Source organism: Arachis ipaensis, chromosome B5 (assembly GCF_059453495.1).
Source record: "Arachis ipaensis isolate K30076 ecotype BB chromosome B5, ASM5945349v1, whole genome shotgun sequence".
In the NCBI taxonomy this organism is placed as follows: Eukaryota; Viridiplantae; Streptophyta; class Magnoliopsida; order Fabales; family Fabaceae; genus Arachis; species Arachis ipaensis.
In genome coordinates this window covers 146,204,879-146,349,057 of record NC_142440.1, presented here as the reverse complement: position 1 = coordinate 146,349,057, position 144,179 = coordinate 146,204,879, and the positions used below count along the sequence as shown (strand labels likewise).

General features: G+C 32.3%; 11 protein-coding genes and 3 pseudogenes across 12 annotated transcripts; 11 read left to right on the top strand and 3 right to left on the bottom strand.

The window, feature by feature from the left end:
- Nucleotides 1-8,772: 8,772 nt before the first annotated feature.
- On the top strand, nucleotides 8,773-9,298 carry LOC148566126 (secreted RxLR effector protein 161 pseudogene; annotated as a pseudogene).
- Nucleotides 9,299-15,071: 5,773 nt separating this feature from the next.
- On the top strand, nucleotides 15,072-15,764 carry LOC148566125 (secreted RxLR effector protein 161 pseudogene; annotated as a pseudogene).
- A 13,701-nt stretch (nucleotides 15,765-29,465) lies between these two features.
- On the top strand, nucleotides 29,466-30,943 carry LOC148566124 (uncharacterized). Its single transcript, XM_088487391.1, has 2 exons — nucleotides 29,466-30,353; nucleotides 30,599-30,943. Exons 1-2 carry the CDS (start codon nucleotides 29,466-29,468, stop codon nucleotides 30,941-30,943), a joined length of 1,233 nt encoding a protein of 410 aa, XP_088343517.1.
- Nucleotides 30,944-37,336: 6,393 nt separating this feature from the next.
- Nucleotides 37,337-40,564, top strand: LOC107641239 (cytochrome P450 CYP736A12-like). The gene is made up of 2 exons (XM_016344738.3): nucleotides 37,337-38,038; nucleotides 39,673-40,564. The coding sequence occupies exons 1-2, from the start codon at nucleotides 37,337-37,339 to the stop codon at nucleotides 40,537-40,539; spliced, it is 1,569 nt and encodes a 522-aa protein (XP_016200224.1). The 3' UTR covers nucleotides 40,540-40,564.
- A 25,731-nt stretch (nucleotides 40,565-66,295) lies between these two features.
- On the top strand, nucleotides 66,296-76,596 carry LOC107644329 (cytochrome P450 CYP736A12-like). The gene is made up of 3 exons (XM_088488102.1): nucleotides 66,296-66,651; nucleotides 68,087-68,458; nucleotides 75,620-76,596. Exons 1-3 carry the CDS (start codon nucleotides 66,331-66,333, stop codon nucleotides 76,457-76,459), a joined length of 1,533 nt encoding a protein of 510 aa, XP_088344228.1. The 5' UTR covers nucleotides 66,296-66,330; the 3' UTR covers nucleotides 76,460-76,596.
- Nucleotides 76,597-80,936: 4,340 nt separating this feature from the next.
- LOC148566123 (uncharacterized) lies at nucleotides 80,937-81,877 on the bottom strand. The gene is made up of 2 exons (XM_088487390.1): nucleotides 81,557-81,877; nucleotides 80,937-81,491 (listed from the first exon to the last, which is right to left on the bottom strand). Exons 1-2 carry the CDS (start codon nucleotides 81,875-81,877, stop codon nucleotides 80,937-80,939), a joined length of 876 nt encoding a protein of 291 aa, XP_088343516.1.
- Nucleotides 81,878-81,889: 12 nt separating this feature from the next.
- On the bottom strand, nucleotides 81,890-82,657 carry LOC107641238 (uncharacterized). The gene has a single exon (XM_016344737.1). It carries the CDS (start codon nucleotides 82,655-82,657, stop codon nucleotides 81,890-81,892), a length of 768 nt encoding a protein of 255 aa, XP_016200223.1.
- A 2,198-nt stretch (nucleotides 82,658-84,855) lies between these two features.
- On the top strand, nucleotides 84,856-88,350 carry LOC107644328 (cytochrome P450 CYP736A12-like). 2 transcript variants are annotated; one of them, XM_088488103.1, is made up of 3 exons: nucleotides 84,856-85,173; nucleotides 86,151-86,522; nucleotides 87,511-88,350. In XM_088488103.1, the coding sequence occupies exons 1-3, from the start codon at nucleotides 84,856-84,858 to the stop codon at nucleotides 88,348-88,350; spliced, it is 1,530 nt and encodes a 509-aa protein (XP_088344229.1). The 2 variants fall into 2 exon arrangements, with proteins under 2 accessions (XP_088344229.1, XP_016203656.1); XM_016348170.3 differs by having other exon boundaries at nucleotides 84,856-85,179.
- A 997-nt stretch (nucleotides 88,351-89,347) lies between these two features.
- Nucleotides 89,348-91,706, top strand: LOC148566122 (uncharacterized; annotated as a pseudogene).
- Nucleotides 91,707-111,227: 19,521 nt separating this feature from the next.
- On the top strand, nucleotides 111,228-119,156 carry LOC107644327 (cytochrome P450 CYP736A12-like). The gene is made up of 3 exons (XM_016348169.3): nucleotides 111,228-111,550; nucleotides 112,230-112,601; nucleotides 118,289-119,156. The coding sequence occupies exons 1-3, from the start codon at nucleotides 111,254-111,256 to the stop codon at nucleotides 119,147-119,149; spliced, it is 1,530 nt and encodes a 509-aa protein (XP_016203655.1). The 5' UTR covers nucleotides 111,228-111,253; the 3' UTR covers nucleotides 119,150-119,156.
- Nucleotides 119,157-122,360: 3,204 nt separating this feature from the next.
- LOC107641237 (uncharacterized) lies at nucleotides 122,361-123,245 on the top strand. Its single transcript, XM_016344736.2, has one exon. The coding sequence runs from the start codon at nucleotides 122,361-122,363 to the stop codon at nucleotides 123,243-123,245; it is 885 nt and encodes a 294-aa protein (XP_016200222.2).
- A 35-nt stretch (nucleotides 123,246-123,280) lies between these two features.
- On the top strand, nucleotides 123,281-123,928 carry LOC107641236 (uncharacterized). Its single transcript, XM_016344735.1, has one exon. The coding sequence runs from the start codon at nucleotides 123,281-123,283 to the stop codon at nucleotides 123,926-123,928; it is 648 nt and encodes a 215-aa protein (XP_016200221.1).
- Nucleotides 123,929-128,530: 4,602 nt separating this feature from the next.
- LOC107641235 (uncharacterized) lies at nucleotides 128,531-130,049 on the top strand. The gene is made up of 4 exons (XM_016344734.1): nucleotides 128,531-128,633; nucleotides 128,816-129,243; nucleotides 129,372-129,611; nucleotides 129,981-130,049. The coding sequence occupies exons 1-4, from the start codon at nucleotides 128,531-128,533 to the stop codon at nucleotides 130,047-130,049; spliced, it is 840 nt and encodes a 279-aa protein (XP_016200220.1).
- A 2,181-nt stretch (nucleotides 130,050-132,230) lies between these two features.
- Nucleotides 132,231-132,782, bottom strand: LOC148566121 (uncharacterized). The gene is made up of 2 exons (XM_088487387.1): nucleotides 132,567-132,782; nucleotides 132,231-132,491 (listed from the first exon to the last, which is right to left on the bottom strand). The coding sequence occupies exons 1-2, from the start codon at nucleotides 132,780-132,782 to the stop codon at nucleotides 132,231-132,233; spliced, it is 477 nt and encodes a 158-aa protein (XP_088343513.1).
- Nucleotides 132,783-144,179: the final 11,397 nt, after the last annotated feature.

Genomic DNA, 144,179 nt, shown 5'->3' with positions numbered 1-144,179 from the left:
CAGTATTTAGCAAGAAAGTTAAGAATACAAGAGAAAGAAAATTTTAGTGGAAAGAACACTGTATTACTCAAGTATTTCTTACAAATGACTCACACGCCCAAACTCTAACTCTCACATCCTATTTATAGCCATCCACCTCCTTAATAGATGGTTAGGATTAAATTTAATTAACGGTCCAAATTGATCATCCAAAATTTTCACTATAAATATCTATCCTGCCACAATTTTTTAAATACTTTTAGATTATTTTATATTACTCTTCATATTTTTATATACATTCACACTCTTCTAAAATATTTTATGATCTTTTAGAGTCTTCTAGAACATTCTAGACTATTTTAAGACTTTTTAGGACATTTTAATATATTTCAAAATTATTTAGAATATTCTTAAATACTCTAAAAAATTATACAAACATCATTAAATATAACCTTTTAAAATTGACCGTGACAAAAAAAAAAAAAAATTCCTAAATGCCCATGGGAAGAGGCGTTAAAACTTAAAAGACATAAATAAGTAGCTAATACAGGTATCCTATTTATTGGCTTTAATGGCATTATCACCTAATTGAAGGGCATATTCTTTCAAGCGGCTGAATGAGTTAATGGCAGCCGAAGAAAGAATAGTAAATGGTCCACCACTCCATTGTGTGTTGATTTATTTTATAGGTCATGCTAAATTATGGGGTTTTTGTTTTGTTATGAGATGGTGATATACTAAATGAATATTAAATCTATTTTTTGTGAAGTTATTTGAAAAATTTGTATTTAATTAGAATTATTTATATAAATCAACTAATTATTTATTTTTGCAAGTTAAAATTAATATTTATGCTATTAGTTTTTTTTAACGTATCTTCTGATTGCGAGAATAAATCTTCTTTTTTAAAAAATTATATATAATTAATTAAATGGATACATCAACTATGGTTATTCATATAAAAATAAAACAACATTAATAATATTATCAATATATAAATGTAATTATAATAAGAAATAGAGTTGTATTTATTATAACTATAGATAAAAGAATTTAAAGAGTAAAGTATATCAACTATTGCATAAAATAAAACTGATTTGTGAATTTAAATATGGCTTCGAGTAAATTCTTTAATTTCAAGAATAAATCTTCTTTCTAAAGAAACATAATAAGTTAAATGGATATCATCAACTATGGTTATTCATAAAAAAAATATTAATAATAATATCAATATATGAAGGCAATTGGAAAAAGAAATAGAGTTGTATTTATATTTGTAACCATAGAAAAAAAATTTAAAGAATAAAGTATATCAAGTATTGAATTTAAATATGACTTCAAGTAAATATTAATGTATGTTTATAATTATTATTTTCAAGGATTAGAAAATTATAGTATAGACTTTGTGAATAAAATTTAATGCTTATTAAAAAAACATACATTTTTTTAAATGCTTCTAAATTAATTTTTATCAAGGTTTTATTTTCGATTTTGATAACTTTTTTATTTAAAATTAAAAAATATATTGATAATTATTTAGCAAATTAAAATAAAAAATTATTGTCATCAACCAAATTTTTCAAATAATTCTGCAAAATATTAACAAGAATAAAAAAAAAAACAATAGGTATAAGATTATGTTAGAAATGATAAAGATGTATAAAGTGACTGTTGGTTTAATTAACTAATTTTGTATAAGATGTATAAGATTATTAACTAATTTTGTTTATTAAAGAGAAATAACATTACTAATAAAGATAAAAATAACCTATTAAATGACTGTTATATGTTCATATTAGCAGTAGAAATAATAAAATAATTTTAAAGATTTATTTTGTACTTAAATTTTATTCGAATAATATAGATCAGATCTAAATATCTGAGTATTCTAGTAAAAATAACTTTTTCTTTCGATGATACGAAGATGCTATATATATTCACACTGAAATCAACTTTTGTAACTCTTTGCACACCACCAATTTTTTTTCCAAGAATTAATCTTACACATAATTCTATATGTAGAAGTAAAATAATAAAACTCTCTTATAATTTTTTTACTCAAGTCATAATATACGGTATAAGATTTGATATTGATTTCAAACTTGAATCTTTCAAATTTTATGAATCATATCACAAACAATTAAAATAAAATTAGTTAATTAGGATCTCGTCAAAACTTAGATTCAAATTTAGAAAAAAGAATAACTAATTATTCTCAATTCTCATCATTTAATATTTTTAATTATCATATTATTATTATATTCTTTGTGCTAGCAAAAAATATAATAAATCTTTCATTTGAATTAATATAATTATTTATTTTATCAAATTAAAATAATAATTAAATAATTTTTTAGCAAAGATTAGAATACTCATTAGTATGTGACTCCATAAATTCAATACTAAGTAAATAGTAAATTAGTTGTACTAAATTTACTAATCAAGGTTGGTATCTAGTAACACTCCTCAATGATTCGATAGTATAAAGTAAAATATTTTTACTAAGAACCCAAAAAAAACAAGGTATAATTTCTTCTATCTTTTCAGTTCTTGGTTAACCTTTAGAATATGGTTTAATTGTCAAATTCTAACTTATTACCATTATTATAATGAATTGTCACTACAAAAAAGTTTCAGAATAGCGACCAACAAAATCGATCGCTATTAGTAATCGATTTTGCGACCAATCAAAATTTTTTAGGAAAAAAAAGTTAGTTGCTAAATTTCAATTAGCGACTGATTTAGTGATTACCCACTCTTGGTCGTTAAAATCGATTGCTATTTTTTGATTTAACGACCGAAATTAGCAACCGAAACAAAAAGAGTTTTAGAGTTCGTTGGTGACTAAATTGGTCGCTATTTTTAATTTAGCGACTGATGTTGTGACCAATATAAACACAAGCTTAATAATTGTTGATTGTTAAATCGATTACTAAATCAATTGTTAAGTATTAAAATAACAATTAATTTAGCGATTAAATTAACAACCGATATAAAAATACAGGACGAAAAGCTTATTTGGAGATTTATCTCTTAATTGGTTAACGAAAAAAATTCATAATAATTTAGAGATTATTTATTTATTTATAATTTATAATTACTTTGATAGATAATAATAAGACTTGAAGTTAGGATATCATAAATACTACTTGATTCTTAAGTCTTAACTATTGGTTTCTTCCGAGTTGCATCATGTTTTCATTTTACTATTTCTTTTTTCCTTGTGAAATGCATATACTGCAGATTACATCTATCATAGACATTGTTGGAGATAAGTGTGTATGTCCAACAAAATACTATTGTAAATTATTATTATTATTATTTCCTTTTATAAGAATAAACTTTTATAATTTATGATAGTGTCCTTAATTAAAATTAGAAACGAATAATTACGATAGAGATCGTAATAATGAGATATACGTTTTTTTGAGTACTTTTAATTTAAATTGTTCTTAATCGTAGAATCACTAAAAATGGGACATTAGTGATTCGGATAGATTAATATATATATAATAGTCTTCATTGGATGAAGATTAATAGATCTCATTTATTAAATTATATATATAAATGGTATATATAGAGATATAACCATTGAACTGACTCACTCTAAGAATTCCTAATGGTTATAGTTACCGTATATTTGTCAATAGGATATTCTTATGATGAACATAATATTAGAATTTTCCTTTGACCTGCGACTATCATAGTAATTGACAATGTATTTGTTATACTTTGATTCCGGACACCTAACACCCTACGGTGTTAGTTGAATGGACATTGGGTATGATTTAAATACTTGTAGAATTAATGATTAGTCAAAATGGAATCCATCAACTATGGTAATGAGTTTGAGCTCTACGATTATAATGAATGGAATAAACAATGCCTTGGCCAAGGGGTTTGAATGAATTAAGAAATGAGTTTCTTAAGTCATTCATAATTCATTATAATAATGGTAACAAGTTAGAGTTTGACAATTAAACCGTACTCTAAAAGTTAGCCAAGAGCTGAAAAGAAGGAAGGAGTTGTATTTTTTGTTCATCTTGGGTTCTTAGTAAAAATATTATTACTTCATACTATCGGGTCGTCAAGGAGCGTTGCTAGACGCCAACCTTGATTAGTAAATTTAGTATGACTAATTTACTACCCGCTTAGTATTGAACCTATGGGGTCACACACTAACGAGTGTTCTAATCCTTGGTAAATAATCATTTAATTATTATTTTGATTAGATCAAATAAATAATTATATTAATTCAAATGGAATATTATTATATTCCTTGCTAGCACCATGAATATAATAATATGATAATTGAGAATATTAAATAATTAATTATTTATTCTATGATGAGTTTTAAATATGGATAAGATCCCAACTGATTCTGTTTCAAATTAAATTGTAATTTGATTCACAAATCAGTCACCAATCTCATACTATATATATGTGTATATGATAAAAGAAAGAACACACAAGTTTTTCTTTTACCTCCACATACACAAATATTCTAAGTCTTAGTGAAGAATTGCTGGTGCAAGGAGTTGCAAGAAATTTCTCAGTTAAATCCATTGGTCAAGGAGTTGACAACAAGGATCAGTCTCGGTGTGGATACACATAGTACCTTCGTACTATCGAAGGAGAAAGTTTTCATTCACTAGGGTACTCAGGTATTGGCATCTAACCCATCTTATTTTAATAAAGTTTTAAGCACAAAATAGATCAATAGGATTACTTTATTATTTCCGCTGCGTGTTATGAACACTTGTAATCCTACAGTGGTATCAGAGCCATGACCCTTTTGTGTTTAAAATTTTATTGCAAAAATTTACAGAATTAATAGGATTAATTTAAATTTTGTTATTGTAGTGAATGTGATTCCTAATAATGGCATGGGATGCTATTATTAAAATTATAAATTTATATGGGATAAAATTATATGTATGTTAGGAACATACTGTTATTATTATTTTTTATTTATTTATGAAATAAAACTGAAAGGAAAAAAAAAGATAAATAAATTTTATATTTTGTTTACGAGGAGTTACCTGACAACCAGGAGATTCGTACTCAAGGATAAAATTTATATATATGTATTTGATACATGGAATGAATTAATTTTTACTTGAACCTAGACAACCTAGGGGTATAAAATATAATTCAATTAAATAATAACCTGACAACCAGGTAATTATTTGGGATTAAAATTGTATGTGATACATTTAATCATCTGTTTAAAAATGTATGAGTAATGACTTGACAACCAAGATACTCATTCATGATTTTAAATATTTTTTTTAACACTTAATTTAAGAAATAAAGATTTCTTAATTTTCTATAATAATAATTATTGTAGAAAGTGTTATTTGTATGTGTGAATACGTACTTATATTTATTTTTTCCTTTTAGATTAATGAATAATATGTCTACTCTATCACTGCGTGGCATACTTGAAAATAACAAATTGGCTGGAGCCAATTATGATGATTGGTATCGTAATTTGAGAATTGTTCTCATGCATGAAAGGCTAATTGATATAATCGATAAGCCTGCTGTAACGGCCCCAGTTCCTAAAGAGGATGGAAGTATTGATAATGAGGCAACCAAGGCTTATGAGAAGTACTTGGAAAATTGTCTTACTGCCAAATGCATCATTCTGGCATCCATGGGTTCTGATCTTCAAAGGCAACATCAGGATATGGATCCACCAACTATTGTTGAACATCTTAAGAAGATGTATGGTGCACAAAGTAAGACGGCCCGATATCAATTGTCCAAAACTTTGTTTAGATCTACACTTGATGTGGACTCTCCTGTTGGACCCCATGTTCTTAAGATGATTGATCTTATTGAACAACTTGAGAAGTTGGGATGCAAATTGGGCAAAGAACTTTCACAAGATTTGATCTTGCAATCTCTTCCAGAAACCTTTTCACAATTCATTGTTAGCTTTAATATGATTAAAGTAAGCTGTGATCTTCATGAAATGCTCAACATGCTAATTGATTATGAGAATCAAATTGCATCTGAGAAAAAGAAAGGAGTTGCTATGGTAGTTGGCAACTCTTCTAAGAAGAAAGGAAAGTGGAAAGCAAGAGGAAATGGAAAGAATAATTTTAAAAGAGAACCCATGGCACCTAAAGGTGGTGTGACCAAACCCAAGGGCAAACAAGAAAAGGCTGACAAAAATGATGCTGAATGCTTTTATTGTAAATGCAAAGGTCATTGGAAAAGAAACTGCAAGGAGTACCTTGCTTCTTTGAAAACCAAAGAGGAAGGTAAGACACGCTTGAAAACAGTTTTCATGATTTCTTTAGCTACTATTAATTCTTCTATATGGGTATTAGATACCGGAAGTGCTCATAATATTTGCAATTCGTTGCAGGGACTACGAGTAAGTAGATGGCTGAAGAAGGGAGAAACTTACCTTCAAGTCGGGAACAGAGCAAATGTTGCTGCTGTAGCTATAGGATCTATTTCTTTAGCAATGCCTACGGGCAAGACATTAATATTGGAGAATTGTCATTATGTTCCTAATTTTGTTGCAAATGTTATTTCTGTTTCTATGTTGGACAAACGTGGTTTTTATTTTAATATTAAAAATGGCATTTGTTCTACTTATTATGGTGATGACTTATACGTAAATGGCTATCTCCAATATGGCATTTATATTCTTCCCGATTTAAATGGTAATTCTGTCATGCATGTTTCTACTCTCAAAAGAGAGAGAGGAATAATCAAGTAAATGAATCATATCTTTGGCATTGTAAACTTGGTCATATAGGGGAAAAAAGGATTTCTAAGTTACATAAAGAAGGTTACCTTAACAAATATGATTATGAATCATATGTAACTTGTGAATCCTGTCTCAAAGGAAAAATGACCAAAACTCCATTTATGGGACATGGAGAAAGGGCTACAGAATTATTGGGACTAATACATACAGATGTTTGTGGACCAATGAAAATTCAAGCCAAAGGAGGATATTCCTATTTTATCACTTTCACTGATGATATGTCTAGATATGGCTTTGTGTATCTTATGAAACACAAATCTGAGTCATTTGAAATGTTCAAAATTTTTCGCAGTGAAGTTGAAAATCAAACAGGTAAAAGCATTAAGGTGCTTAGATCTGATAGAGGAAGAGAATATCTAAATGATAATTTTCTTGAGTACTTAAAGAAAAATGGGATTTTTTCTCAATGGACACCTCCTGGTACTCCACAACACAATGGTGTTTCAGAGAGGAGGAATCGAACTTTATTAGATATGGTTCGATCCATGATGGGTTTTACTGATCTTCCATTGAATTTATGGGGCTATGCTTTAGAAACAGCAGCATATCTGCTAAATAAAGTACCCACTAAAGCAGTTTCTTCAACACCATATGAGATATGGAAAGGACGAAAACCAAATCTCAAGCACATTAGAGTTTGGGGATGTCCAGCATATGTTAAGAAATTGCAAAGTAATAAACTTGATGCTAGGTCCGATAAATGTAGATTCATTGGTTACCCTAAAGAAACAATGGGTTATTATTTCTATCACCCTTCTGATCACAAAGTGTTTGTGGCAAGAGGTGGAACCTTTTTAGAAAAGGAATTTCTTTCCGAAGGAAGACAAGGTGAAGAAATAGAACTTGATGAAGTTCAAGAAACCAATGAAATAGTACAAGCTCAAGAACATGAAATTCAAGTTGAGCAACCAACTTTGGATGTACTCAAACTAACACCAAATTTATCATCTTCAAGAGTTGAGGATAACGAACCAATAGTAGTTCAAAGAGAGATTAATGAACCAATCCTTGAACTACCTTTGGTACAAGAACTACCTCTTCGACGGTCCACAAGAGAACATCGTCCACCACTAAGGCTAAACCTAATGGTGCAAGATGATGTAGAAAATGGGATCGATTATGATGATAATGATCCTAAGACTTATGAAGAGGCAATGCAAAGTTCCGAAAGTCTAAAATGGCAGAGTGCCATGGAATCCGAAATAGAGTCTATGAGAATCAACAATGTTTGGACTTTGGTTGAACCCTCAAAAGACATAAAACCTATTGGTTGTAAATGGGTTTACAAGAAAAAGATTGGAGAAGATGGTAAGGTAGAGACCTATAAAGCCCGTCTAGTTGCCAAGGGATACCGTCAAAAGGAGGGAATAGATTATGAAGAAACATTTTCTCCTGTGGCAATGCTCAAATCTATTCGGATTCTAGCTTACTATGATTATGAAATATGGCAAATGGATGTGAAAACAGCTTTTCTCAATGGAGAACTCAAAGAGGAAGTGTACATGACACAACCTGAAGGTTTCACACTTCAGTCTGATCATAGTAAAATTTGTAAGCTGCAACGCGCCATTTATGGGCTAAAGCAAGCTTCTAGAAGTTGGAACATTTGCTTTAATAAGACAATCGAAAAGTTCGATTTTATCCGGTGTGAAGAGGATCCTTGCATATACAAAAAATTTAGTGGGAGTACAGTCATTTTCTTAGTACTCTATGTTGATGACATATTACTAATAGGAAATGATGTACCAGCATTGCAAAATACCAAAATTTGGCTATCTCAACAATTCTCCATGAAAGATTTGGGAGAAGCAGCCTATATTCTAGGAATAAAGATCTATAGAGATAGATCTAAAAGGTTGCTCGGACTCTCACAATCTATGTACATTGATACCATATTGAAAAGGTATAACATGGAAAACTCCAAAAAGGGCTATTTACCAATAGGCACTGGAATTACTCTCAGTAGAAAGGATTGTCCTAAAACTTCTGAAGAGAGAGTACGCATGAGTAGAATACCATATGCTAGTGCAGTGGGAGCTATCATGTATACCATGACATGTACACGTCCTGATGTCGCATATGCGCTAGGAATAGCCAGTCGATATCAGGCAAATCCAGGTGAGGAACATTGGAAGGTGGTTAAATCCATTCTTAAATATTTAAGAAGAACCAAAGACCAATTCCTCATCTATGGAGATTCTGAACTTATACTAAAAGGGTTCACTGACGCAAGTTTTGCCTCAGACAAAGATGATAGAAAATCTACTTCAGGTTATGTTTTCACCTTAAACGGTGGTGCAGTGAGTTGGAAAAGTTCCAAACAAGCTACTGTAGCTGATTCAACAACTGAAGCTGAGTACATAGCAGCAAGTGAGGCAGCTAAAGAAGCTGTGTGGATGAAGAAGTTCATAAACGAGCTTGATGTGGTGCCTTCAATTAAAGAACCACTTTCATTACTGTGCGACAATAATGGAGCCATTGCACAAGCAAAAGAGCCAAGATCACATAAAAAATCTAAGCATATCTTGAGAAGGTATCATTTGATAAGAGAGATCGTTGAACGTGGAGACGTTGAAATTCAAAAGGTTGCTGGGAAGGATAATGCAGCAGACCCATTCACTAAGGCACTTGGATCAAAAGAGTTTGATAAGCACATGTGGGAATTGGGATTGAAATATATGACTGATTGGCTCTAGTGCAAGTGGGAGATTTTGTTGGAAATACATGTATGCCCTAGATCCAATCTGTCATTGGCTCTAGTGCAAGTGGGAGATTGTTGGAGATAAGTGTGTATGTCCAACAAAATACTATTGTGAATTATTATTATTATTATTTCCTTTTATAAGAATAAACTTTTATAATTTATGATAGTGTCCTTAATTAAAATTAGAAACGAATAATTACGATAGAGATCGTAATAATGAGATATACGTTTTTTTGAGTACTTTTAATTTAAATTGTTCTTAATCGTAGAATCACTAAAAATGGGACATTAGTGATTCGGATAGATTAATATATATATAATAGTCTTCATTGGATGAAGATTAATAGATCTCATTTATTAAATTATATATATAAATGGTATATATAGAGATATAACCATTGAACTGACTCACTCTAAGAATTCCTAATGGTTATAGTTACCGTATATTTGTCAATAGGATATTCTTATGATGAACATAATATTAGAATTTTCCTTTGACCTGCGACTATCATAGTAATTGACAATGTATTTGTTATACTTTGATTCCGGACACCTAACACCCTACGGTGTTAGTTGAATGGACATTGGGTATGATTTAAATACTTGTAGAATTAATGATTAGTCAAAATGGAATCCATCAACTATGGTAATGAGTTTGAGCTCTACGATTATAATGAATGGAATAAACAATGCCTTGGCCAAGGGGTTTGAATGAATTAAGAAATGAGTTTCTTAAGTCATTCATAATTCATTATAATAATGGTAACAAGTTAGAGTTTGACAATTAAACCGTACTCTAAAAGTTAGCCAAGAGCTGAAAAGATGGAAGGAGTTGTATTTTTTGTTCATCTTGGGTTCTTAGTAAAAATATTATTACTTCATACTATCGGGTCGTCAAGGAGCGTTGCTAGACGCCAACCTTGATTAGTAAATTTAGTATGACTAATTTACTACCCGCTTAGTATTGAACCTATGGGGTCACACACTAACGAGTGTTCTAATCCTTGGTAAATAATCATTTAATTATTATTTTGATTAGATCAAATAAATAATTATATTAATTCAAATGGAATATTATTATATTCCTTGCTAGCACCATGAATATAATAATATGATAATTGAGAATATTAAATAATTAATTATTTATTCTATGATGAGTTTTAAATATGGATAAGATCCCAACTGATTCTGTTTCAAATTAAATTGTAATTTGATTCACAAATCAGTCACCAATCTCATACTATATATATGTGTATATGATAAAAGAAAGAACACACAAGTTTTTCTTTTACCTCCACATACACAAATATTCTAATTCTTAGTGAAGAATTGCTGGTGCAAGGAGTTGCAAGAAATTTCTCAGTTAAATCCATTGGTCAAGGAGTTGACAACAAGGATCAGTCTCGGTGTGGATACACATAGTACCTTCGTACTATCGAAGGAGAAAGTTTTCATTCACTAGGGTACTCAGGTATTGGCATCTAACCCATCTTATTTTAATAAAGTTTTAAGCACAAAATAGATCAATAGGATTACTTTATTATTTCCGCTGCGTGTTATGAACACTTGTAATCCTACAGTGGTATCAGAGCCATGGCCCTTTTGTGTTTAAAATTTTATTGCAAAAATTTACAGAATTAATAGGATTAATTTAAATTTTGTTATTATAGTGAATGTGATTCCTAATAATGGCATGGGATGCTATTATTAAAATTATAAATTTATATGGGATAAAATTATATGTATGTTAGGAACATACTGTTATTATTATTTTTTATTTATTTATGAAATAAAACTGAAAGGAAAAAAAAAGATAAATAAATTTTATATTTTGTTTACGAGGAGTTACCTGACAACCAGGAGATTCGTACTCAAGGATAAAATTTATATATATGTATTTGATACATGGAATGAATTAATTTTTACTTGAACCTAGACAACCTAGGGGTATAAAATATAATTCAATTAAATAATAACCTGACAACCAGGTAATTATTTGGGATTAAAATTGTATGTGATACATTTAATCATCTGTTTAAAAATGTATGAGTAATGACTTGACAACCAAGATACTCATTCATGATTTTAAATATTTTTTTTAACACTTAATTTAAGAAATAAAGATTTCTTAATTTTCTATAATAATAATTATTGTAGAAAGTGTTATTTGTATGTGTGAATACGTACTTATATTTATTTTTTCCTTTTAGATTAATGAATAATATGTCTACTCTATCACTGCGTGGCATACTTGAAAATAACAAATTGGCTGGAGCCAATTATGATGATTGGTATCGCAATTTGAGAATTGTTCTCATGCATGAAAGGCTAATTGATATAATCGATAAGCCTGCTGTAACGGCCCCAGTTCCTAAAGAGGATGGAAGTATTGATAATGAGGCAACCAAGGCTTATGAGAAGTACTTGGAAAATTGTCTTACTGCCAAATGCATCATTCTGGCATCCATGGGTTCTGATCTTCAAAGGCAACATCAGGATATGGATCCACCAACTATTGTTGAACATCTTAAGAAGATGTATGATGCACAAAGTAAGACGGCCCGATATCAATTGTCCAAAACTTTGTTTAGATCTACACTTGATGTGGACTCTCCTGTTGGACCCCATGTTCTTAAGATGATTGATCTTATTGAACAACTTGAGAAGTTGGGATGCAAATTGGGCAAAGAACTTTCACAAGATTTGATCTTGCAATCTCTTCCAGAAACCTTTTCACAATTCATTGTTAGCTTTAATATGATTAAAGTAAGCTGTGATCTTCATGAAATGCTCAACATGCTAATTGATTATGAGAATCAAATTGCATCTGAGAAAAAGAAAGGAGTTGCTATGGTAGTTGGCAACTCTTCTAAGAAGAAAGGAAAGTGGAAAGCAAGAGGAAATGGAAAGAATAATTTTAAAAGAGAACCCATGGCACCTAAAGGTGGTGTGACCAAACCCAAGGGCAAACAAGAAAAGGCTGACAAAAATGATGCTGAATGCTTTTATTGTAAATGCAAAGGTCATTGGAAAAGAAACTACAAGGAGTACCTTGCTTCTTTGAAAACCAAAGAGGAAGGTAAGACACGCTTGAAAACAGTTTTCATGATTTCTTTAGCTACTATTAATTCTTCTATATGGGTATTAGATACCGGAAGTGCTCATAATATTTGCAATTCGTTGCAGGGACTACGAGTAAGTAGATGGCTGAAGAAGGGAGAAACTTACCTTCAAGTCGGGAACAGAGCAAATGTTGCTGCTGTAGCTATAGGATCTATTTCTTTAGCAATGCCTACGGGCAAGACATTAATATTGGAGAATTGTCATTATGTTCCTAATTTTGTTGCAAATGTTATTTCTGTTTCTATGTTGGACAAACGTGGTTTTTATTTTAATATTAAAAATGGCATTTGTTCTACTTATTATGGTGATGACTTATACGTAAATGGCTATCTCCAATATGGCATTTATATTCTTCCCGATTTAAATGGTAATTCTGTCATGCATGTTTCTACTCTCAAAAGAGAGAGGAATAATCAAGTAAATGAATCATATCTTTGGCATTGTAAACTTGGTCATATAGGGGAAAAAAGGATTTCTAAGTTACATAAAGAAGGTTACCTTAACAAATATGATTATGAATCATATGTAACTTGTGAATCCTGTCTCAAAGGAAAAATGACCAAAACTCCATTTATGGGACATGGAGAAAGGGCTACAGAATTATTGGGACTAATACATACAGATGTTTGTGGACCAATGAAAATTCAAGCCAAAGGAGGATATTCCTATTTTATCACTTTCACTGATGATATGTCTAGATATGGCTTTGTGTATCTTATGAAACACAAATCTGAGTCATTTGAAATGTTCAAAATTTTTCGCAGTGAAGTTGAAAATCAAACAGGTAAAAGCATTAAGGTGCTTAGATCTGATAGAGGAAGAGAATATCTAAATGATAATTTTCTTGAGTACTTAAAGAAAAATGGGATTTTTTCTCAATGGACACCTCCTGGTACTCCACAACACAATGGTGTTTCAGAGAGGAGGAATCGAACTTTATTAGATATGGTTCGATCCATGATGGGTTTTACTGATCTTCCATTGAATTTATGGGGCTATGCTTTAGAAACAGCAGCATATCTGCTAAATAAAGTACCCACTAAAGCAGTTTCTTCAACACCATATGAGATATGGAAAGGACGAAAACCAAATCTCAAGCACATTAGAGTTTGGGGATGTCCAGCATATGTTAAGAAATTGCAAAGTAATAAACTTGATGCTAGGTCCGATAAATGTAGATTCATTGGTTACCCTAAAGAAACAATGGGTTATTATTTCTATCACCCTTCTGATCACAAAGTGTTTGTGGCAAGAGGTGGAACCTTTTTAGAAAAGGAATTTCTTTCCGAAGGAAGACAAGGTGAAGAAATAGAACTTGATGAAGTTCAAGAAACCAATGAAATAGTACAAGCTCAAGAACATGAAATTCAAGTTGAGCAACCAACTTTGGATGTACTCAAACTAACACCAAATTTATCATCTTCAAGAGTTGAGGATAACGAACCAATAGTAGTTCAAAGAGAGATTAATGAACCAATCCTTGAACTACCTTTGGTACAAGAACTACCTCTTCGACGGTCCACAAGAGAACATCGTCCACCACTAAGGCTAAACCTAATGGTGCAAGATGATGTAGAAAATGGGATCGATTATGATGATAATGATCCTAAGACTTATGAAGAGGCAATGCAAAGTTCCGAAAGTCTAAAATGGCAGAGTGCCATGGAATCCGAAATAGAGTCTATGAGAATCAACAATGTTTGGACTTTGGTTGAACCCTCAAAAGACATAAAACCTATTGGTTGTAAATGGGTTTACAAGAAAAAGATTGGAGAAGATGGTAAGGTAGAGACCTATAAAGCCCGTCTAGTTGCCAAGGGATACCGTCAAAAGGAGGGAATAGATTATGAAGAAACATTTTCTCCTGTGGCAATGCTCAAATCTATTCGGATTCTAGCTTACTATGATTATGAAATATGGCAAATGGATGTGAAAACAGCTTTTCTCAATGGAGAACTCAAAGAGGAAGTGTACATGACACAACCTGAAGGTTTCACACTTCAGTCTGATCATAGTAAAATTTGTAAGCTGCAACGCGCCATTTATGGGCTAAAGCAAGCTTCTAGAAGTTGGAACATTTGCTTTAATAAGACAATCGAAAAGTTCGATTTTATCCGGTGTGAAGAGGATCCTTGCATATACAAAAAATTTAGTGGGAGTACAGTCATTTTCTTAGTACTCTATGTTGATGACATATTACTAATAGGAAATGATGTACCAGCATTGCAAAATACCAAAATTTGGCTATCTCAACAATTCTCCATGAAAGATTTGGGAGAAGCAGCCTATATTCTAGGAATAAAGATCTATAGAGATAGATCTAAAAGGTTGCTCGGACTCTCACAATCTATGTACATTGATACCATATTGAAAAGGTATAACATGGAAAACTCCAAAAAGGGCTATTTACCAATAGGCACTGGAATTACTCTCAGTAGAAAGGATTGTCCTAAAACTTCTGAAGAGAGAGTACGCATGAGTAGAATACCATATGCTAGTGCAGTGGGAGCTATCATGTATACCATGACATGTACACGTCCTGATGTCGCATATGCGCTAGGAATAGCCAGTCGATATCAGGCAAATCCAGGTGAGGAACATTGGAAGGTGGTTAAATCCATTCTTAAATATTTAAGAAGAACCAAAGACCAATTCCTCATCTATGGAGATTCTGAACTTATACTAAAAGGGTTCACTGACGCAAGTTTTGTCTCAGACAAAGATGATAGCAAATCTACTTCAGGTTATGTTTTCACCTTAAACGGTGGTGCAGTGAGTTGGAAAAGTTCCAAACAAGCTACTGTAGCTGATTCAACAACTGAAGCTGAGTACATAGCAGCAAGTGAGGCAGCTAAAGAAGCTGTGTGGATGAAGAAGTTCATAAACGAGCTTGATGTGGTGCCTTCAATTAAAGAACCACTTCCATTACTGTGCGACAATAATGGAGCCATTGCACAAGCAAAAGAGCCAAGATCACATCAAAAATCTAAGCATATCTTGAGAAGGTATCATTTGATAAGAGAGATCGTTGAACGTGGAGACGTTGAAATTCAAAAGGTTGCTGGGAAGGATAATGCAGCAGACCCATTCACTAAGGCACTTGGATCAAAAGAGTTTGATAAGCACATGTGGGAATTGGGATTGAAATATATGACTGATTGGCTCTAGTGCAAGTGGAAGATTTTGTTGGAAATACATGTATGCCCTAGATCCAATCTGTCATTGGCTCTAGTGCAAGTGGGAGATTGTTGGAGATAAGTGTGTATGTCCAACAAAATACTATTGTGAATTATTATTATTATTATTTCCTTTTATAAGAATAAACTTTTATAATTTATGATAGTGTCCTTAATTAAAATTAGAAACGAATAATTACGATAGAGATCGTAATAATGAGATATACGTTTTTTTGAGTACTTTTAATTTAAATTGTTCTTAATCGTAGAATCACTAAAAATGGGACATTAGTGATTCGGATAGATTAATATATATATATAATAGTCTTCATTGGATGAAGATTAATAGATCTCATTTATTAAATTATATATATAAATGGTATATATAGAGATATAACCATTGAACTGACTCACTCTAAGAATTCCTAATGGTTATAGTTACCGTATATTTGTCAATAGGATATTCTTATGATGAACATAATATTAGAATTTTCCTTTGACCTGCGACTATCATAGTAATTGACAATGTATTTGTTATACTTTGATTCCGGACACCTAACACCCTACGGTGTTAGTTGAATGGACATTGGGTATGATTTAAATACTTGTAGAATTAATGATTAGTCAAAATGGAATCCATCAACTATGGTAATGAGTTTGAGCTCTACGATTATAATGAATGGAATAAACAATGCCTTGGCCAAGGGGTTTGAATGAATTAAGAAATGAGTTTCTTAAGTCATTCATAATTCATTATAATAATGGTAACAAGTTAGAGTTTGACAATTAAACCGTACTCTAAAAGTTAGCCAAGAGCTGAAAAGATGGAAGGAGTTGTATTTTTTGTTCATCTTGGGTTCTTAGTAAAAATATTATTACTTCATACTATCGGGTCGTCAAGGAGCGTTGCTAGACGCCAACCTTGATTAGTAAATTTAGTATGACTAATTTACTACCCGCTTAGTATTGAACCTATGGGGTCACACACTAACGAGTGTTCTAATCCTTGGTAAATAATCATTTAATTATTATTTTGATTAGATCAAATAAATAATTATATTAATTCAAATGGAATATTATTATATTCCTTGCTAGCACCATGAATATAATAATATGATAATTGAGAATATTAAATAATTAATTATTTATTCTATGATGAGTTTTAAATATGGATAAGATTCCAACTGATTCTGTTTCAAATTTAATTGTAATTTGATTCACAAATCAGTCACCAATCTCATACTATATATATGTGTATATGATAAAAGAAAGAACACACAAGTTTTTCTTTTACCTCCACATACACAAATATTCCAATTCTTAGTGAAGAATTGCTGGTGCAAGGAGTTGCAAGAAATTTCTCAGTTAAATCCATTGGTCAAGGAGTTGACAACAAGGATCAGTCTCGGTGTGGATACACATAGTACCTTCGTACTATCGAAGGAGAAAGTTTTCATTCACTAGGGTACTCAGGTATTGGCATCTAACCCATCTTATTTTAATAAAGTTTTAAGCACAAAATAGATCAATAGGATTATTTTATTATTTCCGCTGCGTGTTATGAACACTTGTAATCCTACAGACATGAATATTTTCATAAATATACTTTACCTGTACATTGATTAAATTTAGCCACTGTATACATGAAAATGCGAATATTAATAAATTTCTACCATGATCATGCTGTTATCAGAGTTTTACAACTTACATAATTTAGAACGTCTTGTAGATTTAGTCTTTAAAATGTTTATTCTTATTAGTTATTTGTTTATTTTTAGTATCTTTTATTTCTTTAGTAGATATATTTATTTCTCCTTTTTTTTGTTTTCTCAAAATATTTGTCTATGTTAATGTTTTTTTTTTGTTGTCAAAAAGATTAAAATTATGTATATTTATCTTTTATTAAATATCTCCTCCTAATTTAAAATTAAAACAATACAACAAAATTAATGAAGACAACTTTGAATTTCTTAATATTTCAGAGAGTTTACGAAGAAGAATAGAAGAAGTGTAGCAACAAAATAGAGTTGACATTAAAGTTATCTTGTGTAATAAGAAAGAAAAAGAGAAGATGAGAAAGCTGAAGAGATCTTTATCAATAATAAAAGATGGCAGCATCACATATATGTAGTATACATAAATATAAATTTGTTGTTTTATTTATGTGGATTTATTTCTGTCTTCATTTTTTTTCAAATACATGTATATAGTATATATAAATAGGAATTTATTTGTATTTAAAATTCATTTTCCATTTCATGTTTATACGATTTTTCTTTTGCCTTCATTTTGATTTTCAATAATGGTTGACATTCGATCTTAATAAATAGTTATTTATCTTTGATTATTTATATATTTTGTTGAATTAAAATTATATTAAAAAAAAATTTTAATAATAATATATGTGAAATTTAGTTAAAATTTATAACTAAAAAGCAACAGTAGCTAGCGACTGATTTAATGACCGATTTTAAAATTTTGAAGTTAGTTATTAGCGATCGATTTAGCAACTGAAATATTGGTTGCCATTTAGTGACCGAATAACTTAGCGACTGATTTTAGCAAGCAAAACACTACAAAATTTTTATTTATTTGTGGCAGTTTTTTCTCTTATTTGTGGAGGTTTATAACCCCACCAAATAGTTTGTAGGGGTTTCTAAAATTCCTAAAATTTGAGGTGCCACGAGACTTTTTGTGGGGGTTTTTAAAAACCTCCACAATCTATTCAGTGGGGAGTTTTATGTGTGTTTAGTGGGGGTTTATATTGGAATTTTGTGGCAGTTTTAAATTACTTTTGTGGCAGTTTAAAACCCCCACAAATTGATTTTTTTAATTTAACAAAAATTAACTATTTTGTGAGATTTTCAAACCTCCACAAACCCTGTAATTATTTATTTATTTTAAATTTCAAATCATTCATTAATCTCAACTCATTTACATATTCTCAAATTAAAAATTTATTTTTTAATATCAAAATTTAAAAACTAAATTTTTTATAACACAATTTCTCAATATAAGATATAACTCTATATATAAAAAAAATTTTCAATGTCAATAGTTCCAAACACAATTTTATATAGTATTGTTCTACATAACTATTACTGGTTTTCTTTAAAAAATAAAATAAAATAACAACTTCAATATTTCAATATCATCTAATTACAGAAAAATTTTGAAATGAAAATATGAATGCAATCCCAGAAGACCTTTAGGGGATATTTTATATTCATGAATTGAAACAGAAAATACATCTGGTAAATCTTAGAACTCATACCTGCATTATTTTAAATTAAGCAATACTAAATCAAAGACAATAACGTATAATTAATAGATAAGTGTTTGTATAGCTGTAGTTTGACCTCTTCAAAATTACTATTCATGACCTAAAAATGAAGTAACGATATAAAGTATAAACATAATCCAATAATGATATAATCTTGACAATAAGGAAAAAGAAAATAGATACACAAAGATGAGATTGATTTTGCAGCAGAAAACTAAAATCCATCATTCTCCAAAATACCATTCAGTGCAGTGCTTGCAACGAGGTCTTTCCCAAATGTGGAAGAACAAATTAGAAGAAAAAGAAATGGAAAAGATACAAATTTTCCAAGTGTAGAGATATTTTACCTTTTACAATTACCAAATACTATGTTAGAATCTTAATTTAATTTTTTCTAAGTAGTTTATTATTGCAAAATCTACCAAAATTACACAAAAAAAAAAAAATTAACAACAACAAATCAAAGTCTATAGCTCATTCAAATCGATTGTGTACAATAAATTATGGAAGCGTCACAATTAATCAAAATTAAGATTGAAAATGAGCATTAAAAAGGGTAATAGTGATAACAATACCTCTGGTAACAATTCCAACTTCAGTACAAAACTCTGCCTCTGTTATTATTATTAGTGGCTATCTTTCTATATGAAATCTGTTCCAATCACTATAAGAAAATGAAATATTTGTAATAAAAATTTTGTATCAAATTTAAAATTGTTACAAAAAAATAATTTTTTGTAATAATAATTGGTAATTGTTACAAAAGAATAATATTTTGTAACAACATCACAAGTTGTTACAAAACATGATAATATTTTATAATAACCTGATTTTTTTGTTACAAATTACGTTAATTTTTGTAACGAGATGGTGTTTTGTTACAAACTATTATAATATTTTGTAACCAAAAAAAAAAAAGAAGTTGCAAAAATTCGAAATATTTTCTAACAAAATATTTTTTTGTTTCAAAACTCCAAATATTTTGTAACAAAATATCTTTTTGTTTCAAAAACTCTAATTGTTTTGTAACAAAAAATTAATTTGTCATAAAATTCAATATTATTTATAACAAGTTAATTATTTGTTACAAAATATAAGTATATTTTTTAACATTTTTTTAGAATGTTAAATACTTTAAGAATAAAAAAAATTATGTATATATTTTTTTTAAAATAATTTTATTTTGTTTCAAAAAATAAAATTTTTTACATACTGTTTGTATTCATTAATTTTTAAAAATGGTAAATATTATTTTATATTCTTTTAAAAAATTAATATATAATTTTTTTAATAATTAGATTTTTAAGATTAACAAAATAGATTTAGATTTTCTAAATTTTAAATTTTATTTTAGACATTATTTATTTTATAGATAGAAATAAAAGAAAATATATCTAAAAATTATTTAAAAATGATAGATCACACTTTTATAAATACTTTAAGTTTAAGACAATTAATAGTTATATATAATTTTTATTATAATTAATTATTTTATACAAAAAAAATTAAAGTTTTGGTAATAGAAAAATAATAAAATGTCATATAATTTAATTTAGACAATAGATATTTCAGGTTTAACCTGTGTTTTATAAAATAATTAAAATATTTATTTTATGATTTAAATTAGAATTAATTATTTAAACTCATTGATAAATTAATAAAATTATGTGTTCTGAAATTAATTTTTACAATATTATATTTAAACCCTAAATTATCATTCTATTTCAAATATTTTATATAATTATTATATTACTTGTATATATCTTACCTTAACTCTAGAATGACCAAATAAAACCCTAATTTTACTAAATTCCTAAATCTATTACCCTAAATCCCTAAACCTATGTTCAGAGGGGGAAAAGAAAAGAAATGGAAAACAGGGAGAAGATAGAAGGGAAAATGGGGGAATTAGAGAAGAAGAGGAAGGAGAAGAGAGAGAAGGTGTAAGACCCCAGACATATACACACACATACTTCCTGAACATTCTAGAAGGCTTCGTGCCATTGAGACTCGGATCAATCAAGAGACTTCAAAGATGAGAAAAATTGTTGCAGAGGTGTCCAATTTGCACAGGATCAAGTACGTTGCTACTTTTATTGTTTTTATTGAAAATTTGGTAACAAAATTTTAATGTCTGTTATGATGTTGTCATACTAGTAGTTATTTACATGCTATCTACATGTTTAAGGACAAATGATTTGCAATCTTTAGCATGAATGCATTGCTAATTGCCTTGTATTTACTGCAAAATAAAAAATACATGGCAAAATTAGTAATTCTTTATGAATGCATTACTAATTGCTATTGCTTTGAACTTTGCTTGATTTTCTGCAGTTGCCATTATTTATGAATGCATTGCCAATTGTTGATTGCTCTAAACCTTGTTTAATTTTCTACAGCTGTTGCATGCTTTGTGTTTGTTTTGTACATTTTTTGTGCTTGTTTTTTCCTAAATATAAGTATTAAGGGACTAAAAATTTTTTATTAAAAAAAATAATTGAATAGGCTAAAAATTTTATAAGAAATTGAATAGTATAAATCTTAATCTGTGCTTCTAGTAAAAATTGTTTTGAAATTATTTGGATAGCTAAGACTTCTTATTCGGTAATGGCTTGGCTAGTATTAATGTGTACAGGTTTTAAGCTTTGAAGTTTTTTTGAGTGACCGGGTATAACATTATTGCTGCTTCTGTTATTAAGTTTTTTGTTTCTATAATGTTTATGAAACTGAAATAATTATTGATAGTTAATTTTAATGATTCTAGTATAATTTTGTTGATGGTGCTGTTAAGGCTAGTGATGAAATGCAGGAGCAATTAGAGTTCAAGAAAGCTCAAGATAGTGTGGCTTAGCTATCAAGTTATTATTCCGTTTGTTAAAAGTTGATTAGGGAGCCTTTAGCTTTATTATCAACAGTCTCCCGCTATATAAGCCTAATACTTATTATAATCAATTAGCACTTTTTACTCATTGTCAATTTCGGTCAATTCAGTTCTATTTTTTCATTCTTGCTATACTTCTCTATTTTCAAACTTTTTCTGCATCACTATTGCTTCTGCAATAACAGAAATTGTGTTTAGGCGCTTCTTTATGTTCTTATCTCGTATTTTGACATAAACCTCATTATGGAACTTTATGAGTGTAAAAGTATAAAAAAAAAAGTCAAGTATACTTGTTCTGAAGATTTTGGTGGAAATTGTATTTTGTAGTGATTGTTTGACAATTGATACTTATGTAAATTTAATAACTTTGTTCACTAAGTTGTGATTGAATTGTGATTAATTAGCCCAAGTTTATATATTGAATTTATAATTCTTAATAATTTGCATTTTTGATTGGCTAGTTTTAAACTTTGAGAATAGATTCTTAAAGAATTAGTTAATTTTAACTTGTAAGTTCTAACTTAATTTTTATTCGGATGAAGATAGTGTTATGTGTTATTTTTTAATTTTGGTTTTTATTATTTATATTTGCAGATGTACAAAATTGATGCCAACATGCTAGACTTTATATTGACTGAAATATGCTAGAAGAATCAATAATTATAAATTCGATATGATACAATTTTATGTTTGGAAAAAATTGTGTTTAGTTGAATTTGTAGAACTTATTTTATTGTAAAAGAATTTTAATGACATGTAAGATGTTTTAATTATCTATATGATTATATATTATATAAATGTTGAGTTAGTGGGATTAGTAAATTAATTGATATATCAATTATTTAATTAAATATTTTAAAATAAATTTTCTATTTTGTAACTAAAAGAATAAAAAATGTTATAAAAGCAAGTAGTATTTTGTAACAAAATATTATGACACAAAAATCTAAATTGTTACAAAAAGTATTTTAAAAGTAAAAAAGTGTTACCACTTTTGTAATAAATTTCGTTTTTGTATAAAAAAATTTGTTACAAAACATTACTTTGAATTGTAACAGTTTTATTTTTTATTACAAAAACTTTTTGTAATAGGACATACTGCAACGTCCCTTTTTTTTGTTATAAATTCCTTTTGTTTTAAAATTTCGATTTTTTTAACAATTTTTTTGTTACAAATATTGCTTTTTCTTGTAGTGAATATTTTAAACAACATGAACAACTACCAATCAAATAAAAATATACTATACCCTAATTTAATGCTACTAATTAAATTTAAGATTAATTTACTCTTTTAACCTTATTAATTCACATTGTTCACATATTATTCAAAAATATTGTTGATTAGCTATACTTTTCCTAATTAATAACATCATCAGCCTTTAATAAAATATCAAGCACATAATAAATAAAAAACTTAAATAGATGTACCCACTGCATGAAAGCATCAAAAGACATGATTAAGTTGAGAAAAGATAAATAAATATTGACTCCATGAAATCAGATAGACACTTACTAAATTCCATGAAAGCAATTAGTTTTACTTCAGTTATGAATTCAGCCATTCCTTGCTTAGAGCTATGTGAGAGTCGCTTAACAGCAATTTCTTGTCTATGTGCTAATTTTCCCTGCAGAATTCACATTTTTATAAGAAAACTCTCTGCAATGTTAAAAATTCTTTACATATTCATGCTGGTAAGCATTCAGAGATTAAATTACCTTATACACAGGTCCAAAACTACCTTGTCTGATCTTATTATTGAGCGAGAACTTGTCAGTGGCAATATTAATAGTCAGTAGATCAAATAGTAGTAGATCTGTATCATTTACATAGCCTTCCATATACTCTTGCATCTTTGATTTTTCTGGGACATTTAAGAAAGGGAAAAGGCATAAAGACATTTAAATGCGACATATGCATGAAACAGAGGAAAATAGAAAATCTTAAAATAATCAACTTCATTTATAACTAAGAGAATGTAGATATACTTACGAGCACCAGAGCCATTGCATGGGAAGCAGGGTTGCATGTTTTCTCTCTTAGCCTGTAAGAAATAATAATAATAATAATAATAATAATAATAATAATAATAATAATAATTGGAATTGGAATTTGATAAAGTAAATGAGAGAGGAGAAAGGTGTTAACAGCATTATCAATTAGAAACTTGTAGAACACCGGAATGCCAATCCCACTGCAACACTCACAACACCAACCGTTATAGCCATTATCTGAGTTTCGAATAATTATATTAATTATGAATAATAATAATAGTAATAATAAAGCAAGGTAAATGACAAGTATGAATCATGAACTGAGGAGGCGAGACAGAGAAGAAATTTATTGTTAATAAAGAAGAAATATCAGCAAATTAATAGGAAAGAAGAAGAAAAAGAAGTACCAACGGTAGTTCAAAGAAGAAATTGAAGTGAGAGAAAGCGGCGTTGAAGAAGAAGCTCGAGAGTGAACGAATTTAAAAATGTGTTGTACCACGGCAACTACGATGACATCGACGGTAGAAATTGTGACGGCAACGGCGGCAGAAACTGCGATGGCAACAGTGACAGTGTAAAGAGGTAGATCTGAAAATGTGTTGATAAAATAGGTAGCTCGATCCAGAAGCTCTCTACTGCAACAGACACTGCAGTGGTAATAGCGCCGGTGACGAAAACGGTAGCAGGAACGGCGACGAAAATGGCGGTAGAGGATTTAGGGTTTCATCGCCGTTCTCTTCTCCTCTAACCAGCCTCTCATCTCTGTGAAAAGAAAAGATTATAATTTGGGGGAAAATTTTGTATTTTAATGATTTAATTATTAGTGGAGGTTTTTTAAATTGTCATGAATAAAATGTATTGTAGAGGTTTTTAGAAATCTCCACTAAAATACTCCTAAAATTAAATATTAATCTTGTAGTGAAATATTGGTCGCTATTTAGCGACCGATTTAGCGATCAAAATTATTTCGTATGAGTTAGGTGGCGTTGGTTGAAAATCGGTCCCTAAATTGATTGTTTTTCCAGTAATTTCTTGTAATGTGTGAATGTCCTAAAAAATTCATTTATTCATTCATTTAATTCCCTTTGCCAATGTTTTATTTATCTCACTCATTACAATCATAGAGTTCGAAATCTTTATCGAGAGGTGATGGTTTTTTATTGTCTAATCATTAATTCTACGATTATTTAAATCATACTCAATATCCATTCAACTAGTACCCTAGAAAATTAGGTGTCTAGAATCAAAATATAATAAATACATTGTTAATTATTATGACTTTTTGTTGTATTAACTCATATTATTTATTCTCAACACCTACATAGAAATAAAGAATAATAAAAAAAATATTAATTAAGACTAAACACTACATAAAAATGATGCAATAATAATAGAAATTATAAAATGATAATTTCACTAAATTATTTATATGTTAATATTAAAAATTATTTAATATGTTAGTACTTCATTGTGTCATTACTTTATTTTTTTTTTTGTATATGATAAATAATAAATAAATTTTTATCCAAATAAGATATGCAATATTAAATTTAAATCATTGATATAAATTGGTATGGCCTGACCCAAATAACTTGCGGGTCGACCCGACCCATAGACCACCCGACCCGAACAATCGAGTGTAGGCAGCTCAACCACCGACCCGGACACGCGTCCTTGACAACTCTCCACTACAACTGTATGAGGAAGCTTCGAGGAAGGTGGGTCTGCTCTTGTAGGGCCCACTTCTGACACAGTATATATGGGGAGGGTCCTACCCCTCCCCCAAGGTACGTCACATACCATTCTCTCACTTTTCGCCGGCACACTTGACTGACTAGAGCGTCGGAGTGTCTTTGCAGGTGACACCCCCCCTCTCCACACGAAGAGCTCGGGACGTCGGCTACACCTCCTCCGACCCAGCAACCCGGAACCAGGCGATTCCCCCTCTCATCAACCAAAGTACCAACCCGAACCGTCCGGTACCCGACCTACCGTACATTGGCGCCGTCTGTGGGGACGCCTGAATGGACGTTGTACTGGGCCCAGGAGGACCAGGCCGCGGGGACGAGCACAGAGGGGAAGCCTCCATGGCTTCCTCCTGGGAGCGCACGAGGTCCCCTCCACGACGAACCGAGCCGTCTTCACAATCTCAAGAAAGACGCCCCTTTGGGGGAACAGGCAACAACAACGCCAGGATAATGCAGGAACTGCGTCACAGGATGCAGAACCTGGAGTGCCAGCTGACAGATCAGGAACATCGTCAACGAACTCCCGAATCAAGCTACTCCCGGTCTCCTCCCAGAAGTCACTCCCGGCGGACGCCGAGCCCACGATCTGAACCCGAGAGCACCCGGGAGGAAGGACGCCCAAGAAAACGCTGCGACCCCATCATATACACCAGGCGAGAAAGGAGGCACGACCGGGAAGACGGGCGACGGGAAGACGGCGAGGGAAGACCAAGGAGAACGCAGAGACCCGTGATAATGGGCGCAACCCCATTTCATCGTTCCATCCTTGAGGTCCGGCTGCCCAAGCACTTTGACAAGTCGACGGACATAAGGTACGACGGAACACAAGACCCACAGGAACATCTTATGGCCTTCGAGGCCAGAATGAACCTGGAAGGAGTGGGTGACGAGGTAAGGTGCCGCGCTTTCTCGGTCACTCTCGCGAGACCTGCAATACGGTGGTTTAATAGCCTCCTGCAGGGCTCGGTGGCCAGGTTTTTGGATATTAGCCGTGCCTTCCTAGCCCAATTTACTACCAGAATCGCAAAGGCAAAGCACCTGATCAATCTGCTCGGGGTGACGCAGAGGTCCGTCGAGCCGACCAGAAAATATCTAGACCAGTTCAACGATGAATTCTTGGAGATCAACGAGCTAACCGATTCGGTAGCTAGTCTGTGTCTGACGAATGGATTTCTGAATGAGGACTTCAGAAAGCATCTCACCACGAAGTCGGTGTGGACGATGTAGGAGATCCAAAGCGTAGCCAGAAAATATATCAAGGATGAAGAAGTTAGTGAAGTCGTGGCTGCCAACAAGCGGCAGCCCTCCTACAATCAACCTAGGCAACACGGCGGCGGAGATAGACAAAAGGAGCACGCCAGAGACGGCGGTCCGAGCAAGGCGCCCAGGCCGTTCCCTCGAGTCGGGAAGTTCACCAATTACACCCCCCCTCACCGTCCCCATCATAGAAGTTTATCAGCAGATAGCCGAGAAGGGAATTTTGTCGAAGCCCTGACCTCTAAAGGACCGAACCGGGGGGGAACAAGAGCCTCTATTATGATTATCATAAGGGCTATGGACATAAGACACAGGACTGTTTCGACCTCAAGGATGCGCTAGAACAAGCGATCCGGGACGGAAAACTGGCCGAATTTTCCCATCTCATCAGGGAGCCGAGAAGACGAGATCGCGACCGCGAGGGAGAGGACAAGACACGCACGGTAAAGCAACGTCACGACCAGGACGACAATGAACAAGGCCTCACCATAGTGAACGTGGTAACAGCAAGAGACGCGCCCCCAAGGTCGAAGTCGGCACATAGGAAAGACACCAAAGTCCTGGCAGTTTCCTCATCTTCCGCGCAAAGCCCCAAGAGGTCGAGGTCGCCACCCATCTCATTCGGTCCGGAGGACCAGTGGTTTGACGAGGTCGCAGAAAGCCCCCCATGGTCATCACGGCCAGAGTGGGAACCGGCCTCATCAAGCGCATCCTCATAGACACCGGGGCCGACTCGAATATCATGTTCCGCAATGTGTTCGATGCCTTGGGTCTGCGGGATGCCGACTTAAAGACCCACCAGCACGGTGTTGTAGGATTAGGCGACCACTTCATCAAGCTAGATGGGATAATCTCCCTGCCGATATCAGTAGGACTAGGACAGGGGCGAAGATCGGTAATGACTGAGTTTGTGGTTCTACGAGACTCCACAGCCTACAACGTCATCCTAGGGAGGAAGACCATCAACGATCTCGGGGCAGTGATCAGTACAAAGATGCTGGTAATGAAGTTCGTGGCTGATGACAGATCCGTGGGATCCATAAAAGGAGATTTGGAAATGGCAGTCGCCTGCGACAATGCCAGTCTTTCCTTAAGGAAGAAGTCCAAGGAAGCATCGGGAGTGTTCCTTGCCGACCTAGACGCTAGAGTCGAAGACAAACCCAGACCCGAGCCAGAAGGGAACTTAGAGAAATTCAGAGTCGGCGACACAGAGGAGAAGTTCACCTTTGTGAACAGAAACCTACCACATGACCTTAAGGAACCCCTAATGGAAATGATCAGGGATAACGGCGACCTGTTTGCTTAGATGCCAGCCGACATGCCGGGGATAGACCCCCAACTCATGTCACATCACTTGGCTGTCAAGGTGGAGGCCAAACCAATGACTCAGAGGAGAAGGAAGATGTCACAAGAAAGAGCGGAGGAGGTGGCCAGGCAGACGGCCAGCCTCCTTGAAGCGGGATTTATTCGAGAACTCGACTACTCGACATGGCTGTCGAATGTAGTTCTAGTGAAAAAGCACAATGGAAAATGGAGGATGTGTGTGGATTACTCCGATCTCAACAAAGCATGCCCTAAGGACTGCTACCCCCTACCCAACATTGATGCCCTCGTCGACGCAGCGGCGGGATGTCGGTACCTGAGCTTTATGGATGCTTATTCTGGCTACAATCAGATACTGATACACCGGCCTGACGAAGAGAAAACAGCGTTCATAACACCGGGAGGGATATATTGCTACAAGGTAATGTCGTTCGGCCTGAAGAACGCCGGGGCCACGTACCAAAGGCTAATGAACAAGATATTCAGTGACCTCATAGGCAAAACGGTGGAGGTGTATGTGGATGATATCCTTGCAAAGACCACACGGCCTGAGGACCTCATAAGCGACCTGGGAAATGTGTTCGCTTCCCTCCGGCAACACGGCATGAGGCTCAACCCACTCAAGTATGCATTTGCCATGGAAGTAGGAAAGTTCCTAGGGTTTATGATAACCCAGAGAGGGTGGAGGCCAACCCTGAAAAGTGTCAAGCAATACTCCAAATGAGGAGCCCGGGCTGTTTCAAGGATGTCCAGAGGTTGTCAGGAAGACTCACCGCCCTATCCCGTTTCCTCGGGGCGTCGGCTGCTAGGGCGCTACCATTTTTCAACCTTATAAAAAAGGGGATAGCGTTTGAATGGACCCCGGCGTGTGAGGAAGTATTCAAGCATTTCAAAGAGATCCTTGCAATGCCACCCGTGCTCGGGAAGCCCAAGGTCGGAGAGCCGCTCTACTTGTATCTAGCCATAACGGACAAAGCGATGGCAGCGGTTTTGGTACGGGAGGAAGGGAAGGTTCAGCAACCAATCTACTTCGTAAGTAAAGCACGACAAGGGACAGAGTTGAGATACAGCAAATTAGAGAAGTTGGCACTTGCACTCCTAACCTCTTTCCGTAGATTACGACAGTACTTCCAATGTCATCAGGTAGTCGTGAGGACGGATCAGGGAATCCGCCAGATACTCTAGGAACCCGACCTGGCGGGAAGAATGATGACTTGGGTCATCGAGTTGTCCCAATACGACTTGCAATATGAGCCCAGGCATGCGATTAAGGCACAGGCCATGGCCAATTTCTTGGTAGAAGTAACAGGGGACCCAGCTGAGGCAACGGACATACGGTGGAGGCTCCACATAGACGAGGCCTCCAACCAGACGTTCGGAGGTGCCGGGATCATCCTGGAGAGTCCTGCTGGAGTCATATATGAACAGTCGATCAAGTTCGAGTTCCCGGTATCAAACAATCAAGCGGAGTACGAGGCCCTTCTGGGCGGCTTAATCTTAGCACGGGAAGTTGGCGCCAGCAGGCTAGAAGTATGCAGCGACTCGCAGGTTGTCACTTCTCAAGTCAACAGGACCTACCAGGCTAGAGACTCCTTGTTACAGAAGTATCTAGAGAAGGTCAAAGAGTTGAGCAAACAATTCGAGGAGGTCACGATCCAACACGTTCCGAGAGAAAGGAACACACGGGTGGACCTCCTATCCAAGCTAGCGAGTACAAAACCAGGGGCTGGCAACCGGTCTCTAATTCAGGGTTTGGTAAAGAAACCAGCAGTCACCCTCCACTTGACAAAGATAAATCCCTCCTGGATGGACCCGATAACCGACTTTCTAGAAAGCGGCAAGCTCCCTGACGATGAGAAGGCGGCCAAAGCGTTGAGAAGAGAGGTGGCCAAATACTCGAACATACAAGGACAGTTGTTTAAAAAGGGACTCAATCAACCTTTATTGAAGTGTTTACACCCTGACCAAACGGACTATGTGCTTAGAGAGGTCCATGAGGGGTGCTGTGGTCATCACATCGGGGGCAAAGCCCTAGCAAGAAAGCTCATCAGAGCTGGTTATTACTGGCCATCAATGATGGAGGATTCCAAAGAATTCGTAAAAAAATGTGTCAAGTGCCAGAAAAACGCCAATTTCCATAAGGCGCCGGCTTCCGAGCTGAGCCTGTTGACGTCCTCCCGACCTTTCTCACAGTGGGGAGTCGACCTCTTGGGCCTTTCCTGGTTGGTCCGGGGCAAGTCAAGTATCTCATTGTTGCTATCGACTACTACACCAAGTGGATAGAGGCCGAGCCACTGGCCAGTATATCCTCATCCAATTGTCGAAAGTTTATGTGGAGACAGGTGGTAACCCGATTCGACATTCCAGAAGTCGTTATCTCTGATAACGAGACGCAGTTCACCGACAAGAAGTTTGTGGAGTTCCTCACCGGTCTGGGCATAAAGCAAAAATTCTCATCTGTAGAGCATCCCCAGACGAATGGCCAAGTTGAGGCCGCAAACAAGGTCATCTTGCTAGGCCTCAAGAAGCGGCTTGATAATAAAAAGGGCGTATGGGCTGACGAACTCGTCTCAGTTCTCTGGTCTTACCGAACGACCGAGCAATCGTCCACAGGAGAAACCCCTTTCCGCCTGACATATGGGGTGGATGCTATGATACCCGTGGAGGTCGGCGAGCCGAGCCCATGATTACTTCTGCAGGGAGTGGAGGAAGCCGTAGAGAAGGACCTAGTAGACGAGGCTAGGGAGATGGCCCATTTTTTAGAGATAGCACTAAATCAAAGGATGGCCCTGCGCCACAACGCCAAAGTACTCAGGAGAGAATTTGAACAAAACGACCTAGTCCTGCGGCGCAACGACATCGGGCTGCCGACTCAAGGGGAAGGCAAGCTGGCGGCAAACTGGGAAGGCCCCTATAAGGTCAAAGAAGTGATCGGCAAGGGCGCCTACAAATTGGAGAGGCTTGATGGCAAGGAAGTCCCGAGAACCTGGAATGCAGGTAACTTAAGAAGATTTTATTCTTAGCTCAAACACACCGAGCAGGCGATTTGATAGGGTCAGCAAGACCCGGGTCCCCTTTTACCATCAAACAATTTACTTTTGTTAAGTATTTATCATTGCAATAGACCTGTTCAACTGTCGATTAATGTTCACTTGTTAAATTCACTTTTCCCCTCTTATGCTTCTCGCGACAACAAAATTTTTATGATGACACAGTACCCCGGGACTGATCACCCCGGGAACCAACCAAACCAACACGATAACGAACGGCTATAGCAATAGTAAAGCCACGACTTGGCTCTGTCAAATTACCAACGCAACGGTAAACAAATGCAAGCGACAAGCCAATACCAACAAAATGGTAATAAAATAAAACGAGAACGCGCTGCTGAGTAAGCGACAAAAGGACAGTAATTATAAGCCAACCTGGCGGCTATCAAAGTAGTTTAGATACAAGTCCTACAAAGTTCATCAAACTGCACGACAAGTTCTACAACAAAACTACAAATAATCTACAAAATTCATCATTTCTTCGGCATATCAACAATCTTGCCGTCTCTGATTGTTTTGAAAACCCCGATTGCCGACGTGTCAAAGTCAGGAGCCACAATTTTCACTTGAGCCTTAAGGGCCTCTTCAGTCATCAGGATTTGGCTCTTTCCCTGTTTCACGGTCTCTTTATGCTTCTTCTTAAACTCTTCAGCTTCAGCTTGAGCGGTCTTAGCCGACAAGACGGCCACATCATGTTCCTTCTCCAAAGCGACCACCCAACCTTGCGCGGCATTGAGCTGGCTCTCCAAAGTCATCTCTCACTCGGTTAGACGGGAGACGGTAGCATCAGAGGTCTTCAATTTTTCCTTGGCAGACGCGGCCTTCTCCTCGGCAGCTTTGAGCTTCTCCTCTGCCTTGGACAGCTGCTCCCGAAGTGTTTCAACTTGAGTCTTGAATTGATTATTGGCCTTAGCAGCAGATTCGAGCTTCCTGTGCAGCGACTGCATCCCCGACAGCTCAAAATCGGCCTTTCGAGCTATGGCAGTGCCGCGGAGGAGGGTGCGGTACATCCACCTCACCTATCCCGCAAGGTCGGAGCCATGGAAGTGTTCCTCCGTGCCGGGAAGCAGCTAGGAGTCTATGAAGGTCCCGGCGTCGAAATTCCTCTTCATCACGGTGAGGACTCCTTCAGGGCTGGAGGATGACTTCTGCCTCTTGGGATTGGGGATAACCTTCAAGTCATCCTCCTCGACTTGTCGAGCGGAGGTCGAATCCCCAGTACCGGCCGCCTCCTCATGAATAGGAGAGACGCACGCCCCATCAGAATTTTTGTCCGACATCTCGGTGTCACGGGGTGAAGGCACCACCTGATCATCCTTATTCTCGGGAGGGGTCTCCGGCTTTCCGTCAGCCTTCTCTTCATCGCTTTCCTCCAAAAAAGTCTTGTAGAGACTCTCAAGGCCTGTCACCTCGGCAGACATTCCCACTGCAACAAATAAATAAATAAGTTAGTCGTGAAATCGGCATAACCAATCAAAGCAACAGTAATGCAAGGAATACAAGTTAGAGCAATATAACTTCTGGCGACCTCCTGGTCACCCATCAGAAGGTGGGCATTCACATGGTTTCTCCCAAAAATGGCCAACAACACGTCGACTACCTTTTTGTCCACAGCGGACATCTCCTTGTAAGTCACCTTAATAAAGGTATTGGACCCCGCCCCGAAACTCCAATACGTCGGGATGAGGCGTTCCCCCTCTAACGACAGCCAGAAGGGATGGCGACCTTTGACTGGACGCACCTTAAAATACTTGTCCTTAAACCCATGGTAAGAGTCCTCGAACAAGCCAAAAATCCTCCGACCCTGGGCAGATCGGAAGGACATGAACCCTTTCCTCGCTTTCCCTTCTTTGGAAGGATTCGTGAGGTTGAAGAAATAAAGGAAAACATCGACGGACACCGGCAGCTCTAAGTATTCACACACCATCTCGAAATAGCGGATGGAAGCCCAACTGTTCGGATGCAGCTGCGACGGCGCCACGGAAATCCGGTTAAGAAACGCCATTTGAAAAGAAGAAAAAGGAATGCGAACCCCCACTTGGGTGAACATTGACTTATAGAACCAAATCCAATCGGCAACCCGAGGAGAGTTGAAGTTGAGTTCGTATAGCCGTTCGCCGGGGGCGGGAACGAAAACGTTGTAGTTGGCCTCCTCATCGGTCCCGCCGCACAAATACTCGGCTTGGCGGAACTCGATAAGCTCCTCCTCGCCCATCTGGTTTGGGGAGTCTTTCACGTCGGAGGTCACCCAAACGTACGGGTCGTAACCCATGTTTGAGGTAGAAGCTCGTGAGACGCGTACGGGTCCTTAGCAACTCTCCACCCATAGACCACCCATGTTTGATTTAATAGCAAAGCAATAAATAAATAAATGAACTCACTAAAAGATTAAAAAGTAGTAATAATGTAGTTTCTGAAACTAATTAATTAATTATCAAACTAAAACTCAATTTTTTAAATATAACTAAAATTATTAGTATTTTTTAAAATAAATTAGATGAGATAAAAAAAATATTTTCTAATAATTAATTTTTTATTTTATTATATAATATTTTTTATTTTAACACTTAAATAATTTTACTTGTAATAACTGCTTTGTTTAAAAAATTATGTTGTAAATATTGTGATTAATAAATTTTTTAATTAAATTAGAAGTAATCAATAGTTAAAAATTGCAATGAGTAGCATAATAGATATTTAATTTAATTTCAAAACCTCACTTAACACTTTTCACATTTTTTCTATATTTTTCTTACCCCAATAATCAAATACAACAGAAAATGTTCTCTTTTCTAACAACAATTTCACAATTTCACTCGGAAAAAGATACACTATTTTTTCACAATATAAATTTGCTTTTTTTATGGGAATATAAATTTGTTTCGATTTAACTAATATAGCTTCTGGACCACTCTTGAGATAAATTTCTACTTTTTACTGCTCCTTAACCAAGTAAAGTCCGTCAAACATTGCCCCAACAAATTTTAAAGTTTAAACCCATTTTTATTGGTCCACCTCGTCAAATTAGCCGGCTTTAGGATAGCTGCACAAATTACATAATGTCAAATAATATTTTTGGCAGAGGCAGTAAAATGGATCGAATTTGCCTGGTCGATTTGTCAAATTCATTAAAAAATGGGTCGCTCTAAAATTTAAAATTCGTCAAATTAAAAAAGTTGTCAAATCTGCACTGTTAAATTTGCGAGTTTTGACGGAACAGGCGGGCCGAAATTTTTATTTTTTATTTTTATTAAATAAAAGAGTGATTACTACTACAAAATTAATATAATTATATAATTTTTAAAAATTTTTTTTATTTTTATTCTTCTTTTAGTTATTAATTTTATTTATTTTATTTTATAATTTCGTATATATACTCAAATTATGTGACTTATTTTTTAAAATAAAAATGATTCTATTGATAAATATTATTTTAAACAATTTTATTGAAATTAAAAATGAAAAAAATATAATAAAAATTATATTATAATTTGACTATTTTTTATTTGTTTAGTTATTATTTTTTGGTTAATTTTAATAAATTTTATTTTTCAAGAAAAAAAAAGTCAAGAAGGATAGCTCACCGGTTCACTAATCTGCCATAAAATATAACGAATTAGCATTTTAAATTTATATTAATTAACTGAACAAATCTAAAGCGAAGCAGGATGGGTTAAAGTGGACCAACCCACTTTACTACCCCTAATCTTTTAGAACCGTCTTACACCTTTTTACGACCGTGTGGACCACAGAACGACATCCTTCACCTAAATATCTCTCACCTTCGACGCCACCATTCAATTTCATAAACGGTTTTATATCAACGTTCAAAAGTCTTATGTCATGGAGTCACTAATCCAAAAAATTTAAGTTGATAAAAGAAGATAAAATAAATAATTATATCTCTCATCTTTTTTTAAATAAAAATATTTTTTAAATTTGTTTGATTTTTGTATAAGTTGTTTTTTTATATTATTTGTCTTATACTATTTTTTTACTTTTGAGTTTATCAAAGATCGAACTCTAAATCTTTCGAACATAAAACTCTGATATTATGTTATGAAATCACTTATCTCAAAAATTTAAGCTAGTAAAAAGAGATAATATGAATAATTATATATGATTATATATATTTTTGTTTATTGTTCAAAAGCATGAACACACTTTAATCAATCTTAAATGCTGGACCAAATTTATTTGGATAATTTTTTCTCAACATAATTTTACCATCAAATTTTCATTTACTTGAAGCAATATTTTGTGACTTTTGTTTTCAATTTTTACCGTTAAAAATTTATTAAATTTATTCTCTCAATTACCTCTCTTCATTCACCTTCCTTAGCACGGTCATCTTTATTTTATTTTATAACTACTCTTCTTCACCTTCTGTAATTAAATTAGTGTTATATTTATATTTATATGTTGCAGTATATTTTTGTATTTTGTGTACTTTATTATTATTTTTATTTAATTTTATAAACTTATTTGCCTTTTATTATTATAGTTTATAATTATTAAACATTATCAAGTATATATATATATATATATATATATTACGTATAATTTATTATAATATGTATATAATATTTAAGATAATATTTTATATAATATTAATATATTATAATTTAATATTTTATAATATAAAAATAATTAAAATAATATTATTAAAATTTTAATCTAATATTTATTTTTTTGTTAATTTCACATCTAAAATAATTTTGATCATTATTATTCAAATATTATTTTATCAATTATAATTATTTTTAAACTAATAAAATATCTAAATAAATATAAACCACATTAAAATAAACTCAATTTTAATCAAAATCAATTTTAATAAAATCAAGTTGAACTCAACCTTAATTTACAAAAACTAAACCATACATATACTAAATCTCTAACACCTTGAAACTTCAATCTTAGCCTGGTATATGTGAAATATTTTCATAAATATAATATAATTTATCTAACGTGTTTTTATTACTGTAAGGTCTACATCGGTTGGGGAGGGGAACGAATCATGTCTTATAAGAGTGTGGATACCTCTCCCTAACATGATGCGTTTTGACAAGTGAGTGTGGGGGGTTTCGACTACCATTCCTATCATCAAAGACAAAACCGTGAGGCTTTGTGCGCCAAAGCGGACAATATGATGCTAGCGAGTGATCTGGGCTGTTATAACTACACTATTGGTTAAGGTAATATATATGAGTTAGATTTTTTCTTCAAAATAAACGTATAAAAAATTTTAATTATTTAACATTAGATAAAAAAATTATTAACACTAACTGATGTATTTAAAATAGTTAACAGAAACTTATAATTTCATACCATATTATATTTTTTTTATATAAAGTACTTTGGGAAATATCTAAAAAATTTTCTTTTCGGTTTCGGTGAATGAATAATGCTCATTCTTTATACATGTAGATTACGATTTGAGTAGAAATACTATTATTTATACATGTAAGATGTAATTTAGTTGTCCATTTTAGAGCGAGACCTTGGATATGAGAAGATACTATACGACATCGTTTTGTGATTATAGGCTAGGAATTTATTTTTTCACATATGGACGTTAAATTAATCTGCTAACTCATTATTTTCGTTAATAAGTCATGATTAAAAACAATAAAAAAAATTTATGTCTGATAAAAAAAATTAAAAATTAAACTATATTATATATTTTTTGAGACTAAAATATTTATTTTTAAAATTTTAAAAAACTAATTTAAGTAATTACTTTTAAATAAAGTATTAAAATTGGAATAACAACAAAATTTAAAAGTATAAAACAATTGTTAACATAAAATAACATGACGATATATATATATATATATATAATGGAAACTCAGGTGCAGTCGACTTCACGTAAAATTGATACTGAGAGCCGTTAGATGATTTTATTAATTTGACTAAATTTTTATCTAATAGTATCAACTTCATGTGAAGTCAACTTCACCTGAGTTTTCACGTGTATATATATATATATGGTGTGAAGATGTATCTGCAAAATCATAGACTCAAAAAATGTTACCAATAATCCCAGCATGGTTCCTTCTTGTAGGGTTTATATTATTCATCCTCTCCACCACCATATTATTTCGGAAACTGAGCCAACAAAAACAGAAAGAACCACCACCACCACCGGGTCCACCGGCTTGGCCGGTAGTAGGTCACCTCCACATGTTATCAGGTGAACTTCCCCACCGCATCATTGAAACCTTGTCCAAAAAACATGGTCCCATAATGTCTCTACGACTGGGACAAGTCCCAACCGTCGTGATCTCCTCCCCGGAATTGTTTGAGCTCTTCCTCAAGAAACACGACACCGTTTTTGCCAGCCGGCCTCACCTCGAAGCTTCCAAGTACTTTTCTTATGGCTACAAGGGCATGATATACTCCGAGTACGGTCCCTATTGGCGAAACATGAGGAAAGTGTGCACCTTGCAACTTCTGACTGCATCCAAAGTGGAGTCCTTCGCACCTTTGAGGAAGTTGGAGCTCGGAAAAGCGGTTAAAACGGTTGCCAAAGCCGCGGAGGATGGTAAGGTTGTGAACCTCAGTGAGGTGGTTCATAGCGTTATCGAGGATGTTGTGTATAAAATGGTTTTGGGGTGTAACAAAGATGACAAGTTTGATTTGAAGGAACTTATTCATGAAATGGTGATCTTGGCTGGAAAATTTAATGTTACAGATTGTGTGCCTTGGCTTGGACCATTGGATTTACAGGTTTGAAACTAAGACCTCATCCATTTGCTTTCTTTGTTTAATTAGGTAATTAACTTATTCAATTTAGATCTACCCAATTTAGTTTAATTTGTTTGATCTATATATATCTGCATATTGTAAGGTCAACTCTTACCAATTTTTTTTTTCTTTTTTAAGAAATGGTATTTGTACTATTTATTTAGGTGAAAACTAAGGTAAAGTAATATCTGAGAACCGTTAGATGAAAATTTAGTTAAATCAGTCAAATCATTTACCGGCTTTCAAGAATCAACTTCACGTGAAGTCGACTGGACCTGAGTTTCCACCATTTATTTAAGATATATACTTTTCAATTTTAATATTAAAATAATTAATAATAAGTGAGGAAAATAAAAAATTTATTTATCATGCTATAAAATGAACGTATAAATTTAATTGTATAGCGAAGAGTGGAAAAAGAATATTATTATAACACCATATATAAATATTGTCACACCCCTTTGTTTAATTTTATATGCTTTTCCTAATTCTCCCTTCTTACGTAAATGAACCATTCAAATCAAAGAAACAATTATTTAATATAGTTTTGTATTTTTCGATTATAACATTTTTATTGTTGTAAAGTCGATAATACTAAAATTCATATTTAAGCTAAGTAATATAGTGCAAATAAAATTTCTTATAAACGATTTTAATACCAAAATAATTAAAAAATATATAATTTATTAAGTGTACAATTAGATGTTGCATATAACATCTGATAATTTTTTTTAACTAACCAACTAAGGTACATACTTTTCTAAACTTTACACTTATTCACAAGCTTTACTAAGAAGGAAAAAAAAACTTTTTTTGGATTTTATTAACATCTTAATATTCTATATTGCCCCTATTTTATATTATAGTTCTCCTAAATTAAGGATTTTCATGAAACTATAATTGTTATATATTTTATCTGGTGTCTTCTAGTGCACTTCTTAATTTGAATATGGATAAAAAAATGGTGTTGGACTCAGATGTGGGAAATACAGGTACTTCACAGCCATGTGGTGTCATTGAATAGAACTCAGACCATGCGAGTTCTTCCTTTTATAAAAAAATTGATAACAACAAACAACTCGGAGGGTCCGTTTTCTAGCTTCCGAAATTCATATTTGTCTAACCACAAGTCGGAACATGCGATTTATTAAGCAAAATTTTAAAATCAAACAACTCGCATGGTCCGATTTGTGTACTCTGAATTTTTTCAAATTTTTTAACACAAATCAGACCCTCCGATTTGTGTACTCTGAATTTTTTTAACTTTTTAAACACACTCCCATAATTTTAAAAAACACCAAAAATTATCATGTTAAAGTATATCACTCATTTTACTTCTAGTGTGATTATGTTTTTTGTGACTACTATGCTGCCTATAAAAGAATAACCAATAAAAAAAGAGACTAAATTGTACTCAAGTGTCTTCTAGTGTCACATAACAGACTCTGTTATAGAATCAGTTATTACTCGTGACTCAAGTAACTGCACTAACTAACTCTAATGTGGCTCTGTCTCCTTCAGTAATTAATTGTACTCTATGTATGTTGACTAAATTGTTGTTACCTAAAGTTTTCCAATCAAATAATTAATCAATTTTGATTCTTATACGTTTTCAGGGACTTAGACGAAAATTCAAAAAACTCAGTAAACAAGTTGACGAACTTCTTGAGAAAATAATCAAGGATCATGAACATGCTTCTTCGGACGCTCACAACAGCAATGAAAAACATAGTAACAAGGACTTTGTGGACATGTTACTCTCACAGATGCACCAACCAATTGACCCTTACGACGAACAAAATCATGTCATTGATCGCACCAACATAAAGGCTATTGTGTTAGACATGATCTTGGCGGCATTCGACACTTCCACGACACTTGTTTTGTGGGCTTTATCCGAACTCTTAAGGAATCCAAGGGTGATGAAGAAGCTTCAAGAAGAGCTAAGAAATGTGATTGGAATGAACAAGCTAGTGGAAGAGGTTGATTTACCAAAGTTGAGTTACTTAGACATGGTGATTAAAGAGACGCTAAGATTACACCCTGCAGGACCGTTTATTTCCCGGAAATCAATGGAAGACATTGTGATTCATAATTATTACATCAAGAAATCTTCGAGGATACTTGTGAATTTATGGGCAATAGGGCGAGATCCTAAGGTATGGTCGAATAATGCGCTTGAATTTTATCCTGAGAGATTCTTGAATAAGAACGTGGATCTTCGTGGTTATGACTTTGAGTTAATACCATTTGGTTCTGGTCGTAGAGGGTGTCCTGGGATTCAATTGGGTCTTGTTACGGTTAAACTTGTCGTGTCTCAGTTTGTGCATTGCTTTGATTGGAAACTTCCATGGGGTATGAGTCCTAATGAATTAGACATGACTGAAAAACATGGCGTAACAACCCCAAGAGTCAAGGATTTGCTTGCTGTGCCAACGTCTCGTCTTCTTAGAATATTGGCACAAGATGAAACAAGCAAATAATACTAATAAGCTTTAGGAGGCAATAAAAAATCAGTCTAAATAACTTAAAATAGTCTTATTTAATATTTAATAATTATTCTTAGAATAATTATACAATTAGATATAATAAATATCTAATTACAGATAGTATATATATGAAATTATGGATATTATATTATATAAAATAACTTTAAATATTATCTCCTTAATATTACCGTAATATTAAATACTATTGTTTGATGTCCAAGGTATGCTCCTTAATATTACCGTATATTAAATATGGCCACCACTAACATAAAAATTCCAAAAACAATTTTTGATAAAGATGTCTACGTGGCAAAACCTAAACCATACATTTTAAGCCACATTTTTTACTATAAAACACTTAAAACCATAACATTTAATAAGAAAAGCGTCATTTAATGGAAAAAAGTAAATTAGAAGATTTAAGAGAAGAAATAATTAAATTATCAAAATTAATAGATCAAAAATTAATGATTTTAACTAATGTTAATTGTAATGACACCGAATTCTTAAAATCAATACAAAGTGATTTTTCTCAAAATCTTTATTTTACTATAAGTTTTATTGAAGGACTTCAAAAACCACAAAAAACTTATACTTCACACGGAGTTTCTAAAAAATGTTACCATGGAAATGATTCCCCACATCTTTATCATACCTTTAACCTACAATTAAATTCTATAGTAGATATGCTTGAAGAAATATTAGTATCCATAAAATTTCAAAGAAATAAGGAAAAAGATGAACTTAATATAAACGAAATTGAACAGATATTAAGTAAATATTTTCAGAAAGATAATCCCAAAAAAAAATTCAAAATATAGCCAACATAACAGAACTAAAAGTAAAACCACCATTAAAATTATGAATATTGAAGAAAAATTAGAAGAAGTTACAATGCTTTTTAAACAATTAAAAATGGCTCAAGAAAATAATATTATGGAACAAGAATTTTAAATAGAAGAAGAACTAGTAAATTCTGAAAATATAGAAAATAAAGAACACATCCTAGATTATTCAAGTGATGAAGAACCAGCAATTCCAATACAAGTAAAAAATGAAACTGAAACATTTAAGGATAATCAATCTCAATTTAAATGGGAAACAGGTTTTGAAAATTATGCTTTTAAAAAGGAATTTATAAATAAAAATTTAAAATATACAAAAATACCATCAAAATACGTTCCTAAAATCCAGGAACTAGAAAGGGAAAGAATGCTCGATTTAGACTGTGAAAAGAATGAAAAAGAAATTTTCGAGAACTGGTTGAATTCCTTATTATTAGAAGCCTTTACTAATCCAAAACTTAGTGAATTGTCTGGAGGAGATATCTGGAATTATATAGGGTTTCATACTAAAGGAACTGTAAGAGATTATATGACATTAATAGAAAACTAAATAATAGAAGAATTAGCAACAAAAACAACAGTTTATGATAAGATATTACATATAATGATGATTCTGTATAGAGAATTTTTTGAAAAAAATATTATAGATCATAGACAAGAAGTTTATAATAAAGAATATCAAGAAGCAAAAAACTATTTAGCTAATATTCAAATATATGATTTATGTAATGTGGAATCCTATATATGTGAATATAGAATACATTATTATAAATTAAAAGAAGAAGATAATGACCATTATCTTAGTATGTATATAACAAAACTTTCATACCTTGCTAATGAATTTATAATGGGAAGATTTATAAGAGAAATAAATAGGGGAACAATTGAAAATAATTTTGGCGGAGCAACTTCTGCAATAAGAGAGGAAATAAAAGAACGTTGTATGCAAGAAACGACTCAAAAAATATTTGAAAATATAATTAGAATTTGCTGTCAAGATAATGAAGAAATTTCTCAAAAATATGGTCTTAATAAAAAATTTCAAAGAAAAAAAATATCAATTTAGAAAAAGAAAATACTATCCCAACTGAAAAAAAAAGAGGTATTTTAGAAAAAGAATTAACAATAAATACAAAAGACAAAAAAAATAACTATTGCCCAAATAAAAAAGAAAATTGTAAGTGTTGGTATTGCCAAGAAGAAGGACATTATGCAAATGAATGTCCAAAAAAGAAGGATAAAAAGGACCTTACCAAACAATTAGAAATTGCTAAGTCTTGTTTCATGGAACCATTAGAAGAATCAGATGATAACTTAGACTATATTTTTGAATATGTCTCAGAAACAGACTCAGAGACTGAGCAATAATGCTACATTTATTACTATAAAAATAACAAAAAAGTTTATAAATGCTTTCATAGATACTGGAGCAACACAATGCTTTGCTAGTATAAATATAAAACTTGATTGGAAAAAATTAAAGAAACCATTAAGAGTTAGAATAGCTGACAAATCAATACATAAAATTGACCAAAAAGCAGAAATGGCTGAAATATTTATTCAAGATTATAGGTTCATTGTTCCATCCATATATATGTTAGATTCTGGAATGAATTTTATCATAGGAAATAATTTCTTAAAACTATATCATCCATTCATTCAAGAATTAACATATATAGTTTTAAAAGCTCCACACGATTCTTCAATAAATCAAAAATCAAAATGTATAAAAATACCAACTACTACTATAGATAAGATTTTAAAATTTAAAATATTTTCTATATTAGAAACATGTTATTTAAATTTATATTTTCAGATAAATATCCCAAAAAATAATCTAGAAATAAAAATAGAAGAACTTTTGGGTGAAATTTGCGCTGATAATCCTTTAGATATTAAAAATACAAATAAAGAATTAGTAAGCATTAAATTAAAAGATCCTACAAAGGAAATAAATGTTCCAAATAAAATTCCTTATTCTGCAAGAGATAGAGAAGAGTTCTCATTAGAATGTAAAGATCTTTTGGAAAAAGGAATTATAAGATTAAGTAAAAGTCCTCATGCGGCTCCAGCCTTTTATGTCGAAAACAATAATGAAATTAAAAGGGAAAAACGAAGAATGGTAATTAATTATAAGAAGATGAATGAAGCAACTGTTGGTGATGCTCATAAACTTCCAAGAAAAAATTCTATTTTAGAAAATATCAAAGGAGCAACTTGGTTTTCATCTCTCGATGCAAAATCAGGATATTGGCAACTTCGTTTAGACGAAGAAACAAAGAAATTAACTGCTTTTACTTGTCCAACAAAAGAATCAATAAGTGTGTTGCTCTATGAATGGAATGTTTTACCATTCGGATTAAAACAAGCCCCAGGTATCTATCAAAGATTTATGGAAGAAAATCTAAAAGAGTTAAATGAATTTGTTTTAGTTTACATTGATGATATATTAATTTTTACAAAATAGGATAAAGAAGATCATCTTCAAAAATTATTAATAGTATTAGAAAGATGTAAAGAAAAAGGATTAGTTCTTAGCAAAAAGAAAGCAAGAATAGCAAAACAAGAAATAGAATTTCTTGGATTAATTCTATCCACTCAAGGAAAGTTAAAACTTCAACCAAATGTTTTAGAAAAGGTAAATTTATTTCCTAATAAAATAGAAGATAGAAAACAATTACAAAAATTTTTAGGGTGTATAAATTATATTTCTGATCAAGGATTTTTAAAGAATATAACAGAATACACCAAAAACTTATTTCCAAAAATAAGTACTAAAAAATAATGGAAATGGGAAGAAAAAGATAGTATGCAAATTCAAAGAGTCAAAAAATTATGTAAAAAGCTTCCAGAACTTTATATTCCAGAAGAAAATGATTACTTAATAGTAGAAACAGATGCTTCAAACATAACCTGGTCAGAATGTCTAAAAGCTAAGAAAGCTATAAAAAGTTTGGAACAAGAAAAAGAATCACTAGATTCTAAATATTCCCCAAAGGAATTACTTTGCAGGTATATTTTAGGGACATTTACTCCAACAGAACAGAGATATACTACTCATGAAAAGGAAACTCTAGCAGCAATTAAAACTCTTAAAAAATGGAAAATTAATTTACTACCCAAAGAATTTACATTAAGGACAGATTCAAGTTACCTAACAGGTTTTATACGATATAATTTAAAAGTTGATTATAATAATGGACGATTAGTAAGATGGCAATTATTTTTGTTACAATATCCAATAAAAATTGAATATATTAAGGGTGACAAAAATATTATTGCAGATACATTAACAAGAGAATGGAGTTCGTTTTCAACGCATTAGATCAAGAAATTAAAAAATATGAGCAAGAATTCGAAAAATGCAAGTATTGTCAGTAAATAAGGACACAGATCCAATCCCTCAAGAAGGCCATTGAAGCAATGAAATCAACACAACAAGCAAAACCATCAGAGTTCAGCCAGCTAAGCATGGTGGACAAACCAGGAGAAGAAAAAATTTCAGAAAATAAAACAATTGCTGAAATTATTAAAAAATCCACCCAAGATAAAAAATATTATGTAATTTATAATGGCCCCATGAAAGGAGTATATGATGCCTGGGAAAAAGCAGCACCATTCACACATCAATCAAAGGTAATTCATAAATGAGGATTTTTAACACTGGAAGAGGCAAAGGAATCCTTCAGGGAATATGAAGCTCTTCATCCAGAGCAAACACTAAAAAGAGCAGATAAAGCTCCAATTCAAGCCCAGAGAACAGGAATAATGAGAAACATTCCTACAAGGGCTGAAATCAAGGAAAAGAAAAGGGTCTGTAGATCAAATCTCAGAGAAATCCTTAATATAGTCCTGAATTGGACTGAAGAAAAAAGGGCAATTTTGGGATATTATCCTATTACCAAAGAACAGCTAACAAAGCTGGTTATTTTTCCAGATGCTTCCCCATCTGACACTTATCAGCTTTTTCAGTATGGATTAATTGATATAATTTTAATTTTTAATGATCTAAAAATTATTAGTGAGTTTCCTGCAGGATTCGTTGATGCAGTAAAGAGATTTAAAAATATGATTGACAATGTAAATCCAAGGGATGTATCCCTAAAATTTACAAATAGTCAACCTATTTTTAATGAAGAAGAAGAATGCTTGGTTCTAGCACACCAAGTAATATTCATGTCCGTTTTCCCAGAAAATTTTCAACCAATTGATCAAATTCAGGATTTAACAATTCACAGTCATAAAGGAAGATTAGCCAGCACATTAGCAAGGGTCTTTGAAAGAACTCAAAAATAACGAAGGAATCTCACACAAGAATTAATTATAAAAGTAGAAATACTCTGCTTATGTCCAGTAAAAGAAATGAAATTGAAGAAAGAGAGATGAGACTCTTGGTGGAATTTGAATCAGCATTCTACAATTTATCTGTACTTTTAGAAAAGCTCCCTGAAGGGATAAGAAGGAATCTCTGCTATTTGATAAAAGACAGAGAAGACCACAAGTGCCAGCTATGCGCCTCAAAAATATCTGAAGAAAGCAATAATGAAATGGAATCCACCCACATGATAAAAGAAGAGGACAGTGCATATGAAGCATCTCTCAACATTATTGCATAATGACGTAAGCGCTTAGGTCATAAAGCACCAATAATGTAGCTGGTGCAAGATAATAAACAATGACGTAAGCAATGACGTCATAAGAAGGGTAAGGATGGGAATTGTCCATCAGACCCAACCATTATAAATAGATTGCTTAGGCAATTGAAGAAGGCATTAGAAAACAGAAAGCAGAAGGCTAAGAGTATTCATATGCTAGGAGAATAAGGAGGAAGCTGCCAAGGCGATTCTGTAGTCTAACAAAGAATTCCCTTAGGGAAAAATAGTGCTAAACTCCCCTCTGGAGTTAATATCTACAATCTCCCCTATGAAGATAAAAACACCTTATGTAAAATATACTAAATAAAGGAAGTTTTTCTCCAGAAAGGTACATCTTTATCCTAGTCTCTTAGTTATGAATTATTTAGAAAGCTTAGAATTAACGGAAGAATCTGATTATTATAGATTAACTGCTTTATTAGATAATGAAAAATAGGCTGTTCTAAAAACAGAACTAAATCTCAAATCAAATGAAAATTTTAATAAACAAAGTCTTTTAAAAGAAGTTTTTAATAGAAAAAATATAATATACTATGGAAAAATTCAACTTGAAGCCCCGATAAAAATAAAATCTGCTAATGGAGAACTTGAAATAGCTTTGATAAATGATGAAGAATTGAGTAAACAGATTGAGAAAATTAAGGATCAACAAAAAAGATCTAAAATTGGATGGATTCATATTAGTACCATACAAGTCTTAATCAAATCTACATATATGAAAGGAATTAATTCACCAATAAGTTTAGCAATTTGTGATAAAAGAATTACTGATGACCCAATAGATCAAATAATTGGAATTGTTCATGAAAATTTGACAAATGTAAATGTTAAATTTAATGCCCATCTTGGATATGCTATACCTTTATCAACTGAAAATCTTGGAAGATCTATAAGTTTAACTTATAAATTTCATAGAAAAAGTTTAATGGAACAAGATGATGAACCATTTTCAATTACATATGCAATAAATTATGCTTTAACAAATAGGCATCATAGTATAATATTTAAAAACAGAGAAAGAATTTATGTCGATGAATTATTTCAGAAAATTGTAAAAACAGAAATACCAAAATATAAAGCTATTGAAAATCCAGTTCTATTATTAAAAGAACCATCAAGAAGATCGGTTTCATCAAACTTTCAAATAAGAGAATCTAAAATTAATAGTCCTTTAAGTTTATCTAAATTAAAAATTAAAGAAGAAAACTCTTAAATAAAAGAATTAACAAAAAAGGTCGAAAAATTAAATGAAACCCTAAATACTAAATTATGACAATAGATAAGGAAGAAATATATGTAACTTATCAAGATAAGAAACAAGAGCTCTTTGAAAGAGAGAATCGTTTGAATTATTTGCAATTTTCTGAAATAAATCAAAGAGCATTTGAAGCTCTAAAAATAATCTATAACAAGTTGAAAAGAGAAGTTGAAGAGCTAGAAAAATTAATAGAATCTCTAGAAAATAGTGATGAATCGATGATAGAGTTTGCAGAAATTCTAAAATAAATAATGTTAAACAAAACTATTTTTAGGAATTATAATAAGATTACCTAATTTATGAAGCATAAAAAAATTGAAAAATCAGAAAATAAAATAAAAAGGAAAAGAGCGAAAAAATTAAAAAATAAAATAGAGGAGTATAAAAGAGAATTAAATAATCTTCAGATCGAAATTGATGATCTTATAATAAAAAAGATAGAAATAAGAATAAATATAAACAAGTTGGAGTTAAATTTAGGAAATTTATAAATGCCTGGAAAACTATATTACAATTTAAAAGAATTAAAGCTGTTGAAAGAAAAGATGGAGAATGAAATTGAAAAGTTAGAAAGATATTTAGAAATAAGAGAAAGTGTAGAAATAAAAGAAGTTTTTGAGGATTTAAGAAATTATATTAAAGAAAAAGACAAACAAATAAAAGATTTTATATATAATAATCCATGTAAAAAAGAATATTATAATTATGATAGAAATTAGAACAAAATTAAAAAACTATAAATATGAAATCAGAATTATAAATATACATCAAGGACTAGTAATAAATAATCATATAACAAGTACAAGAGAAATTGTAGAAATGGTTAATACTTTAGATTATGAAGTTGCAAATTATTTTTATCAAAATCCTTTGAATAAAGCACCACCAATTGAATCTATACAAATTATAAACTTATTCGAAGCAAAATATGAAGAGTTAGTAGAAATTTTAAAGGAAGAATTAAAAGAAAAGTCAAAAATGAAAAATTGGTATCAGAGCCAAGTTAACGATTAAAGATAACACTTTCTCTTTAAGCAACACTTTTAGTGATACACTTTTAAAACAATAACAACTACAAAATAAAAAACGTCTTTACAAAAAAATAAAAATGACAACTTTACCGTAGCATCCCCCTTAAATATTGTCTCCTTTATATGCAAGGATTATTTTATGGTTTAATCATGATGCCTAGTAATAAAAGACCAAAACTCAGTAGTAATCATATTAGTTTATCAAGTTTCAGTCGCGTCTTAATATGGTCTTCGAAGTTTTAATTTTTCTCAATTTTACTAACAATCCAAAATTTTACAGATGATTGAACCATCATTAATAACCCAACTAAATGCGTTGTTGGTACGACCATTGGGAATAAGCTAAGCAAATGTGTAAGAATAATGCTAGGAACTAAGAGGTATTCCAGCCAACAATTAGTCAATAAATATTTTTAAATTATTTTATATTAATTAATAAAGTTAATTGTAATTAATTAGTAATTATTTAAAATTTTTTAAAAGATATAAAATTAATAATTATTAATTGTCTTTTTTTATTTTAATTCACTTTTTATCAGTTATTATGTAAACACTAATTTCTTTTTTTAAAAAAAAATTGAAACTCCAAAAAAACAAAAGCATCAAAACATAAGATAAAGAATCATCTAAATCCTAAAAAAAAAACATACAAAACATAAAAAAAAAATCATCCAAAACTAATAAAAAGAATCATCCAAATCCTAAGAAAAAAACATACAAAATATAGGAAAAATAATCATCCAAAACTAATAAAAAGAATCATCCGAAAGGTAGAAAAAAGAAACATGAAAGAACACTCTCTGGCTTAGGGATATTAAACACAGAAATTTAATTTTTACATAATAAAATAGATATTTATAGAAATTTAATTTTTACATAATAGAATAGATATTTACAGATTATTATATTAAACACAGACTAAAAAAATACACTAAATAAAATAAAAGCATCAATGATAAAATATAACCTAAAAAATAACTTAAATTCAAAAAGAACCTGTGATGAATTATAATAAATCTATATATGAGAAGTAAAAGTAAATTAAATAAACAATTAAAAATAAAGTAAAAAGAGCAATTTAAAAAAATAAAAGAAGATAGAAAAGATAATGTGTGGAGTAGATAAAAGATATATTGTAATAGAAGATTAATATAATTAATTAATACAAAGGATGAAAGAGAAAAATCAAAATACGATCTTATTAAAAAAATTTCAAAAAAAATATTTTAAAAAAGAACCTATTAATCAACTTTTATAAAAATATTAAAAAAATTTAAATTATCTTTAAATAATACCTTTAAGAATTATTAATCAAAATAAATAAAAAATTAATATAAAATAATTATAGAAAAATATTAGCAAAATTAAGATAATAAAAACAAAGATAAAAAATTACAAATATTTTACCTAAAATACAAAATAGAGAGGAAGAAAAGGGATATATAAAATAATAAGATAATAATTTGAATTAATTGAGTTCATTTATTTCATTGCTTTATATATTATTTATTAAATAATTTAATATTTATCTCGATCATATTAAATAATAAATTAGTTATAATTAATTTGGTTTAATGAATCAAACAAAATTTAAAATAATTTGATATTTACTCTAATTAAATTAAATATTTGAAGTTATGATTAATGTAATTTAATGAATCAAATAAAATATTAAATGATGAAATATTTATCCTAATTAAATAAAATTACATAATTAATTAGTTATAATTAATACAATTGAATGAATCAAACACATTAAATCGAAAAATAATTTACTTAATTTGTGTCTTAAGAACACATTTTAAAAATATTTATTTTGCAACAATTTTTATAAAATATTTTTTTATAATATTTTTAATCTATGGTTTAAAGGCACAGTTATAATAACTTATTAAAAAGTACTTAATTAGTTAATACAAATAATTAATATAATTAATTTAGTTTAATAAATTAAAGAAATAAATGTGAAAGGAAGAGATAAAAAGGAAGTAAAATTATAAAAATATATATCCATTAAAAAGCAATAGAAAAAGTCTTTTTTAATTTTTTATTTATTAATTATTAATTTATTATAATTAATTTTACAACATTTATTACACGTTATTCATCTTATAAATTAATACATCAATTTATTGATATCAATTATCGATAATTAATTATAATTGATATAACTCATTTCGCTATACTTTCTAAATAAATAATTAAAAATGCACGTCTCAATTTTTTGTTAAAGTAAAATAAAATAAAATATATAAATTGAGTAGATATAAATCTAAAAATTATAAATTTTATTAACAGCTCAAATAAATTAGTACCATAAAATTAAATTTAATGTCTATTTTAAAAATAATTACTGACCTTTTATTCTTTTAATTATTAATAATTTAAATAAAATAATACCCTATAACTTATTTTGTTATTTATTTTAAGTAATTACTAACATAGTTGTTAGTAATACCCAAGTGTATATTATCAACATAATTTTATCACGGGTATTTCAATCTTATCGTCATTGCAATTTTGTACCGTCTTACTTTTTTTAATTGTTATTATTAGAATTGTTAAATCATATTTAAAAAATTCTTTAAATATAGAAATAGCGATGACATCTTGAATAATTAATTCAATAGAATTAAATTTAAACGGATAAGATGATTCAATCAATTATAAAAATAATAGCATATTTATAAATATTAATATTAAAAATAGTCTCACTAATGTAAATTATCAATACAATAATTATATAAAAAATAACTAATTACATAATTGCATAATTTTTAAGATCCTGTATAGTTAAATCTAACGGACAAATAAAAAAATATTTATATGATAATATCCTAATATTTTAGCATACTATAAATTATATTATAAATTTATATATCATATTATAATTTTAAGTCAACTCCTTATACACATTATAACATAAACCATCTAAAAAGATACACCAAATTAACGAATATCACATGGGTCACAACATACACTCTAAATTGTTACGATATTTCAAATAAAAAGAGCATCAATATAGAAAAATCAATGAATATATTTAACTAAAATAAAGAATAATAAAGAGACACAAAAAAAATAAAATAAAATAAAGAGAATCAATAAAAACATTAACATATAAACCACATACACGAACAATGTATATATTAATTGTGAATCACAAAAAAAGACTATATATATATATATATTGAAATACACATGACAAAATAGAATATTATAAAATAAAATTATAGTAAAATTATTTAAAAATAACATAAAAATCACACATTTTTTTTGTTAATTAGAAGCTAAAATAAAAAAAAGTGTGTGCCTAATAATAAACAATTAAAATAAAAAAATTTAAAAAATATAAAAAATGAAATGTATAAATAAAGATAAAAGAAACAAAAATTCAATAAATTACAAAAATTGTACCTAAACACGAGAGAGAGGGAGGGAGAGAGAAAAGAAAGCGAATGAGTAAAAAATATTTGATCTTGTATAAATAGAGGGTATTGAAAAAAATAAACTAATTAAATTAATTCATATATTTCGTTATCATATTTATTATTTATTAAATAATTCGATATTTATTCCAATCAACTCAAATAATTAATATAATTAACTAAATTAATTAATTAATATAATTAATTATAATAAATGGTGAAATTTGAATGTCTAATCAAATTAATTAATTGATATAATTAATTAATTATAATTAATTTGCTTTAACGAATTAAATGAAATAAATCAGGAAACACCTTAAGAGCATATTGTGGCATCAGTTTTGTTATTAAGTGCAAAAATATGATTTTTATATAATAGAATAGATAGATAATAAAGATATTTTCTTAAATTAGTATAATTGTGCATTATTCATTAATATTAATTGTAATATTGTAATATAATTATAATAAAGATATTTTTTTAAAATAAATTTATTTAGAGAAATATAAATTGGTTATTAATAATTGATGCCATTATCATATAATTATATTATTATTATTATTATTATTATTATTTTAAAATTAATATAATTAAAATGACTAAAAATATTTAAAATCAATGTGCGTTATTAATATCATAAGATTTGATCATTTTATGATTAGAATCAAATATTCTTACGACGACTGGTGCCATTATTATATTATTATCATATATTATTATTATTATTATTATTATTATTATTATTATTATTAAAATGATTAAAAGTATTTTTAATTGAGAATTGATAAGTAATTTAATAATGTATTAAATATTGATTTGACATAATTATAATGAAGATATGTTCCTAAATTAGTATAATTATGTATTATTCATTAAATATTAATTATAATATAGTTATAATAAAGATATTTTGTATAAAATAATTTAGAATAGAGAAAAATGCATTCATTTTGGAGGGAAAACGGAGTCATGAGGGATCGACACCTCACATTCATTAGTTGGGAGAAAACACAGTTTTAGTATATTAAGTAGATAGATTAATTACCGATACTATCTCTTATTGGCTAAGTTAATTAATATATAGTTAATCAATTAATTAATGAGATAAGCCTCAAAGTGGTCTCTGAAGTTGCACTCGAGTCTCATAGTAGTTCCTGAACTTAAAAGTTACCAATATTTGTCCCTGAAATTGCACTCTGGGACTCAGATTCGTCCTTTCGGCACATTCCGTCCACCTGACACCATTGAAAAGCTTATCTGGACTCCTCCGTGACACGCTGGCCAAGTAACGGTTAGCTGACGTAGATTAGCAAACTTTTATGGTGCAATTTGGTCCCTAAATCAAAATTAAAAATTTTAATCCCCAAATTTAATTATCATTCTCTACAATAATCCCTCTTTTCTCTACAGGCATAGATATTCATATCCAAAATTCACAAAATTTTTCTTTTTGTGTATTTTTAGTTGAAGTATCTTATAACAATAACAACAACAACAACTAAAGTCTTCTTAATAACTATTATTTGAACAAGTTTATCCGTTTTTATCCCTTTTTTTTCTGTAAGAAAGATGGTGAGATTATAACATAAAAAAAGTTATGTGATATATATAATTAAAGAAATAATGCAAAGTTTAGTTTCTAAAATTGTGAACGCTCATAAAAATTTGTTGGCTTTTAAAAATGACTAAATTGATTCCTAAATTCATAAATTGTGAATCTCAACTCATCTCTGATATAAAATGTTAAAATGTCAGCATGACATTTGCAAACAAAAAGATGATATGATTAATATTTTAATATAATCAAATTAGTGTCTTAAATTAGTTAATTATATTTATTTTGCTTAATTAGTTTTTTATTAATTAGAGACTAAAATAATAAATATTAAATTAGGTAAATTTTTGCTATTTTTTTATTTCTCTAATATTACCCTTAATTAATTTAAAATACTTATTTAATTATAATAAAATCTTAGACACGTCATTTTAATGGAGATGTCATACGATTTAAAATGTCATAATATAACACTTTATATTAATACTATGTGAATGACAATTAAATTAAAAAAAATAAAAATTTACTATTTATAAATTTAAGGATCAATTTGATTATTTTTAAAAGTCAATGACTATTTTGACAATTATTAAAAATTTCAGTTACAAAACTAAGTATCACTTCTATAATTAAATTGAATAATTTATCTATAATGGCCACTATATATAATTAAAATTATATACATGATTCTAAGTTATTATTTTATAGCATGATGCATGGTTATTTTGGAACATGATTCGAAAAGAAATATAATGTAGTATATAATAATAACGATGTAACTTTTTAATTCCGTAAATACAAGAGATAAATTTTTGTAAAATCATATAAAAATAAAAAATTGAATTTTGTAAAATATTTTAATTAAACTAGAGTTAAATGAGTGCATAAAATGTTAAATACAAAGACATAATATATGACTTTTAATTAATAAAACATATGCGTGCTTTCAATGAAGTTATAATTTGTAGTCTCTTTCACATCCATATAGAGAAGAGAAGAGAAAAAAGAAAAGAGAGGGGTTACTACTATAGAGAAGAGAATGATAATTAAATTTGGGGATTAAAATTTTTAATTTTGATTTAGGGACCAAATTATACCATAAAAGTTTACTAATCCACGTCAACTAGCCGTTACCTGGCCAGCGTATCACGAAATAGTCCAGATCAGCTTTCCGATGGTGCCAGGTGGACAGAATGTGCTGGAAAGACGAATCTGGGCCCCGGAGTGCAATTTCAGGGATAAATATAGATAACTTTTAAGTTTAGAGACTACTATAAAATTTGAGTACAACTTCAGAAACCACTTTAAGACTTATCTCATTAATTAATTAATCAAAGTTTAGTCTACATAATCACTTAATTAGTCAGATCAAATTATACCTCGGTAACGTCGTTATCACTTATCACCGAAAAGCAACTTAACTTCTAAGAAACCTGTTGTGGGATAATTATTAATCAATAGGGTTTAAATTTAAAACATATACAAATCATTATTACGCCGACAAATATAATAGTCTGAGTTGAACATTATTAATAATCAAGTTGAGCAATAAATCGGTGGTGGCTGGGTGCTACGTGTTTTAAGCTACAACACCTTTTTCAACAAAATCGTGGTATTGTATGGGGATTAGTTAAACTTTTTGAAACTCCACACCTAAGGTGAAACAACGATTTATACATAGATCCAGTTAATATATATCGTGGGTATCCTGATTTTACATTTTAATTTAAAACCTCTATAAATTTCACGATTTATATTAAAAATAGAAGAATAAAATAAATTATAATCATTTTAGTTTTAAGATAATCAAATAATTTTAGTATTATAATGATTTAAACAAGTAAATTGTTCTTGCCTATCTATACGTTCTGGGAACAAGTCGGCTCTCGATGATGGACGATTGCCGAGCTGTCGTCTTTGATGTCGAATTGTTAGCTTTACTAATCCGAGCTTTTCCTTTAATGAGGTGTAACTGGAGAGCGATGAGGAGGGAAGAGTATACCTGTAAATAGGGGTGTTTGCGGTGCGGTTTGGTTCGATTTTAAAGAAAAAAGTCATCCGATCCGAACACTTAATTTATGTACGGTGTAGTTTCGATTGAATGAACTTTTTTTGGAAATCCGATCCGATCCGATTACAAGCGGTTTAGATCGGTTTGGATCTGCGATTTTTTAAATACAAAATAATAACTTAATTTATAAAGTTTATAACCTGTCAAACAATCCATCATAATAATAAAACACAATCCAACATAATAATAAAACAAAAATCCCATAAAACATAAACTAACATGTCCAATTGTCTAACAATCCAACATATTCAACAAGTCTTGCTAAAATAATAATCCTTCAGCATCAAAACAACTAAACAAGTCTCAACAACACAAAATCAAATAACATAGCAAAATCTTAATAAAAACATAACATAAAAAACTCCAAACTGAGAGGTGATGCACTGATCACTAATCAGATTCATCACCAGAGTTTGTGGCTGCGACTGCAGCTGTGGAGGCGGCATTGACTCTTACTATCCTGAAGATCTGACTGATTCAAAAGTGGATGGAGTAGCACTGGTAAATCTTGGCTCGCTACTTTGAACATCCTGTGATAACAAAGAATAATTAATCAGTTTATGTTATTTTAATATTTTTTCAATTAATCAACAACTCAACATATTGAGTTACGTTGTTACCAACATATATATTACACACTAAAAAAATTACCTCAGGATATGAAGCTGACATTGTTGACCTTCAAATTGAAAGCTAAAATCAACCGAACAAATATAAAATCTGCAGAAGATAAAAAAAATAGAATTCAATTTCAATCAACAAGAACAAAATACTTAATTTAATACAAAGTTTAACAAATTTTAATAACAAGAATAATAGTACAACAAGAACAAAATAAAATTAAAACATAGTTTAACAAATAAAAATTAAAACAAGTAAAAATTAAAGCAAGTAAAATATACCTTGAACAGTTTAACACAGATTAACAAGTAAAAATTAAAATTAAACAAAATTTTAAAACAATAGAACAAAATAAAATAAACAAAAGCAAGTAAAAATATACCTTGAAGAAGAGGCAGCAGCGACGCCACCAAGGGGAGAAGGCAGCAGCGGCGTCACCGAGGAGAGGAGGCAGCAACGACGTCACCGTGAAGAGGAGGCGACGAAGCGCATCATTCAGAAGAGGAGCGGCGTACGGCGTCGGCGTATGACAGTGAGAGTGACTGAGAGTGAATGATGCTGTGATGGTGAGAGTGAGTGATGCTGTGATGGTGAGAGTGAAGAACGAAGACTAAGAGAGTGCAGAGGGGTTTCTTTCTTTAGATTAGGGTTTCAAACCTTTGGGGAAGCGGCGCTACTACGCTAGTGTGCTACGGTAAGGGTCTTAACTCTTATTATTATTATTATTATTATTATTATTATTATTATTATTATTATTATTATTATTATTATTATTATTATTATTTGTAATATATGCGGTTCGGTTGTGCAGAGTGAAATCGCAAACTGAACCGAACCGCAATAAAACCGATCCAAAATCTAAAAAAATCCAAAATAGAGCGGTTTAATTCGTTTTTGGTTTGGATCGGTCCAGTTTTGCAATTTTTTTTGACCGGTTTGGATCTGAACACCCCTACCTGCAAAGGCACTCCAATGCTTAAGTCAGTATTATGTTTTAGTCGTGAAGGAAGAAAATACTTTACCTTGTTTTTATATGGCGAGGTTTTCGTCAGTTACAGTTTGAGCAATTAGCTCGGTTTGGAGAAGATAGGTAACATATCCGATTATTGTACTGTTTGGTCGGACGTTAGGATTGTGGGTATCGTTTAGTCGAGTTATAGCTCGTTAAGCCGAGTTATAACGTATGATACCGAGTTATAACTCGTATTCATAACTACCATATCATAAATTATCATTGGAATAATGAAATTTATAATTTGATTTAATAATGATAAAGTTAGTATATATGTTTATCTGGTAGTTATAACCCGTTCTAACTATGTCTATAAATCGGAATTTAAATCCAATAACAAACGTAGTTTATCTTCAGTTAGAGAGAATCTCGCTCATAACATCCCACTCAAAAACAAACTCAAATGATGACCAAAAGATCAGGCAAATATTTGAACTTCTCTGAAGTGATAACATTCTATAAATACCAAACCCCAACTTCGTAAAAGGCACACTACTTACTCTGAGTGATATTATACTCATTTTTTATTTTTACTAACTTGAGCGTCGAAGTGTCTTTGCAGGTGTTCGCCGCCGCCGTTCCTCTTGAAGTCGATGTATACCTCATCTGTCTCAGGTGAAGGCAAGCTCAATCGTTGAACAGGATGAGTTATACACCATCCGAGGCTTATCATACAGGAACATTTGACGCCCACCATGGGTTCGAATTTACTTAACCCTACTATCATGTTTTTTGTCCCATTACCTACCATCTTTTGCAGGTTTTAATTAATGGCAGAAAAGCAAAATAATCTACCTCGTCAACTCCTTATACTATAGCTGAACTATTAGTAATCAAGAAATCACTGAAAGCATAAATTCAAAGATTAATCGAACTTTTGAACCAAAACAAACAAGGTGATAAAGTAGGACCAGAGAAGTTTTGGTAACGGTGACAGTGGTGATGACCACACCATCGTGGTAATAGTCACTCCAAACCCATCAATAAAGAAAACAAATTCTGCTAAATGCTCTAGTAACATTATCTAATGGTACATAATTTTAGCTACATATAAAGTATTTTCAGTTCTAATATTTTCATTAAAAATTCTAAATTAACACAATTATACAAGCATTTGATAAAATAAATTGATTTTATTATTTCTGATATATAACCAAGAGTCGAATCATGTATAAATCTAAGCCAACTTACAATGAATTTCTCTCATTGTTGTTTACATTGCTATTGCTATAATTACTATTCTGCTTTTTAACCGCACGTTGATTGCTCAGTATCTAGTTCATGCTATTTTATTCAAGTTTTTTTTCATTCTTTTCAAATTGTTTTGCTCCTATAATAAGGGGGTTAGCTTTAGCTTTAACCGTCGAATTTAAAATATGTGTCTACTATACAAAAAGAAAAATACAAAATTAACTTGGAAGACAATTAAAAGGTGAATAACTGCAACAGATCAAATCAATAAGGCATTATACCCCGGTAACACTATGCGTACGCATAACCTAACCTATTTATATAAGTCTTTTATTTTAATTTTCAATACGACATGGCCTTTTGTAAGGTATGCACTAACCTATATACTTGAATCACTTTACTTTTATTTATCTTATTATTTCATTTACCAACATTGGACACGCTATATTTCGTCATAGATTATCAGTCTGTATTTCATTTATGATTGATCTTCTTTAAGTATATCTGGTACTTTTTTTCTACCATACATTCCTGCGCAGAGTTTTATATACAGGATAATACAATCACGCTGACTAAAAGAATGTCAGGCAGTGCTATAGACCATCTCACCAAAACAACCCCAGCAACAATATTGCCATGCGGACTATTTCACCATCACTAGAGGAAAAAATACCATCATCCAAATTTCATCAGATTTCAGAGGTACAAAAGGCAATAATAACAAAATTAAATAATAGATAAGAAGGAATGGCATCTTTAAAACAAGATTGCATGAGGAAAAATATAATAACGAAATATACGAACAAAACCTAAATCACCTGTTATTTGAAATAGAATAAGAAAGGTTACAAATACTACTTGAATCTCGTAAAGAAATCTAATGTCATCTATATGAGATATACCTGGTACTTTCTAGTATGTATGAGACATTATCAAGACTTTGTCAAGTTGGAAGAAGTAACTAGCAAGTATTTTCGAGACACCAAAGTATTTGATATCCAACAAGAAGACATAAACTCAAAATCATGAATATGCTCATGTCAACTAAAGAGTTAAGAGGTGGCACATCAGACAAACAATTATAATGTTGATATTGACAATACTATTCTTTTAACCTAACCTTCTTGCACAAGAATTCTGTTCACACACACATGTTTGTCCACTATTGCGGTACTTTGCTGCAAGCTACAATAAAAAGAAGTTAGAAAAAAATTAAAAAGATTAAAAAATATAAAAAAATGTTAAGCTTACTAATATCTTCATAACAGAAAGAGGTGGGACCAAAGAAGGGCAACCCTCAATTTTCAAGTTAGCAGATACAACTACAAATAGGAACACTGCTGTTACACTTCTGCAGTTCAAATATTGTCATAGATTATTTTTGAGTCAACATAGAGAATTCAAGAATTATCCACTACTGTTAGAGTTATCACCTTAATGTCTCAGGCTCAAGCATTACATACAGTCCTTGTTGCCAGATCAGACACATCATATCTATACAAATAATAGCTTAAACAAAATTATCATTTTAACCAACATGTATTTCATCCTTTAACTTACAGTTTCTTTAACTGCAACGTCAATTTCAGCATCATCAAAATTTATGCATGGTTCATTTCCACCAAGTTACAGAAATACCTAAAAGTTTAAGAGAAAAAAATTAATAAATATTATATCAGGTTGGATAGAAATCCATTTGAATAAAATTTTTTAGATCATTTATATGAAAAAAATTCATCTGAACATCTTAGCATACTTTTTTTTACTGTCTCAGCAGAACCTGCCATCAATTTCTTTCCTACAACTGTTGTGCATGTAAATGTGATTTTGCGTATCTAAATAAGGTGAAAAAGTTTATTCAGCTGATCAATTATACCTGTAACATAATATGTTTTTAAAATCTCATGCTGACAGAACCTGAGGACTTGTAAGTAAAGCATCCACAATTTCAGGAGCATTTCTCATAACCACATTCACAGCACCCACCATCATTAATCACAATCATTAACCACAACATTGAGAGTACCATCATTTGCGGTTGAAAACTGATCTTTGAGTTGAATATCTGTAACAAAATACAGTTCAAAAGGAGTGATAGAGATAAAAAGAAGCACAACAATTTGGATACCGATTACAAGTTAGAATGTCGAATCATTCCAAGCCAAAAATCCAGCCAAACAATAAGCAAGTTGAGGGATTTTCAAATATTTAAATAAGTAAAGCATATAGTATTTATCCTTTCACCATTGGTTAAGCAAGGTCATTCTAGTTCTCTCTTGTCCATTTAAAAAATCAAAATCTTCTATTTAGATGCAAAATCCTAGCTATTCATTAGATACTAGTTCTACGTCTTCATATCTTGATATGCATAACCAATAATTTGGAATTAATTGAACAATCATTTGAAAAGAGAAGTATTAAGACCATAGTCACTCACTTTTGCAATTCATTCAATATTGGAGAAAGAAAGGTAATTTGGATTTCAAATATATATGCCTTTGCCTCAGCCTCTTTCACGTTAAAAGTCTTAGCCAGCTCCAAAATATCTCTAAATCAGATAGATTAAGCATGAAAAAGGCAAGTATCAATAGATTATAAATCATGGCAGTTTGTCAAAATATTGAATATCAAAAAGAAAATGGGATTCACAAGTTATAATGCAGTCAGAGAATCAAAAAAATAAAAAAATCAACATAAAAATTAATTAATTTTCTCCAAAAAGTGCTACAATCTTTGCCAATTATATATCACTACAGATAACTCAATTAGGTTTATAATATGATTAAGTGTGCTTATGTGGAGAGATTTATCATCAAATATTAATTTAAAATATTCGTTACACAAAATCAACACTCAGATTTGTAATGAACATTTTTCTTATGCATCATCAATGAATTCTTTGTAGTAATAATGTAAAGTCCTGAAAGAACACACAGGGAATGAATGAAGACCAGAATCAAAATTAAATCTCAAGACCACTGTAAGTAAACTACGTGCAAATAATAATTTAGAATATTTTAATAGAATTTAAATTTATGTCAAGGCCTAAATTAGCTAAATTTAGAGTGTAAAATCTTAAGTCCTGAACTAGCCAAAGGGAAAAAAAACTATGGCAATTATATATATGGATTCAATCAGAAAAATATAATAAAATCAACAAATCCTGATAAAGCAATATGCAAAATCATAAAGTAAAATGTAAAATCAAAAAGCAAATTCTAACAAAGGAAGCAAACTCTAATTATTGCTTTTCTCTTAATCAATAATATTCAGATTTAGAATCAACATGTCATCATTTCCTGTTATTCAGATTCATAACACCAACAGGAATAATTAAAAGTTACACAATCATAACAAGACAATAAAAACAAGAAAAAACAATAACAGACGGAATTCGAACTCAGATGCGGGCCAGAACTCAAACCGAGATGAGGAAAAAGGAGCAGTGAGCACAGCCGATGGAACAGGAACAGACAATGGCCGTGGAACAGAGGCGACATAACGCAACGATAAAGACAAGCTACGACGGCGCTGGAGCAATAGGAGTGGGGACGGTGACTGGACCAGATTCGACGGCGGCTACACAGCTTGGAGAAGAGAGCAACGGCTAGGGTTTTTCTTTGAGAGAGAGAGAAGTACTTTAGAACTTCAATGTCTCGGTGAGTGGTGAGGGACAATGAAGAACACTACAACATTTTGGGTCTATGGCCACGGTTTTTTTGGTCACGGTTTTTTTGGAAAGGGTGACCATAGAGTACCTATGGTCATAGTTTTTTAAAAAAGGGTGGCCTAAAAGGGTCTATGGTCACGGTTTTGAGGGGTGACCTAAAGGGGTCTATGGTCACGGTTTTTTACAGTGACCAAAAAGGGTCTATGGTCACGGTTATTCAGAAAATGGTGACTTAAAAGGGTCTATGGTCACGGTTTTGGGGGTGGCCTAAAAGGGCCTATGGTCACGGTTTTGGGGGTGACCTAAAAGGGTCTATGATGTTGCACAATGCATTATCATCTGAAATTAAACACTTATTTATAGGGCAATAACTTGCTGAAATGCTTTTTCTGATAAATTGTTTTCACTCGAATGTTACTAGAAACACTTGAACCTTTGAGCTGAGCTTGTTTTTTAAAAGTATCATCTTTGATTGTTAAATTTTTGTATATACTTGTAAGTTATAATGTTTTCTAACCTTTTATCAATTAATTTGATGTGGCAGAATGGGGATTCCAGCCATGTTTTGAGGATCTTTGACGAGGAGGCACAAGCTATGCAATCGGTTTGAAACTCAAGGCTTGAGCTGCAGAATTCTACTGCACTTGGAGAAACCATCCTTTCATCAATACATGGGCAAATGGAACGCTTGAAGGTATTTTCATTCTTCCCTTGCCTTCCTTTCATACATTTAATATGATGATGATATACCTGATCCATGGCCAGAAAGATATGAAAGATAGGATCAACAAACACTTAGATTAAAACTATTGTTTATGTTTAGCTATAATCTCCTTTTTTTATTATCTGTTATGAATGTTAGATTATATGTATTAGTATACTTTTTGAACTTTCACGTAAACAACTAGTTTTTAAAAGATGTTTAATGGAACGGCATAACAAATTTGAAACAGACATCTCATTTACTTTTTGTATAGTTATATATAGTTGTCAAAACTGTTGTTTACATAGGACTCTTTGAAGAAATAGTTCATTTTCTTGCAGATTTCATTTGTGACTAATAAGTTGGTTTTGAACAAGTGTAACTTCTATCTCTTCTTTGGTGAAAAGCTAAATTTAAAATGTTGCTTTAGATTTCATTTCTAGCAATGCTAACACTAAATGATTCTGCAGAGTGCTCATAGGAAAGCATTGGATATGCTGAACACATTGGGGATGCCAAATTTTGTTTTGAGGCTAGTTGAGCGATGTGCTTAGCACAATGCTGAACACAGTGGGGATGATATGAAGAAAACATTTTCTATAGTAATATGAGATGAGATGGGTCTCATATATATATATATATATATATATATATTATATTTTGATGTGTTATGCATTTTACATGTAATGAATAAATTACACTGTATTTTTATTTGTATTATTTGGACTAAAAACATATCCAGTTTATAATATAAATTTTATGATTTGGATTTTTTGAGTTTCTCATTTTTAGATTTATTTTTTGATTATCATAAATTTGGGATGTGATTATGCTTTAAAAAAATAAATCTTATAAAATAAAGTAAGCTATGGTCACGATTTTTTAAATAGGGTGACCATAGATAAGGCTATGGTCACGGTTTTAAGGAGGGGTGACCATAGAGGCTATGGTCACGGTGAAAACCGTGACCATAGATAAGGCTATGGTCACGATTTTAAGGGGGGTGACCATAGAGGCTATGGTCACGGTTTTAAGGAGGGGTGACCATAGAGGCTATGGTCACGGTTTTAAGGGGGGGTGACCATAGAGGCTATGGTCACAGTGAAAACCGTGACCATAGATAAGGCTATGGTCACGGTTTTCACGCGTGACCATAGATTAACCTATGGTCACGGTAAAAAAATGTGGCCTAAAGTGTCAGATTTTAAAAATTGAAACCGTGACCATAGATAAAAAAACCGTGACCATAGACATATGGCAACGAGAGAATAAGCCACAGTAAAAAACCGTGACCATAGGTCCAAAACCGTGACCATAGATCTATGGTCACCCTTTTTACTAGCTATGGTCATGGTTTTTTACCGTGACCATAGGCCTTTTTTTTTTTGTAGTGGAAGATAAGGAGTGGCAACAATGAGTGGTGAGAGAAGGTGAAGAAGATGAGGAGCAGCGCCGTGACTGGTGAGCGAAGGTGAGAAGACGAACGAGAAGGGCGACGGTGAGTGGGGGTGAGCAAAGGTGAAGACGAAGGGGAAGGACGACGGTGAATAGTGGTTAGCGAAGGTGAATGGTGGTGGCGTGAAAACGGCGTGAAGCTTTCTAAAAGAGAAAGAGCAAGGCGCGGGTTTCTGAAGGAGAAGGAGGGTTTCTGAAAAGAAAAACAAAATTTATTAAGTATATGTGAATATATTAGGCATCAGTTTTGAAGCGCACCCAAAACATTTCAGATAGACTACTCTTTAAAAGTGTTCTCTTTGGTACGAAAAGTGTACCCATAGATATTAACATAAGGCTACGCTTTATAAGTGATTTTTATTGTATCTAAGGCTACGACACTTTTTAAATGATGCCATAATTGAGTTTCCTATTCTCTTATAAAAGGGTAACACAGAGAAAAGCGTAGCCTATTCTATGAATAGGCTACGCTTTTCAAATGTAGTTTAAAAAAGTGTGGCTGAATGGATGTTTTTCTTGTAGTGCACCACCGCCGTTCCTCTTGAAGTCGACGTATACCTCATATGTCTCAGGTGAAGGTAGCTCAATCTTTGAACAGGATGAGTTATACACCATCCGAGGCTTACCACGCAGAACATTTGGCGCCCATTGTGGGATCGAGTTTACTTAACTTCACTATCATCTTTTCTGTCTCATTACCTACCCTCTTTTGCAAGTATTAATCAATGGCAGAAAAACAAAATAATCTACCTCCTCAACTCCTTACTATAGTCGAAATAATAGTGATCAAAGAATCACTGAAAGCAGAAATTCGAAGGTTAACAGAACTTGGCACAGGTAATCATGAAGTATGGACACTTTTTTAATTTATTGTTTCTGTAGGTTGGACACATTTCAGACATGACACTCATCGATATATGTTTGACACGCATATTTATTTCTGTATTTAATTGTGTCTTAATAAAAAATAAAAAGAATTTCTGGACACATTTGCACACATCTAAATACCATCACGTGTCAACATGTCCATCCTTATTCTTAACATGTATTCTTAATAAGTTTAGAAACAATATATATTATTAAATATTAATTATTAAAATAAAAATATTTTAAATATTTTATACAATTAAAAAATACATTAAAAATAATTTAAAATATATATATATATATATATTATCGTATTCTCATCTCTTATAAAAATTTTAAATTTATATGCCTACATATCTCATATTATATCGTTGTGTTCGTGTTTTGTGTCCGCATCCAGTTTCTTTCTGGACATCACATGGGATCATGAATAGGGTTTAAAATATACACAAATCCATATTTTACACCGACAAATAGAAGTGTGTCTGAATCGAACATGAATATATAATTAAATTGAAGCAATAAATCGTAGGTGCTACATGTGTTTTAAGCTACAACACCACCTTTTTCAACTAAATCGTGGTATATCAGTATATGTATATGGAGATTAGTTAAACTTTTTGAAGAACTTAAAACCTAAGGTGAAACAACGATTTACACAGATCCAGTTAATATGAATTCTGGATAATGTCCTAGTTTTACATTTTAATTTAAAACCTCTATAAATTCTACAATTTATGTTAAAAGTGAAAGAATAAAATTATAATAATTTTAATTTTAAAAAAATCAAATAATTTTAGTATTTTAATAATAATTTAAATAAATAAATTATCCTTGGAATAATGAAATTTATAACTTGATTTAATAATGATAAAGTTAGTGCATATGTAATGTGCAAATAAATAATAATATTGTAAAATAAAATAAATTAAAAGGATAATGAAACTTTATATCATCAGCCTAATCTAAAAAATATATATTTTTCAGGTAATAAAAAACGACACACTACGACAATGCTCAGACACGTACCTAAGAATAAGAAAATTCAAGTTCGAGAACCGTCATCTTATCTATAATTATACAAAATATTATTTATATATTAAAATCAGTTATTAAAATTAATTATTAATATATTTATATATAAATATATATTATTTAATTTATTAAAATATATATTTATATTTTAATATATATTTTATACTAATAAATAATTTTAATAAATAATTTTATTGTATAATTAACAATAATATAATTTAAAGTAGGAGGGTCAAACAATATAAAATGGTCAAGATAAGGCAGAGTTGGGTCCTCTACGCACATTACTATATCCACCGTTCCACCCTATTTAATTAGCACCGATCGAATTGCCGATTCCAACCCCCGAAAAGAAAAAGGTTACACAAAAAACTCAAAGATCCAGAAATGCTACAAGTATTAGCTATCCCTGCAGCAATTCTCCTTGTGATATTCACATTCATCATTCTATCACCGTTTGTGTTGAATCACGCAAATGGGAGTACTAAAAAACTGCCACCGGGTCCAAAGCCTTTACCAATTATTGGTAACCTTCATATTTTAGGAAAACTCCCACACCGCACCCTTGCGGCTCTTGCCACTAAATATGGACCCATAATGTCCCTAAAGTTAGGACAACTCCCGGTGGTTGTGGTTTCTTCTCCAGAAGTTGCTGAGCTCGTTTTGAAAACTCACGACTTGGTTTTTGCAAACCGGCCTAAGCTTCAGGTCAGCTATAGAAATAAAAGTATATAAAGAAAAATAGTTAGATTATTAAGAATTGTATATATTATTGATCAAAATTTTTGAATTTCAATAGGATATGAGTTGGCTTTTTTATTAAAATAATTTTTTATTTTTTATTTTAAATTAAAAAAGTACTAAGAGATCATTACAATTTATTATTTTTAGCCATTAATATTTAAAAGTGTAGACTAAAATATGTTGTTAGATTACTAAACTAAAAAAATTACATTAATGACTAAAAACGATGGTTAAAAAAATAAATTTTTGTTAATCTTTTAATATATTTTTTTAAAATTATTATAAAAAAATATATTTTTATACATTATATCTCAATTTGGTTAAGTTAGTTAGGCTTTTTTGCTGTTCATGCTTGCAAAATTGGATTTTTTTTTTAATTTTTGGCTAGTATATATTATTGATCAATTTTTTTTTTAATTTCAATAGGATATGAGCTGACTTTTTGTTCAAATAAATTTTTTATTTTTATTTTAAATTATTGTAGAAGAAAGTATATTTTTTGTATATTATATTTGAATTTCGTTAAATTAGACTTTCCTGACTTTTCGTGGCAGTAAAATTTGATTTTTCTTTAATTTTGCTAGTACAATTTGCGAAATTCACTACAACAATATAGATTATTTTTTAGGATTATTATGTGTCAAAAAAAATTAAAATTTGTCAAAAAAACAAATTTTGACACTATTTTAACTATGAAAATATGTTAATAAAAATTTGGTCAAAAATAATATTTTTAACATATAAGTAATTGTAAAAAAATGTTTAAATCTTATTTTGATAAATATTGGCCGTCAAAAATAATTTATTAGAAAAATTTGAGAATATATTTTTTGTGATACTTATTAACCGTTAAAAATACTATTTATTTTGACACTTATTGACCATAAAAAATTTTCAACAAAAATTTTTAACAAAGAATGAGATGAGATCTTGAAATTGAAGAATAAATTGAGATTTTAAAGATGAAGAATGAGTAATATGATCCTAAACTGAGAGCAGTGTGATGCCAAAATTGACGGAGCTCAACGAAGAAAAGGAATAGTAGAGTAAGTTGAAAACAAATGAATATCAAAATTGAGGAGTAATTTTCTACAATCAAATTATTCATACAAAAAATATAGAGAATTTAACATTTGTGATATTTATCAAAAATATATATTAATTTTTACATTTAACTATGGCTGTTAAAAAAAATCATATTAAAATAGCTCTCTTTTCTTGTAGTGATTAGACTCCCCACAAAATTTGAGATAATACACGAAAAGTCGAAAACAAATTCTTTTTTACAATGATTTAAAACATAAAAGAAAAAATTATTCAAATAAATAAAAAAAAGGGAGATATGAGTCCCAAAAGGCAAAAATGAACTAAAATACATAGATTAATCTTTACTTGGCAGGTAGTAGAAACTTTTTCTTATGGCCGAAAGGGGTTCGTGTTTACGGAGTACGGCAGTTATTGGCGCAGCGTGAGGAAGTTGTGCAGCTTGCAACTTCTAAGTGCATCAAAGGTTGAGATGTTTGGTCCTTTGAGGAAGAAGGAGTTGGAAGCGTTGGTGAATACACTTAAGAAGGCTTCGGATTCACGTGAGGTTGTGGATCTTAGTCAGTTGATTGGGGAGGTTGTTGAAAATGTCACTTTTAACATGATATTGGGTCGTAGCAAGGACAATAGGTTTGACCTCAAGGGCCTCATTCATGAGGTTATGTACTTGATTGGTGCCTTCAATCTTGCAGATTATGTGCCTATCTTAGGTTCCTTTGATCTTCAGGTATGCCCCTGTCTCCTCTTAATTTCTGAACTTAGATCTTGAGGACATTGGTAAAATAATAAAATAAAGGATTAATTATTATTAAATTTATAAAATTTATCATATATGAATTTTATTATTTTAATTAATAGTAATTAAATTTTTATTTATTATTTATCAATTTTTTACTTTAGAATAACTTGATTTTAATTAATCTATATACCACGTTGTTTTCTAAGCATAGGTGGTTAATATCGTGATTCAGAGACTAGACTAAGCTGATTTTTTTTTTTTGGTGACTTAGACTAAGCTGATTTGATTCAAAATAAAACAGACTATTAGTAAATCTTTCAAATATTAAAAAGTCATTCAAAAACAAGTATATCAGTTGGATTTACTTATTTTTTTTGGGTTAATCGATTTAAAATAACTTTTAAAAATATATTTTATATAAATATATTATTTTATTATATTTATTTAACTCTAATTGAATTTTTAAACTATTGTATCTCTAATTCTATCTCATTTGATTTCCAAACCCTTGCTAACATACCAAACATCATTTATTATCAAATTGCATGATCATTTTTTTTTTCAAATTATTTATTTATTTGTCATTATTTTTATTACACTGATATTTTAAATTTATCACTAACAAAATAATGATATATAACTAAATATTTTAAAAAATTAATAATTTAATAATAAATTTAAGAAAATAGCATATTATTAGTTTTTTTGTGTGACTATATGATATGCGAAATTATCTACAATGAAAAAAGTAAAAAGTGGATCTTTAAGAAGTAAACTCTCAGCGAATGAGTTATAGTTCAAATGACATAGTCTCCCCATACTTAATTAAGAGGTTACGGATTCGAGTCACCTATCTTTGGTTAAAAAAAAGAAGTAAACTCTCAGATTTCACGTTAGTAGTGGAAAATGACGCCATACTGTTATTTATGATATTTAAAAGTTTTTTTTTTAAGAAATATAGTGAATTGGAAGCATTTAGTCCCTGTTTAAAAATTTAATATTTTTTTTGTTAAATATTCTGCAATAATTATTAATAATATAATTTTTTTATAACTTATTTAATAATATAATTAGGAATAGAATGATTAACATAGAAATATTGTAAATTAAGTTAGACAAATATATTATTATTATTATTATTATTATTATTATTATTATTATTATTAAATAAATTAAAAAAATTAATTAAAAAAACATCATTGATTTTGCATCTTTTATACGAATAATTAATATTATTTGATTTGTTAGCAATTATAAATTTTAATTTAATATTAAAAAGGTTAAAACATTTTACAGTTAATTTTAAATTTAACATTTGAACTAATTAAAATATTCATATAATTAATTTAAAAAAAAACAAAATAACATTTTAAGGTTAATCTTAAAAAAAATTAAAATATTATTATAGAATTAATTCATATTGTTTGATCGTGTTAGAAATGAGAAATTTAAATTTAATTTTAATAAGACTAAAATATTCATTTTAAATGACTAAGATATTCTTTTTAAAATTTAAATAAAAATAAATTTTTAATATTAATTTTAAAAAATACTATCCTTTGAATTTAAAGATATTTGATTGTATTAGAAATTAATATTTAAATTTTATTATAAAAAACTAAAATTTTTACACCGAATTCATTTAAAAAAAAATAAAATATTTTTTTTAACATTTATTTTAAAGAAACAAAAAATTTTATTATAATTATAATAAATTTTATTATTATTGATATTAACACGCATGGAGGGTGACATGGGCTCTTCAAAAATATGAATTTTTTTAATTTTCTTTGAACACACGAATGATCATATGAGTATAGTCATGTGGAGGTTAATTATTTTTTTTATTATATTTCAAAACAACCCTTATATTTTTCACAATTTCTTAATTTATTTTGGTTCCTTAAGGACCTTAAAATCTTTTTTTCATGCTAGAAGCTTCCATGATATGGAATCTATAATAAGATAAAAAATAAAAAATAAAAAGAATTTCTCTACTTCAATTTAATTTCTAGATACAATAGTTAAAGAAATTACTCTACTTCTCATATTTACACCTAATTTTTTAAAGAAACTCAGAAATTTTTATTCATTAAAATTAAGGAAAAAAATAACTACCAGATTTTAAAATTTTTTTACCTCTTATATTCAAAATCTCAACTCATAAGTTCACTAAAATAAAAATGGATCAAATCATAATTGGGCTTAAAACAAATAAAATAAAATAAATAAAATAAGTCTTAAAATAAATACTAAAAAAATAATGCCAATTTTATTCAATTTGACTAAGGAGAGTCTTCAATGCAACTTGTAAATAGTAAGATATTTGGCTTTCTATAATCGTTAACCATTGTCTTGTCCAATTCTTGATGCATCTCCTGAGCAAATAATTTAGCTATATTTGCAAAAAAAAATTTATTCTCTTAGTTATTACTCTTGTAATTGGACCAATTGGCATATAACAGTTTTCAGTTTGTCCCATGGAGCTCATATCATTTTCTCCCTTCTGAAAAAATTCGTCATTGAATCTACATCCAAATAAAAAGGAAAAAGGTCAGAGACATTAAAAGTAGCCGACACATTATATTCACCTGAAAGGTCAATCTTATAAGCATTATTATTGATCATTTTGAGAACTTGAAATGGACCATCACCTTTAGGGTCTAATTGGATTTTCTTTAAGTAGGAAACCTCTTCTTTCTCAAATGAGCCCATACCTAATCATCAGGTTCAAAGACAAGTTGTGTTCGACCTTTATTCACCCTTTGAGCTATCAACCTATTTTTTTCAATCAATTCACGTACTTTTAAGTGCGTTTTTTAACCTTTTCACCTTTACCTTTTGCATCTAAGTTAACAAGATTACTCAAAGACAAAGGCAATAAGTCCAAAACAGTTAAAGGATTAAAACCATATCTAAATTCAAAAGGAGAAAAACCTGTAGAATAATGAATTGTTTTGTTATAAACAAACTCAATAAAAGGTAAATAATCTTCCTAAGTTTTCATACTCTTAGCAACAACAACACGTAATAAAGTCTCTAATGTTCAATTTACTACTTCACTTTGACTATCAGTTTGAGGATGACAAGTAGTAGATAATAATAAGTTTGTGTCCAATTTATCCCATAACACTTTTCAAAAATTACTCAAAAATTTTACGTCACAATTAGAAACAATAGTTTGAGGAACACTATACAAGCGCACAACCTCTCTAAAGAACATATCAGCAATGTTTGTTGCATCATCAATTTTATAGCATGCAATGAAATGAGTCATTTTATTAAACTTGTCTACCACAATAAAAATACTATCTCTACCTTTCTTAGTTCGAGGCAAATCAAGAACAAAATTCTTAGAAATATCAATTCACGAATGCAGAGAAATAGGTAAAATAGTATGCAAATCATGTGGTAAAGACTTAGATTTACCTTGTTTACATGTAATATACTTAGCACAAAATTTAACATCTCTACACATGTGTGGCTAGTAAATATTCAGATAACACATTCAATGTCTTATGCACACCAAAATGATCCATCAAATTTTATTATGTGATTCCAGAACAAGTAAGTCCCTAATAGAACAAGCAGGCACACAAATTTTATCATCACAAAACAGAAAACCACCATGTTTATAAAATTTGTTAAATGTGTACCGTATTCACAAGAGGCATGAATAGCCAAAAAGTCAGAATTAGTTGTATACAACTCCTTTAAAAACTCAAATACTAACAACTTAGAAGTAAGTATAGTAATCAAAGCATACCTCATAGATAAAGTATCAACAACTACATTCTCTTTACATTATTTAAAGGCAATCACATATGAAAATATATCAATAAATTTCACCCATTCAACATTTTTTTATCAAGCTTACCTTGTCCTTTTAGGTACTTTAATGATTCATGATCCGTGTGAATCACAAACTTCTTAGGTAAGAGGTAGTGTTGCCAAACTTCCAAAACGCGAACCAAAGTATATAATTCTTTGTCATAAGTTAAATATATGCACTGAACTAAATTCAACTTTTCATTGAAGAAGGCAATGGCTCGCCTTTCCTGCATCAAAATAGCACTTATACCAATCTCAGAAACATCACATTCGATCTCAAAGGTTTTATTAAAGTTAGATAAAATAAGAATAAGGACAGAACACAAACAATCTTTTAGGGTATGAAATACAATTTCTTGTTTCTTTTTCCATTTAAATCTAACATCTTTTTTTATAACCTATGTGAGAGGCTCAACAATGATAGAAAAAATTTTCATAAATTTCCTATAAAACCAGCCAAACCATGAAAACTTCTTATGACAGAAGCATTCTTAGGCGTTGGCCATTCACGAATAGCTTTCACTATTTTTTCATCAACCTCAATAACCTCGACTTGTCAACCTTGATCTCACCACTATCATTCAACCACTACAACGTATATTATTTAGGATATCCAACACATGTCAAACTCAATTTCTCCACCATCAATGTACTAGTCATATTAGTCTAACCCCGCCATCAATAATAAGACTACACGCTTTTCCACCCACCAAGCATCTAGTGTGAAAAATATTTTAGCATTGCTCTAAGTTATCTTCTTTCACCTGCAAATTCAAAGCACGTTTAACAACAAAAGATTCACCATATAGACTGCATACTCAACATCACCATCAGAATGATCCTTCAAAGGTGGCATACTATTATAATTAGAATCATCATCATGATCAGAATCAGACACAATATCATTCCCTCTAATAACCATCATTCTTCTGTTTGGACAATCACTAGTATAATGACCCATATCATGATACTTGAAGCATTTAATATCTCTGTGCCTAGAAGTAGCAGAAGAAGAGTTAGAATTATATTTCTTCTTTATAACATCAAACAACTCCTTGAATTCAACATCTTTAGTCTTTAATGTGTCAGCACTACAGAACTCCCACTTTAGATTAGTATGAGACAATCTCCTTGGTGCTCTTTTTTGTTATTGCCTCTCCACTTTCGTTGTCATACTGACTAAATCCTCTATCTCCACATAATGACGTAACTCCACCAAATTAGTAATTGCTCTATTCAAACCACCTATAAATTGTGTCATAGTAACCTTAGTATCCTCTTTTATGTTGGTAGTGATCATGAGCATCTCTATTTTCTTATGGTAGCCTTCAACGAACTTAGAGACTTGAGGCAACCGATGTAACTTCTGATGTACTTTTCTATAGTAGTACGAAGGGACAAATATCTTCTTCATGAGGCGCTTCATAAAATCCCAAATTTTTATAGGGTGGTCGTCATTCTGTCATCTTGTCTTTACTAGTTCATTCCACCAAAGCAAGACGTAGTCAGAGAACACAACTGCTGCCGAACGAACCTTCTTTGACTCAGAATAATTATGACAAGCAAAATTTCTTTCCACCTTACATTTTCATTCCAAATAAACTTCAAGATTGTTTCTCCTTTTGAATGGTGGAATTTGCATCTTGATGGCATTGATATTGCTATCTTGACTCTTGCGTCGATGGGTTATAGCCCCATCAGAGTCATCATCAGAAGGTATATGATTCTGATGCCGATTTCAAAAAGTTCCTTGTTTAATATTCTTGGACAATATTTGTGTCATCTCTTACCTCTATTTTTTCAATTTATTCAAGCGATTAGTTAAATGTTAAATAGCCCTTTGCATCATTCTCATGTCAATTAGAGTTTTTTTTTGAGTGGCTCGTCATAGCAATAAACTTGCAAAAATATTATAAAAATAACTTCACAATCACTCTTTCGCGTGTTTTACTTAAAGATAAATACTTGTGTTTACTCTTAAAAATGACTGTTAGTCTCTATTAAATTCACCACTCTTATTTTTACTATTCTTAGAATTTCTTTAGTTGTTACACTTTAAAAACCAAACAAAAAGAAGAAGAATTCAATCACTAAAAGGAGAATTAAATCACAAGAATAATTAAAATAATAAAAAAACAGTAAAATATAACTCAATAAAAATAAGGACTAAACTAATAAAAATACAATAAAAAAATGGAATAACAATATTAAAAATATATGAATATAAATAATTTTTTTTTACACTGAAACTTTTTCTTTTTTTTTTTTTTTTGTTCTTTTTTTTAACAAGATTTTTTTGCGGGGAATAACAAGTTTTTTTTTAAGTTGGTGCAGGTTACCGCACTTTGAATTGGAATGTAAAGGATAATATAAAGGGACTTAGTATTAAAACAAGGACAAAACCAAATTGTGCATACGTAATTAAAAATTCTAAGGTATGATCAAAATTGAAAATCCAAAAATACGTGGTATTAGGATAAGGATTATGAGACAAGACTGACGACGTAATTTTTTTTTTTTTTTTGGTGACTTGACTGACGACGTAATTGAAAACAAGGATACTACGATCAAGAAACGAATACGATTGTGAGTTTATATATATATATATATATATATATATATATATATATATATAAATAACATAAAACAGGAACGCAATATTGTGATAAGAATACAAGAAAAATAAACATAAATTAATAAAAATTAATTTAATACCTGAAATTTGATACCAAATAATATAAAATAAAACTTAGAATAAGATAAAAAATAAAAAAAAAGACTCATTTAACTTAATTTGATTTCTTAATGTAATAATTAAGAAAATTACTATCTCTCCTATTTACACTCAAATTTTTCAAAAAAAATTTTATTTATCAAAATTAAAAAAAAATGACTACAAAATAAAATAAATAAATATAAAATAAGTTTTAAAATAAATACTAAGAAAGTAATGCTTATTTGATTTAACTTGACTAATGAGAGTTTTTAATATAACTTGTAAATAATAAGATATATGACTTTCCATAATCATTAATCATTGTCTTGTCCAATTCTTAATACATCTCTTAAACAAATAATTTATCCATGTTTGTAAAACTTTCTTTTAATTTTTTAGTTATTCTTATAATTGGACCAATTGGCATATGATAGTTCTCAATTTATTTCACAGAACTGATATCACTATATTATTAGTTTCTATATATTGTTTTATGATTAATGTTTCACCGTTTAGTAATTATACTTTACCTACAAAATATTTACAAAACAAAAATAAATAAATGACATGCATACCTCGCTCGTATGATTGTGAACCAACAGGGACTAAAGAGAACAACAAAGAAAGTAAGCAAGGCCATTGATGAAGCATTGGAGCATATCATCAACGATCATGACCACCCTTCATCAGATGGATCCCCACAACATAACAAGGATTTCATAGACATATTACTTAGCCACATGAATCAAACAATGGACCCAAATGATCATGAAGAAAGACACGTAGTTGGAAGAACTAATATAAAGGCTATTGTAGTGGACTTAATTGCTGGAGCATACGACACTTCTAAAACCGCAATTGAATGGGGTATGTCAGAGCTCTTAAAAAATCCAAGAACATTGAGAAAACTTCAAAACGAAATGGAAGTCCTTGTGGGAATAAATAGACAAGTCGAAGAAAAAGACTTAGAAAAATTGCCTTACCTTGACATGGTTGTGAAGGAGACATTGCGATTATACCCTGTTGGACCATTTCTTGTGCCACGCGAGTCATTAGAAGATGTTACTATACATGGTTATTTTATAGAGAAAAACACACGAATCATGGTGAATGCATGGGCAATAGGGAGAGATCCAAGAGTTTGGTCGGAAAATAGTGACATATTTTTCCCAGAAAGATTTGAGAACAACCATGTAGATGTTAAAGGGCATGATTTTAGACTCATTCCATTTGGGTCAGGTCGTAGAGGGTGTCCTGGGATGAATATGGGTTTAACTACCATTAAGATTGTTATAGCACAATTAGTGCATTGTTTTAGTTGGGAACTTCCATTGGGTATGGCCCCAAAGGATTTAGATATGACCGAAAAATTTGGACTCTCTATACCAAGAAGTAAGCACTTATTAGGTAGGCCAACTTATCGTTTACTTAGTGAAGCTTAATTAGGATTAAAAGGTTTCAACTACAATTAAATTGGCGAATTATTTGTGTTTATTCTCAGTTTTCCCTTCAAATTTTTGTTTTATAATATGAATTCGTGTAATAAAATGATGTCGATGCTTTATTGCTGTCCTAGCTCTAAGAATTAACATTTGTGTTATTATTAATCTTGATTAGTAACGTTTGCTTAAGCAGTATATTAATATAAACTAGATATTCCAGGAAGCTACATTGACTGATTGATTCTTATCTAAGTGCACTGCTTTCTAGTTTATTGAGTCACGGATAAACTCCAATTTTGTGGTTTATCTTGTGTTAAATTTAGGGAATTTTATCAACTTATCTCACATTTATTAAATGAAATAGCATGATTTTGTAATTCTCCCTAATCCCATTATCACTACTTCAGTAGGCAAATTTTGTATTTTCAAGCAGACTTTGTTGAATCTTTCCATATAGTCTCGGAGTGCCTCTTCAACTTCCTATTTAACCCCTAGCAATCTTAGAGCATGCTTTACTTTGTCTTTCTGAATTGAAAATCTGGTAAGAAACTTCCTTGTCAGATCATCAAAGCAAGTTACCGACTTGGGAGGTAGGTTATCAAACCACTTCATTGCGGTTTTGGTCAAAGTTATCAAGAAGGTTTTGCAACGAATTGCATCAGAGGCGTCGGCTAGGTACATCCGACTCTTGAAATTACTGAGGTGGTGCCTTGGATCGGTCGTTCCATCATAGAGATCCATATCGGGAGTTTTGAAATTTTTGGGAACCCTAGCTCGCATGATCTCTTCAACAAACGGATCTTCTCCTCCCAAAGGACTTTCCTTCCGTTCTTCCCAATTGCTCCATTTTTGGAGGTTAGCTTCTAACCTTAAGAGCTTTTTCTCTGGCTCTTTTCGTCGTCGTACCTCTCTTTGTAATTCCCGTTCTGCTTCTCGTTGTCGTTTAACTTCCAATTCGAGTTGTTCTAGTCGTCTACGGTGGCCATGAACTAACCCCAGTATTTCTGTTGGATGGGGTGATTTTTCGTCCTCAAATGGGTGAATCTCTGAATTGATCCACCATGGTTGAGGGTTTCCTGATGTTCCTTCTCCATAGGACACATTCGTTCTTTCTCGAGGTGGAGGTAATACCAGCGTCAAGTCGTCATGGTGGTGTTTTGATTCCGACTCAGACGCCGTGTGACCGTCTTCGTATTGATTATCCGTCATATTCGGATGTAGACTTTCAGGTCCTCGACACCAGCGCAAATGTTTCAAGGATTAACTGAAACAGTGATTTAGGACTGAATGTGAGGTCTAGAATCTTTCTGAGGCAGCGTCCGACTTGTGCTGGTGCCGAAGTGCCGCCGTTCGAGCTCCTCGTGAGGAGGTAGGGGGTGGTACTTACAAGAGACTTCGATGTTTAAGTTAGCAAGAGTTTTAAGTAGGTTTTTAGTAGATTGAGACGTGAATATAGTTGAGGGAGTGTCAGTGTATTTATAGTAGAATATATAACAACCTTTTGGAGTAGTTCCACCTTTGTTGGTGAATGACCATTCCCTTTATTTTGAGAGTTTGTTGATATCTACCTTCCTAGTCGCGTCTGACCTCCTAATAGGTCGAGTAGGCAAAGTGGCTACTCTTTTTTGGATGAGCCTTCTTTGTTGAGCCTGATTTTATATTTTGGAACAGGATATGAACAATATTATTATTTATACATATAATTCAATTGTCAATTTTAGACACTTTAAAATGTTATAATAAAAACATTTAGATATTAGAAGAATGGAATTTATAATTTGATTGAGTAAAGTATCGTTTTTGTCCCCAACGTTCGGGGTAAGTTCTATTTGTGTCCCTAACGTTTAAATCGTCCTATTTGTATCCCTAACGTTTATAAAAGTGATTCAATGTTATCCTACTATCAATTATACTAACAAATCAGATTATATTTTTCAATTATTCTCACTTGGATGTATTCATTCTCAATTATGTTTTATTTGGATGTGTTCGATTTTAATATTATACCCACTATTTGTGTTTAGATTCAATTATATCCCTAGAAAAGTGAATTATGTAAATGTTGTAGGAATTAGTTTCAACATTTGATGAGCTATTTTTTGGAGTAGATCATCGATTCTATCCAGACATTTGTATTCTAACTTCAAGAATAAATTTTTAAAACTCAAACTAAAGCGCTCTGATGTGTAATTGACGGCAGAATAACATTGAATCACTTTTACAAACGTTAGGGATACAAATAGGATTTACTCCAAACGTTGGGGACAAAAACGATACTTTACTCTAATTTGATTTAATAACGATAAAGTAATAATAATAATAATAATAATAATAATAATAATAATAATAATAATAATAATAATAATAATAATAATAATAATAATAATAATAATAATAATAAATAAACTAATAGATAACGAAACTTTATACTGTACAAGATGTCTCTGGTACGGGTTGAGAGATGGATCGAGAACTTGCAGGTTGAGGCAGATGCCGGATCACTTGACTGGAGCAATGGGGGGAGGTACCTGCAAAGACACCCCGACGCTCAAGCCATAATGGATCTGAGAGGTATAAGGTGTGAGGAATGAATGAATACCTGGAGGGATCTGGGTCCTCTATTTATAGGTGATGGTGAATATCTTATCTTATCTTATTTGGCTAAGATAAGGGAGACGTTTGAATTATCTTATCTTACTTGATTAAGATAAGGGAGACATTTGAATTCGAAAGTTGGTTAGGAGCTCTAGTGGATCGGTTCCGGGCCTTCTGGAAGGGCGAAGCGGGTCGGACCCGGGTAACCGGGTTCGGGGACCGTTCCGGGTATAGGATCCGTGGGCCGGATCCGTAACAGTTGCCCCCGGAGCGAGAGAGTGAGGGTGCTCGGTCTCATCGCTGGAGGAACCTTTTCCTTACCGTTATGGTTTGGCAAGGAGATCTTTGTTTGGTTTTTCCGGTCGAGGTCGACGGTTTGGGGAGTTCCTGGTAGTTTCATTGCCAGGCGAGGAGCGCGTTGTTTGGGCGTTTCATCACATGCCGGGTTTGATGACCGTAACAGTTGCCCCCGGAGCATGAGAGTATGCTTTCTTGGTCTCAATGCTAAGTTGTTGGAGAGTCTGATCCTCTGTAGTTTGGGAGACTATGAGGGGCCTGAAAAAGGCGTGACGTCATTCTGCACCAATTGGTAGGATGATGTTGGTCAGTCTGGCTTTCTGCAAGTTGGAAGCCCGTCCTCATGCTTGTTTTGTGTGGCCTTTTTTTGGGCCGTTATTGTGAACTTATTTTAGACCTCTTAGTGGGCCGATTTCAAGAATTTTTTTTATTTAGCTTATTTGGATTTCCGTTTTGTTGGCTTTGCGGGTGATCGATTCATGAGTCACTATTTTTGTTATTTGGATATCCGTTTTGTTATTTGGATATCTGTTATGTTGGCCTCAGGGTGATCGATCCCCGGGCTGCCATTTTTTATTTGGATACCCGTTTTGTTATTTGGATATCCGTTTTGTTGGCCTAGGGGTGATCGATTCCCGAGTAGCCGTTTACTTATTTGGATATTCGTTCTGTTATTTGGATATCCGTTCTGTTGGCCTCGGGGTGATCGATCCTTGGGTAGCCGTTTACTTATTTGGATATCCGTTCTATTATTTGGATATCCGTTCTGTTGGCCTCGGGGTGATCGATCCCCAGGCCGCCATTTTTTGTTATTTGGATACCTGTTTTGTTATTTGGATATCTGTTTTGTTATTTGGATATCCGTTTTGTTGGCCTCGGGGTGATCGATCCCCAGGTAGCCGTTTACTTATTTGGATATCTGTTCTGTTATTTGGATATCCATTCTGTTGGCCTTGGGGTGATCGATCCCCAGGTCGCCATTTTTTGTTATTTGAATACCCGTTTTGTTATTTGGATATCTGTTTTGTTGGCCTCGGGGTGATCGATCCCTGGGTGTAGCCGCGTTTTGTTCGTGTCGTTGAACGGGGCAATGCTTTTGAAATAATGAATTTCATTTGTGGTTTGGGCCTTGTTAAAACCTCCCGATGTGGGTAGGAAAGAGTGCCCAGTAAGAAAATATACGATTGAATAACTTAAGCAATAAATGAAAGTAAAGAAGGCAAAATATAAAAGGTAAAGAGATAGTCTTAAACGACCTCGATCTTGTTGCTTTGGAAGGATGTTTCTACATATAGTAGCACCGTAAGTTGGTGGAATTTCAGGATCTTGGGAGCTTGGTCCCATCTAGTCTTTCGAGCCTGTAGGCTCCTTTTTCGATTACCATCTTGATTCGGTAGGGACCCTCCTAGTTGGGCGTGAGCTTCCCTTTTCTAGGAGTGGGTAGACCGATGTTGTTTTGTCGTAAGACAAGGTCTCCTGGTCTGAAGTCTCGTCGTACCATGTTGCCATTATACCTTAGGCTTATTCTCTATTTTAGGGCTAGCTCCCGTAGGTGTGCAATACTCCTGACCTTGTCTGCAAGGCCCTACTTTGCTTCTCTGTCGTTTCCTCCCATGGTTCTGCATGGACTTTGGTGTGCATCGAGGTCGGAAAGGAAGATGCCTGTCACGTCTCGGGATCTCTTGTGTAGGGCTAGGCTGGTGTTGTCGTATTCTACCGCGGTTTTCCGGTCTCCATGGATGGTTCCGACGGAGCCATCTTCTGCCGTGAACTTCATTAGAAGGTATTTGGTAAAGATGACGGCGGAGAGGTCGTTGATTATTTTTCTTCCGAGAATGACGTTATAAGCGGTGGAGTTCTTGAGGACCACGAACTCGGACAGGATTGTCTTCCTCTGGCTTCCCGTCCTTATGGTAAGGGGAAGAATGATGGAACCGTCTGGCTTGGGGAAGTTGTCTCCGAGTCCAGTTACTCCGTTGCGGTGTGTCTGGAGGTTGTCGTTGCGGAGTCCGAGCTTGTCGAAAGCTTCTCTGAAGAGGATGTTGGAATCTGCTCCCGTGTCCACCAGTATTCTTCTTACTAGCCCGGTTCCAATCTTTGCCGAGATGACGAAGGGGGCATCTTCTGCCGAGGTGCCATGCTGGCAATCCTCAGGGGAGATGTTATCGCTCTATTGGTGGTGGCGGTTGGGGTTTGGTCTCTAACTTCCAGGATCTTGAGATCCTTCTTCAGTGCTGATTTTGATTTTCTTGGGGTGTCTTTCCCTGTGATGATGTTCACGATAATGGTCGGATCTGTTTCAGGGCTTTCCCTAGAGGCTTGTCTTTGTGTCCTCGGGTTACGTCCTTCTTTTTCTGGTGATCTGTATTTTTCTGCGCGTCTTGGTTCCCTGATGATTTTGGCAAACTCGTGGAGTTTTCCGTCTCGTATGGCTTGCTCGAGGGCGTCTTTTAGGTCGAAACAATCTCGTGTCCTGTGTCCGCATCCTCGGTGGTAGTCGCAGTACAGGATCTTGTTGCCGCCCATTCTTTCCTTGAGTTATCGGGCCCTCAGGAGAATACCTCGATCGGCTATTTGGTGGTATATCTCGGTGATCGGGGCCGTCAGAGGTGTGTAGTTAGAGAATTTTTCGATTCTGGGGGGTTGGTTTACGTTTGCTGGTTTGGGATATTCTTTATAGTTTTCTCTTGGTGGGGGGTTATGTTGAGGTGCCGTGCTGCCGTGTCGTGTGCTGCCGTGCTGTCGTTTATTGGCGGCTACGACTTGGCTTACTTCCTCATCGTTTATGTATTCTTTTGCGACGCTCTGGATCTCGTGCATGGTCCACATCGGTCTGGTAGTGAGGTGTTTTCGGAAGTCTTCATTCATGAGCTCGTTAGTTAGGCAAAGGCTTGCGACTAAGTCTGTGAGTCCGTCGACCGTTAAACATTCATCGTTGAAGCGATCGAGGTATTTTCTCGTGGACTCATCTTGTCTCTGGGTGACTCCCAATAAGCTGATGGGGTGTTTAGCTTTGGTGATTCTGGTGGTGAATTGGGCCATGAACTTCCGTGAGATATCGTGGAAGCCAGTTATGGATCCGTTGGGGAGGGCGTTGAACCATTTAATCGCTGACTCGGCTAGGGTTACCGGGAAGGCCCTACCTCGGACCGCGTCAGCGGCCCCTTCCAGGTTCATCCTGGCCTTGAAGGCCGTTAGGTGCTCCTGGGGTTCCTTGGTAGCGTCGTACTTCATATCCGTAGGTTTGTCGAAGCCTTTAGGGAGTTTTTCTTTCAGGATTCTTTCAATGAAGGGAGTGGCTCCCATTATGACGTGGTCACTTCTTGTGCATTTGGCCTCTCGATGTCGTCGGTCGTCATCCGTGTCATGTTGATGAGCCAGGTTGTGTGAGACGCTGCGATCATACCTTTTTCCGTGTCGTCATTCAGGCATCCTGTCATGTCCGTGGTCACGGGAGATGCTACAATTGTATCTCTTGGCATGTCGCCGTTCTGGCGATCCGCCGTGCCTGGTTTCATGGCGAGATCTTGATCTGGAGGTTGCGTGAGTTCCGTTTTTGGCGTTGTGCTTTTCTTTGGGTGTAACTGGGCCTTTGAGGTCTTGCACCCTGAGGCAGAGCTCTTGGATTATCTGGACCGCCTTCTCTCCTAGGCCGTCGGGTGGCCGGGCTTCAGTGGGAGGACGGTTGTCCTCTTTTGGTTGTTGCTAGGTTGGGGTTGGTTGGCGATGTGCCGCGCTTATTATCCTCCCGTGGGTGGGAGGAGTGTTATCTTGGAGTTCGGGAGTTGGGGTGTTGGGTGGAGGATTGCTCCTCGAGGTTCTCCGTCATGCCTTCACGATTTGGCTGTCCCCCGCAACTGTGCAAGAACCTTGAGAACTTTCTTGATCTCTTGGCTCCTGAGAGGTCTGAGCTTGGCCATGGTGGTAGTGTTTAAGGAGGTCGTTCATGAGGAGCTTCCTTATGAATTTTCAGTAAGGTTCGAAGGGGAATCATGGCGACAGAGTTGTCATAGGTGAGGCGGCGGATGGCAGAGGTTTGGAACCTGGTGTTGAAGGAGGTGACCTCGTGGGTTTGGAGGAAGAGCTTGAAGAGTTCAAAAGAAGAAGTAACCACGGTGGGCATGGAGCCAAAATAGAGGGAGAAGATGGGGCCATGACGCTTGGAGAGACGGATGAGGGAGTGGTGAATGAGAGAGTCCAAGAGGTGGAGGTGTCCCACTAAAGGGAGACGAAGGTGTGTTATCGCTGCAAAGGTGATGCAAGTTAAGGAAACATTCTTCCTTTGGGATTTCACCGTTGGAGTAGGGCGAAGGTGTGTTATCCCTGCAAAGGTGATGCAAGTTAAGGAAACATTATTCCTTTGGGATTTCGCCGTTGGAGTAGGGCGAAGGTGTGTAATCACTGCAAAGGTAATGCAAGTTAAGGAAACATTATTCCTTTGGATTTCGCCGTTGGAGTAGGGCGAAGGTGTGTTATCACTGCAAAGGTGATGCAAGTTAAGGAAACATTATTCCTTTTTGCTCTCAATTACACGCAAGAAATCTGAGTTTGATGATTTCTCTTCTGGGTTATCCGCCATGCCGCCACAACGTTGCAAAGTCCCCACAGACGGCGCCAATGTACAAGATGTCTCTGGTACGGGTTGAGAGATGGATCGAGAACTTGCAGGTTGAGGCAGATGCCAGATCACTTGACTGGAGCAATGGGGGGAGGTACCTGCAAAGACACTCCGACGCTCAAGTCAGAATGGATCTGAGAGGTATAAGGTGTGAGGAATGAATGAATACCTGGAGGGACCTGGGTCCTCTATTTATAGGTGATGGTGAATATCTTATCTTATCTTATTTGGCTAAGATAAGGGAGACGTTTGAATTATCTTATCTTATCTTACTTGATTAAGATAAGGGAGACGTTTGAATTCGAAAGTTGGTTAGGAGCTCTAATGGATCGGTTCCGGGCCTTCTGGAAGGGCGAAGTGGGTCGGACCCGGGTAACCGAATTCGGGGACCGTTCTGGGTATAGGATCCGTGGGCCAGACCCGTAACATATACCAAACTAAACATTTTAAAAATATTTTTCAGGTGAAAAATAATCAACAATAGGACAAAACTCATATACATAAGAATCAGAAAAAAATGGTTGAGAATCATGATCTTATATATAATTATAATTTAAAGTAAGAAGGTCAAACAACATAAAATAGTCAAAATAATTATATTAGATATATATTAAAATTAATTATTAATATAAAATATTAAAATATAAATTATATATTAAAAATAAATTAAATTATATATATTTATATATAAATATATAATAATTAATTTTAATAATTGATTTCAATGTATACATTTTTATAATCCAAATAAGACATAGTTGGATACTTGGGTGCCTCTACGCACATTACTATATATCTATATCTACCTCTTTAGTCTTTAGCACCGCATTGCCAACCCGAACAATCGAAAAGAAAAAGGTTGCACAAAAAACTCAAGGATTCAGAAATGCTACCACAAGTATTAGCTATCCCTGCAGTAATTCTCCTTGTGTTATTCACATTCATCATTCTATCACCATTTGTGTTGAATCCAGCAAATGGGAGTACCAAAAAACTCCCACCAGGTCCAAAACCTTTACCAATTATTGGTAACCTTCACATCTTAGGAAAACTCCCACATCGCACCCTTGAGGCCCTTGCCACTAAATATGGACCCATAATGTCCCTAAAGTTAGGACAAGTCCCTGTGGTTGTGGTTTCTTCTCCAGAAGTTGCTGAGCTCGTTCTGAAAACTCATGACTTGGTTTTCGCAAACCGCCCTAAGGTTCAGGTTAGCGAAAGAAATAGAACTATAGAAGTATATTTATATGGGTGAATTTTAGTACGAGTATGTTATAGTGATTAGGTAATTATTTAAATATTGTTAACATTAAATTTTTTTAATATTTTAATAATATCTTTTTAAATAATATTTTAAAAAAATATTGTTTAATAATAAAAAATATTATTTTAATTTTAGTAATATTTTTTAAAATATTATAATTACTATAATATAATTATACTAGAATAATTCATATAAAAATAATATATATTATTATTGATCAAATTTTTAATTTTAATAAAAAATGAGTTGACTTTCTTTATTTAAATAATTTTTTATTTTAAATTATTTTAAAAAAAATTATGTTTTTGTGCATTATCTCTTAATTTAACTGAAATAGATTTTACAAAATATTTATGTCTCTGAAATTGAATTTTCTTTATAGCACCGCATCCAAAATTAAACTCTGCGCAAAATTATGAGATTAATATGTTAGGTTTTTTTTTAATTCAATATTAACTAATTTTTTAAAATTATTTTATTTATTTAAATTTTAAATTTTTTATTTTAAATTCTAAATGATAAACCAAAACATTAAAATTGGTTATAATTGTTGGTTAACTAAAAATTAATTTTTTTATATTTTCTCTCCACAAAATCATAGATTTCTTTTATAATAATTTAAAATAAAAATTATTTAAATATAAAAAGGCGGATCTCATACCGAACTAACTAAAATACATGGATTAATCTTTGGTGGATACTACCATGAAGATTTTATTATTGTCTTCATATGAAGATGTTTCTTTTTTATCATTAGATGATGAAATGTATGGTTTGATTTTGATGTGTTACAAAAATGTTATTTTTTTTAAAGTGTGACTAAACAAACAAAGTACACTTTTAACACAAGAATCTTCATAAAAAGATGTTTTTAGCATCTTCATTATTTGAGTAGTTGCCTTAATCTTTATTGGCAGGTAGTAGAAACTCTTTCTTATGGCCGAAAGGGGTTGGTATTTACGGAGTACGGTGGTTATTGGCGCAACGTGAGGAAGTTGTGCACCTTGCAACTTCTAAGTGCATCAAAGGTTGAGATGTTTGGTCCTTTGAGAAAGAAGGAGTTGGGAGTGTTGGTGAATACACTTAAGAAGGCTTCGGATTCATGTGAGGTTGTGGATCTTAGTCAGATGATTGGGGAGTTTGCTGAAAATATCACTTTTAACATGATATTGGGTCGTAGCAAGGATAATCGGTTTGACCTCAAGGGCCTCATTCATGAGATTATGTTCTTGGTTGGTGCCTTCAATCTTGCAGATTATGTGCCTATCTTAGGTTCATTTGATCTTCAGGTATGTCCCTGTTACCTCTTAATTAACTAAAAGAGTAGTGGTATGAACCATCAGAATTTATGGATGGTCCTCTAGCAATTTTTTTAATAAAATAATTATGAAATATAAATAAAATAATTTTAAGCTACTTTAATATGATTTTTTATTATTCACAAATATTTATATTGTTAAAATACCAATCTGTCATTTCTTTTTTTTTTTAATCTTTTATATTTGAACCAACACTAGTTAACTTTTTTACACTAAAGATATTAATTTTCTAATATTTTTCAATAAAATTTATTTGAAATATTAGAAATAAATTGAAACAAATTAATCATGACAAGTATTATTGAAATTTTTCGAAAAAATTTAACTACTAATTCAGTACCTAAAAGATTTAATCGCAGTTAAAAAGATCCTTAAAATATATTATTGATAAAACAACTTCTTAATTATTTGAAAATGCGACAATCATAACAAAAAAATATTATACTTTTTATAAGTGACAAAATAAACTCATATTTAACAAACGATTTATCCATTTGATCCGAATTATTGTGATTTGAATAAATATTTAGAAAGTGCAAAAAAAAATTAAAAGCAAAATTTGATTTTTTAAATTTTTTTCTTTTTAAAAAAAATGTGGTCATTCGCACTAAAAAAAATTAAAAAAATTCATTGGATATAAAATTATCAAATTTTAAGGATAAAAAATCTCGTTTTCTAATAATGATTACAAAAATTTGCATCAAAATTTGATCTTTAAAATCTATTTTTATAATATATATTTAATATCTATTTTTTTTGTTTTGTTTTTAAATCTTTCGAAAACTTATTTATTGTTAATATTTTTTGTGAATTTATTTGGTCAATAAAATAAATTTTCGAGTACCATTTTAATAATTTACTCTTTTGGAGGCAAATTATACTTTACCTGCAAAATATTTACGTAACAAAAGTGAATGACGTGCATACTTTGTATGATTGTGAAAAAATGGTAAACCAGGGACTAAAAAGAAGAACAAAGAAAGCAAGCAAGGCCATTGATGAAGCATTAGAGCACATCATCAATGATCACGATCACCCATCATCAGCTGAATCTCCACAACATAACAAGGATTTTATAGACATATTACTCAGCTACATGAATCAACCAATGGACCCACATGATCATGAACAAAGACATGTAGTTGGGAGAACCAATATAAAGGCTATCGTATTAGACTTAATTGCTGGAGCATACGACACTTCTTCAACCGCAATTGAATGGACTATGTCAGAGCTCTTTAAAAATCCAAGAACAATGAAGAAACTTCAAAATGAGATTGAAGGCCTTGTGGGAATGAATAGACGAGTGGAAGAAAATGACTTAAAAAAATTGCCTTACCTTGACATGGTTGTGAAGGAGATATTACGATTATACCCTGTTGGGCCATTTCTTGTGCCGCACGAGTCTACAGAAGATGTTACCATAAATGGTTATTTTATAGAGAAAAATACACGGATCATGGTGAATGCATGGGCAATAGGGAGAGATCCAAGAGTTTGGTCAGAAAATAGTGACATGTTTTTTCCAGAAAGATTTGAGAACAACGATGTAGATGTTAAGGGGCATGATTTTAGACTCATACCATTTGGGTCAGGTCGTAGAGGGTGTCCTGGGATGAATATGGGTTTAACTACCACTAAGATTACTATAGCACAATTAGTGCATTGTTTTAGTTGGGAACTTCCATTGGGTATGACTCCAGAGAATTTAGATATGACTGAGAAATTTAGACTCTCTATACCAAGAAGTAAGCACTTACTATGTAGGCCAACTTATCGCCTACTTAGTGACGCTTAAATAGGATTAAAGGGTTTCAACTACAATTAAATTGGCAAATTATTTGTGTTTATTTCAATTTTTTCTTCTATTTGTTGTTTCATAATATGGATTGCTATAATAAAATAACGCTGAGGCTTTATTGTTGTCGAAGAAAATTCTAGCTCTAAGAATTAATATTTGTGTTACTACTCATCCTGATTAGTTACTTTTGCTTATGCAGTATATTAGTGTTTATTTGATATTACAGGAAATTATATTGACTCTTATCTAGGTTCTCTGTTTTCTATTGTATTGAGTTATACAACATGAATATGTGCTTTACAAAGCTAGATTGGTTGAATAACAAAATATGAATGAGAAATATTAGGTGATTAATATTTTTTATTAATATTATCTCATATTTTGGGTTAATATTTTATTTTTATACTATTAGAATTTAGTGTAACTTGAGTGATTTTGGCAGTTAAATTTATTGCACATTTCTAAATAGAAATTAGGAATGCAAGGTGGTATAGTTAGTTAGAAATTATGGTTAGGTGGTTAAGTTAGTGACTCTCATTTTATTACATACAGTTTGTATATAAACATCTTGTGAAACTAATAATGTACTTACCAATTTAGCAGTTTTCACATTTATATCTCTCTAAGTTCAACCCTTATTTCTCTCACTCTTTTTTATCACATTCTCTCTCATCTTGCTTTACTATGGATGAAGCTTGATGTCTCATCTCAAATTTTTACACCCTCTACTCTTGGACTTGCACGATAGAACTTGATCAGAGCATGATCCTCTCTCTAGTACGTTTTCACATGGTGTGGTGAGCGTAGAAAAAATGTCACTGTTCCGATCAACGAAACTAAGAGTAGAAGATCTAAATCTGGTAACAAAGCAGATTCAATAACTCACCAATTATATTCTTGAATTCCATTTTTTTCCCTCATTGTGAAACTGTCTCTATTTTCTATCATCTTGAAAGATCCCTTTCTCGATTTCATTAATCCCTAATAAATTGCAATGGACACTACTCAACCGTTGAATCTCTTGAATCTCAATGTGATGGATGCTCAATCAATTGCGAATTTCTTGAAACAAATGTCATCAATTCAAGCTCAGATGGCAAAAAACTCAGTCAATCCGTCGCAAGATCCAACGAGCCCTTATTTTCTTCATTCGAGCGAAAGTCCTGGTAATCCTCTCATTCCAGTTATTTTGACTGCGAGCAATTATAGTGCTTGGAGCAGAGCTATGTTGTTGGCCTTGGAATCAAAGAACAAACTCAAGTTTATTGACGGATCAATCATAAGGCCAAACGAAGATGCTGCACTTTTCGAAGCCTAGGAAAAATGCAAAACTTACTTAGTGTCTTAGATAACACTCTCATTAAGTCCTAAAATTTCAGGAAGCATGATATGGAACAATAACGCTTCAGACATTTGGAAGGAACTGAGGAATAGATACTATCATAGTGACAAGTTTCGGGTGGCAAAATTGCAGGAAGAATTGTTTCGATTGAAACCAGGTGATGCTACTATTACAGCTTATTACACAAAGCTAAAGTCTATTTGGAAATATTGAACAACTTCAGACCCATTCCTAATTTCACAAATTGTACTTCTGTGTGCTCATGTGGACTGAACATAATCAGAGAGCATAGGCAAGAGGATTACACCACAAGGTTCCTATGAGGTCTGAATAACCAATATGCTAATGTCAGATTACAACTAATGCTGATGAATCCCACACCTGAGATTGATACTGCCTTCTCCATGTTAACACAACAAGAACAACAATTCAATGAATGTAATGAATCCAAGGTTTTCTTTAATAGAATCATGCAGTCAAACGATGAGAGAAATAAAGGGAGAGGCAGAAGGAGAGGTAGATACCAGGCTACTGGAAGAGGATGAGGAAGCAGATTGCAATGCACATTATGTGATAAGCCTGGCCACGCCATCGAGATATGCTATAAAAATAATAGTTTTCCACTTCATTTGGGGCAAAGGCAAATCAACAGCATCAATTACATTGCTGTTGAGAAGAAAATTGATGATCTCAACTAAAGTAACCTAAGCCACAACCAAAAAGAAGTTGGTGATTCCACAACCTCATGGATGGTCTTCTTAGGTCATCCTCTGCCTTTCACCCCTTGTCCATCTTCCATCTCATCCACACTCCTAACTAGGTGCTTTGTCGATCTTCTTCTCACATGTCCAAACTACCTGAGACGTGATTCTACAATTTTTTCCACAATATGTGCTACTCTAACTCTCTCTCTCTCTTATATCTTCATTCTTTATTCTATCCAATCGCGTATGACCAACCATCCATCTCAATATCTTCATCTCTGCCGCACTTAACTTATGTTCGTGCTCCCCTTTGGCCGCCCAACACTCTGTACTATAAAGCATAGCCGGTCTGATAGCAGTGCGATAGAATTTACCTTTAAGTTTTAAAGACACTTTTTTGCCATATATAAAACCAGACACACTCCGCTATTTAGACCAATCTGCTTGGATCCTATGATTTACATCCTATTCAATCTCTCCATTATCCTTAATGATGCACCCAAGATACTTAAAACTTTTAACTTTTTGTAGGATGTTTTCTCCAATCTTCACCTCTGTATTAGGGTTTTTCCTTCAGCGGTCGAACTTACATTCCATATATTCTATCTTGCTAAGACTTATGCGCAGACCATATACTTGTATAACTTCTCTCCATAAATCCAACTTCTTATTTAGGTCTTCCCTTGACTCTCCCATAGGGACGATATTATCGGCAAAAAGCATGCATCATGGCACAGGCTCTTGGATATGCTATGTATGGACTTAAGGATGATCCCTGGTGTAATCCTATACCAATAGAAAATTTCTCTGTCATACCACCTTGAGTCTTCACACTAGTTGTAGCTCCATCATACATATCTTTAATTGTACAAATATATGTGATCCTTACTCTCTTCCTTTCTAAGACCTTCCATAAGACCTCCCTTGGAACCTATCGTACGCTTTTTTTCAAATCAATAAACACCATATGTAGATCCCTTTTATTACCACGATACCTCTCCATCATTCTTCTTAACAGGTATGTAGCTTTAATAGTGGATCTGCCTAGCATAAAACCAAATTAGTTCTCTGTTACTTGTGTCTCTTATCTCAGCCTCCGTTCTATCACCATTTTCCATAACTTCATGGTATGGCTCGAGAGCTTGATTCTTCTATAGTTTCTGCAACTCTGTATATCCTCCTTATTCTTGTAGATAGGTACCAAGGTGTACTTTTTCCACTCATCTGACATCTTCTTTGACCTTAAAATCTCATTATTATTGGTTGTCGAAGGCCTAACAAAACCCTCTCCCTTTATCGGGGCTTGAGACTGGCTACGTACTACATGTGTAGCATACGCGGAGTTAAATTAGATTTCGTCACCATTTAAACAAAATTGAAACAAATTGTACACTAATTGAAACAAATTCCGCACTAACATAATCAAAAGATCCATTAACATATTGCAACAAAATTCTGCACTAACATAAACTCAATGCAAATTGAAACAAAATTCCAAACTAATTGAAACTAATATGCACTAATTTAACTTATTGGGCAAATAAGTTTATGCACTAACATAAGCAAAGGATCCACTAACATAAATCAAATTCTGCATCAAGTATGCACTAAAAGAGCTCAAAATTCTTCACTAATATAAACAAAGTTTTGCATTTGCATAAACTAAATTCTGCATTGAAATTCTGTACTAACATAAACTCAACACAAAATTGAAATAAATTCCAAAACTGTTGATCAAACACATTCTAATTCTAACAATGCAATATAGCTCTAACAAATCCAGCTTTCTGACTATGTCCCAGTGACATAAAGGTTTTCTCCAACTAAGGATTTGTGGAGAACTTGAGTGCATAAGAAATAACTTTATCATTTGTGAAGCCAAGCTCGCTAAACATGTCACCAATTTTTTTTCATGAGTGTTTATCATAGCTTGAGCAAAATCATCCAAACACTTTCCCTGTTGATCAAACACGTATTTTAGGGTGTTAGTTAGCGCCTTTATCATGTTGGTGTCCTTTGCCGCGTTAGATGAGTATGGCTTCTTTCATTATTTTCTCTCAGAAAATAAAGCAACAGAATTAGATTGTTAGGGCAGAGATTCAATAAAAATCATTATTTGAGTTAAATATATCAAAATTTTCGTCATCTATTTCTTCATCTCCATCTTTTTGCACTTCTTCAGCGTCATTGCCGCATACAGCAGCAACCCCACTTGCTCTTTCTTTACAAAATATTTTCTCTAAACACTGATAAAAGGGAAAAGACTTTCTTGGAATATACAACTTTTGTCCTTGTTTCTAGAAAAAAAATTATAATATTATCAAATACCTACTTATTGTTTCTCGTGACTAATAAAATCTAACTTGAAGTGTGCGATTCTTTTTATGATGAGCTAGTATTATTAAAATGTAATCACTTGCTTAGGTATACTTACACGACATTCATCGCTTAATCCATCCTAAACTTTAAGTAACTCCCACAATCTTTCTAATGCATCTATACTCATCCTTAATTGTCAAATATAGTTTCTATCGCCCCCTTCCTATTATGCAGTTTAACACATTCTGTCTTAAGAGAATAGTATTAATTTCTCTATTTCTAATCAACAAACGTTATCCTCTCTTATTTCTCAAATACAAACATACAAACATCAAAACTAATATGGTAACTGATACGGCCGTTACAAATTCGATGTCATAACTCGGCATTATATACAATAACTCAGCACTTTACGTTATAACTCGGTGTTATACGTTACAATCAGACTCAACGGACTACATCCTGGAATAAAAATGTTCGACCAGGCATTATCACTCATTAAAACCTAATAACTGCTCTTTAATTCAGATGATCAACAGAAACGTAACTGATCTATTTCACCTCACCTATTAAGGTATGGCATTTTATCCTCAAAGGATACACTGAATTTACAGTACTAACTTAAGCATCGGAGTGCCTTTTGCAGGTGCACTCCCCCTTTGTTCACACTCTCCGTGACGTGATATCTCTTTGGACGAAGAGCTCGGATCTTTCAAGTCTATAGCTCGGCATTGAAGGAAACAACTCGGCGTCGAATCTCAGAAACCGAGTTACGTCCAGGTTACGTACACAAGAACAATTGGCATCCACCGTGGGGCCTCGACATAAACACCCTTCTTTTTATAAGCCCCATTTCCTTCTAATGGCTTCAAACTTACCTGCACCTTTGTAAACAAAGGTCATATTTTAAATCATTAAGGCCCGAAAAAGGCAGATCTATATCTATTATCTCTATTATCTCTATTTGCCGATCTATATCTGTTATATCTATTTTCCGATCCATATCTATCATCTCTATTTATATCTGTTATCTCTATTTTCCGATCCATATCTATCATCTCTATTTGCCGATTTATATCTGTTATCTCTATTTGCCAATTTATATCTGCTATCTTTATTTGCCGATCTATATCTGTTAACTCTATTTTCAGATTTATATCTGTTATCCCTATTTTTCAGATTTATATCTGTTATCCCTATTTGCCGATCTATATTTGTTAACTATATTTTTCGATTTATATCTTTTATCCCTATTTGCCGATCTGTATCTGTTATCTCTATTTGCCAATTTATATCTGCTATATCTATTTTTCAATTTATATCTGTTATATCTATTGGCCGATCAATATCTGTCATCTCTATTTCCCAATTTATATCTGTTATCTCTATTTTTCAATCTATATCTGTTATATCTATTGGCCGATCAATATCTGGCATCTCTATTTTCCGATTTATATCTATTATCTCTATTTTCCAATCTATATTTGTTATATCTATTTTTCGATCTATATCTATCATCTCTATTTGCCGATTTATATCTGTTATCTCTATTTGTCGATTTATATCTGTTATCTATATTTGCCAATTTATATCTGTTATCTCTATTTGCCGATCTATATCTATTATTTCTACTTTTTGCTTTGTATTTGTTATCTCTATTCTCCAATGTATATCTGTTATATCTATTTTCCAATCTATATCTGTTATATCTATTTTCCGATCCATATCTATCAACTCTATTTTTCGATTTATATCTGTTATCCCTATTTGTTGATCTATATCTATCATCTCTATTTGCCGATTTATATTTGTTATCTCTATTTGTCAATTTATATCTGTTATCCCTATTTGCCGGTTTATATCTGTTATCTCTATTCTGTTAACTCTATTTTTCGATTTATATCTGTTATCCCTATTGCCGATCTATATCTGTTATCTCTGTTTGCCAATTTATATCTGTTATATCTCTTTTCTGATCCATATCTATCCTCTCTATTTGCCGATTTATATTTGTTATCTCTATTTGCCAATTTATATCTGTTATCCCTATTTGTCGATCTATATCTATTAACTCTATTTTCCGATTTATATATGTTATTCCTATTTGCCGATCTATATCTGTTATCTCTATTTGCCAATTTATATCTGTTATCTCTATTTGCTAATTTATATCTGTTATATCTATTGGCCGATCTATATCTGTTATCTCTATTTTTCAATTTATATCTATTATATCTATTTGCCGATCTATATCTGTTATCTCTATTTTTTTTTTATTTATATCTGTTATCTCTATTGCCGATCTATCTCTGTTATCTCTATTTTTCAATTTATATCTGTTACCTCTATTTGCCGATCTATATCTGTTATCTCTATTTTTTCGATCTATATATGTTATCTCTATTTTTCAATTTATATCTGTTATCCCTATTTGCCGATCTATATCTATTATCTCTATTTTCTGATTTACATATGTTATCTCTATTTTCCAATCTATATCTGTTATATCTATTTTTCTATTTATATCTATTATCTCTATTTGCTGATCTATATCTATTTTTCTATTTTCAAATCTATATCTATTATCTGTTTTCAGATTTATATCAATCATTATCCGAGCTATATCAATCATTTCTATATCAATCATTATCAGTCATTATCAAATCTATATCAACTATCATCAGATCTATATCAACTATCTTCCGAACTATGACTATCAACAATCTTCAATTAATCACATATCATACAAGCACAAACACTTATCCATTCGCGATAATTCTTCAATTCAAAGTCGCATCCTTTACACATGCGCAATCAAACTCAATCTTCAATCAATTATCCATTCGCGATAATTCTTCAAAGTTGCATCATTTACACAAGCGCAATCAAACTCAATCTTCAATCAATTATCCATTTGCGATAATTCTTCAATTCAAAGTTCATGCGCAATGAAACTCAATTTTCAATCAAGTCACCAAAAAAAGGTGAACTAACGCAACATTCTCACCCAACCAATTCATTCTTATCGCCATTCGCGATAATTTTTCAATTCAAAGTCGCATCGTTTACACATGCACAATCAAACTTAATCTTCAATCAAATCACCAAACAAAGGTGAACTAACGCAATATTCTCGCCCAACCAATTAACCATTCAGTTCCATGAAAAACCCTAACCATTGCATCTATTAAATCAAGGGTTCAAAATTACATTGAAAAAAAAGACCAAAGGCACAATCAATGACAAATACTACTACACTTTCCAATACACGTTAACTTCAAATAACGTCTGAAATTCAAAAGATTTTGTTCCTTGTTTTAATAAAGCATCTTGAACTGGAGGCTCCAAGGCTAATCCAATGGCCGAGTTATGTACTCACTCAATGGCCGACTTATGATTCATTAAAAGCTCAACCTGCTTCATTAAAACATATTCCCAGGCTAAGCTTAGGGATATGATACAGCCGTTACAAATCCGATGTCATAACTCGGCATTATATACAATAACTTGGCACTTTACGTTATAACTCGGCGTTATACGTTACAATCAGACTCAACGGACTACATCCTGGAATAAAAATGTCCTACCAGGCATTATCACTCATTAAAACCTAATAACTGCTCTTCAATTCAGATGATCATCAGAAACGTAACTGACCTATTTCACCTCACCTATAAAGGTATGGTATTTTATCCTCAAAGGGTACACAGAATTCTCAGTACTAACTTAAGTATCGGAGTGCCTTTTGCAGGTACACTCCCCATTTGTTCATACTCTCCGTGACGTGATATCCCTCTGGACGAAGAGCTCATCCCAACTTATAGCTCGGCGTTGAAGGCTAAAGCTCAGTTTGAATCATAAAATAAAAAAATTGTCTAAATTACTCAGAGCGATCCACTAGTTCCATTCTTCCTTAATCAACAAATAAAAAACTCATAAATTATTAAATTAACACATATTAAAAATAATAAACAATAATAAGAACAGCAACCATAAGAACAACATAACCCACTAATTATTTTATTTTTTAGTTCAAACTAATAACAAGAGAAAAATTCAATACAATATTTTTTATTCATTCTTTCATTATGAACAAAATACATCAATATATTAAAATCCAAAACAATTTTTTCATTCATTCATTCACAGTATCATTGCAAAAATTTAAGATTCTGTCAAAAGAAAAAAATGTAGCTCATCTTCATATATAATTTTTAGATTAACAAATCATAAAAAATAGAAAAAAAAAAGATAAGGATAAAGAGAAACAAAATTCTTTTAAATAGAAAAATAAAAACAAAAATAAAAAAATAAGAAGAGAAGAGGCAGAGTAATACCTAATTATATGACTAAGAAAGAGAAGAACAAGAGGCTTCTAAAAATTGTAACAAAAAGAATCAATAATTGGCGGCTGAAATCCTGTTATTAGATTAACTGCACACAAAAAAACTAATGATGAAAAAAAAGAAAAAGAGAAGAAGATACAGAATAAAAATGAAGAAAAAAAAAGAAAAGAAGATATAGAATTAGAAAAGAGAAGATATAGAATCAGAAGAGAAAAAAAACTGAGAAGAAGACAGAGATAGAGAGTAAGAAAAGACATTACCTGAGAAAGAAGAGAAAGAAGAAGAAGTGAACAAAGCAGAATATAGAATATAGAGACAGAAACAGAGAGAGAGAAAGAGAGAGAGAGAGAGAGCAAGAAAAAGAAAGTAGTTGGGAAAAAAGAAGAAGAAGATAGAGATAGAGACAAAGCATAGAGAAGAGAGTACCTCTTTGAGAATAGTATTGCAGAAAAAAGTTTAAATTAGGATTTTTTTAGTAAGAGAATAAAAAAAGGTAATAGTGGAATAATAAAAATATCTATAGGTAAAAAGGAAAAAAAATTATTAAAAAATTCGTGTTTATTTTGCTAAATTTCATGATCATCACTGTCTTTTGTTTAAAAGTGGACACAAAAGTGAAGAAAAATTTCCTAAAGACACTATGTCGGTGTTTATATCTCTCTGTTTAAATACTTTTTAGATATTTACTGTTCATATCTCTATGTCCTATCCACAAAACAACGCAACATTAAAAATTTCAAATAAATTTAACGGAGTCAACTTTAATTTTAACGATTAGTTATTTTTATCAAATGATATTCATCTTTTATGGTACATCATTAGTTTAAATTTTTTATGATTATTTTTGTTCGCAAGCAAATTTTATAGGATCCAAAATGACTATTTACTCTAAATAAATATACATAAATAAATTATAGTTAAATTTGAGTGTATATAAAATATCTTTATATTTTTATATAGAAATTATTTTACTTTATATTTTTGCAATTTTAACAGAAAATTAGGTATGCCGAGCAAGAATATTTTTTTTTCTTGATGGGAATTAGTCCTATATGATTTTTTCTCCGCTCTGATTTGTATTAGATATTTAGAATCTTTTTTTTTGTATTAGAAAATTGGGATAGTTAGTGCCCAATAGTTTTTTTTTTTTTTGGGCTTTTGTTTCGTTGGATTACCAAAAGATAAAAGAAGTTTAGAATCTTGAAATATATATAAAAAAAAATAGAATCTTGCAAATAGGTAATATTCACAAAGATGCCAGTGACGAAGCATAATGAATTTTTATTTTAATAAATAAAATAAGTATAATAATTACTGAAATAAATAATTTTAAAATTTATTATCGAAGTCTGTTATCTACTCTTATCTCGTTTACACTGTGAGCGAAATAATTTTACACGTATCTCGTGATACGTGTATATCTCGCTTACATTGTAAACGAGATATGTGAAGGTTTATCTTGTAACTACCCTACCCCACGAGGCCTGTGATTTCTCATATGCTATATATATATAGCATAGATAACGAATTAAAATTAAATAAACACGTAGCGCTAAAATTTTTTTTTTAGTGCTTCCGAGTGACGAATCCTGGTAATTAGATAATTACCGCTACAGTTAATTTATTTCTTTTAAAATTAACTACCTCTTACTAATTTATAAGTAATGAATTAGTAGAAAAATTATCCTAAATGCGTTACCAACTATTAACCCGATTTTTTCTTCCTCTCTTTCAAAGTCACAGTTTTCTTTTCCTTCCCCCGATTCAACTGAACCAAGCTTCCTTTAATTAAGCCCAACCCTGATTGCCTTCCCTCTCAGCACCATTTGAAATTCTGATTACACCTCCTCAAGACTTGCGTTGATGCTGTGTTGAAACGAAAAGAAGACACGAAGTCTCTGCACCACCTCACCCGACTTCCTTTTCTTCCACCTAATGAATCTAATGCTCTTCATTCTCTTCAAATAGAAGACACACACAAAACAAAGGTAAAGAACAGAGAAGAGAGCAAAACGAAGCTAGAAAGGAAGGAAGAGCAATCCACAGCAAGAAGATAGGCGCCCCACCTCTCATCACTCTGAATCTTCGAAGCATCCTTGCTGGGTGAGAACCAGCAACTTTCCTTTTTCCTCTTCTTCTTCTTCCCCTTATTCCACCAATGCCGTTCTAATTTCAATTATTGCTACAACAGTAGTAACCATAAACAAGAACTCTTCTCTTGCTCAAGCTGAGGTCGACTGTTTGTCCTTGAAGGAGAGGTCGAAGGTCAAATTCTGTGTGGCTAGGGTTTTGATTAAGGGAAGAAGCAGAAATAGAATTTTTAACTTCAAAAAAAGGTAAGGGTTAAGAATGTAAATTAGTTATAGGTAATTGTTAGATGTAATCTTGATTGATGATGACAAATTAACTTGATTGATGCTGCTGAAAATTCTGTTAAGTGGCTGAATTATTATTGCTGAATGTAGTGCATATTTTTAATGTTGTGAAAATGTGATCATGTTATGTGAATCGTATAAATTTTTTATATTTATAGATCTGATGCTCCTGGAAAAAATTAGGACATAATTCTTGTAGAAATGGAAATAAATAATGAGAATTTTTTATTGGTATGAGTTAGGAACTTAGGGGGTCGAATTTGGTTAGTGAAAATCAAGAAACTTTGCTGCAGAAATTTTTAAACATATTGAACAGCAACTTAAAATAAAAATGGGAGCAATCTAGATATGATTTTTGAATCAATCTATTTTTCTATCAAATTTTAAGAAGTCAAGATTACTCCATAAAAATTTCAAGAAATTTGGCCAAGTGGTTTGGAAGATATGAAATTTTGAAGTTTAGTGGTTGCTGCAAAATTTTCAAGTTTTCTGGTTCTACAATACCAACTTCCAGCTGCTATAACTTTTGATTTATTTGAAATTTTGAGTTTCTTTTAAAAGAATTTTAAAGACCTACCAGTGTATTTTAAGTGAGTACAAATTTTATATCCATTGCTATTTTGTAGAGTTAGTTATGTCTCTTGGAAGCTAAGATGTTCACAAGAAATTCAGAACCAATTTAAAGAAACAGGGTGGCACTTCCAACTGACATTTAATTAACCAAACTAGGTGCTATAGATCTGGAATTTATTTGTCCTAAAACTTGAGGATGTTAAGTGTATTCTCACCAAAATCTGGAAGTATCATATTAGAATTGGATTTATCATAAATTTTTCAAAAATAGAGCTGCCTGCTATATTTTTTCTAAATCTTCTTAAGGCAGTAGTAGATTTTCATTAAGTTTGCCACCAAATCCAATTAAAATCCAAATACGATAAAACTTTAATTTCAATTCAAAGGATCATGTCCAGATTTGGCAGCATACATGTCCTTATTTAAAGGAAAAGAAAATGATAGGTTTTATATTAAAAGAGTTGATGTTAAATGGTGATGCAGAGGTACGTATGATGAAACGGTGATGCGGAGATAAGTATAAGTAAATGATGATGTGGAGGCATAAAGAAAATAAAAGAAAACGAGAAACAATGAATGAACGAAAGTTGAGAATTGTATATTGAATGGGCCTTGTGCCAAATTGCTAAAGCAGAAGTGCCCGCCTAACTGATAGCCTGAGATTGCTAATGCGAGAATGTTTGCCTAATTGATAGCCTCTCTCTTTCCGTGATGCCAAGATATCCTAATTGACATGGGTTTGTTCATGATGATAATTGTGCCTAACTGACACAGTAAAGAGACCATATTTGGGGTTCGCCCTGAATAATATCGGGCTGCGGGTAGACAACCGACGCATGAGCTCATGGCCTGCGCTAGGAATAGGCATGCATCATCTTGTTTGCGCATATGAATTTCTTATGAATTATTTATTGCCATTTCTTGATTGTTTATTCTATTTACTTGTTATATATATATTTTGTGCCTTGTGTTTCTGTGTTTGTTCTATTTTTCTGTTTCACGACAACTTAGAGACAAAAACCTTAGGTTCCCCTTTTTACCTTGCTGGGAACTCTAGGTTTTCACCCTTCTTCTCTTTATTTTTCCCCTCCCCAGATGGGATCGGCAGAGAAGTCTGTTGAGTTTTGGGTTTTGGTACATCGCCCACATTTTGATCCCGGCATGTCGTACATGTTCACTCTAGTTGAAGACCATTTCGGAGATTGACCTAGCTGACTTTTTACTCCTTTTGATGATCAGTAGTATTACTTTCCCCTCGCTTTTGTCGTACTTTTAGAAGGGTAGGACCTCTTAGTAGTTTGGTTCCAGTTTAGAAAACCTGTATGAGGGTTGGGTCTGACTTCCTCTTTTATATATGTATATATATCTTGGTGTATTTCTCGGTTTATGAAGAATGACATGTATCTCCAAACTTACTCATGTGTATATTTGTATATATGTATATATGATATTTGCTGTTACCATGTATTTATCTATGATATGGCTTTAAGTATTAACCTTGCGAGCAACTGAATGATTTTTCATGATAAGTAAGTTAATTACACTGAACCGATAAAAGCTTATATTACTATTTGCTTATGAAATCCGAGTCTAGAGCCAAGTAGGTCCTTACGACAAGTAACACCTAAACAATTGACATTGGTCATGATGTGTCAAAGTTGGGGTGTTACATATCTCGTTCACAGTATAAACGAGATAAAAGAGGGCGACGGCTATATATACAACTCGTTGACAGCGTTTGACCGGGCACCAATTTGAATTTTTCAACCACTTTTTCCTCCCTTTTACCCCTTTCTGACCATATAACCGATAAATACGACGATGGCGCGCGTAGCTGGTAACGACGGAGACATCAACAGGCTGAACGAGACTTTACATTACGCTGGGGCAGCCGACTTTGCGGTGAGTTCTGCTTTGTTGAATTTTATGTAGTCCCATATAGATATGTGTGTATGTAGTCATGGTTAGGGTAGTCGTAAAGAACTAGAATATTGTTTGTATAGTTAGAAATAGGTCACTGGTAGAAATTTGGAACTCTGTTTTATTTCACCTGTGTTAGGTTGTTACTACATAATTTTTATTTTGGAACTCTATTTTATTTCTTTTAGTTTCGACAATTTTATAATTAGATTTTTTATGTTTTTTAATTTAGTTATTATACTCCTTTTAATTTTATAATTAGATTTTTTTTATGTCAAGTATATTAAAACTAACAGAATAATATTTTTCTAAAAAATACGTAACTAAATATCTAATTATGTTCTAAATATGTTCCAGAAGGTGACCATCGTAGTACGGTACTGCCCGTAGCTCACAAATAGTTCCTGGGAAATAACTCTGCAGCGCTTGAAGTAGTTTCGGCACCTTGTTGTATGACTCATCCCAATCCCCGTAGATCTGAGCAATTGCCTTCTTCTTCACCATCCACACCTTTCTGTTGGAGGGTTTGAAGTGATAGCTCTGTCGGACCGTACCTTGCAGGACAGGAATGCTGACGGAGGGATTGGATTGTATCAACGGCAAGATGACCTTGTAGATGAGACTTCTATCCAGCTGTCGATGGTCCTGGGACATGGTGGGTGCTAAACAAGTGTGCACTCCACCAACTCTCCAGACCTCCTTGACGAAATAAAACAGCCATGTTTAGGCGTCATGGTTCAAAAGTACTTAATATATGGCAACCATAAATGAGTAAGTACGCCTCAATTAAACTTGAACTCACCAGTATTCGATGTTCTGTCGAAGGACAACATAGAGACTCCATGGACAGCCATTTGCAGCTTGACGGTATTGCACATGGTATTTTAATCGATTCGATTCGATCACCCAATACTCTGCACTCTGGCGAATACTGTAGTTCTTCACACCCTACATCACTACATCTCGGCACTTGAATCTGTGGCCGACCCAAAACTCTACCCCACCGTCTAGGTTGTAATCCTCCTCTCCCATTTGGAAAAAGGGAGTTCTCTCATGCATGGCATCCAGATTCAACGTATGATAGTGACTTGGTACATCTGATAGCGCCAGAATTGGGTGGGGGGAGGGGGCAAAACATAGCGCACAGCTGCCTCGGCGGGCGTCTCTGAAACAAACTCCTCGTCATCACCCCCTTAAAAGAATCAATGTTGCCACTATCGGCAACGTAATCTTTGTTAGAGTCTTCCTCACCCATCTCCATGTCTTCCATTGGAATGACGACATGAATGGGTGGTGGTGCGAGAGGTCGGTCGTCCTGTACATAGGTCAAGTGTACAGAACCACCACCACCAACATCTCCAACCTTGGGAGAAAGCTCAATCACTTGCTCCGCCATGATTCTCCCATTAATGTCAAACATAAGTTGCACATGCTCGTCCCCTAGAAGCCAAAATAGTCGAAACCGGAAAACTCAATTACCCAACGGTTGCCAGCAACCTATACCCCACCCTTCTGACCTCCCTCGTTTTTGTGCCACCAAGGTTGCACAAAATCAAACTCTTCAACTCGGACAACGAACTTACATGCTGAGTGTGCAACAGAATCGGATTCTCACACCCAAATATCACCCCATTGTCGCCATTTCTCATACGACAATAGGGGTAAAAACACACAACTATGTATACGCTATTACTGACTATTGTTGCCTTCTTTTTGTGAGAAAAACGGGACAGAAGAAGATATGAGATGAATGTGGAGAATGCCAAGGATTAGACATCCTTTTATAGCTGGTGAAAAATGGTCTCACTGTATCTCGTTTACACTGTAAACGAGATACATTTACACGTATCTTGTTTACACTATGAATGAGATAATCCTCCATGTATGTCGTTTACAGTGTAACCGAGATATACACGTGTCACTTCCACGTGTCTTATCTCGTTTATACTGTAAACGAGATACATGTAAAATTATCTCATTCACAGTGTAAACGAGATAAGAGAGGGTGATGGATTTCGGTAATAAAATTTAAAATTATTTATTTTAGTAATTATTATATTTATTTTATTTATTAAAACAAAAAATCCCGAAGCATAATAGTGAGAACTGAAATGTCTAACGCTGTAACCTAACCCTAAGCGGCTACACCCTATTCCTCTTCCTCATTGAACCCCTCCATCTCAATTTTAGGGCTGATTACCGTCGAATTCACCTTCGGATTTATCCGACAGTAACCCATAGCGTGTCACCAAAATGCGTCGTTTCACTAAACTGGCTTACTGTCGAATTTTTCCGACGGTAAATTCCACGATGAAGTTCGCGCCTATTCCATCCTTTTTTCCTCCAAGTATTACCCACGAATTTACCGTCGGATAAGTGAATCCGCCGGTAACAATTTGACGCTACGAATTCTATATTAAAATCGTCCATAAATTCGTCAGTAACACGAGATGTTAAATCTGACGGTATTTGACAAATTTTGTGTAATGTATGAAGGCTTCGAGTGAGAGCATGTCTGTCGAGACCCAAAAAATAATAAAACTATGTCTGAGCGGGACAAAACCAGAAAGAACACGATGGAGTTTTCTAGCAATATGGCTTTGGATGGTAACTTTTTTTTTGTCATAACCCACACATGCTCATACACACACACACACACACAAAATATATGGCTCTTTGATCACCCCCGGCTAGATATCGAACCTAGTATAGCATCTTCGGAGGCAAACAACTTTGTCATTAGAACACAACCTTAGCCACGATAATTCTTTTGATTGAACAATGTACTATCTGGGAATGTGATAAATAGCAAATGTGTTAACTGCGATGGCAAATATAATTTGCCTCCAGAAGAAGAATTGATAGGTAGGGTTGTACATGAATTAGATTTGATTCGTAGGTCCGTAGTGTTTTATTCGATTCGAAAATTACGGATAAGATCCGATTAGCAAAGCCATTAAATCAGATCCGATCCAATCCGCATACTCAAATGATCAAATCACGGATTTGAGATGGATACCCATGAATCCGATCCGTATATCTGCAATAAATAAATAATATATATAGTTAAAATATAATATAGCCTAACCTAACCAACAAACCCTAAATCGCTTTGCATTTCAACACTACATCTCACTCCCTCTCCAAGTTACAGTCTTACCATCACCGAACACCACCATCATCCTCGTTCATGCTCTGCACCGCCACGTCAGAGATTTCGCCACTAATGTTCCTCGATTGCACTATTCTCTTCCTCGTCGTTCTCGTCTCTTCCTCGATCATGCTCCTCGTTTCCTATCGCTCGCCTCCTTATTGTTTCACCGATCTTCTCACCTTTGTTCATCATCTTTGTTCCTCTGTTCTTCTAGTTTCTTCTTCTGCTTGGGTTGCTTGTATAATGCATTTATTGATTATTATTTTATTGTGTATGTGAGTAGCTCATCATCCTATTCAATTACTTTTATATCTCTCGGTTTTGTATGTATATAGTTTTTAGTTATCAAAACTCGAGCCACAACGTATCAATTGACAACTTCAATGATTAATAAATAAGTTAGCAATATTTTATTTGTAATAATGAGAGACATAATAAATAAATAAATTATAATTAGAGAAAGATAGATGATATTATGTGTGGTCGTAAAAGGCTAGAAAATTTTCATACATTCCAAGTAAAAGTAGTAGGGATGACAACGGGTCCCATGGGGCGGGAACATGCCTCCCGCCCCCAATATCTGTCTCCGTCTCCGCCCCGTCCCCACGATGGGTAACGGAACCCCGTATCTGCCGAAGACTTGGGTTTCGCGAATTTTTGTAAAAACTAATAAAAATTAAAAAAATAAAAAAAATTAAAAAAAAATAAAGATATCCTCAATTGTCATTACAAACATAATATCCATAGTATTTAATGACTTAAATAGCAATAACAACAAACATAAACATCCAAACATATCTATAACCAACCATATCCATGAACAACCAAACAAAATTCATCACATTGTAAAAACATAATTCTCAAATCTCAATCCTCCTTTTATCCCGTAATGGTAGTGATAGTAGATTCTGACTTACTTAAATTCTACATCGAAAAGAAAACAATTTAAAGTTAAAATCATATAATAATTCAATAAATCAATAATATAAAAACCTCTCAACATTTGTACCATTTTTGTAATGCTCAGCAATAATTGTAGCCAGGTGGAATAAATAGAACACTAGAGTTGTTTATGACAAATTGTTATAAAACAAAAAACTAAAGATTTCACACAACATTGAGGATCAACTAGAAAAATTACAACACCTAAACAATGGACCACTCGGTCATTATAGAGGCACTGAGTGATTGTTATGAGTTCACAGCACACACAAACTCCTATATAGTATCGATAGGTTTGAATTTGTCACTTAGCCACTAACCTAGATACAGAAAACAAAAGTTACAGAAATCTCAGCATAATGCTCTTTCCATCAACACATCAACTTTAATACAAAATTCAAATTTATTTAACGTCTTTGTATCAATTGAAGTTAGAATTTCAAAATGAGATACACAAATCATGAGCCAATGCAGCAATATACAAACTCTTGTATACATATGCAGGATATAATAAAAATTTTACTTAACCTAACTCAGAATCAAAGTAAGGAATAAAAATTTCAGAATCAACAATTTAACACATTAGAATCCTAGGAATCAGAATCAGAATAAAAAATTATCACAAATCCTTCAAAATCAAAGCCAACAATGAAGATCTCAGAGTTCTGTCACTTACCCGACGGAGAAGAGGCGACGGCCGGCGACCAAATGACGCGACCAGATGATGCAGATGACGATGACAGGACGCGACCAGAACCAGATGACGCCGACGAACACGCCTTCACGGGAAGAAGCAACAACGGCGAAGACGACGAGCTCCCTGGTGCGGTGTGCCGGTGAGCGCGACGTGACGGTGAGAGGACTGAGATTCACAGGGGCGTGAGAGACTGAGACGTCACGATGAGGAAGACGAACTGAGGGGATGGGTGACGGGGAGGTGGCGGTGACGGACTGAGCGGGTGGGAGCCTGGGACTCTGGGAGGTGGCCTCCGTGGGTGGTTCAGAGGATGGGGTTTGAGGCTGAGTTCAGATCTGATGAGGCCATGAGAGATTAAGAGTTTGTGAAATGTGAATTGAACAACGACTAGGGTTTTACCTTTTTTCATTATGTTATATATATATATATATATATATATATTAAGGGACATTTTAGTCTTTTTACATAGGCGAGGATTAAACGGATCTCCACGGAGCGGGAATCTTTATCCCTATCACCGCCCCCGTCCCGTTTATTATACGGGACCCCACCCCCCATTTCCGCGGATAAAAAACTCTCCCCATATCCGTCTCTTGATAGATAAATTCTCGTAGATACATGTCTCGTCAAAAATTTTTGCCATTCCCAAAAAGTAGATAATAATAATAATAATAATAATAATAAAAAAGGTGGCAACTTCCACTTATATAATAATAAGATGCTACAGAGAAGAATGCCAGAAATAGCTAGCAGATTCACATAATCCCATGCAACTATAAATTAAAAGCGAGAAAGACAACACCAAATTAAGATTGGGGTCCAGAAAAGCAGTGACCACCATCTCCATATGTCCTTAATTGATTACTGATTTACTGAATAGAAAGACAACAACAAATTAAGATTGGGGTCCCGAAAAGCAGTGAATCACCATCCCTATATGTCCTTAAGACTACAAATATGGACACAAAATTAAAGATATAAAGACACAAAAATATATTTAACAGATAAAATATAAATAAAAATATTGTATCTAAAAATACTAAATTAGTATATTTTATATTTATTTTGATAAAAAAATATATAAATATTAATAAAAAATATAATTTATTTTTTATTATTTTTATTAATTTTTTATAATTATATTTTTTATTATTATATATTTTTAAAATTTTTTAAATAAAAAATTAAATTAAATTTTTATAATTTATTTTAATTTATTATTAAATAAAATATAAAAATATTAAATTTTGTATTTTTATTCTTTATATTTTATTTTTAATATTTTATATTATCCGATTTTAAAAACCGCCTAATTGATTATTGAATAGGGCTCACAAGTCACAAGTAATTAAGAGATCAACAATCGGATATAGTAGTTATAATAATAAATAAATAACTCAACACTTTATAGCTACCACAAAATCGGCTCTCTATAATGGGAAAGGGCCCAGTGAAAAACAGAGTTGAGAAAAAAAACTTGTAAGGAGATAAAGATAAGTGTGATATATTATTTAATGAAAGTACTCATGCAAATCAACCACTTGCCAGTTGCCACGAAAAAATAAATCAAGGCAGGGTGACAAAAGGAGTCGAGGACTATCCCAGGGAACATCACCTAACACATTTTGTGTACTTATTACCATCAAATTTCTTTAAACCAACAAAACATTCAAGTGGAAAACGTGGTAAGCGTGAGTTTGGCGAAAAATGTTAAAATAGGTCATATTTAAGAAGGATAATATTAGGGAGATAAAAAAAAAGTCAGAATTTATCTTATTTAATATTTATTAATTATCGTAATAATTAATAAATGTTAAATAAAGAAAGTTATGATTGTTTTTAGTTGATTTTTTTTTGTTATCAAATATTTTCGATTTAAGAATGTTAATAGGGCAGGTGGAGGTTTGCTATTAAATTATTTGTTTTAAAAATTTAAATTAATAAGAAAAGATAATATAAATAGTTATATTTTTAATATTTAAAAAAAAAACCTCTTTTAGATTTATTTAATTTTTGTATAGATTTTTTTTAATTTTATTTGTCTTATATTATTTTTTTATTTTTTAGATATACCAAGGTTCGAACTCTAAATTTTTTGAACATAAAACTTTGATACCATGTTTTAAAATCACTAATTCTAAAAATTTAAATTGATAGAAAAAAATAATATGAATGACAACATTTCTAACAAGGTAGAAATGCTTCTTTATTCTCCTCCAAACTTTGAGAATATTTATTCTTATTTCTATTTTTCACATTCTCTACGTGTTTCATTTCTCATCTCCTTTTAATCATTTTTATGAAAATTTTAATAATTTTTTTAAAAAATTAAAATAAAAAATCACAATATATTAAAACAATATATAAATACATTTGTCTTCATTTTTTTCTTTTTTTTCTCTTATTTGATTTTTTTTCCTTTTTTTTCTTCTCATCTTTTTTCATTATCATCACCACTTTTTCTTCTCTTATATATATTTAGAAAACTAAAGAATATAAATTTTGATGCACAATACAAAAATTTAATGCGCGGCACAAATTTTTAAAGGACTACATGCTCAGAACATTTCACTCAACCAACAAAAATACAATACATAAATTTTAGTACACAATCACTATAAAAAAGACGTTAATTTAATTTGCAGAATTTTTTTTTCGGCGGTTTTTAACCCCGTACTTTGCATTACGGCGGTTTCACAAATTGATGGAATTAGGTGTCCTATAATTTAATTACACGAATTTTTGCAAAAAGAAGAGGATTTTGCACCCGCCAAATTGTGTAGACGAATTGTTTTTAATTTAAGGTGGTTGTTAGAAACTATACTATTTAAAATTAAAACTCCCATTAATAAATTTTTTAATAAAATAAAAGAGAATGTTTTATTTTCAAATTCAAATTTACAGAATTTTTTTTAAACCTCCATTAACAAATTCCTATAATATAGCCTTTTTTCGTAGTGAACACAAAATTTGAGTGAAGTATAAAAATTTTTAAAAGACTATATATCAAAAATATATTGACACCCAACTAACAAAATATATACAATATAGTACAGCGCAAAATTTTTTTATGCACATACAACACAAAAATTTTTAATGTATAACACAGAAATTTTTGAACTATCACAATTAACTCACTCAACCAACAAAATATATTCGCAATAAAAAATTATTTGCTATGTGTAAAAATTTCTATTACGGTAAAAATTTATGTGTTATGTGTTAAAAATTTCTATACTATATCAATAAATTTGTACTATATATAAAGAGAAAGGTAAAAAATCAGCAAAATTTATTATTGTTGGCAAGTACTTTTAATCATAAGTTTAATTCTTTCCAACAACATATTTTTAATTTACACTTTTAAATATTGCTAACTAATTGATGGTTAAAAATAATAAATTTTACTGATCCTCTAACATTTCTTATGTACAAAAATTTGTATGCTGAAAGAACACGAAGAAATGAAGAAGTAGTGACGCATGCGTACATTTATTTTCTGTTAGATTTATGCCAATTTGGTTAAACTTGGTTATAAAAATATTTATATATATAGTATTACCGATATACAATTAATTAATAACAATTATATTTTTATATGTATTGCAAAAATATTTAAGATATAATAGTATTTTTCACATTTTAAAGTATTTCTCAAATTATATATTATATAAATTTAATCAATTTCTTTATTTATTTTTTTATTACTTCTTACTTTGGAAATTGAGAAGAATAAATTTGTTCCTAATTTAGCAAAAAGTAACTGCAAACTTGTTTTCTACCTTGATTTCGCAGTCTAAGTTTGTGAAATTATTATGCAGCAAAATTGTGAATATTCAATTTATTGAGTTAATATTCAATTTAGTTCCTAAATTTATACGAAAATTTTAATTTAATTTCTGAAATTTTAGTTATTTGTATTTAGTCTTCAAATTTTATAAATATAATTTACATTAATTTTTGGGATAATTTTTAGCATATAAATATTAATAGAGTCAGACATAGACAGCCAAATATCACATTAAAATTTATAAAATAACGTTATTTTAGTTTTGGCGCTTAAATAGCCCAAAAATGATAATAGATTACTTGTTTTGGGAAAAAAATTTCAATAAACACTATTTACGGTGTTTTTTTTACTATTTAAGTATCAAAACAAAAATAATTACGTTTTACAGAGTCCAACGTAGCATCCAACTGTCTACATCGACGTTTTATTAATGTTTGTCCGTCGAAAATTATTCAAGGACGACTAACACGAACCACATTATCAAAGTTTAAAGATTAAATAGAGACAATTGAAATTTTAGAGACTAAATTAAAACTCGCATACAAATTTAATAACTAAATTGAATATTATCTCCATGTTATTACATAAGCTAATATAATTTTTTATTTAAATAAAACAAAAAGCGTATAAACCACACGTTATGGCTAGCATCGCATATAAAATACCCCCAAAACCTTCATATTCTCTATCCTCAAAAGAATCATAATTTTCCCGCAAACTAAGATATATTCATTAAGTATGATAGCCATACTCCTTGGCATATTAGTATTTGTAGTCGCCATTGTTTTGTTGCATCCAAAGGATGATCGGAATAAAGTTCCACCACCAGGTCCCAAGGCATTGCCACTCATCGGTAACCTCCACATGTTAGGAACACAACCACACCGCACCCTCCAAGCCCTCGCCGAAAAATACGGACCCATAATGTTCTTGAAGCTAGGGCAAGTTCCAACTGTAGTTGTTTCTTCTCCGGAAGCTGCTAAGCTATTCCTCAAGACTCATGACCTAGATTTTGCAAACAGGTCTAAATTTCAGGTCAGTGATAATTAATAGTGAAAAAAACGACTCAGGACTTACTATTAAATCCCCCCAAAGACATTGGGTGTTGTTAGCTGTATTTAAGACCTCCATATTTTGCAGTTGTTACTATACACATGGACTGATGGACCATATTTGGCCATACTTTTCGGTTTGACATTTGGAGTATCGGAGATGTTTGCTAAAAATAATCAGAATTTATTTTATTTAATTTTAGTAATAATTAATAAATATTAAATAAAATATTTTTTTTCTCTAACATTACCATTCACAAATGCTAAACATGTTATATAAAATGTATCCTTTTTAAAATGTGATTTATATGTATCCCTTATATTCTTGTCATATATATATATATATATATATATATATATATATATGATGACAATTTTATAACTAACGAACGAAAATTATTATGTTATATGTATATTAAAAATTAGTTATTAAATTAATTAACGGTATAAAATATATATTAAAATAAAAAATATATATTAAAAATAAGTTAAATAACACGTATATTTATATACAAATATATGATGATTGATTTAGTAGCTAATAATTTTGTATAGATATGATTTTAACAAAGCAAATTCTTAGTAATTAGACATTTTATTATATTATCTAAGTCAACCCACTATCATACAAAATTGTTTGGATGTGTGTATGGGTGGTTCAGGCTGTGGAGATGTTTTTCAATGGCGGAAAGGGCATTGGGATGGCACAGTACGGTTGGTATTGGCGGCACATGAAGAAGTTATGCACATTGCAACTTTTAAGTGGATCAAAGGTTGAGATGTATGGTCCTTTAAGGAGGAAGGAATTGGAAATGTTGGTGAAGTCTCTATGCAATGCTTCTGCGTCAGGTGAGGTTGTGAATCTTAGTATGATGTTGAAGGAGCTTTCTGAGAATATCACATTCAAGATGGTGTTGGGTCGAAAGCATGAAAGTAATAGGTTCAACTTAAAGGCCCTTGTTGACTTAGTCAGCTTGGCTGGAGCTTTCAATATTGCAGATTACGTGCCTATCCTTGGCATCTTTGATTTTCAGGTAATCCCCAATCCAACCTGAAAGAAGAATTAGCTGGTGTGTCGTGTGTATGACTGTATGTGTGTGTGTGTTTTCTTTTAAGTAGGCACACTTTGAGGAAGAAAAAATTAAGAGGGGAAAAATATTTTTACGGAATAAAATGATAGAGAACTAATATTTTTAGGGAAAAAAAAAACAAAAAATTTAGGGTGTTTTATTTTTTATAATGTCATTTTATATATATGATCTTTTTACATTGTATTTTTATATAAATTTATACAAAAAAAAGTGATATTATCAAACTAAACATAATAATATCTATTTCTTCCTCAGTAATTAGGAAACCTTTTCATGTTATAAACTAGACTCGAATCCAAGATCTAAGAAAGAGAACCTAACCTCAATTGAGAGTACAAGAATGGAAAAAATTATCTAAAACAAGAAAATTTATAAAATAGTAAAAAAAGAAAGTAATCATTATTATTAAATTTATAATTTTATTATGTGTGAATCTCATTATTTTAATTTAAAAATAATTATATTTTTATTTTCTTACTTTATTAACTTTTTCGTCTTAGAATGGTTTGATCCTAAAAGAATTTTATTCCCCTAATTAAATATTTATCCATCTAAAATTATAATTAAAACAAACCTTCTTCTATTAGGTCATAAATTTTACTTAGATCAAATTTATTTGGACTTGGTTTAGTAGAAGATCACATGTTTGTAGTATATATTTTTAAAGTTAGGAGTATATTTTAAAAGATCACAGGCAGGTTTTAAAAGTTAGAAATGTATTTTAAAATTAGTTTGTATTTATTAAAATTAAAAAGTCTAATATAATTTTATATGTTAATAAACATTAAAATTTACTTATATATTTATATTTATTATGATATTATTAAATTTTAAATTTATTTAGTTTTATCAAATATAATTGTTGTTTGTTTGTTTTTATACATTACAAGAAAAACATTGAATACTATTGGATCTATAGAATAAATCCGCTGCTAAATAAATTACCATTGTCCTTGGGTTAATGGTATCAACGTCGTCGAAAACTGCTTACCCTTGAATTTATTTTGTCCAACGCTAATTATCAGTGAATTTTCTGTCAGTCTTTTCAATGGATTTGGCGAGATTGTGTTGATGGTTTTCGTGGGATAAATTCGAGTAATTTTGGCGTTGTTTCACGTGTTTAATTAGGCGCTATGTTACCGTCGAATTTTTTCGACGATAATGTTAATTTTATAAACTCTAAAGTTTTTTTTGGCATAGTTAAGCCACAATTAGAAGACTCTTGTTAACAAAATTGTTAGCAGAAATTTAACGTCGCCAGAAATCAAAAAATTATTTTATTAAAAAATAAATAGTCTGAATGAAATAAAATAGCACAAATATAGACTACAATGAAGTGGAAAAACAAAAATGCGTAAAACCCTAAATCCTATATATCACGGTAATCTTCGTCATCATTGTCGTTGTCGTCGGCGTCGTGGTCCCCTTGCTAAGGCAGCGGAGGAGATGTTGTCATCAGTGCCCCACCAGCAATGTCGCCGCTGCCTCTAGTGCGCATCTGCTAGCTATACTCCTCCATCTGTTGTCGCAACCGATCGAGCTGCTCCAACTTCTCCGTCAGGTCAGACTTGACGGCAATGTGTGCAAGAATCTCTCGATATCTATGCTCAGACTATTCCGCCTGCTAGTAAAACTCCTGTGTTAGCTTCTGTACTTCTTCCCTCAAGTCGACAACTTCCTGGGGATCAACAGGGCTGGTGGCAGAGGCAGAGGAAGCCACCAAGGCGGAGAAGCGGAGGCCACTAGCGAAGAACGACCCAACCCAAAGTGGCAATTCTTGTGGGGTTCAAAGGCGGTCTCACGTTAAATCCTATCGAGATCCACCACGGAGGTCTTGGAGCCAGCTTCGTCGGCCCCACTAGGCGGCTGAAATTGCTAGATCGTGACCTCCAACTTCTGTGTGTGTACTTCTCATGTGTTACACACGTTAGGTGTGATTAGGATAATAGTTAAAATAACTGACTTTAAACCAAATAAAGTTGAAACTTAGGATTAATTTAAATTCACATAATGGGTCGCAGACCGCTCATCAGCAAATCTCTCCTTGTTTGCATCCAAAGTATGGGTATACTTAAAGGTCTCCGACACTGTCGCCTCACGATCCAATGACGACTTAGAATACAAATTAATATATCAACCAATAAAATAAACGAATAATTTAAACAATGACAGACAAATATAAGCATGAACCAAAATCTTAACTGTAATTTCAAAAATATAATTTTATTTTTTTCGATTTCACTGAAAATGTTATGCAAATTTCGACAAAGTCTCCCCTAAAATTCGGGTTTAACCACCCTTGAAGGGTTCCTTCCAGTATTTTTCAGCAATCTTATAGCCTAATCTAACCTATTCTAACCAATCCTAACCACCTAAATTCACTAAAATAGAAAATTAAACTAACATTTACTCTACTAACTAATTAATTAAATTGATAATCAAAAATGAAAGTAGAAAAATAATTCAAGTAACTACTAAAATATTAAACAATGCCAAAATTCTTACCAGTGTAGTCTTCGTCTTCATGAAGGTCGCCGATCCAGCTATATACCTCGACGACCTAGGCGAAGCCCTGTTAGCGACGTTCATCAGACTGCGATGCTTGAACCCCTCGTTATCTCTAAAATAAGCCTCCAAGTCACGCTTGATGTTTGGACGGTTCCACGATGACAGGTGGTCTTTCTCCTGATGAACGTCGCTCATCATCTACTGAAACCACTTGGCGGCGCGATGGTCATAGGTCTTCCTGATCATGACATTGTATTCTATATCCCATATGAATTTCAACTGCACAAAGTGATTTACCAAGATTAGTTAGTCAAAATGAAATAGAGTTCCTATACAGTTAAGTAATTCAAATGAAATTGAATTCTTGCCTCCCACTTCTAAAACCACCACTCTCTTACATCAGTCGAGATCTGCGTGTAGGTCGGCCATGAATGGTCGTACATGGACTTAATGACCTCGGATATCTCATGTATGCATGCATTGGGGTTTGGTGCAAGTCTGTTAGAAAAAAACCTCACATTAACAAATACATAAGATAAACAAATTTAAGATAAACAAATTTGACATAAACAAACTTAAGATAAACAAACCTAATATTAAAAAATTGAACTCACGACTGCATGTCATCGGGCCAAATTCCCAGCCAGATGACGGGCGGTGGTGGAGGGGCTTCTTGCTCGGAAGCATTGGAGGAATTACTCACCGCAGACTCTGTTGACGTTGTCGCTGCATCTGCAGAGGCATAGCAGAAGGAAACACCCAGTTCAGGTTTGGGACCATGATGAATTGTTGGTCCAATGGATCCACCTGTGACGTCATAGCGGTTGACGGGGTAGTTGGGATAGAGGGTGATGATTGGACAACCCTGGAGAATTCGGTGGAAACTCGCCCTCTACCGCGACCACGTGACCCACTCAACCTACCTCTGCTACCCGTTGTCACATGTCTGTACAACGAATATATTAGTAACATATTAATAACATAACAAATACCAATAAATAATAACATAAGAATAAACTCAAGAAGTAACAAATAATTCTAAAAGTATTTTAGTTTAGTAAATTAAAAAAAAGAAAAAATTACATTGTGTTTTAGTTTCGAAATAATTAAATTAGAATGAATAAATATTTTTGTTTGTTTAGCAAACTAAAAAGTGCCTATAGAACACTAAAACACTAATTGCAAAGGAGAAAATTTTTTTTTATAAGAACCAAAATAAATATATACATATATAGTTCTCTTGTAAACACCATAAATATTTATCATAACACCAACTTAACAAAAACGTAAACTAAGATCAAAATAGTTATTCAAATTAACAATTGCAAAAAAAATAGCAACCCAACAATTAATTATAACAATTACAAAAACATAATTTTAATTTTTTCGATTTTACTGAAAATCTTATATAAATTTCGACAGAGTCTCTCCTAACATTCGGATTTCTCTACCCATTCAAGGGTTCCATCCAAGCTAAATATCCATCAATCATTTTCAACCGGTTAATTTTTTTCAATCATTATTAAGGTAGCATACAAGCAGCTCAATCATTATTAACATAGTCAAGCATTTAACTAACAATTTCAAGAGCAGGAATCAGCAAACAGCTCATTAATCCAATATTTTTCAACAATCTCAGAGACTAATCTAACCTATCCTAACCACCTAAATCCACTAAAACAGAAAATTAAACTAACTAATCTCTACTAATTAATTAATTAACTTGGTATAACAGAATTTAAAATAATTAGAGTTCAAACAAAACCTTGAAGAAGGATGGAGGTGTAGTGGCGACAGAAGAAGAAGTGGCAGGGACGTTCAGCAGCGGCGGCAACATCTTCAGCAGCAGAGGAGGTTGATGGAGAGGAGAGATGAAAAGGTTAAAGAGAGTGTGGGAGGGTGAGAGGAGAGAGAGAGGGACGAAGGCCTAGGGGGGAGAGAGAGAGAGGGAGGGAGGGAGGGAGAGAGAGAGAGAGAGTTCGAAATGGGAGGACGGGTTCGCTGTTCCAATTTAGAGCACGGTTTCTGTTGGATTTATCGGCAGATCGATATTTTTTACGATAACGCAATGGGAATCACCAAAACGCAGCGTTCCATTAAACGTCTATACCATTAGATCTATTCGATTGTAACTCTGACAAAAAAGTTTGGCGCCAATTTGTCGTGATTTATTGCCGAAAGTTACTAGCGGAAGAGACTATTCGCCGGTAATTATTTAACATGATGAATGCTTCATCAAACCCATCGCTAAATCTGATGGTAATCGTCATTGCTAAATTCGACAATAAATCTGACGGTTCTCAATATTTTTCTTATAGTAATTGAAAATAATTTTTATTTTAATTTTCCAAATATATAAGCTATACTTTTATGAAGTTATCTTTTAAAAGTTAATTTTAATAAAATACTTTCAAAAAATAAAAATTTACAAATCGATGACTCGAGATATATATTTTTCAAAATTAATTTATATTTATCAAAAAATATATAAAATCTCATATATTAATAAATATCTAAACTTACCTTTGTATTTATATCTATATTATTATAGTATTTTAAATTTTAAAATCTATTTCACTAAATATAATTATTGTTACTTGTATTTATTAAAAATTATTTTTATTGATTTATTAAACATGATTACTATAAATTAAAAAAAATCATCTTTCAAAAACTAACTTTTACAAATTATTTTTAAAAAATAAAAATTTCACTAAAAGGGGGCCTTACTTACACTTCATTGCCCAGGTAAATATAATCTTTGGATAAAAGATTAGTTTCTTACACTTATCTTTCGTGAAGTCAATTTGTTCTCCTTCGTCATTGATGTCTTTTTTATAAACAAAATAATACAACAGAAAATCATACCAAAAAGCAATTTAAAATTATTATATTTTATTTTTTAATTATTATTTATCTTATCTTGTATTATTTAATTATTATTAAAATAATTGAATAATATTAAATATATAATTATAAGTATTATATATATAAAATTATAAGTATTAAATTAAATAAAATAATTTCAAATTATTATCCTTTAACATTCTGCATAAATAATAATACATTTTTTTGTTCATACAAATACAAAAATACTAACTAGCTATTACCTTGATTGTCAGGGAATAAGAAAGAAAGTAAATAAATTAAGAAAATCAATTGACGATACATTGGAGTATATTATTGAAGATCATCAAAATACCAACTACGATGATGATAATAATAGTCCACAGAAAAAGGATTTTGTTGACATATTGCTATCATGTTTGGATCAACCCATGGATCCTGATGAAGAACACGAACATGTTATAACAAGAAATGACATCAAGGCTATTATAATGGACATGATTGGTGCAACATATGAATCATCAACTTCGGCAATTGAATGGGTTATGTCAGAGCTACTAAAGCATCCAAGTGTGATGAAGAAACTTCAACATGAGATACAACATGTAGTTGGAGGAATTAATAAACAAGTTGAAGAGAGTGAAATAGAGAATATGCCTTATTTGGATATGGTTGTGAAAGAGACCTTAAGATTATACCCAGTTGCACCTTTGCTATTGCCTCATGAATCTCGAAACGACGTCGTTGTTGATGGTTATTACATAAAGAAAAATACAAGAATCATAATAAACGCATGGGCAATTGGAAGGGATCCAAGAGTTTGGTCAGAAAATGCAGAGAAGTTCTATCCAGAGAGATTTGAACATGATAATGTAGACATTCTTGGACGTGACTTTAGATTCATACCATTTGGTTCTGGTCGAAGAGGGTGCCCTGGAGCTCAATTGGGATTTGCAACTATCAAGTTTGTTGTGGCTCAGTTGGTGCATTGCTTTAACTGGGAGCTTCCTTTTGGCATGTCTTGTGATGAATTAGACATGAATGAAACATTTGGCATCACTATACCAAGAACCACACACTTGCTAGCTATTCCAACTTTTAGGCTAACAGCTGAAGCTGCTAGTAACAAAGAATAATGCTCACCAGAAGGTTTTTTTTTTTTTTTGTGTTAAAACTTTTTTAATAGTGCTTATTCTTTTTCTGCTTGTTTTTGTAAATTAAAAAAAAAAACTGTGGTTGTACTTGTAATTTTTAAAAAATAAAAATATTTTAAAAATATTTTAAGATAGAGTTTATCTAAATTAAAAAATCTAGTAAAATTTTATACTCTAATAAATTTTTAAATTTAATTCTTATATTAGTATTTATTATAGAATTTTTAAATTTTAAAAATTATTTTATCAAAATACAATTTTATCATTATTATTAGATCCAGTTTGACTCTAAAACCGATTTATCTTAAATTGGTTCGGTCTAAGACAAAGACTGTTTTTGTTACAAACCAGTTAAATTTGGTCAAACCAGATAAAAATTGATCGAACCTGAATACAATTGGACCACCTACCCCATGCTAAACCATGTGAGTCTATCGTGCACCAGCACTTCAGCGGAAGCATGGAAAAGACGCTTTATAGGTGCATCAGTGGACCAGCGAAAATAATTCCAAAACGGAGAGACTAAAGTTTGACCTAATAAGGACCTCATCCATGCAGATTCCTTGCCACCGAGCTACACTCTTATATATGGACGGATATATGGGGGCAAGTAAAGGCCTGGTCCTCCAGTTTTTTTTTTTTTTTTTTAAAAATAATAGTATAAATTAAAAGGCCTAACTCAAATAAAATATAATAATTTTTAAATTTTTTTAAACTCCTAAATAATAAACACTACGTGTGACCTTCTCTTACTTTTATGTTTTTCCTTTTTGAAACATTCGGTCTTTTCTTTTCTTGGAGTACACTGTACGCCCTCACAGCCTGGCTTAGTGGCTTCGATCTTCAATCATAGGCTTATAGCAATTAGCAAAGGTATTCACTAATCACTACTCTACTCATTCTATTTTTTATTTTTTTATATAATTATATAAAATTATTAATTAATAAATCATATTTTTTGACTATAAAATAAAATAATATAATTTTATTTTTTTTGTGATCACACAAATTATAGATAAATAGTCTATTCATTTTTAAGATTTATTTTCTTTTTTTTATTTTTTATTTTTAGTGAAATTGATAATGACTTAGTAAAAAAATATTGTTATTGATGTTTAATTAATAAAAAATATTCAGACTTTGTTTATTCATGTGAGTATATAATTATTTAATTTTTTTTCAGGTAACAAAAAATTAGAACATTTTATGATGAAAAAGCAAAGTAAAATTGATGCAATTTTTAAGAGAAAAGTTACTGATGATGTTAGAGTTCAAACAAGTCAACCCTCTAATCTTGTTTCACAAGAAGTTCAAGTAAGTGAACTCTCTAATCTTACTCAAAATACACATCAACAAAAAGCCAAAGTTCCAAGATTAGAAAGAGATGTTGATATCTCTTTACTAGAAAGGGATTCAGGAAAGCGACGTCCAATTTGGCAGTATAATGTCAATGAACGTGATAAGATTTGTAGAGCATATAATAGCTGGGCCATACCAACCAACAAATATTAGCTATCCAGCTTCTGGTAATAACAATCACCGTCGATATTTTCAATCTTCTTGGTTTAAGAAATTTCCAAGTTGGTTAGTGATAAACCACTATTTTATGATTTATCTTGTGCTAATTTGAGTGGTTTTTATCAGCTTTTTACCCACTTATTCATATGATCTGCATGTTTTACATTTTCCTTTCTGATCTTGTGCTATAATTGAAAACATGTTTTCTGGGCCTTTAAATTGCTAATTTTAAATCATCTCTTATTACCATTCGATGCCGTGATATGTGTGTTAAGTGTTTTCAGAGATTACAGGGCAGGAATGGCTCAGAGGATGGAAAGGAAGCATGCAAAAGTGGAAGGAATATAAGAAGTTGAAGGAACTGCAAAGTTGTCAGCTTGACCCTCTCGCACTAAAACAGTCGTAACTTGAGCTACAGAGGTCCAAACGACGCGGTTCTAGTTGCTTTGGAAAGCTAACGTCCGGGGCTTCGATTTGATATATAATATGCTATAGTTGCCCTGACGTTAGACAACGCGAACGCGTGCTCCACGCGGACGCGTCGCAGTGACGAAAATCAGCGTGGCAGATTTCTTCTCCAGCGATTTTTGGGCTGTTTTCAACCCAGTTTGCAGCCCAGAAAACACAGATTAGAGGCTATAAAGTGGGGAAATCCATTCATTCATAATGATAAGCTCATAATTCATAATTTTAGGTTTAGATGTAGTTTCTAGAGAGAGAGGTTCTCTCCTCTCTCTCTTAGGATTAGGATTAGGATTTATATTAGGATTAGGATTTTATCTTCTGCAATCACAGGTTCAATGTTCCTTTTATTTATTTTATCAATTTAGTTTATGAACTCTTTATGTTTGGATTGATTTTCTTTTATTAATGCAATCGAGGTATTTCAGATTTATGATTCTTATTTAGCTTTTTATATTCTTGGCTTTAATTGATTAACTGGAGGCTCTTGAGTTATCAAACTTATCGTGATTGTTAATTGTTATTTTTGCTAATTGAATTGAATTCCACTAACTCTAGTCTTTCCTTAGGAGTTGGTTAGGACTTGGGGATCTAACTAATTAGTCCACTTGACTTTCCCTTGCTTTCGTAAAGGTTAACTAAGTGGGATTAAACTCAATTCTCATAAGGATAACTAGGATAGGACTTCCGAATTTTCATACCTTGCCAAGAGTTTTATTATATATTAATTTATTAATTCCTGCAATTTATTTTCCTTGTTCAAACCTTTCAAAACCCAAAAACACTATTTTCCATAACTAATAATAAGAACACCTCCCTGCAATTCCTTGAGAAGACGACCCGAGGTTTGAATACTTCGGTTTATAAATTTTATTGGGTTTGCTACTTGTGACAACCAAAACGTTTGTAAGAAAGGATGATTGCTTGGTTTAGAAACTATACTTGCAACGGAAATTTATTCTGAATTCTAAACTGTCAATCATTCGTTCTTCAGTTAGAATATTCACCAGAAAAAAATGCTGCTTTTTGTTTGCCTTGCTACTTGTTTGGTAAACATTATGGTGCTCGCAATGATGGAAAAAATGCATTTCCAGAGTTAGGATTTAGTAATTGGAAGAAAGTAAACAATGGAGTGAATTATGCATTTGTATGTCACGAGGGTTCTATTCCTAATTCTCCCCATAATTTATGTATGAAATCTTGTGATGATTTAATGGCTCAATCTAAGCATATAGACAAAGTTCTTGATAGGCATAGTGATGAAACTATTGCAAATAACCGCTTAAGGTTGAAGACATCTATTGATGCTATTCGATGGCTTACATTTCAAGCATGTGCATTTAGAGGCGATGATGAAAGTCCTGGATCTTTGAATAGGAGAAATTTTATTGAGTTAATTAAGCTTTTGGCTTCCTGTAATCAGAATGTTAATAATGTTGTTCTTGAAAATGCTCCTGGAAATGCTCAATATATATCTCCCGGTGTTCAAAAAGATATATTACATATCTTTGCTAGAAAAGTGCGTGCAACAATTCGAGAAGAAATTGGTGATTCTAAATTTTGTATAATTATTGATGAAGCAAGAGATGAGTCAAAGCGAGGACAAATGTCTGTGATTTTGAGATTTGTAGACAAGCACGGTTGTGTTCAAGAAAGATTTTTTGATCTTATACATGTTTCTGATACGTGTTCTTTGACATTGAAAACAGAAATTTCATCAGTTCTTTCTCGTCATAATCTTGATGTTCAAAATCTTAGGGGACAAGGGTATGATGGAGCTAGTAATATGCGTGGTGAATGGAATGGATTGCAAGCTCTATTTTTGAAAGATTGCCCTTTTGCTTATTACATTCACTGTCTTGCTCATCGATTACAATTAGCACTTGTTTCTGCAGCCAAAGAAGTTTGCTATGTTCATCAATTCTTTTCAAAACTTACACTAATTGTGAATGTTGTGACTGATTCTCCTAAACGTCATGATCAGTTAAGGGTTGCTCAAGCAAATAATGTTGCAAACTTAATTGCCGATGATCAACTTGTGACAGGTAGTGGACTTAATCAAATTGGTACTTTGCAAAGAGCTGGAGATACTAGATAGGGTCTCATTTGAATTCTATACGTAGCTTGCTATGCATGTTTGATGCTACTTGTGAAGTTCTTAAAAAAAGCACTGAAAAAAGTAATTTCTCCACTCGTGGTGATGCTAGTGCTGCTTATGATGCTATCACATCCTTTGAATTTGTCTTTGTTTTGCATTTGATGAGAAATATTTTGGAAGTTAGTCATGATCTTTGTCAAGCTTTGCAACGAAAAAATCAAGACATATTGAATGCTTTAACTCTGGTTTCTACTACCAAGACTTTAATCCAACGAATGAGAGAATCAAGTTGGGAGGCTTTCATAAAAGAAGTTATATTGTTTTGTGAGAAACATGAAGTTGAAGTTCCTGATATGAATGCATTGCATATTCCTAGAAGAGGCCGAACTCGCAAAATTGTTGACCAAATTTCAGTGGAGCATCATTACCGTGTTAATTTATTTCTGGCTGTAATTGATACACAGTTGCAAGAGCTTAATGGAAGATTCAATGATAATATGGTGGAATTGCTTACTTTAAGTTCAACTTTAGATCCCAGAGATAATTATAAGTTCTTCAGTGTCAACAAAGTATGTGAATTAGTAGAACGATTTTATCCAGGTGACTTCAGTGACCAAGAGAAATTTCACATTAGAATGCAAGCTCAACATTATGAATTTGATATTCCTAATCATGTGAGTTAACTAACTTGTGCACAATTTCGGAGTTATGTCAAGGATTAACGAAGACAGAAAAGTCTTTAACATATCTTTTGATTGATCGTTTGATTCGCTTGGTATTAACTCTCCCTGTTTCAACTGCTACAACTGAGAGATCTTTTTCAGCTATGAATATTGTGAAGAATAGACTCAGAAATAAAATGGAAGATGAATTTCTTGCTAATTGTCTTTTGATTTACATTGAGAAGAAGATTGCTGAAAGATTTGACACCGATTCTTTATCGATGAATTTTATGATATGAAAAATCGACGTGTACCACTTCGTTAGTAAAAGTATGCATATTTTGTTTGTACTTTAAATATATATTCTCTATCGGTATATTTTTGTAATGCATCTTACATTATAATTTATTTGCATATTTCTTTAATATTATATATGTTATTGGCCCCACGATAACAGGATCCGTCCCGCTCTTATATAAATATATATATATATATATATATATATATAAAAGTTTTATAAGGATTGCTTAGAGATTAAAAAAACTACAGCAGCAGTATGAACTGATCTTGAAGAAAACAAAATCATTCCACTATCAGAATCTTGGAGAACGAGAAACCAATGGATCTTTAGACTATAAGACTGAATATTACTCAAAGACTAACAATTAACAATTGAAAATACATGTTTATCACAATTTCAAACACAAGAGCCTACTTATATATACATGAGATCAACATAACTCTGCAGAAGCTACCAGAGTTAGTTAGGGACTTCTAATTACTTCTTGATACTTTCTTGATCTACACACTTGTCGTCAGCTTTAATACCCTCTCCCTCAAGTTCAAGTTGGATTTTGGAACATTCCTGAGCTTGAGTTTAAGTCTCGCAAATGTTGTTGATGATAAAGGCTTTGTCAAAATATCAACAATTTGTTCAACTCCATAAATAATGTGCACCACTTGCAAGCTCTTGTTTTGAACTTTTACTCTAACAAATTAAATGTCTAGCCGAACATGTTTTGTTTTATCATGAAATACTATATTTTCGATTAATAGAACAGTACTCAAGTTATCAAAGAATATAGTTGGAGAAGTGGACAACTTTATATTATGTAAGAGGTTCTACACCCAAGTGATTTTTGCTTCACACGCTGCAAGGCTAAGAAATTCTACTTCGGTGGAAGACTATGAAATGGTAGTTTGCTAACTACAAGACCATGAAGTTAAATTAGTACCAAGATAAACACAGTAATCTGAAACTGACCTCCTATCCTCCAAGTTCCCAGTCCAATCCGAATTGTAAAGCTTAAATCTGGTCTTATAATAGTGACATATTAAAGGGTACCAACCACAGAACTAAAGAAGTGTCAGATTTTGCAAATTATTCTATAATTTTACTAAATTTTTAATTAAGTTTTTATACTTTTTTTTTCTTTTCAATTGGGTCCTTATACCATATTAGATTTTGTAATTAAATTTTTGTCGTGATAAAAATATTTGAATTAACAGAATATTCTGTTAAACAAAATGAATATACCTAACACTACTTGAATGAATATTATATTTTATTTAACAGAATATTCAGTTGATTCTAATATTTTTGTGACGGCAAAAACTTAATTATAAAATTTGATATGGTATAGAGATTTAATTGAAAAAAAAAAATATATAGAGCTAATTAAAAGAATCACTCTCTTGGGAATTGTTTTAATCCATAGAGAGATTTATTTAACTTGCATACATGAGTTTCAGCCTCTTGAGTAAAGCCAACAGGTTGATACATATAAATTGTTTCATTTAAATCTCCATTCAATAATGTACTATTGAAATCAAATCGCCTAATATCCCAATTGTTAGATAAAGTTATACTAAGAATGATTCTAATAGTTATAGATCCAATTGCAGGAGAGAAAACATGTTCAAATAAAATCAACGCCTTCAGATCCATGAAAGCCTTGTGCCACCAATCTGGCATTATATTTTTTAACCTTAACATTGTGAGGTCTTTTAATGGTAAAGATCTATTTACATACAACAATTTTAGCATTTTCAGGTTTTGGCACAAGATTCTATGTCTTAGTTCTAGTTAAAGCATTAAATTCCTCAAGCATGGCTTCTTTCCAGCAATGAGGAATTGTTAATGCAGTAGTAGCAGATTTAGGAGGAAGCTCAGTTTGTTGTTCATGACTAACACTAGTAGTGAGAGCTTTTGGTTTTAGATGACCAATTATAGACCAATTTTGGTTTTAGATGATGACAAGAATATTGAAGAATCTGGAGTCACATGATGTGAAACTCCAGTATTACGATACCAACTTGAAAGCCACAGAAGATAGGATAGCCATGAATGTAGTTGGGTGGTGAAATGATGGTGTAGGAGGTGGAGGTGTGGTTGTAGAGTTGATGTTTAGTGTAGAAGTATAGGTGTTGACAGATTTTGCATACTGAGAAGTTTGTAAAACTTGTGTAGGATGGAGGAGGAATCGATGGATTAAATTGATTGAAGCAGTGACAAGCAGTGTGGCAAAAACGGCCAAGTGAATGAAGAAAAAACTGCCTCCATGATTAAATCTTCTTGAGAGTTCCTCCTCTATCCCTTCTTCCAGAGAATCCTCTACCAGGATTTGGTAATGCAGGGAAGGAGCTTTGTGTAAAGTTAGCTTGGATCATAAAGGAATCTGTCTTTCAAAACTTTTCTAACATATCCTCAAAAATCATAATTTGTGTTTCAACCTCACAAAGACTAAACAATTCACGTTTTGAATTCACCATGTGTATGAGCATTTGGTAATCCTCATTCAAACTTTCAAAGAGTCCATTAACATGTTCTTCAACTGTAAGGGGTGATTCCAAAGCTGCTAAAGAATCTGCTATGTCTTTTATCTTAAAATTGTAGCCAGATGTCGATAAACCTTGTTCTTGATAGTCTTGATTTGTGTTGAGTTGCTTGACATGGTATTTGGTAGATTGAGCAAAGTAATCTTCAATTTAGTCCCAAATTTCATGGCTGAAAGAGATTTCAACCATTTTGCTTTTGAATTCTGCATTCATAGAAGCCAAGAAATAGGATTGCAGATTGTAGTTATCTTGTAACTACTATTTATATCAATAAGATTCAACACCATTTTGTTGATCCTTAGGGCTTGCAAATCTTGGAGGAGCTCGATCTTTCTATATATGATCCCCCAAGTCTTGACCTCGAATAACTGCAATTTCTTATTGTTGTCACGTTAATTTTGTGATTGCTTTCACCAAGCTTGTCACTGATAGGGTTGAAAGGACGAGAATTGAAGAACTGAGGTAAGAAAGAAAAGTTGTTGGGGCTACTTACAACATTATGATAAGCTGAAGAATTGCCAGAATCTGAATCTATAGAATGCTCAGGAGTAGTGTTGCATGATGAATCATCCATGACTATGATAACCGTGAGGCTCTAGATACCACATATAGAAGTTCTATAAGGATTGCTTAGAGATGAAGAAAACTGCAGCAACAATATGAACTGATCTTGAAGAAACTGAATCATTCCACTATCAAAATCTTGGAGAATAAGAAACCAATGGATCTTAACAGTATAAAACTGAATATTACTCAATTACTGACAATTAATAATTGAATACAAGTCTACCACAATTTCAAACACAAGAGCCTACTTATATATACAATATGAAGAGACCAACATAATTCTGTAGGAGCTACCAGAGTTGGTTAAGGACTTCTAACTACTTCTTGATACTTTCTTGATATGCACACGTGATACATTCTTAAAGGAGTGGAAGAATGTGAGAGGCTGGAATTGGGAGGCAAAATGGTGGCGGTGAAGGTGATGTGACCAGAAACGAAACGATGAAAAATGGGCAAGCTGATGCAGGAGGAGGTTTAGAGTCACTACAATATTTTTTGTCTAAGACAATCCTTATTTGGGACAACACTTGGAAAAAATTGCCTTAAATAGGCAAAAATAACATTCACTAGGAGTTTCATTTGAACATGGTAAGGAACAATATATTAATTTGTGGTTTCGGATAGGATTGTTGATTCAACTTGCTATTTGGTCACAGGTGAGTATGGTTGGACAACAAACATGGAGAGGGTTATGCAGGATCAAGCCTTGAGAGATAACGGCATGACTGACTACATGTATGTCTAGCTAATAATGACATTATGGAAGAACTGAGGAAGAGAACAGAAGCTGATGAACCGGAGAAAAGAACAAAGACAGAAGAAAAAACATGTATTCTTTTAGTTGAAGTTCATGAGAAAGCATATATTTTTTTTGTTAGTTATGTGTAATTTGATTTGAATTGACACTGTAAGTGTATATTTAAAATTTATTTAGTTAAATTTAAAATAATTTTTTAATTTAATATATATGCAATATATTAGTTTATCTTCTTTTATTTATTAAATTTAGTTTAAATAACTAAATTTTATTAGAATGCTCTATATATCTTTTTAAAAAGAAAATCTTAAATAAATATTGTTTTAAATATCTAAAAAAGTAATATAGAAAAATTTAGAAAAAAGGACAAATAGGTCCCTGACTTTTTGCCCCGTGGACATTTTTGTCCCTAAGCATTTGAAAATACTTTTAAATCCCCGAGCTTAGCAAATATTGGACGGATGAGTCCCTCCGTGGAATTGCCTCCGCCGGACCCGTCGGAGAAGTCTGATCTAGCTCCCGTGAGGATGACGTGGGACACCTGGTTGACAGCTGGACTGCTGAGTGGAAAGCTCCATTCGAAAATTGGACAATGAAGTCTCTGTACCACTAAACTACGTCGTTTTGCCATCCTACCCTTACAAAGTCCGTTACAATACCCATTACACCCATATCTCCCTTTCTGAATTACAATTAACCCTAAGGAATACCAACGATCATCATACTCTGTTTCTCCCTCCAAAAAGATCACTACCCAGGCCAAGACGTTCGCCGTGTGGAGTGGCTGTCGAAGCGGCGTCCATTCATTGCTGAGGGTAGGGAGCTTAGGTGGATTAAGAATGACAAAGAGAGAGTGAGGATGGGATGCATGGATGATGAGTGTCCGTGGCTGGTTCATTTATCATACAACAAGTCTCTGCAATACTACCTGGTTAAGACTTACAAAAATGACCATACATGTGCAAGGGACATGGGAAGTAATGCGGCTTGTCAACATTGGATTAGCTTAAAGGTTGAGAAGAGAATGAATACACAGCCTCATATGAGGACAAATGAGGCTATTGACTTTCTCAGAGAAGAATTCTCACTCACTGCACATCCAAAAATGGTTTACAGAGCAGTTAGAAAGGCAAGAGAGAGAATCATGGGTAATGAGAGGGAGCAATATAGTAATGTTAGAGATTATTTGTTTGAGATATTAAGAAGCAATCCAGGGTCTAGGACAGAGTTGTCTGTCACTCCTATACCTCAATCCCCCCTGTTTTTGAAAAGCTTTACATATGTTTAGAAGCATGCAAACAGGGGTTCAAAAGTGGGTGTAGGCCATTGATACATCTTGATGGCTATTTTCTGAAGACTTATTATGGTGGACAACTCCTCATAGCAGTGGCCCAGGATGCCAATAACCAATTTTACGTGGTTGCCTATGGAGTAGCTAAGTCTGAAACTAAGGAATCCTGGAAGTGGTTCTTGACTCTACTCGAAGAGGATTTGGGGGATGTGCAGACTCATGGTTGGAACTTTATGTCCGACCAACAAAAGGTAAACTTCATAATTACTTAGTGTTAATGAATACTATGTTATTTCTTAATACATCTATCCACCTGCTGCTTTAGTTAGTATGAATGAGTGCTTTAGTTAGTATGAATGTGTGCTTTAGTTAGTATGAATCAGTGCTGTTTTAGTTGATAAGAATTAGTGTTGTTTTAGTTAATATGAATGCACTACTGCTGTGTTACTATGACTATACTACTGCTATGTTACTATGTTACTATGAATGCACTATTGCTGTGTTACTTTGAATGCACAACTGCTGTTTAAGGTTAATATGTTGTTGAATACTAGTTTGGTTAACAAAGATGGTATGATGATTGAATGGTTACTTGATTTATTTGTTAAACTGATATGCAGGGACTGCTACCTGCTTTGAAGGCAGTTATGCCAAATGCCCATCACCAGAACTGTGTGATGCACATTTGAAAAAATTTTATCAACCGGTTTAAGGATCTCTATATTCGGGAGGTGGTTTGGGACTGTGCTAAATGCACCACCATACCAGAATTTAAGGAGCAAATGGAAAAACTCAAGCGAATCAACCAGGGTGCATGGGAATATCTATCGAAATTTGAGCCAGCAACTTGGGTGAAGGCCTACTTCTCACATGGACCAAAAGTGGACAACCTCACAAATAACATGTGTGAGGTATTCAACTCGAAGATTGTAAACTACAGAAGCAAGCCTATTCTCACAATGTGTGAAGAAATTAGGTGCTATCTGATGCAGAGGATGGTCAAGCATAAGCAGTTGCTACAAAAATGTTTCTGGGAAGCTCGCACCTGTTCAGCAGAAGAGGCTAGATCGTCTTATTAGGCCCAGCAACAAGTGGGTTGCAGAGTGGACAGGTGACGAAGAACGAAAGAGATTCGAAGTGAGTCGTAAGACAACAAAGGTGGATGTGGATCTCATCAAGCAAACCTGCTCATGCAACAAATGGCAGCTGACTGGTTAGTTTTAATAGCATTGTTAAATCTGTTCTGATTTACTTGGTTTTAATAGCATTGTTAATAGCATTGGTTTACTTGCTCTGTTATAGGCATGCCCTGTATCCATGCAGTGGCAGCAATCAGGAAAAAACATGATCAACCTGAAGAATATGTGCACCCATGGTTATGCATGGAGTCAATCCATAAGACATATGCATATTCCATTCAGCCGGTGCCTAGTCAGGAATTTTGGACACGGAATGAGTATTCGAGACCAGATCCTCCCATCATAAAGAGACCAATTGGCAGACCAAAGGTACACAACAGACAAAAGGATCCGGCTGAACCTATGATGCAGCAAGGTGCCAAGCTTAAGAGATCCTTTAAGGTAACTTGTAGTAAATGTGGGTCAGAGGGACATAATTACAAGACATGCAAGGGTGCCCCATCTAACCCCAACTGGAAACTTAAGACCAAGAAGTCGAAGAAAGGTGGGACAAGTCAGTCATTAGTTGTCCTTCCACTATCACAGTCAGCACCACAAGATGATGTTAGTATTGTATTTATTCTTAGTAATATGCTATATTGGTGTATGTCTATTGTTAGTTAGATATTTCAGGATTCATATAGTAATGAGTAACAGTGGTCAACTTAAACTTACAGGATGTCCCTAACACCCAAAGTGCTGCATCTACCCAGGCTGCATCTAGCCAGGCTCCAGATGTAAGTATACTATATAATTGCGTTATCTTAACCCTTTAAACTGTATTTATCCTAAGTCTCATGAATACTGTCTTATGTATCACAACTAGGTTCCAACTACTGTGCTAGCAACACCAAACCCTGTAACACCAGCTCCCGTGACAGACCAACCCCAGCCAGGTCGTGTAACTAGACGTACACCATTTAGGCCTCCACTCCAAGTTTCATCCACAGCTCACGAAATATTTCAACCAAAAACTTCGAAGATCAGGCCCAAACAGAAGATATTTAGGCCGCCTGCCCCACTTTGCGCCACTTCACTCCCACCTCCAAGTCAGCTTGCACCGCCACAGCCTCAACCATCTCAAGTCAGGCCAGGACCGAGTACAGTAGCTTCCAAGGAGACAATGGCAGCAGCAAGCACAGCAACAACAAGACTGTTCAAATTCATTCCTAATCCACCATCTATCAATCCAAAGACATGAAGAAATATGACATTTGGGCAGCCCACTATGCCTTGTAATAGCATTTAGGAAAGTTGAATGTGACAACAATATTTTTTTTTTTTGGGAGAATTAGTGTCTTTTTGAAGAAGCTCTTAGGCTTTTATAAACTGTTGCAATCTTGTTAGGTGTTTGAAGCTTACTTTTGTGATGTTAAGCTTCATAATACTATACACTTGAGCAGATTTGTTCTCTTTGGACAGCTTTTAGAAAATGTGCCTGTTGCAAAGATGTTTACCAAACTTTCAATATATGTTATGTGGTTAAGTATACAACTTTTATGCCTACTTCACTCAATCATTCAAGGCTTCTTCACATATTGACAACATAATTTCAACACCCTATTGATATCATAGCTTTAACTGCATTTAGATAGATAATAGGATACAAATCTTCCCTAAAGATCATGTTTCAATACACAAAAAAAACCAGGATCAAGACATTTTCCAACTCTAATTTCTAAAATTCAATGCTCAGTGACTACATACATAAAATGCAGCCACAACAGCACATACAACAATAACAACACAACAAGTTAAGGGGTATTTTTTCTTCTCCAGCACAATAACCTTCTCCTCCAGAATAGCAATCCCATGATGAAATCCCTCATCCTCTTCAACAACTTCTGGCTCTTTCTCAACCAGAGGTCTTTTATCGAGGATGCAACTACTGTGACCAATTCTAGCAAGATGCTCATCCACCCAAAGAAAAAACTTGTAGTGCGGTTGGTTACCCTGTCAAATTTCCAAAAATAAGACACCATATAAAACCATTCCAACAGAACAAAATTCACAGGTTTCTTATCTTACCTTATAGAATGGGCAACCCAGGAAGACTCTCTTTGGGTTCCTAATCGTCCTCGACATATACATTATCGCATAAACTCCACAGAAGCATCTCTGGGCGACATCGTCCTTCAGGTCTCCGTCGTAAAGAACATAAGGGTCTGAGCTTGAAGCAGAATCTTCCTCTCTTACTCCCCTGTGGCTTCTTCTCGACGTTGTTGATGCTCCATTAGCAGCCATGGTTGATGAACGTTGAGCTCCTCACCACTGGCCTCGAGCAAGAAGGGCAATCAATTTAAGAATTAGGGTAGGATGGCAAAACAACATAGTTTAGTGGTGCAGGGACTTCATTGTCCAATTTTCGAATGGAGCTTTCCACTCAGCAGTCCAGCTGTCAACCAGGCGTTCCACGTCATCCTCACGGGAGTCAGATCAGACTTCTCCGACGGGTCCGGCGGAGGCAATTCCACGGAGGGACTCATCCGTCCAATATTTGCTAAGGTCGGGGATTTAAAAGTATTTTCAAATGCTCAAGGACGAAAATGTCCACGGAACAAAAGGTTAGAGACCTATTTGTCCTTTTCTCAAAAATTTAAATAAGTGCTATTTTAAGTATTAAAAAAAGACAATATTTTGCACATATTTTTATATTAGCTAAAGGACAACTCGTAAAAAGTGTTGCAATAAAGTAATTCACCAGGCGATGTTTTTGAAAATTCTAACACAATCTTTACTCAAAGCTGTTTTATATAAAAGAAAATACAAGGTTCTTTAAAGATTGTTACGAAAAAAATTCTATTTGATGTAAAAAAATATTGTCTTAAATTAAAAGTAACGAACTTATAGTCAACCCCTAAATGTTACGTTTGGTCGACAAGCGTTGCTTTTGATTAAAAACATCACTTTTCATGTATTTAGACAATATTTTTAAAGGATTGTCTCAAGACTCTCAACCTAAATTTGTTATAGTGGGTGCCGATGAAAGAGATAAGAGTGAAGGTTTGAGTATTCTGCAAAGTGAGGAGGGGACATAGTTATTTTGGACACTAGATAAAGTTGCTATCGAATTATTTTTCAACGCAAAATAAATCTAAGGAAATAAAATTTTCTAACATACAGTTGAATAAAGATATTACATATTAGTCAATTTACAAATGGAAGATGCATGCAGACTTTCCACAACAAGTAACATATACTCCTCCAAACTAATTAAGCTTGAACTTATTCTTAATCATTTCTCTCATCAAATATATGTGTGTTTTTATTAATGAACAAATTAAAATAATTGAGCTATTGATAAGGATCTAAGATAAACCAAAATAAAAATAAATAAATTAAATTGAATGAAATAAAATTATTCTATTTTTTTAAATAATTTGTGCAATTTTATTTGTATGCTATAATTCCATCGTAAAATCTAAAGGTGTACATGGGTCGAGTAAAGTCAGATTCGTCTTGATCCAGACTCGACCCTAAATAATAATCAAGATTATTTTTTAGATTTTTACCCGACTCTAAATCTGGTGAAATTTTACTACTTTCGTGTTACACTAAACTGGATCTAAACCGATGAAATCCGGGTCTTCATAAATTTTATATCGAAAAATTATGATGCACTATACTTATTTATAAAGGAGAAAAAAATATATTTGTTATCGAAAAAATTGATATCCATATTTAAACTTGAATTTATTCATAAATTCTAATTTTATACTTTTTTGATCTATTTTATAATTTAACAAATGTGATTAAAAATAAAACAATAAACTTATAATTAATATAACATAATATTAAAATTAACTTAAAGCATATATACATTTTTTAGTCCTTTTAATTAAGGTGCACATAGATCAAATAAAATTAAGTTTGTTTTTATCTGGATCCGATCCTAAATAATGACCAGATCTATTTTTGATACCCTTATCCGATTTTAGACCCGATAAAATCATATCAAATTAACTTTTAAAGTGTTCAAAGTCCAGACTAAGCCTTCAAATCAGACCAGACCATATACACCCTTAGTAAAATCATAGAAAAATTTTCATTTATCAAAACTTGATTGCTCTAATAATAATAATTTAAAAGATATTTATACTCTCTAAATTAGGTTAAAAAGAAATCCAAGTCCATCATTATATAAAATCTAATTTATTTACCAAATAAAATTATATTAAAATATTTGAAATTAAATCATTGATATAAACAAATGATTCTGGTGCTTGATTCTGCAACTACGATTTTCTTGAATCTTGCTGCATTCCAAGAGGTCTCAAGCTCACTAGTATGCTGCTATGCTACTCTTATCTCAAAAATAAAGTTGCTGATCCATGATTGGGAAGTTTGTAACTTTGTATCTTTTAGATTTATCGAAAGGATAATAGAGTTGCAGAAGTCTTGCCAATAAGTTATACGTGCTTTAATAAATATTCGTGATATAAAAAATATAAATATTATTTAATAGTTATTAATTTATATTTTTAAATATTAAAATATTAAATTTAATATTATATATTTTAATTTTATTTATTTAATTATTAGATTAAATTTTATGTTTGTAGATTTAAAGTGTTTTTATTTTAATTTAATAAAAATTTATAAATATTTTTTAAATTATTATAATCAGCATAGAAAAATTAAAGAGCTAAAAGTCTCTTTTTCTAATTTTATGATAAAATCAAAATGTGAATAAATAAAGTTGAATAATTTTTTTTGTTGTATTTAAAATTGGATAGAAAGTTGAGTGTTTTTCTTTGATTTAATTTTTATATTATATATAGTGTTGATAAGTTAAATTAAGCGAGTCTTTTTTTTTTATCAAAAGATTAAATAAAAATGCAATAAATTTTTGTTTATTCAATTTTAATCTATTTTTTTATTTTAATTTATTTTTTATTTAATTTTAGTCTTTGTATTTTTGTTTATCTTTTATTTTTGTATCATTTAATATCAAATTTCAGGTATGAAATTAATTCTTGTTAATCTATGTTTGTTTTTTTTTATTCTACTAAAAAAAATTGTACGTCTTTTTCATTTGTTTTTCCTGTGTTCTTGAATATTAAAAGAAAATTACAAAAACGACCCACGTCTTCGTAAGTCTTACTAGCTTTGTTCCTACTTCCTGATAATTGCCTTTTGTCAGTTTATTGTTTTTTCCCTTTTAATCTCTTCTCCTCGTTTATTTGTTGTTCCTTTTCTTTTTTTTTTTTTTTAATAAAATTTTATATTCAACTAAAATATTTAACCAACTAAGTTGTTATAACAATTCTTTAAATCGCATCCCTCCTTCTCCATTTCCTTTTCCTCCTTCTTCTTTTTATTATTATTTTTTTTAAATTTGCGCAGGATCTTCTTCTTGCCTTCTTCTTCTCTTCCTTCTTCTTTTTCTTTTTTCAAATTTGCACACGCAAGTTCTTCTTCTCTCCTCTTCCTCCTCGTTCTCCTCTTCTTTTTCCAATGTTGCGTCTTCTTCTTTTTCTTTTCCTTTTTCATTATCGTCATCACCAATAACACCAAAATATTTTTCTAACATCTTTATTAGTTTTGATTTTCTATGATGCCATCATTAAATAATTTTGGTTCATTCTTAGTTTATTTCGATTCATTTGTATGTTAATTGAGATTCAATTGATGCTGCTGATACGTATTGACTAAATTTTTTATTCTTTAAGTAATTTTTAACTGTTTGTTTAAATCGGAATCGAATTCGGTTCATTTGTGAATTGAGTTAGGTTCATTTGATACTACTTTTAAGTATTCACCAAATCTGATATTTTTTAAGAAATTCGGTTCATCTCTTAGTTTAATTAAGTTCATTTGTATGCAGAAATAAATTGAAATGTATTTTTTTGCTGATTGAATATTTATCACTTTTTGTTCAAATTTGAACCGAATTTGATTCATTTGTGAATTGAATTAGGTTCACTTGATACTATGTTACTTCTTAAAAAATTCGGTTCATTTCTTAGTTTAATTGAGTTCATTTGCATGCAGAAATGAATTAAAAATGTTCTTTTCTTACTTATTGAATGTTTATCACTTTTTGTTCAAATCTGAACCAAATTCAGTTTATTTGTGAATTGAGTTAGATTCATTTGATACTACTATTAAGTACTCACCAAATTTGAATCAAATTTGGTTCATTTCTAGATCCAAATGAACCTCAATTAAAAGGAGGAAAAGAGAAAACACACCAACAACAGTAACAATAAAAGAATGACGATTGAGAGAAAACACGCGAAAAAGAAGAAGAAACGCGAAGAAGAAGAAAGAGGAAGGCGAAGAAGAAGAAGGAAGAATGCGAAGAAAAAGAAGGAGAAAAGCTAAGAAGAAGAAAGAAGATCGCAAAGACGAAGAGACGTTATTGAAACGCGCGTGTGTACACACGGTTATAATGAAAATAGTTTTTGTTGAGTTTGAGAGTATTTAGTTGGACTTAGATACAAAAATGTTTAGATGTGTAATTGGGCTTTTTTTTTTTAATTCCTTTCACTTCTATTGCTACCTTTACGTGTTTCTTCTTTGTTCATCATTGTTTTCCTACTTCTTTTCTTGTCATTCATTTAGGCTATGTTTAGTTGAAAAGAAAAAAATAAAGAGAAAGAAAATAAAAAGAAAAAGAAAGAAATTGAGAGGATTTTTATTTTTCTTAGATGTGTTTGGATGGAACGAAAATAAGAAAGAAAAAAATGTTATAAAAAAATAATTTTACCTTTATATTATAAAATATATTAAAAAAAGTGATTGGGTAGTATTAAAAGTAAAGAGGAAAAAATTAGTTTTCTCTCCGTTTTCTTTCCAATGTTGGAGAGAAAAAAAATTAATGAATCCCACCAATTTTTTTCATCTCTTTTCTTTCTTCTCTAGTTTTTCTTCTCAACCAAATAATAAAAGATAATCATTTTCTTTTTCTATTTTTTTCTTTTTTTTTTCTTTTATTTTTTCTTCAAACAAACATAGCCTTAATTATTATTCTTATTTTTATTATTATTATTTTTACTTTTTAAAATGGTATTGAGTTAAAAAAAAAAAAAAACCTTGAACAGTGCCGGTTTAGTTTAAAAAAAATAGCGTTAAAAAAAAAGCATTCAATGCCAAAAACACAAAAAAAAAGACCAAAAAAATATTGCAATGATCTTTCCTGTATTTTTTTTATGCTATTTTTTTCTAGGAATGAATCATTTTAATACATATTTTAAATATTTGTGAAATAAAAAATTTAAGTATTATTTATTAGTTATTAATTTATATTTTTAAGTATTATAATATTAAATTTAATATTATATATTTTAATTTTATTTATTTAATTATTAGATTACACTTTATGTGTAGATTTAGGATTCTTTTAATTTAATTTAATAAAATATTGTAAATATTTTCTAAACTATTGTAAGTATTATAGAAAAATTAAAAGAATGTGAAAATACTTTTTAATTTAGTGATAAAATTATAGTATTAACAAGTAAAATTGAGTACGTTTTTATATATTTAATTTTTAAATTATAGTACAGACAAATTAGACATAATGAATTATTTTTTTGTCGTATTAAAAAATTAAATAAAAAATAAAATAATTCTTTTTTATTTAGTTTCAATTTATTTTTTTATTTTTATATTAAATAACAATTTATATTTTTTATTTAATTTCAATCTTTGTCTTCTTAGCTTATTTATCCCTTATTTTCGTATCAATAAGGTCATTAATTCTTTGCCTTCAGGTGTCCATATATATATATATATATATATTTTCATATATTCTGTTGGAGATTAGAGAGTTATTGGTTAATGATGTCAGAGGAGATTCATTTCCTTGGTTGATAATGTAGTTATTTACTTATTTGTTTGGGTATTATTAGCCACTTATTTCAAAAAAAAAAAAAAAAAAGAAAAAAAAAAGAAGAAGAGAAGTAGGAGGAAAATTAATTGAGGAGGAGAATGCATCTTTCAGTCACATTTTTTTTTATTTGTTTTCCCCAATTCCCTGAGATTTATGCTATTGCTTGAACTTTATTTATTGGAACCAGCATCAAGTCACTTAGCTTTCACTTTAAAGAAAAGAAAGGAAAGTTTGGTTAACAACTTAACATGGTTAAAATGCACGTGTTAATTAAGAGAGAAATGGTGTTTAAATTAAATGATATTTTTTTATTTATAAAATATATATTTTTATACAACTAAAATAATATACTCTTTAATCCATTTAATTAAAATATAGTTTAATAGTGGGCAATTTACACAAATAAAATGATTGAACGAGTCCTTTACACAAATACAACATTGGCAATTTCCAGACGCAAATGCAACAAACGCAATTGTATGTAATCCGCTACACCCTGTAGCGGAACCCAATTGCACGTAATCTGCTACAGGCTATCGCGGATTACGTTGAGGACTTCAATACTCATAAACCGCTACACCCTGTAGCGGTTTATGCTCATATGGTGATATACTCATAATCCGCTACACCCTCTAGCGGATTATGAAGAGTGTGAAAGCTTGAGAAGATGCCTATATATACTCAGCAAGTTGTGTAGAGTGTCATTTTCATTCATTCATAACTTGAGGGATGGAGAGTGAAGAGAGATTTTTGGTGTTAGTGCACCATTCTGAAAAAATAAAAAAGAGTAGGAGGCACGGTGTGAAGTTTACAGATAGAGAACCACTGAGTGTTTTCGTCAGGTCGTCTGATACATTGTTCGATCTGAAGAGCAATATACTGCAGAAGTTGGGCGCCGGTGGCACAAAGTGGGTGAAGAAGATGTTCTACAAGATTCCTATTGCGGTTGTATCAACCGGCGTGCAATATGAAACGTTCGTGTTACGAACAGATGAAGATATGCAGGTGTTGTTTCATTGTCGTCAGAGTTTTCCGGAAGTGAGGATACACGAGTTGTTTGCGAAGCTGGAACATGAGATTAATAGTTCTGGTGCATCCGCTCCAAACCCTCAGTCCACCACGATGGGGGGTGCCTCCACCTCGATGCCCGTCGTTGCACCTGAGTGTTTGTTGGAGTATCGGCCAGCCGGTCCAGTTGGGGTATTCACCTCAACTCATCCATCTCCAGATGTAGGACGTGAGGGGGAGCTGGATCGGGTGGAAAATGCTATGCTAGAGGATGATTTCGACGAAGAGCTTGCTGACATTGGAGGGGACAGCGATGATGAAATTCCGACAAATCTAGCAACATGTCATCCACCGTCAAGTGCCGGCACACATGAGCAACCTGCACATTATTCTACCCTGGATCCGGAAGCCATCGGCCAACCGACGGAGTCATCACCAACCTTTGGGGGTCAAGGGTTGTAGGAGGAAAATTTTGTAGCTGAATTTCAAGTTGGCCAGTCTTTCCACAGTAAGGAGGAAGCTGTGCTTACTGTAAAAGATTACAGCATTCAACGCGGTGTTGAGTACAGAGTGATGAAGTCGGATCATCTTAAGTACCATGGGAGATGCAAGGAGTTCGGGAAGGGTTGCACGTGGATGATTCGCATAAGCCTTCGAGCACGGAAGGGAACCTAGGAGGTTCGACGGTACAACGGACCACACATATGCTTGGCTACATCGATATCAAGCGACCACCGACAGCTAGAATATCACGTGATCTATACGAAGATCTTTCCTCTGGTTCGAGCCAATGCGGCGGTATCGATAAAGGTGTTGCAAGAAGCTACCGAAGGAACGTACGGGTTCAAGCCAACTTACAAGAAGACGTGGTTGGCAAAACAGAAGGCAGTAGCACAGATATACGGGGACTGGGAAGAGTCCTACGCCGAGCTACCTCGTTGCATCCTTGGTGTGCAGTCTACCATGGAGGGGACGGTTGCCTTGTTGAAGACGTCTCCAGTTCGAGTCGGTGATGACGTCGATGACCACAACGTGTACTTTCATCGTCTTTTCTAGACGTTTCCTCCTTGTGTTGAAGCTTTCCGACACTACAAGCCATTGGTCAGCATAGATGGTACTCATCTATATGGCAAGTATGGAGGGACTTTGCTCCTGGCCATCGCTCAAGATGGGAACTCCAACATCTTGCCTATTGCTTTCAGTCTCGTGGAGGGGAAAATACCGAGTCGTGGTCTTTCTTCTTGACCAACCTGCGCCAACATGTGACTCCGCAACAGGGGATACTGGTCATCTCAGATAGGCACAACGGCATTAAGGCTGCACTAGAGAACCCTAACAGTGGGTGGTTACCCCCTCATGCGTACCGAGCATTTTGTATTCGGCATGTTGCAGCTAACTTCGCACTCAGTTTCAAGGGCACGGATGTAAAGCGTTTTCTTGTGAATGCTGCTTATGCGAAGACTGAGGCAAAGTTTCACTATTGGTTTGATATAATGTAGACTGAGAATCCGGCAATGTGTGATTGGGCGAACAGAATAGAATACGATAAGTGGACTCAGCACCAGGATGGTGGCAGACGATTCGGTCACATGAAGACCAATATATCTGAGTGTGTTAATTCTGTTCTGAAGGATACACGGAATCTTCCGGTTACCGGCCTAGTGAAGTCCACATATGGCCGGCTAGCGGAGTTGTTTATGAATCATGGTCAGATGGCAGAGGCTCAATTGGCCAGCAGTGCCAGGTTCTGCCAGTCTTTTATGAAGGCGATGGAGCGCAACTTGAAAGACTCCAGATGCTTCATTGTCACCCTGTTCGATAGACACCAGTCTGAGTACACCGTTGCCGAGACGACACCGACCGGGAGCTTTTCACTTGGGACATACCGAGTTTCCCTTCAGGATCGTACATGCGACTGTGGATACTTTTAGACTCTACATTATCCATGTTGTCATGCGATTGCATATTGTGCCCAGTCACGGCTTGATTGGTCTCTCTATGTCGACGAGGTCTACACCATGCAGAAGGTGTTCACGGTGTACCAGATGGGTTTTGTGCCGCCAATATCGGAGGAACTTTGGCCACCTTATGACGGTCCGACCGTTATTCCGAACCCCAGCTTGAGGTGTTGTCGTGATGGGCGACCGAGGTTTACCAGAATCCGGAACAACATGGATGAGGCCGACGCTAACCGACCGATGCAGGCTCTGCAGACAGCCTGGGCACACGCGTAGATCTTGCCCCCAGAGAGGCTCCACCGTTGCCGGTAGTTCGTAGGACTTCTAGTCTGTGTGCTTCTAGTTTTTTGAATTTTATTTTCTCATGTAGCAATTTACGTTTTTGGGTGTTAGTGTTAGTGCCTTTGGTGTGTTTGTGTTAGTGTTAGTGTTAGTTCCGACTTATTTGTATGACTTATGACTTATGACTAATGTAGTAATTTAATTCGTGTTAGTGTTAATGCTTGGTGCCTATTATATTTCTACAGCTTATTGTTTATGAAGACTGTATTTGTATAACTTCGTACATTTTGCATCACAAGTTGTTCCTATTAGACTGGTATTGTTAGGCATCTTCCCAAGCTTCCACACTCTTCATAATCAGCTAGAGGGTGTAGCGGTTTATAAGTATTGAAGTCCTCAACGTAATCCGCGATAGCCTGTAGCGGATTACGTGCAATTGGGTTCCACTACAGGGTGTAGCGGATTACATATAATTGCGTTTGTTGCATTTGCATCTGGAATTTGCCAATGTTATATTTGTGTAAATTGCCTATAAATATACATTGAAAATAAATTAAATCACATATGTATTTATACATAAATACATTGTTGATTAATTTTAGTGTATGAATAACATTTTTTATTTTTTTATAGCTTAATTCATACTTCTAAAATCACTAAAAACCTTTATTATGGAATATTAGAGAACCAACAGAATTTATTATTTTTGACCAACAGTCAATTAATAATATTTAAAAATGTAAATTAAAAATATATTATTATATTATTAGACTAAAAAAATTAAAATAATAATTAACAATATTAATAAAAAATAATAAATTTTATTAGTTTTTGAATTTTTTTCAATCTTATTAATAATGCAAAAGTTTTAAATTTTTTTAACAAATATCTTAAAGATACGTTAAGAGTAGTATATAAAAAGACAGTTTACTTAATATTATTAAAATACTAACTTTTTTTCTCAAAAAATATTTTTATTACCTTTTTGAATAATACAAATTAATCATTTGATTTATAAACATCATATATATCCAAAAGTAAGTGTTATTGGTTCTTAAATGTGCGTGTGTGTATATATATATATGAGAAAATTTAGGGAACTAACACTTTTATTAAAATTTGGTCAGCACTTAACCAGCAAAAGAAAAGTGAATAATCTTATGTCATTGGATGAAATCTCACACCATTAAAAACATCAATAATAACTAATTAATAGTTATAAATTATAAAATTTGCTGGCCCTAACACTCTTATGAAAGGAAAAAGTTTGGTAACCAAAAATTTTCAGCCATAATTAGCCAAAATTTTCTATAATTTACTTTATTTATATAACTTAATAACAGTTTTATTTTTTATCTCACTTTCCTATCAATCCACTTATCATATTCTTATCAGTCCCATTTATTAATGACATTAATTATAATATCATATTCCTTACTATTAGGCATTTTTGTGATCAATACTTAATATTTTCTTTTATGATTTAATTTTTATATTTAAGAATACAATAAAACTAATAATAATTATAAATAACAGTAATGATAATTTGTATTAAATAATTTAATTGTAATTGATTTTTTTATTTTTGTTAAGTCATTTATCATCATTCAATGAAGATACAAACTTGAAAATTTAGAATAGGCCAAGCACAATTAGAAATTTAGAATAGGCCAAAGAATTTTACAAGAAGTCATTTTTATCATTGCAAATAGTATGGCAATTAAATTCGACCTTGGTACTTATGGTAGAAGGTGCTGATGAAAAATTTGAATAACAAGTGGACTCACCCGATGAGGTTGTTGTCAGTCAACCAATTTTTGAGAATATGAAAAATCACACTAGTTTTGATGAGGTATGGTAATGAATCGATTTATTTCTTTTTTGTGTTTTTATGTGCATTTATAATTATATTGTACTACTATGTTCATACACATAACATTCATACGTTCATATACATAACATCCATAATTACATACAACTAACATCTAAAAATTAAATTCATGTTTATTAGATATTACATCCATATTGTAACACCCTCACTATCAGAAATCACGCTTCCAGCTGCGCGCTACTCTGATAGCAAGAAGTATTACGACTACTTTACATACTAAATATTAAACTAGGAGCCTGTGACTCGACACTGTATCTAAGGGTGTGCATGGCCCGGCCCGGCCCGAAGACCCGGCCCGGTCCCGAACACTTTAGGGGCTAATTTGATTTGATTTCATCGGGTCTAAGGCCGGGTATGGGTCTCAAAAGTAGACCCGGTCATTATTTCGGGTCAGGTTCGGGCCATAGCTCGGGTCACCCGAAATCGGCCCGGTGGCCCGGTCATCATACACAATTAATATTTTGTATTATTAGTGATGGATGATGGCTATTATTATGTAAAATTTAATTATTGTAAACCTTAATATTTTGTGTTATTAGTCATTATATATAAGACTATAAGTTAATATTTTATGTTTAAAATGCATAAGACTTTAGACTAATGCATAATCTTGTGTTATTTGTATTGATTTAAATATTTGGTGTTATTAGGCAATATTAGTATTG

Coding starts and splice junctions, on each gene's coding strand:
- LOC107641237 (XM_016344736.2), top strand. CDS start 122,361: ATGGCTCAATCTAAGCATATAGACAAAGTTCTTGATAGGCATAGTGAT.
- LOC107644329 (XM_088488102.1), top strand. CDS start 66,331: ATGCTACAAGTATTAGCTATCCCTGCAGCAATTCTCCTTGTGATATTC. Junction 66,652..68,086: donor CAAACCGGCCTAAGCTTCAG/GTCAGCTATAGA, acceptor TTTACTTGGCAG/GTAGTAGAAACTTTTTCTTA. Junction 68,459..75,619: donor TAGGTTCCTTTGATCTTCAG/GTATGCCCCTGT, acceptor GTGAACCAACAG/GGACTAAAGAGAACAACAAA.
- LOC107641239 (XM_016344738.3), top strand. CDS start 37,337: ATGTTACCAATAATCCCAGCATGGTTCCTTCTTGTAGGGTTTATATTA. Junction 38,039..39,672: donor TTGGACCATTGGATTTACAG/GTTTGAAACTAA, acceptor ATACGTTTTCAG/GGACTTAGACGAAAATTCAA.
- LOC107641238 (XM_016344737.1), bottom strand. CDS start 82,657: ATGGGAGCCACTCCCTTCATTGAAAGAATCCTGAAAGAAAAACTCCCT.
- LOC148566123 (XM_088487390.1), bottom strand. CDS start 81,877: ATGGGCGGCAACAAGATCCTGTACTGCGACTACCACCGAGGATGCGGA. Junction 81,492..81,556: donor AGGATCTCAAGATCCTGGAA/GTTAGAGACCAA, acceptor GAGGATTGCCAG/CATGGCACCTCGGCAGAAGA.
- LOC107644327 (XM_016348169.3), top strand. CDS start 111,254: ATGATAGCCATACTCCTTGGCATATTAGTATTTGTAGTCGCCATTGTT. Junction 111,551..112,229: donor CAAACAGGTCTAAATTTCAG/GTCAGTGATAAT, acceptor TGGGTGGTTCAG/GCTGTGGAGATGTTTTTCAA. Junction 112,602..118,288: donor TTGGCATCTTTGATTTTCAG/GTAATCCCCAAT, acceptor CTTGATTGTCAG/GGAATAAGAAAGAAAGTAAA.
- LOC107641236 (XM_016344735.1), top strand. CDS start 123,281: ATGTTTGATGCTACTTGTGAAGTTCTTAAAAAAAGCACTGAAAAAAGT.
- LOC107644328 (XM_016348170.3), top strand. CDS start 84,856: ATGCTACCACAAGTATTAGCTATCCCTGCAGTAATTCTCCTTGTGTTA. Junction 85,180..86,150: donor CAAACCGCCCTAAGGTTCAG/GTTAGCGAAAGA, acceptor CTTTATTGGCAG/GTAGTAGAAACTCTTTCTTA. Junction 86,523..87,510: donor TAGGTTCATTTGATCTTCAG/GTATGTCCCTGT, acceptor ATGGTAAACCAG/GGACTAAAAAGAAGAACAAA.
- LOC148566121 (XM_088487387.1), bottom strand. CDS start 132,782: ATGGCTGCTAATGGAGCATCAACAACGTCGAGAAGAAGCCACAGGGGA. Junction 132,492..132,566: donor TGGGTTGCCCATTCTATAAG/GTAAGATAAGAA, acceptor GAAATTTGACAG/GGTAACCAACCGCACTACAA.
- LOC148566124 (XM_088487391.1), top strand. CDS start 29,466: ATGACTTGGGTCATCGAGTTGTCCCAATACGACTTGCAATATGAGCCC. Junction 30,354..30,598: donor TGGAGGATTCCAAAGAATTC/GTAAAAAAATGT, acceptor ATGTGGAGACAG/GTGGTAACCCGATTCGACAT.
- LOC107641235 (XM_016344734.1), top strand. CDS start 128,531: ATGAGTCCCTCCGTGGAATTGCCTCCGCCGGACCCGTCGGAGAAGTCT. Junction 128,634..128,815: donor GTTGACAGCTGGACTGCTGA/GTGGAAAGCTCC, acceptor CCCTCCAAAAAG/ATCACTACCCAGGCCAAGAC. Junction 129,244..129,371: donor AGAGGGAGCAATATAGTAAT/GTTAGAGATTAT, acceptor GCATGCAAACAG/GGGTTCAAAAGTGGGTGTAG.